The 121,654-nt window shown below is 40.8% G+C and overlaps 2 protein-coding genes across 2 annotated transcripts; both read left to right on the top strand.

The window, feature by feature from the left end:
• The first annotated feature begins 17,161 nt into the window (after positions 1–17,161).
• Positions 17,162–27,973, top strand: LOC136759788 (xanthine dehydrogenase/oxidase-like). Its single transcript, XM_066714828.1, has 11 exons — positions 17,162–17,215; positions 17,376–17,437; positions 17,593–17,661; positions 17,947–18,033; positions 18,576–18,717; positions 19,662–19,754; positions 21,673–21,824; positions 22,696–22,789; positions 23,264–23,373; positions 27,154–27,273; positions 27,676–27,973. The coding sequence occupies exons 1-11, from the start codon at positions 17,188–17,190 to the stop codon at positions 27,808–27,810; spliced, it is 1,092 nt and encodes a 363-aa protein (XP_066570925.1). The 5' UTR covers positions 17,162–17,187; the 3' UTR covers positions 27,811–27,973.
• Positions 27,974–60,753: 32,780 nt separating this feature from the next.
• Positions 60,754–121,341, top strand: LOC136717300 (xanthine dehydrogenase/oxidase). The gene is made up of 36 exons (XM_066694909.1): positions 60,754–60,920; positions 69,223–69,280; positions 71,263–71,359; positions 87,909–88,017; positions 88,247–88,373; positions 88,534–88,595; positions 88,751–88,819; positions 89,105–89,191; positions 89,733–89,874; positions 90,839–90,931; positions 92,010–92,161; positions 93,033–93,126; positions 93,601–93,710; positions 98,584–98,768; positions 99,301–99,475; positions 100,231–100,320; positions 100,413–100,582; positions 100,796–100,922; positions 101,790–101,909; positions 102,581–102,677; positions 104,113–104,237; positions 104,519–104,652; positions 105,332–105,419; positions 106,154–106,240; positions 106,467–106,658; positions 108,307–108,452; positions 108,820–108,901; positions 109,353–109,448; positions 110,240–110,368; positions 110,453–110,527; positions 110,715–110,767; positions 111,106–111,220; positions 117,371–117,436; positions 117,731–117,919; positions 119,999–120,166; positions 120,455–121,341. Exons 1-36 carry the CDS (start codon positions 60,867–60,869, stop codon positions 120,503–120,505), a joined length of 4,014 nt encoding a protein of 1,337 aa, XP_066551006.1. The 5' UTR covers positions 60,754–60,866; the 3' UTR covers positions 120,506–121,341.
• Positions 121,342–121,654: the final 313 nt, after the last annotated feature.

Raw genomic sequence — 121,654 nt, 5'->3', positions numbered from 1 at the left:
ATTTGCACAAGCTCACCAAAATTGGACAGTTGAAGACTGGAAAAATGTTGCCTGGTCTGATGAGTCTCGTTTTCTGTTGAGACATTCAGATGGTCAGAGTCAGAATTTGGCGTAAACAGAATGAGAACATGGATCCATCATGCCTTGTTACCACTGTGCAGGCTGGTGGTGGTGGTGTAATGGTGTGGGGGATGTTTTCTTGGCACACTTTAGGCCCCTTAGTGCCAATTGGGCATCGTTTAAATGCCACGGCCTACCTGAGCATTGTTTCTGACCATGTCCATCCCTTTATGACCACCATGTACCCATCCTCTGATGGCTACTTCCAGCAGGATAATGCACCATGTCACAAAGGTCGAATCATTTCAAATTGGTTTCTTGAACATGACAATGAGTTCACTGTACTAAACTGGCCCCCACAGTCACCAGATCTCAACCCAATAGAGCATCTTTGGGATGTGGTGGAACGGGAGCTTCGTGCCCTGGATGTGCATCCCACAAATCTCCATCAACTGCAAGATGCTATCCTATCAATATGGGCCAAAATTTCTAAAGAATGCTTTCAGCACCTTGTTGAATCAATGCCACGTAGAATTAAGGCAGTTCTGAAGGCGAAAGGGGGTCAAACACAGTATTAGTATGGTGTTCCTAATAATCCTTTAGGTGAGTGTATATATATATATGCAGGTGTGTGTTTATAAACTACATTACCAAAGTATTGGGACAAGCCTCCTGTACCAGTAATGGATTGTACCAGAAGACACATACTATGTAGAGGAGTTCAGGAAGACCAAAGCTACTTGAAAGGCATCTGCAAACTAGTGCATGCCTGTATGATTGGTGCACCAGATCTGGTAGTATTTCCAGTAGTGGGTACTGTAGTAGGCTGGTACATCACATGCAGCATTGTCCATGAGATTGAGATAATAAGGTTCCTAAAATCCATTGTGGGGAATAGTGTACAGATGGACATGCTGCAGGGGAACGGAAATACGCCTAGAATCTTCCAGAACCACAGGAGTCATTCATGACCTGCTGCCTGTTAACATTGATTGACATTTTGTCCGTTATCCCCGTATTTTTTGTATTTTATTTTCTCTCTTACTCTCTCTGACAACATTTAGCCATGTCTCATTTAAATATAAATGAATTAATGTGTAGGCTACTGATTTACCATTGATTCATATGTATTGATTGTTACTACATGTTTCTAAAAATAAAATAAAAACAATACTAGACTAGCCTAACACTGTCATTAGGATTAATATTAAAGCTCTCCAGAATTCTACAATCCTACAGAGAACATCTTCTTCCTTGAAAATGACATCATAAAAATCCCCTCTTTTCACAGACGAATTGGCAACGTGCGTGGCCAGTCTTAAATAAGCTCAGATTGAACATAAGAAAAGCCAACAATGGATGTGACCCTTTTGGCTTGTTGGTTTAAAGTAGGTGATCAATAGGAGGAACCCAGGGTGCCAGCATCAACTACACGGCTGGGTATTTTGTTGCACACCCCCACATCTTTATGTTAAACAATCGTGTGTTAAGATGTGCTTCCTATTTTCAATCTTTATCACACGCCCATCTTAATTTCCATTTGTCATCTTTTTTACAACTGGTAAGTGTTTGGCTCATTCAAGACACAAAGGGCAGTGTGGTGAGAGTAATACATCTCCGCAAACTTACCTGTACATGTTCCACGCTGCAACAGGCAGATTGAGAAGGAAGACAAACCAGTGCAATGAAACCAGCATCAGAGTTGTGGCTATTCCCTGACCTACCAATTCTGGAACAACCCACTGTGAAGTTACAGCAATAAAAAAGAAAGATGATACAAAACAATACAATTTAAAATATAAATTGTAAAACTGGTAACATAGGGGTGTGTATGAGTTGTGAAATGCAGCAATGCTATTTCTGTGTCAACAGTCCTGGTAACAGAAGAACTCAAGATTCAAGCGCAAGTTTTTCTGTACATTTCTTCTGACATTTGATAGTGTATGGATCACCCAAATATTTGCAGCATGACAAAGTAAAATGAATAAAGCGAAAGTTATAACAGTAGCTTTTAAGAAACTGTAGGAGTTCCTAAACTTGTGTGTGTGTACAGGAGTCAGGACACACATACTGTACATTAATTGTGGCTTCAGTTAGAAAGTGGACTCATTCCTGCCAGACTGGATCCCTTTTTTTGTTTTAATACTTTAAACAAATAACTATTTAAACTATTAACTTGGGTGTCGAGGAAGCATTGAGTTTTCAAAGAACAAAACCAAGACATTTGCATACATCTCATTTTTAAAGATTTATACAACAAAACCCAAACACTGTTTAATTGCAAGCTCTTGAGTTAATGCAATCACACTGTAGATCTGAAAGAGTAATTATCTATAACATGAGTTAAATAAATATTTACATTTGAATCTATTCCCTGCTAACACACAACATTGTTGGTGTTAACACCTATGAAAACAATAGAAAGACAAGTTAATTACAGTACATACCTTGAGCTGCTGAAGGACAATTCCTGTCTGCAAAATTGAATACTGGTTCCTCCACTCAGACATCCAATAATTTCTTCACCTTACCCTCAAAGCCCACCTACCTGATTTGTATTATTTTGTATTATGATTATATATATTCTTAGCAGACGCCCTTAGTCAGGGGAGTTTAAGAGCAATACAAGTGTTGTATACAGTACAGTTCAAAGCATACTGAAATTTACAGATTGCAATTTACAAGTTTTGCAAGTGTATAACAAGATATACAAAAATATAAGTCCTACATCCTAGATTGTAAAAGTTAATAAGTGCAGACAAGATGTGAAGTCATAAAGGAAAGGTGGCATAGGGGAAATCAAAATAAACAACACAAGTACTAGTAATGCAAAAGCAAGAAGGATGAAGAAACGTTGTATAAGTGCAATTTTACAGGAGAATAAACAACAAAATTACGGTATAGAATGTAATTTATTTTGCAGCAACTTTGTTAATATTGCAGACACATTTTTAAGTTTGTATACACTTTTTATTTATGTTTGCAGACAGTTTTCCAAGTTTTGTTTTAATTGTAATTTCATCTTGTATCCGTTTTGTGGGAGATGACTCCAGGGTCACGCTGTGGCCTCACCCTTAGTGCTTTTCCACCAACAAGGAGCCAGTACCAGTTCGGTGCCGGTGACTAATCTGGAACCATTTTTTCACCGCAAGGAAACTGTTTCCCGGCTGGCACAGAGATGCGTTTTCGGGCACCAAAAACGTGCTGGTCTGGAACCAAGGAACCCGTGACATCAGGGGCCAGGGCTGGGGGAAAGTCTTCTCCACAAAAAGTAATTTGCTGGAGTTCAGCCGCCATTTTTAAAATGCCAGCAGAGAGGCGAGCAGTGAGTAGAGTTTTGATTAAAAATGAGCGAAATCAGCATCAAACAACGGTCTGTTGAGGAGACACTTTAGTAACAATATGGTCTCTCCAGGTCAATAACTAGTTAGGAGTTGGCAAATGGCAGCAATGAGAGACGACTGAGCGCAGCTCCCATGAAAGGAAAGACGTGTTACAGCAATATTATGATGATGGATATTATGAACTGGTCCTTACGGGCAGTTTCTTCCACCACTGTCAGAAATGCGGTGTTGCGCCAAATTCAGTGCCCCTACGAGTCATGTGTCCCGGGTTGGTTTGCGCATGATTAATAATTTATGAATAAATTCATTTTCTCAGCACAGGGCGAATTACACAAAACATACATATTTTACAGTAAGAGAAGATCAAATACACAATAAGCAGTGATACGCTTTGCGAGTGCTTATACGTCAGCAGAGTGCTGACAATCTATTATTATTATTATTATTATTATTATTATTATTATTATTATTATTATTATTATTATTATGTATTTCTTAGCAGACGCCCTTATCCAGGGTGACTTTCAAAACATAAGAGCATTGTTGCGGTATCTGGCAACAGGGACAATGCAACAGTGATTTGGGACCATCATCACAGACTTCATTTGTAAGCAGAATTTCCCATCAAACCATTAACATCACCTGAGATCATCCGACAGTTTATTGATTTGCCCACGACTGCGCTGCAAATACCCCCAAAACAGCCGCATCCATAATCAATAGGCTAGCCATAGTCATTGTTTTTTAAACAAGAATAACTCTATCTTGTATTTTATTAAATACAGTAAAAGTGTCTGAAATAGCGAATCAGTGTCAATTCCTTAATGCATAAATAAAAATAAATAAAAATAAAAGGCTGATTTATCTTAGCATATTCGTATAGTTGTATTTTCGTTTCTGCTTTTCTATGTGATCTCGTGTTTTTTGTTTAGTTTTTACAATGTATCTGTGCTGTGTAGACGCTGAATGAGTTTAATTGTGATGGTTAAATAGGGTTTCAAAGACGCAGTCCGCCTCTGTGCTGATTATTATTACCATGTGTTTCTCGACTTCTACTCCGTATTTGGGAACGCCCACATCCAGTGACACCAGAGTTCGGTTCCCAAACCGGTGGAAAAGCAAGCAAAAAGTTCATCTGGTTCCCAGGCCGAGCACCAACTCCGGCACCAGCACCGACACCATGTCGGTGGAAAAGTGCTACCTGTGTTCCTCCCGAAGGTCTCCATTCCATGTCAACAGGCCTATTGAGTTCCATCCTCCTCCCTTGTCTTCGGCGCAGGAGAGTCGGCTTCACCTGCTCTGCCCTGTGCGGCCCTCAGGTGCTATTTGGAATGCACTAAGGACATTCGGCGCTCAGACCAATTCTTTGTGTCTTATGGAGTGCGGACACAGGGCCAGGCACTCTCAAAGCAGTGCCTCTCACATTGGATTGTGGACACCATTACTATGGCCTACGAGTCCACCGGGACCCCGGTGCCTGAACACCTGCTGGCCCACTCAACTTGAGGCGTTGCCACATCATGGGCACCTTTTCAAGGCGCCCCCTTGGCAGACATTCGCCGCTTACAATTGCACGGTTCTACAGTTTGGACGTGATGGGACAGGTCCCTTCCATTGGGAACTCCGTGTTGACTGCAGTCGCGACCCAGTAGCTTACAGGCTCTGGCTCCTGATTTCCTCTCCCAGTCTGCCCCTGTTAAAGCACATCCTGATGGAGCTATTATCTTATCTTATCTTCCCTTCCACCGGACTATGTCTTCCAGTCGAGCACCCACGCAAGCTGCTCCTGGATTTACTGACAACCTGTCAATGTGTTCCCAGTGTCTGTAATGCGGCCTACAGGCACGTTGCCTTACGAGGCCACCCTGTATGTAGTATGTTCATCATGCATTGTGGTGCAGTGGTGCATGCGTCTGGCCTGTACCCCGTATACACATATATATATATATATATATATATATATATATATATATAATATGTGTTAAACAGCAGGACTGTGGCTCCGTTCTGAAAATGTATAGAATGGAGCTCACTGCTTCTGTTCCCAGCTGATGGCGCTCGAATTTTGGTGCCTCGCTGTGTACATAGTTCCTTGGTCAGCAGGTCTGTGGCCCACTCTGGCTGTGTGCCATAGAGCAAGAAAACACTGCTGCTGCCCTCAGTGGTAAGTATGTGAGCAGGTTCTCGTGTTCCACTGTGTATATAGTTCATTTGTTAGCACAGTAGAGCTAATGTTGCCCTGTGTTAGCCGGTCTAACCAGCAGGCGTCAACTGCTCCTGTGTTCCATGGGTGGCACATGAGTTTGTTCCCGTGCCCCATGGTGTGTATAGTTTGTTTGTACGAAATCTAAGTTGTCAGCACAGTGGAGCTCTTCCTCTCTGTACTATTCAGTTGAGTAGGATGCTCCTGTGCTGCATGCCGACAGGATGAAGGTCTTGCTGTCACACGGTATGTATATATTGTATATTATTGTTCAGCTCGGCTACTCTGTTGACTGGCCAGCTAGGTATTATGTTGTGTTTTTCACTGGGTCTGTGGCTCCGGGGTCCACTGCCATGATAATGCGAAGAGGCCACAGAAGTTGCTTGATTGCCCGCACCAGATATTGTGGAAGTAGATATATGGCCTTGCTCCTAGCTTCACAAGTAGAGCAGCCGGCCTTGCTATTGTTTGCGGAGGGTGTAAGAGTTAACCTCTGCAGCCCTGCTTTGTATATGCTGATTCTAGACAGTTCCCGGTAAGAGCGTGACTGTGGTCCTCACTCCTGGGTGGCTCAGGTGCAGCCCTACGGGGCCCTTGAGATTGCTGTCTGGGGCTATGTTGCCGAGGCCCCCTAGCGTTACACCTCAGGGCAGGCTCCCTTATCAGCTCGCTGCCTCCTCCCTTGTGACGGCTTTGTTATACAGTAACCCCTCCCCCTTGGGCAGTACCTCCGACTTAAAGGTAAAGATAGGTTGCAAATGCAACCCCGGTTATCTGAAAAAGGGAGCACTGCCCAAGGGTTGGAAGGTCGCGCGGAAGTCCTAGCTCCCGGCAAAAGAGGACGTACCTGCGCTGACAAAAGCTGCAGAGATATCAAGGAGAATGAGGACTGAAGAGAGGGTGGCACCCGAGCACAGTTGAGGAAGCCAGTGACTGCCAGGACAGCAGTCTCAGTGCAGAAGCAGGATTTCAGAGGATCAAGACGTAAGTGATGTGAAAGAAATGCAGAGAGCTGATGGTGGACAGGACGTTCAGGGGTCTTTGAGAGGAAGGGGAATAGGGAGACAGGGCGGTAGTTCTGAGGAGAGGTGGGGTCAAGGGTTGGTTTCTTGAGGAGTGGGATGACAGCAGCTTGTTCAAATGCAGAGGGGAAACAGCCAGAGGGGAGGAGTTGAGGAGGGAGGATATGAAGAGGAGTAGATCAGGAGCAGTCTCATGGAGGAGGCAAGTGGGGAGAGGGTCCAGGGCACATGTCGTGGGTTTGTGACCTAGGAGGAGAGTGGAAAGTTTGAGTCTGAAAGAGGTGAGAATGGAAAAAAGGAAGCTTGAGTAGTGGGAAACGTGGGCGGGATGGGAGAGGAGGGGGGACTATTGAAGAGCTTGCGGATGTATGTGATCTTAGAGGAGAAGAAGGCAAAGTCATCTGTAGAGAGGAAGGAGGAGGAGGGGAAGGGGGGACAAAGAAGGAGGAGAAGGTGGAGTAGAGTTTGCGGGGGTTATTGAGGATTCAAAGAGTGATTGGAAGTAAGACTTCTTGGATGAGGTGAGTGAGGAGGAGAATGTAGACAGTAGAGAGCGATAGAGTTTGAGGGCAGCTGGGAGTTTGGACCACTTCCACTTCAGTTCAATGGCACTCAAAGTGGATCTGGCTGAGCGATGGACAGAGGAGATCCAGGGCTGTGGAGGGGAGGGGCGGACAGGACGAGATGTGAGAGGACAGAGAGAATTAAGGGAGGAGGTGAGGGTGGAGAACAAAGAGGAAGTAGCGCAGTTAACAGACAGATGGGAAAAACAGTCAATGCACAGTAGGAGAGTGAGAGCTGTGGAGGCAAGGGTGGAGGGGGAGATGGAGTGGAGATTATGGCAGAAGGTGACAGAGGGAGTGGGTGGGGTGGGGTGGGAGGGGAGAGAAAGGGAGAAAGAGATGGTGGTCTGAGATGTCCAGGGGTGTCACTGAGAGTGTAGAAGGGGAGCAGCCTCTTGAGCAGACAAGATCCAACTGGCGGCCTGCTCTGTGAGTGGGGGGAGACGGGGAGAGAGAAAAGTTAAAAGAATGGAAGAGGGTAAGAAATCCAGCAGAATGGGAGGGGTTGGAGAGGTGGATGTTGAAGTCTCCCAGGAAGATGGCTGGTGATGAGTGTGAGAGTAGGGAGGAGAGGAGGAAGTAAAGAGGCGAGTGGACCAGTAGTGTGGTAAAAAATTATAAGGAAGAGGTGAGAGGGAGAGGCGAGTTCTACAACATACAATTCGAAGCTGTTAGTTGAGATCGAGGAGAGGAAGGGGGGGGGGCAGAGAAGAGGAGAGAAGTGGAGAGCGGGAGCCCTGTTCCTCTTCCCCGCCCGGTAGGAAGAGGGGAGTGGGACAGGACAAACAGAGAGGATAGGGCAGCATGGGTGGTTGAGTTCTCAGTGGAGATCCATGTCTCGGTGAGGGTGAGGAAATCCAGAGAGAGCTGGGAGGCGAAAGCGGAGATGAAGTCGGCCTTGTTGGAAGCTGAGTGGCAGTTCCACAGAGTGGAATAGAGGGGAGGGAGGAGGAGGGCAGTGGCAGAGAGATGAGGTTAGAAGGATTAGAAAGGCAGTGGTGAGTGGGTGCGTGCTGTGAGGCAGGTGAGAGTAGGACAGGAATCAGAGAGATACTGTAGTCATAGCTGCCTAGTGTTGATGTGCGGCATCTCCTCACAGTCTTCTCCTTCACAGTCCCACAGCTAGAGTCCCTGTCCTTTGCAATCAAGGCCCTTCAGAAGGGTGGCACTGAAGGCTGTTGGTGCAGTCAGCAATATTATGCATGAATACTCTACCAGGAGTATATTTTGAGGGCTGTGATTTATTATATGGGGGTGGGGAATTGTTGAGTGGGGGGGTTGCCAAATTGTCCAGCTATCGTATCGTCAGCTAGTATTAACACAGCGGGATCCGGCAAGGAGTTGGGGAAGTACTTGACCAAAGTGCACCGCTCCTGCTCCCCCCGCCTTAATTTATCAAACTCCTCAATTTGCACAACACTGGCATTGATTGGTTCACAGTAAATGCTCACACAAAATTAAATCCAGATACTTAAGTTTAAAAGTGCTAAATATATTTTCATATGAATATACTGTATTTTCCTTTATCAATTATGGAAATGCATGTCATTAATCCACAGACAATGACACTATTTTGAATATGATAGAAAAAGGAATGTATTTCTTAATTTCTTAAAAATGAATTGAAGTTACCTTGTTTACACAGAATATTAGTTTTGAAGGAAGAAAAAACACAGCGGCATTGACTTCTAAAACAACAACAATAAATCAGATTAATGATTTAACAACAAACACCATTTCACAGTGACTGCACTGTAAGTGTAAGCGATGAATGTTAAAACCTGCACTCAAACTAAGGGAACTGTCATGTCTCCTCTCACTTCTCCCCACACTTCTTCTCCTTCCTATTCCCCGACTCGCCTCCAGAGGTCATCCTCACCTCAATACTGACACGTCTCATTCACCCTATCAACATCCCAAACCATCATGCGCACTTCTTTCTTCTCTCTCCTCTCCCATTGGTGCTTCACTCCTAACCTATCTCTCTAGCCTCCCTCTGACCCTGTATAAATCTACCTGTTTCCTTCACTAATTGTGAAGTTTTGCCATATATTTGATAAACATTGCTGAGCCTTTGGATTCCCTGGTTTTGTCTGCATGTTTGATTTACCTCTGGACTGTAATCTCTTTGTTTTCTGGATTTGCCCCTTTCGGAAAGTTTGCCTCAATTTATTTCTGTAAGTGAGTCTGCGCCTGGGTCCCCCTTGCCCTGCTCCAATGAGCCTGACAGAAAACTGCCGCAACCATGGACCCAGCAGCCTCCACTGTTCTAAACAAGGCCCATGTTGAACCAGTACAACTAGCTGTCCCAGATAAGTTTGACGGCTTTCCGGATCTTTGTGAGGGCTTTGTGTTACAATGCTTCTTGTACTTTCCCTCATCCTTCCAGTCTGACGAAGCTAAAATTGCCTTTATTATCACATTACTTACCGGTAAAGCACTCAAATGGGCTGCAGCTGTCTGGACTCGTCAAGAAGAAGCCACCAGACACCCACTTACCTTCCTGAAACATTTTACTGATGTATTTAGTCACCGACAGCAGGACGATAGGCTGGATAACAACTGCTCCCCTATTTGAACCGGATTGTAATTGCATACATTGATGACATTCTTGCCTATTCCTGTTCTTTCCCTGAATATATCTCCCAGGTATGACTGATCCTGCAATGTCTCCTCCAAAACGGTCTGTACGTTAAAGCTGAGAAATGTGAGTTCCACAGACAGCGTTTTAACTTCCAGGGGTACATCATTGATTCTGGAGTCCATATGGATCTAGGAAAGGTAAGAGCTGTGGCGGAATGGCCTCTACCACACACAGTTAAAGACTTACAATGCTTCTTGGGGTTTGCAAACTTTTATCATTGTTTAATTCGTGGCTTTAGCTCTGTTGCCTCTCCTTTAACATCTCTCTTGAAAGGATCAGCTCGCACACTACACTGGACTGAGGCTGCAGATTAAGCTTTTGCACGATTGAAGAGGCTTTTTACGACTGCTCCCATCTTGAAGCATCCGGATCCTAATCTGCCCTTCGTTGTGGAGGTGGACGCATCTGAAACTAGGGTACAGGCTGTGCTCTCACAAAGACATTGACAGCCAGACAAGCTTCATCCCTGTGCCTTTTTGTCTCGTAACTTTCCCCAGCAGAGCATAACTATGACATTGGAAACTGCGAACTCCTGGCTATTAAGCTGGCATTTGAAGAGTGGAGACAAACACCTCTTTCTGGTCTTAACTGAATCTAATCTAGAATACATACAGGCTGCCAAACGTCTCAACCCTCGTCAAGCTGTCTCTATTCTTCACCCGTTTTAACTTCACACTAACCTACCGCCCTGGATCTAAAAATGTCAAGGCTGATTCATTATCTCGCCAGTTTGACTCCCATCACAATCCCTCTACAACAGAACCCATCCTGTCACCTACCTGTGTCTTGGTTCCGATTCGATGGAACATCTGGGAAAAGATTAAGAGAGGTCTCACATCAGATCCAGCTCCATCCACATGCCCATCTGAAAAGACCTATGTTCCTCTTTCCATGCATTCCTCACTACTTCGATGGCTGCCTTCCTCCCTCGCCTCTGGACATCCAGGGATTCATCGCACTATGGTGCAGAGACGTTTCTGGTGGCCCACCTTAAGACAAGATGTCACCCGGTTTGTCAACGCCTGTACCACATATGCCCGATCCAAGTCTTCCCGACTCCGTCCCGCTGGATTCTTGAAACTGCTTCCCATCCCTCACCGACCTTGGTCCCACATCTCAATAGATTTCGTCACTGATCTGCCCAAGTCCCACGGTTACACCACCATTCTGGTTGCTATAGATCATTTCTCTAAGTCTTGTCGGCTGGTTCCACTGAAGGAGCTTCCCATGGCTCTGGAGACTGCAGAAACCCTTTTACAACACGTATTTCGCAACTATGGCTTACCAGAGGACATTGTCACTGATCGAGGTCCACAATTCACCTCTCAGGTATGGACAGCTTTCTTCAAAGCTTTAAATATTAATGTCAGCCTGACCTCAGGATATCACCCTCAATCCAATGGTCAAACGGAACGCTTGAACCAAGAAATTGGCAGGTTTCTCCGTACCTATTGCCGCACCGCACAAATGGACTGGAGTTGGTTTCTACCCTGGGCAGAATACGCCCAAAATTCTTTGACCAGTTCATCTTCAGGCCTCACACCTTTCCAATGTGTTCTGGGATACCAGCTGCCTCTCTTTCCCTGGGATGAAGAGCTCACCAACATTCCCACAGTGGATGAATGGTTTCATCACAGCACGGAAGTGTGGACTGCTACCAACACCCGCCTTGACACAAGACCCTGGTCGACCGTCACCAGAGACAGGCTCCTCATTATCAACCTGGCCAACTGGTTTGGCTCTCCACATGGGACATTAAATTGAAACTCCCCTTTCGCAAGCTGAGTCCTTGCTTCATAGGTCCCTTCCCAATCCTGTGCCAAATCAACCCAGTAACTTACCGCCTACAATTGCCGCACTACAAGATTTCTCCTTCCTTCCATGTCTCCCTCCTGAAGCCTGTGGTCTCGGATCCCTCTGTCCCCGATACTCAGGCAGTCCATGACCCATCACCACCTCCTCCTCTGGATCTCGATGATGGTCCAGCCTGGTTATGGTCCAGAGGAGCGTTCTTGGGTATTTGTGGTTGATATGAAGAAATGGAAACATCTCTATGACCTCTGCAGTGGCCTTTTGCATTAATTCTGTCTTCCATGTACAGTGCAATGCATCCTGTCTTTTACAGATTCCAGATTTGGCCTACATTTCTCCATCTCTAGTTGCATTGCTTTAATGTGCTCATTGATGGTATGGACATCCTCACAAAAGTCCTCCAACTCTAATACAAGTCTATAGGAAATAAAATATGTAAACAAAAGAAAATTCCTGTTAAAGCATTGTCTTTGCTTTTATTATTCCAACAAAAACACCTCATTAGTATATATAAGAGCACACATGAACTAGAATTGCGCACATCTGCTGTAAATTGTGGTCAAAACAGGTTGAATTTTTACAGCAATTTAAAATTTGATGCCATATTTTGCCTTCATTTCGTTAATGGTGTTGATGTGTAGTAATGGCTTTCTCTACTTTTTAAATTTATTTCTGGGGTATGCTTGTAAAGTTTCCTTAAAAAAGGGGGGATTATATAATAAAAAGTAACAATTAAGTGAAACATAGCATTTGGATTTAAGGAGATTGTAAAATGTAGCACTTACATAACCAGAGTGGCTTCCATCCCTTAGAAATTGATATTTAGTAATGACACTGACCAGGACATCTGAATATATTCTGTGATTTGGATACCTGAAATAAAGAATACTAATATAATCATTATTAAATTGAATTATCCATGGTGACATGGAGTGCCATAATTTCATACTAAATAGGTGTAGAATAAATCAAGCTTGGCCAGGTTGTACTTCAGGTTGTCAACTTGATAAATAACTGGTGAATCCAAGAAAGGACCTCAGCTCTGTTGAATTAGTTGGACTCCATCCAAGTCAACATCATCAAGCTAATATGCTAATTTAAGAGGAAACAGCAGTGTACTAAACACAGTGCATAGTTTATTATTATTATTATTATTTATTCCTTGCCAGATGCCTGTATCAAGGGCGACTTGTAGGATACAATAGCAAAACTAAAGTGCTAAATACAGCACAAAATTACTCATAATACAAATGAAGGGTTTCAAAATTACAGAAGTGGAGGTAAAATATACAGTTGGTTATTGAATTCTGTAGGGAAGAGTCTCGATGTTTAGGGGATTGCCGTGGGTGGGACAGTGGGGTGTGCGTCAGCATCAGTGACGGTGTCTCGGTAGACTCGGTAGGCCAGCGGATTCAATGGAAAGATAGACTTAATTTCCAAGTTAGCCTGGGGATAAGGAGGCTAACTTTTCAGGCTGAGTATTAGTCAGTCTTCATTTTTATGCAACTGACTAACTTGCATAGACTAGTCTAACTCTCCAATTAAGACCAGTATAATGGTTTAATTAGGTTTCTAACACACCAGAGACAATGCCATACAAAGAACTAACAATTATTTATTTAAAAAGAAAACAATTAGAATAGATCTCCAAAAGAATTATCAAGAGCAGCAGATGGTAATCAATTGCACGGAAATGTAAATTGTAGTCACAAAAAGCACCCAGTAGGTTTGTTTGCCAAAGCACAAATTGGGCGCACTTGTTAACAAACTTAACTGTTAAGATACTCAAACTTGCAAAAATCAATATCTCAAAGAAGTGAAACTCAAAAGGTATAACAAACCAATTAACAATACCAATCAATAGTGAAAAATAAAGTAAATAGTTTCAAATTAGAAAGCAAAGTGAAAATCAAGTGAATTAAAACTGTGACTTTAAGTCTGTAAAGATAAATGGGATTTTTATTTAAAATAAATATCGACACTTCTAGAAGTTAATTTTACCACCTGAAGCCACTATTGTTGCTTAATTTTTCTACCTTCACACTCCTTGATGGCCAAAGGATCTATTTGTGCACCTTCAGATCATTTGGCACATGTGTTCATCATCAGATCATGTGACATGTCTGTTCATCCTCATCTATGCAGGAAATGACGTGTCATAGTTTTATACACCCATTTAACTTTTAAAAGGGTGGTGGCAATTTGTTCTCCATAACATTACTTATTTTTTTAAGGCTTATGATCAAAAAGTAATCATGAAATGTATGACTATGCATGCATCAGCCTATACATGTATCCTTATCGGTTACTGTCAAAAAGATTTGTATCCGTAAAAAGTTTGTACTGGTAATTACAGATACAAATCAAAAATATGAGTACAAAGTACAAACAATCACTAGAACAAATTAAAAATATGAGTACAGGAGGGTGATTACTGACAGAAAGATTCATATGCTTAACAAATAATTTGATGTCCTCGACTCCTCGACTGTTGCCCAACATGTCAACCATATGCCAACATCGGTCCAAGTTCGTGTGAGTTCCATCACAGTGTGTAAAGCAGTTCACTTGATTCGGTTGAAGAAATCAGAGACTATATGGCACAGTTACAAAGTGCACCATATGCAGTTCAATTCTTAAAACACCAAATTTTATTTGTGATTATACTTTTTGCAACCATTTTTGATTGAGAAGATAAGCTGTTAGTATGTTATATATACTGCCCTTGCTCATAAGAAAATAAATTACCAATTATGGTTTAAATAGTATATATCCTCTAGTTCCAGCTCTTATTATATCCTGTTGGTCTCCCGTGATGCTCTCAAGCTTCATTGACATTGACAAAATGTATCAACTTCATTAGTTGTCGCAAAAGACAGATTGCAGGAGTGAAAATTGGTTAGAAAGGGGAAATGTGCTATTTGGAACATGGGTCACTTGAGTCAGATCTAATTCTCTGCTTTTGGACATTGATTTGTTTGGATATTTAATCAAAGAATATTTCAGAATCTGTGTCAAAACAGTTGTTCATGTTGTTACAGCATTATTATGGATCAGAATTGGACTAAAGCCTATTACTTATTTTCAGGTTTTTGTTTTTAAATCCCCATCAGCATGTCTAGTATGTTCTTCAAAAGTAAGAAAAACCCAGTCCTTATTCTCCTTTATATCATCACAGTGCTCGTCTTCTCTGCCTCAATCTATCTACACACTCTGTTGTGTGTAATTCTGAAAATTCTTCAAATCCCTTGTTTAAGGTTTCCTTGTATATAATATTATTGACCTCAATAACAGCCTTCAGTTATGTCAAGCATTTTGTAAACACAACAAATATAAAATAAGTTACTGATACACCCATTTTGTTTTGCAGACTGTGGAAAAAAATGCTGACCCAGAAATGACCCTTTTAACGTATCTAAGAAGAAAATGTATCCTTGTTAAGTAAAATAATAATAATAAAAAAAAAAAGTTATATTCAAGGAGGTAATTTGGTACTTGAACCCCAAAATCCACACAAAAGCACCATGGCGGATAATTTGTGGACTGAAATAATTGTGGGAAAAGCTGTTTGGAATTGTCAGGTACTTAGCTTTATGAAAATATTTGCCTGATACAGTGATCAATTTATGTCAGGGGTGGCATTCAAAATAAGTGCAATAAAACTGAAGTATAGCGGCCATGACTACAGAGATTAATTAAAGTTTACAAATGAGGAGAGACAGTTCAGCCCATGTTGCTCGTATAATTTCTATGGAGTGCTTATATAAAAAGGCAACAACCAGCGCAGAATCAAGGGAAAATAAGCCCAACTGAGCCCGCTGGATTTATTACCTTTGAAGCACAGGCTAACACACACACTGCAGTTCAGTCCCCAAAATAAAGAACCCCCTAAAAACTCTTTCTCAGGTGTGACCCTGTCCCCCATCCTCCCTACCTTTATATTGCTATTATGTAAAGACGTCCATCTTTTATCATCCTTTGCTATTCAGCCCAACAAAACAGTGTTATTAATTACCTTGGTTAAAGTTATTATGAGGTACTGCAGTGGTGATTATCTCAGCATTATCTATCTGACCTTTTAGTTTAGTTTAGCTTTTTATATGGTATAAATGGTATAAATGTTTATAGACATTATGGGATTGAGTTGGTGAGGTTAGAGGTCCCCATCCCTGGTCCTACGGAGCCACAGATCTTCTGAGAGGTTTTGAATGATCAGTGAGTAAAGACCAGAAGAAACAGATAACCTTTCCTAATTAAGCAACTTAACTGTCAACTTAAATCTTTTTAGTCATTTCAATGATTCTGGTGCTTAATTTGGTAGTCACAGCCCTGTAAAGTACCTCTGCCTCGGGTGCTCAGGCTGTTTTGGTTTCTTTTCCAACCAGTTCAAAGGCACATGCTGTTATGGCCACCTGGCTACCTTTTCCTCTTCCTTAACCAAGCTGTTCCTCAGTGGGCCTGACAGGAACCAAGCTGGGCTGTGCTGAGGGAGGGTGCGGCGCTTGCACAGTGATGGTCTCCACGTTCCATCCCCATATGAACAAGATCATGTATCCTTTCTTAACACGATTACCCATCCAGACCTGAGCAATCCCTATAGTTCTGGCAGGACTGGTTGGACTCTGGACCATACCATAGCCAGCATGAATGGGATTCTCAGTGGGAGGCGCTCCATTGGGAGAGGGCTGTAGGGGTTGGATGAGCTTGAGTTTATTGATTGCTAATTCAACAGAAACCCCTGTAGCCTAGCAGACACTCCTGAACTTTGCATTTTATTTGTATGAGCACTTGACCTCTATTGGTCAGATATCTTTGTATTAATATACAAACAAGCCAAAATACCTGACTGAGAAAATTAATGCAAGGAACAAAGAGCATAATTGATAAAAATGTATTGATAAATGAAACCATCGGCCTGTTATGCACTGTTATGTTTTTGCAGATGCACAGATTCAATCAATCAAATAGTAATCATATAGCACCTCATATACATAATGTCTCAAAGTGCTTTAGAGGGGTTAAAAAATTGGAGGCCAGTACAGCAGACAAGAACTATATGTGAAATACATTTTTTTATCCAGTCTTTGACAATGTCTTCCAAGTCACTACTCTGTAAACGCCTTGCTGGCTCCAATTTGTTCCCTGCACCACTGCGCTGTCACCACTGTGGAGGGGATTGGCAGCGTCACCACCAAACTGCATCCTGTTCAGGTGAGGATAGAACTGCCATTGACTTTCAGGCATCCATATTAACTCCATCAAGTTAATTTAATCCAGATGCTGGATTGTAATCAAATCTAACATTAATATCAATCAAATAATTGTGTAATAGAACCCTTTAGCTGTTTCTGCTGAGTTGTTCTGCCTGTAATTTCAGTAATGAGTCCATCATTTTCATCAGGCTAGTGACACTAAAGCTTACCACATACTTGTGTTTCAGGAGAGGAAAGCCAAGGCTCATGGCTCTCAATGTGGCTTCTGTACCCCTGGAATCGTCATGTCCATGCATTCGCTGCTGCGAAACAACCCTAAACCAACCATGCAGGAGATCGAGGAGGCTTTCCAAGGTACCGGTCTGCCCTGAACAGTGTTTCCCAGTTTGTATCACAGCTGTTCTGCTATAACTATTTCTATTTTACTGTAATAGCTGTTCATGAATGCAAAATATTCATATGTACATACTGTATATATTCCAAATAAATTACAATTTTGTGTAATTTCATACAGGTAATTTATGTCGCTGCACCGGGTACAGGCCCATTTTGGAGGGCTACAAGACATTTGCCAAAGTAAGTAAAAGCCCACAATGTAGCGATCATGTTCAGATTGTTAATTGAAGTGTGTTTGGTATATTGGGGTTCAGCATGGTTTATCCACTGTCTTTACACAAAACACTTTCTTATTTTGCCACCTGGTGAAGCTAAGCTGTTTTGGTTTGTTGTAGGACGCCGGCTGCTGTGGAAGAAGAGGAAACGAGGCTGGATGCTGCATGAGCAATGACCAAGAGATCGATGTTAGTACAGGACATTCACAAGACTCCCAGTGCCGAATGATTGGCCGACTTCCTTGTATACCCTGACTCTCTTGGCCTGTGGTGTACATCACAGGAGGGCTGTGGAATCAGCACATTTTGTCCTGCCTGAGCACAACTTATCCAACTTATTATTGTCTGACAGCATTTAACATTTCATAGTTCCCATGGTACTGTTGATTAGGAGTGACCCATCAAATGCGTGTGTAATGATTGATCTCTGCTGCAGGTCAACATAAATCTTCTTCTCTGCTTTCCATACTGTAGGGGGACTTGTCAATGAAGCTATTTGATCCTTCAGAGTTCACACCTCTGGACCAAACACAAGACTTTATATTTCCTCCTGAGCTACTGGTATGCACTCTTCCAAGCACTCTAAGCTTCTTAAAAAGTTAGCTTTTTTATTTTTCTTCAACCTAACATCATAATATCATCAATATTTTATGTTTTGGTTTAATAAAGAAGACTACATTGGATCCCTGTGTTCCTGAAATAAGTGATTAAAAAAACAGCAGGTATGCAACAGCAGAATACAAATGTATGTATGGCTAAGGTGATGACTCTTAAAATAGGAAAACATCCAATAAAATCCCCAAAAGGTGTGCAATTTGGATCCTGTAATTTGGTTGTAGTTGGTATCAAATACTACTATCATTCTGGCTGAAAGTCCCTGAGGACAGTGCACAGTTAGCCCAGCGTCCCTGGGTTCAGGTGGGCCAAAATCAGCTGGAGACTCTGCCTTACATATAATCAATAAGTAAATATTCAAGAGGATTAGGCTTTTGTTATTTTATTTTTTCACATAAAAGAACCAGGAGCACTGTACATGTGCATATTTTTTTCATTTTTGCATCTTATAGTTTGTAATTGAGATCTGTGTGTCTCTGGATGTGTAGCTACTGGACAAGGGGGCCTGCAAGCAGCTGAGGTTCAAAGGGGAACGAGTGTTGTGGATCCAACCCAGTAATCTTACAGAACTGCTAGACCTCAAATCCCAGCACCCCACAGCCAAACTTGTGGTGGGCAACACAGAAGTGGGTAAGGCAATTATCTGTGCATGTGCTGAAGGAGAATCGTAATATCTCTTCAGTTTAGTTTAGTTTAGTTTTTTCTTTTGTTTAGTTTCCTCCCGATATTCAGCATTTTGCATTTCCAGGTCCCCCCCTGTTCACAGAGCTGTTTGTGGAAGTATACTGTATACTGAATGCACAGTGTAGTTTCCAGACTTTTGTTTCACACTCATTTACGTTTGCTTTCACTGTAAACTTTAATAACCTGCCAGGGTGAGTGATTTGGAGAACCAAACTAAAGAAAATATTTTAATCACATCATTGTCAAGATAGTGGAGGATTGTTTTAAATGTAAAGGTTTAGAACCAATTACGGAAATAAGTTGCAGTGGGTTTGTGTTTCTTGGACAATTAAACTAAGATTATAAGTCTTTATAGATTTTTACAGCTCTCGAGAGTTTGTTTTTTCCAGTTGAAGAAATAATAAAAGTAGGACACATTCTACCTCAGAGTTAAAGTACAGAAAATGTGCCCTTGTTTAAAAAAACAAAAACTGTTGGTAGTTCAAAGTCTACTAATAGGACAGATATGCTGCTTGAATGGATTATCTGAAACACTGCATCTGTGGGACTGTATATAGGGAATCTTTTTTCATTAATTCACAAATCATTCTTGTGTTGCATGCCCTAAAGAAACAGCTTGTTTAATTTGCTGGCATTTTGGGTATTTCATACTAATACTGATTAAGTCATTTCCATTATAAACTGCCACTATAACAGTCAATATAGATAGTGTTTACAATTAGTTTGCCTATTCAAACAGCTGCATTGTGCGAACCATGGTACAATTTTTAAATATTTTCATGTATGAAAAAATGTACTGTTGGCTAACTAAGCCAGAAGTATTTTACTGTTTTTGTTATATGCTTCCAAAAGACTGATGTTTTGTATTCCTCCCCCCTCTATTTTTTAAGGTATTGAAATTAAATTTAAGAACATGTTGTATCCTGTGATTCTTGCACCGGGCTACATCTCTGAACTCAATACAGTCCAGTACACTGAAGGAGGTGAGACACAGGGGAATTTGGGAAGCAAAGGGCAGTTTTCTGTTCTGAATATACACTCACCTAAAGGATTATTAGGAACACCATACTAATACTGTGTTTGACCCCCTTTTGCCTTCAGAACTGCCTTAATTCTACGTGGCATTGATTCAACAAGGTGCTGAAAGCATTCTTTAGAAATGTTGGTCCATATTGATAGGATAGCATCTTGCAGTTGATGGAGATTTGTGGGATGCACATCCAGGGCACGAAGCTCCCGTTCCACCACATCCCAAAGATGCTCTATTGGGTTGAGATCTGGTGACTGTGGGGGCCAGTTTAGTACAGTGAACTCATTGTCATGTTCAAGAAACCAATTTGAAATGATTCGACCTTTGTGACATGGTGCATTATCCTGCTGGAAGTAGCCATCAGAGGATGGGTACATGGTGGTCATAAAGGGATGGACATGGACAGGTAGGCCGTGGCATTTAAACGATGCCCAATTGGCACTAAGGGGCCTAAAGTGTGCCAAGAAAACATCCCCCACACCATTACACCACCACCACCGCCAAATTCTGACTCTACCATCTGAATGTCTCAACAGAAATCGAGACTCATCAGACCAGGCAACATTTTTCCAGTCTTCAACTGTCAAATTTTGGTGAGCTTGTGCAAATTGTAGGCTCTTTTTCGTATTTGTAGTGGAGATGAGTGGTACCCGGTGGGGTCTTCTGCTGTTGTAACCCATCCGCCTCAAGGTTGTACGTGTTGTGGCTTCACAGATGCTTTGCTGCATACCTCGGTTGTAACGAGTGGTTATTTCAGTCAAAGTTGCTCTTCTATCAGCTTGAATCAGTCGGCCCATTCTCCTCTGACCTCTAGCATCAACAAGGCATTTTCGCCCACAGGACTGCCGCATACTGGATGTTTTTCCCTTTTCACACCATTCTTTGTAAACCCTAGAAATGGTTGTGCGTGAAAATCCCAGTAACTGAGCAGATTGTGAAATACTCAGACCGGCCCGTCTGGCACCAACAACCATGCCACGCTCAAAATTGCTTAAATCACCTTTCTTTCCCATTCAGACATTCAGTTTGGAGTTCAGGAGATTGTCTTGACCAGGACCACACCCCTAAATGCATTGAAGCAACTGCCATGTGATTGGTTGGTTAGATAATTGCATTAATGAGAAATTGAACAGGTGTTCCTAATAATCCTTTAGGTGAGTGTATATCCATTCAGCGTTGCCACCTGTCTTGGGTTTGCTGGGATTGTTCTTGTTTTTTTTTTTTTTATTAAGCTGACTCTCCTGGTGGTATTCCTGTCTTTCTCCAATAGGTGCAATTATGATCTCTGTAGCAAATCATCTGGATTGTATACTCAAGTGATTAGTTTGTTTTGTGCAGTGTTCCCCACGGCATACCTGGTAATAACAAGTTCTGCCTTTTCCAGGAAAGTAGAAAGTAAACCTTACTAACATCTCAGTGAACACCACTTTATGGTTGCTAGTTATCATTCATGTTTAAATTAAGTCCCAGTCTGGTCATTTTAAATACAATTGCCTTTTCATCCTATTACCTAAACTACACTGGATAATAGATGACACAAGATCTCCACGAGGGACTCAGTTTTTCACATTATATGTTAGGAGTTTATCTATTAAATATGACCACCTAATAACTAAAGAGCACTGCAGTACAGCCTTTACAATTAAGAAATGTATTTCTAACCACAACTTGTATTCAAAATTTACTGTCTTTCCTTGATGTAAATGTCTAGGTGGTTACTACTTTTAACCAGTTGTTTTTGTTGTTTTTGTTGTTGTTGTTGTTTTTCTACTAACTATTTTTTTTCCTAACTTTAAAAAGGGTACAATAAAAATCTTTAAGCATCTCCAGGATATGAAGATTGTAAGATTATGTTTGGTTTGTTTTTGTAGGAATTATATTTGGCGCTGCATGCAGCTTGACCCTGATCAGAGAGGAGCTGAGGAAGGCCATGTCTGAGCTGCCCCCCCACCAGACCCAAGTGTTTCAAGCAGTGCTGGAGCAACTCCAGTGGTTTGCTGGACAACAAATCAGAAATGTTGCAGTAAGTGATTCTACAGATTATGTAATGCACAGTACAGCATCTTCCATCCTTGCATTTGCTTTGGAAAACACAGGAATTAACTACAGTAGGGTATTTGATCAAATTAAAAAATTGATTTTACAAATTGTTTTTCATTTAACTTGAATCACTTGTTTGTGGATACTTATGACTGTCAAGGATAACCAATTTGAAACTTTTACAGTCTGTATCCTTATTAAACTGTGAAACATTGATGTAGTGCTTGTTTGCTTTATTATATCATGGGGCTAGCCTGGTGCCTGGACTTTGCTCATGTTATATCACAGTCAGGTATGGAAACAGTGTTTCTATGCACAGTGTAGAAGAGCATCCGTTTGACCACTTTTTCAAGAACCCTTAAATGTGAACATTAACATTCATATTTCAAAGGGTGGTTTTGGATGATTTTTTAAAACTTTTGAATCATATTTTAAAATGTACAACCTTTTCAAATTAAGCATAACTCTAAGATTATTTTAAACCTCGTTACTAGTCAAAGCTAACTTTTGGCATTAACAACTAAATACATTTAGGCTTCACCCACATTCATTTTCCCTTTATAAATAGACATTAGACATTTTTGAGTGTCATTTGTTAACTGGGTAATCAAAACAACGATTTTTAAAGTCACTGCTTTATAAAATTACACTTGTTTTCATTTTATATTTCAGGGCCACTGTACATGCATAAAGCAATGCCACAATACTATCCTAATAATCATGTTGTAAACCTGGTCATTTAAGTAGGGTAAATTAAAGCTAAAGTAATATACAAAATGGAAATGCTAGGGATGGAAAGTGCTTTCACCCTCATTGTTGTGTTGCTGCTGACTGGCTGTGGGGTTTCTTTTCAGGCTGTTGGAGGCAATATCATGACTGCAAGTCCAATCTCTGATCTCAACCCAGTCTTCATGGCTGCCGGCTGTCTGCTCACATTGCTGTCAAAAGGTAAGCAGACACAGGTCTGTGTAAACGGATTCTCTCCTGCTCTCTGCTGTGTGTTTCCCGCAGGTCAGACTATAAAATGGCTACCAATAGTGGCTGATCTTACTGATACGTGTAGTGAGAGCTGCTCCCAGGAGGCTGCTGGTGCTCAGCAAAACATGAACAAAACAAAGATCTGAGACATTACACTCCAACTATACTACAGAATGAAGTATTTTTATGTGAAATAGATTTGGTTTGGGGACCTTATTTGGGTGATTTTATTTGGTTTTCCTTTTTTTATCCTCCTGCATCCAGTCAATAAGCTTTCTGTATTCTGCTGACATTAAGAGTTATACATTGCCTCTATGATTGAATTGAACAGAAAATTCATAAATAACTGCCAACACCTGAAGACATATAAAACACCTTTTGTTTTTAAAAACTGTGTTGCCCTGTAAGACAGCTGCTAAAAAGACAATTGTTGCTTTTTTCAAGGAGGTAAACGAGTTGTAAAAATTGATGACAAGTTCTTCACTGGATACCGAAAAACAGCCGTAAAACCTGAGGAGATATTGCTGTCTATTGAGATTCCTTACACAAGGAAGGTATGTAACGAGAGAGACACTTTACTGCAACTTCCCTTAAAGACTACATATGCAACATTTTCGATTAATAATTTAGTAAAATATTCCAACAAACTATTATTGCAAAATGTTGCAAAATGTACTGCATTCATGTCAGATGTAGGTCCTCTCTTTAAATTGTGTTCTTCAGGTTTGGAACTATATATTTTTTTCCTGTTATACTCTGCCAATTTTGAATCTTAGAAGCTTATTAGCACCATAGGAAAATAAAGTGTTATTATGAGACTGCGTAATTTCACAATCATTATTGCATTATTATGAGATTATATTGCATAATTTCGAAATAATTATAGTGATAATACAAGATAAGTAGCCTATGCTTCCAGATTCAGATCATTCTGTAGTATAGGAGGATCAGCGGAACCGTCGCCAGTCGGAAGTTGGAGGAAGAACTCCTTTATAGCACGGTAAACTTGATTCTGATTTAATAATAATGTGCAAACTACCTAAATAGCCTAATGTAAACTAAATGCATGAAGCACCGAGGCTAGTCAGACATGAACAGTGGACTTGTTCTCTTGTTCTTATGAGGTTGGGTTTAAATGCTGGTTGTATTCAAAAAACATTATCCAAACATAATGTATTTTAAACATTTTAAAAGATGAAATAAGTTTCTGATAGCCTGCTTTCTCCTTTTCCTGTTTTGCAGGGTCTCCTACATGGCAGCTGTCATGGTTCCAAGCCCTTTCCCTCTATCCCCACTAGAGGCTGCCACTGTTCTCCTACTTTTTCCTTCCCTTCTCCCTGCTATCCTCCAATTATCCCTTCAACATTCCTCAACTCCCATTGGCCCTGCACCTCCCGACCTGCATCTCTGCTCCCTTCTTAAACCCCTCACTGCCCTCACTGCACTGCACGGTGAAGTGTTGTCAGTTCATCCTGCGTCACCAAGCCTCTCTCCCAGTCCCTCTCTCCCAGTCCCTCTCTCCCAGTCCCTCTCTCCCAGTCCCTCTCTCCCTGTCCCTGTCTCTGTCTCTGTCCTTACTTGGCCTCCTTGATCTAGACCTTTTGCCTGTGTCCTCGACCACGTCCTTGCTTAGTCCTTGTGTCTTATCAGCCGTCTCTACAAACACTGCATCTGGGTCCTAACTCCCTTGCCCTGCGGTCCTCCCCTGAGACCGTGACAGCAGCTGATGACCTCAAGACATATTTTCAACTGGGGTTAGGGCAGAAAAAGTGTCTTGCTTGGCTCATAACTACAGCATAATTCTGAGCCGTCGGTCTTTGCAAAGAAACCTGAAGGGGTTACACTTGTATTGTTTAAAAAATATGTATTTTTTGTTTTTTGCTTATTCAGAGCAAGAGTGCTTTATACATACTTTCTGGTCAAAAATAAACATCTTACAAAAAAGACTGACCTTTTATATATATATATATATATATATATATATATATATATATATATATACAGTGAGGGAAAAAAGTATTTGATCCCCTGCTGATTTTGTACGTTTGCCCACTGACAAAGAAATGATCAGTCTATAATTTTAATGGTAGGTGTATTTTAACAGTGAGAGACAGAATAACAGCAAAAAAAAATGCATTTCAAAAAAGTTATAAATTGATTTGCATGTTAATGAGGGAAATAAGTATTTGATCCCCTATCAATCAGCAAGATTTCTGGCTCCCAGGTGTCTTTTATACAGGTAACGAGCTGAGATTAGGAGCACTCTCTTAAAGGGATATATAGGGAGTGGCCTTCATGTACACTAGGACACACCAGTCCAACTGGGGGAGAGTGAAGGAGCACTAGTGAGCAACAGACACGACACCAATTACTTGAGTCAAGAATTGGAGAGCACTGCCATCAATGTATGTCATGAGACCGACCCCACCTGAAGTTGAGCCACTAGGGTGCGTCTTCTCCCAGATCAAATCTGCAGTTACTTGCTTTACAATCGTCTCTGCTTATAGCAGGGAGTGCAGGAAGTAGGGCCCCTGTTGGTGAGCTTGGACTAATTTGGGAAGTGCAGGACTTGGTGACCCTCATTGTCTCTCACAGTCAAACACACTTTTATGCCAATAGAGTAAATAAAAAAAAAACTACAAACATTCCTCAAAACAGTTCAATAAGCTAAATACAAATCTAACTCTTCACCTCTAATGTTCTTACATTGAACATGGGGTTATGTATCTAACCCCTGGCGATGTTAGGAAAGGCCATTGTTCTTTGTTAGAGCAGACCAACACAACCTTCTTCCCCCACAGCTACTGCCCTGAATGCTCTGCACTGCTTCATTATATAGTTAGGTCCATAATTATTTGGACAGTGACACAATTGTCATTTTTTTGGCTCTGTACGCCACCAAAATGGATTTGAAAGGAAACCGTCAAGATGTGTTTTAAGTTTAGACTTTCATCTTTAATTTGAGGGTAGTTACCTTACGAGTTGGGTGAGCAGTATAGGAATTACACCAATTTGTATATGTGTTCCCCCCAATTTTAGGGGCTCAAACGTATTTGGACAAACTAACATGATCATGAATTAAATTGTGAGTTTTAATACTTGGTTGCAAATCCTTTGCAGTCAATGACTGCCTGAAGTCTGGAACCCATAGACATCACCAGATGCTGGGTTTCTTCCCTGGTGATGCTCTGCCAGGCCTGAACTGCAACTGTCTTTAGTTCCTGCTCATCTTTAGGGCGTTTTGATTTCAGTTTGCCTTCAACAAGTGAAATGCTGCTCAGTTGGATTCAGGTCAGGTGACCTTCTTCGCCTTAAAAAAGTTTTGGGTTGCTTTCGCAGTATGCTTCAGGCCATTGTCCATTGCACTGTGAAGCGCCGTTCAATTAATTTTTAAGCATTTGGCTGAATCTAAGCAGATAATATAGCCCTAAATACTTCAGAATTCATCCTGCTGCTTTTGTCAGCAGTCACATCATTAATAATACAAGGGAACCAGTTCCCTTGGCAGCCATACATGCCCATTCCATAACATGCTTCACAGATGAGGTGGTCTGCTTCGGATCATGAGCAGTTCCTTCCCTTCTCCATACTCTTCTCTTCCCATTATTCTGGTACAAGTTGGTTTTTGTCTCATCGGTCCATAGGATGTTGCTCCAGAACTGTACAGGACTCTTTAGATGTTTTTTGGCAAACTCTGATCTGGTCTTCCTGTTTCCTGTTTACATCTTGTGGTAAACCCTCTGTATTTACTCTGGTGAAGTATTCTCTTGATTGTTGACTTTGACAGATACTCTACCTCCTGGAGGGTGTTCTTCATCTGGCAAACTGTTGTGATGGTTTTTTTTTCACCAGGGAAATAATTATTCTGTCATCCACCAAAAGTTGTTTTCCATGGTCTTCCGGGCATTATGGTGTTCCTGAGCTCATCAGTGCGTTATTTCTTTTTAAGAATGCACCAAATAGTTCATTTGACCACACCTACTGCTTTTGCTATCTCTCTGATTGGTTTGTTTTGATTTCTAAGGCAAAACACCCCAGGAACTAAAGACAGCTGCAGTACAGGCAGTATTGTTTCCTTTCAAATCCATTGTGGTGGCATAGAGAGCCAAAATGATGACAATTGTATCACTGTCCAGATATTTATGGACCTAACTGTATACTGCCTGTCTCCGCCTTCCCCACTAATGCCAGAACAGTGGATTCTGGACAGTGTAGTGTCCTGGCCCAGCTGCCATGTTTTTAAAGGGACCCAGTAACTTTTTCTCACAGTCAGCATTAGCACATGAGTAGCAGATATGTTCTTTACATGTTGTTTAATTCCTGTTTTCCTGTAGGTCACATGTGTTGGTCACATTATCGGGGCAATTGTTGCTGACACTAAGGCCCATGCTCAAAGGGCAGCGAGAGCTGTGAAGATCAGTTATAAAGAACTGAAGCCAATCATCACAATCCAGGTTCGTCTCACTGATGGCATTTTACACTGGGAACCACAGCACATGATGCAGCTAAACCATTCACAAAAATACGTAATTCCAGTTTAAATATTCCAGTGATCATTGCAATCATTGATCATGAAAGTGTCTCACTGTCTTTATGATGTTTTGAGAGAGTAAAGCAAATAAGATATTTTTATTTGAATGTTTTATGAGAAAAGCATAATTAAAGAATGGCTTTGGTGTTCTGACTATTAAACTGAAAATAATTGCATTTGGCTCTTCACTTTACAAGTGAGAAATTATTCAGATGGCCTGCTGTGTTCAGGCTATCATTCAGTTATCATTACTGTGATGGCTTTATTAACAGCTGGTTTATGTAAGGATAAATATATATAATTTTTTTTTTTTTTTTTTACATAGGAGGCGATTGAAAGTCAATCCTTTTATGAGCCCATCAGAAAGCTGGAGCGAGGAAACCTGAGCCAAGGATTCAAGGAATCAGATCACATAATAGAAGGCACAAGCTTCTCCCCACCAAAAATAATGTTTGTTTAATTTAGAGCCACTTTATTCAAACATACATACAAACTTGAAACAGTCAGTATGTTATTTGAACTCTACACTTTAGAGGTCACACTCTTGCACTTCAAAATGTGCTGCCATAACAGTGCCTTGTTTCTTGCTGAAATCTTTCGTAATCTGATTGTTCAGGAAAAACAAGAAACTGGTTTGTTTTTGTTTTATCACCATTGTAGGTTTGTATGCATACATACATCAAAATCACTTCTTAAGTCTGATTTATGCTTCTGCGTCTGCATCTCTGTTTACATGCGCGGACGTCGTACGCAGGCATTCGTATACCTGCCAACAAACTTGCAAGTAATGTTGACGCGTGGATAGGGGGCAGTGTCGCATTAACACATCACAATCTACAGAAAACATCTACACCTAGGGTTGTATCAAAGATCCTCTATTTAATCAAGATAGGTTGCATTCCAAATCGCACACTTGCTCCCTTGTTCCCTTCCCTTGCGGAGCGGAAGTACTATGGTTGCCATCAGCTGTCCCAATCCCTTAGGGAACGAGTGAAGGAGCCTAATCACGCCGTTTGTCCTTCAATGCTCCCTTCGACAGAGTGTACAAAAGAGTACACTTATGCAGAAGAGTTTTAACGCTGAAGTCCCAGAATTCTATGAATGACACGGTCAGAGCCGAGTGCGTGGCCTCAATGGATCTGCCATTTTGAGCGGAAGAAAAAGAGGAAGCATATCAGGTCAACTTGCTTGTATACATAATGGGAGACAAAGCAGATGATATCCTGTATGCTCTGTCTCAGAACTGACAAACAGAAGGGACAGTACAGTGAAGTGATTAAAGCATTTGAAGAGCATTTTGTTGGGAAACATAATGTTATTTACGAACATGCAAAGTTTAAAAAGCCCTGCCAGGAGCGGGGAGAGACAGTGGAGAGCTTTATAAAGAGCGTCCACAGGCTCGCGTAGCACTGTAAATATGGCAAGCTGCTCGATGAGATGATCAAAGACAGGCTTGTCGTGGGAATGAGTGACTCCCATTTATCTGAATGGTTACAACTTGATCCGGAATTAACGCTAACAAAAGTACTTATACAAATTAGGCAGAATGAAGAAATCAAAAAACAACAATCTCTACTATGACAGAGATGTTGATGCAATAGCCACCAATAATAAATTTAAAAAAAAAATCAGCAAGGAAGATCTGAACAGCACTCAGCTACGAGAGAAAAAACACAAACATCTGGCAACAAGAACACCTGTGGGAGGTGTGGTAAAACCCCTCAACATCAGTGGAGCGTGTGTCCTGCCAGGGAAGCTGAATGTCAGAAATGCAAAAAAAGGGCATTTTTCAGCTGTCTGCAGAACAGTAAAATGATTGGAAACAATAACTGATGGACAAACAGAAAAAATAGTATTTCTAGGAGCTGTACACAGACAAGATGAGAAAGATATATGGAAACAATGGCTGTCTGTGAATGAAAAGCCAGTGTACTTCAAACTAAAGTACTAAAATGGGAGCTGCAGTAGCAGCCCTACAAGAGACCCTGTATACCAGTGAGCGTGATGGCAAGTTACAGAGACCAATGAAAATTGTCAGTGGTCCAAACAATACACCACTGCAGGTTAAAGGTCAATTTGTTACCAACCTGAGCCATGGAGAGAGAAAGGTCCAACAAAATGTGTTTGTGGTGTTAGGTCTAGCCACTGCTAGCACTACCAGCAATACGAAGTTTGCACCTTTTGAAACAGATCTCATACAAGATGTGGAAACAGTTCAAAGATTGTTACCCCAAGTGTTTACAGGCTTAGGAAAACTGCAGGGGAATATAAAATAAAAACGTTCCGTTGCCTTTCCATTGGAAAGTGAAAGAGGAATTAGAACGAATGGAACAGATGGAAGTAATCAAAAGAATTGAAGAGCCTACAGACTGGTGTGCTGGCATGGTGGTGGTTCCAAAATCAAATGGGAAGGAGCTGCAGTCTTTACAAAGCTCGATGCCACTTCAGGATTTTGTCAATTACCACTACACGAAGACTCCGCGCCACTGACCACATTAATCACACCCTTTGTGATGTCCGTTTTTTTTTTTTATCCATAGGAGGTGATTGAAAGTCAATCCTTTTATGAGCCCATCAGAAAGCTGGAGCGAGGAAACTTGAGCCAAGGATTCAAGGAAACAGATCACATAATAGAAGGTACAAGCTTCTCCCCACCAAAAAAAATGTAATCTCTTCAGCGCCCGAAAACTTCAACAAGAGAAATTCAGAGCTCTTAGATGGCTCTTGGCAGACGCCCTTATCCAGGGCAACTTACAACATTGTCATGCTGACAATATACTGGTCTATGGAAAAGACCGAGAAGAGCATAGCAAAAGACTACATGATGTGCTGAAAACAATCCAACAGGCTGGACTGACACTGAATGACAAGTGCCAGTTTGTAGTAAAACAGCTGAATTCTTGGGTCACAAGGTGAGTTCCGAAGTAATACAGGCACATCCAGAAAAGATCAAAGTGATCTTAGACATGCCAGAACTCAGAGATGTTGCACATGTTCACTGGTTCATGGGCATGGTGAATTTTGTGGGAAAGTTCTCACCAAACCTGCCAAACCTCACAAAACCCATCCGTGATCTATTAAGAAGTGACAGTAGTTGGACATGGGATGCTCAACAAAAGAAGGCATTTGAAAACACTTGAAAAGCATTTGAAGCTTTAGCGGTGACTTGGGCAAGCGAGTGCTTGAGTGCTTATCTTACAATCAGAACAGATCACAATCAAATCCCTGATATCACTGCTAGGGTCTAGGTCCTTGGATGACTTGCCACCAAGAATTCTTAGATTCAGACTAAGACTACTCAGATTCAGCTATAAATTAGTGCATGTGCTGGGGAAACACCTAATAACAGCAGACAAGAGCACCTCTGCAAACAGAGCTGACAACAGAAGAGAAGCTGATGGAAAAAGAGTGTCAAGTGTATATCGACTACATTGTGCACCATGTACCTGCCACAAAAACAAAACTGGAACAAAATAGAGAAGCCCAGAACAATGACAATACATGTAAACAACTGATAAAATACACAGAACAAGGCTGACCTGTGAACAGAAGAGGAGTTCTAGAACAACTTCTCCTATACTGGCTGGATAGAATGGACATACACTCAGCAGATGGTTAGTTTTTAAAAGGGCAGCGAAGTTTGATTACAGAGCAACTAAGACCAGAAATGCTGGATAAGCTTCACCAAGGTCATCAGGGGTTAAATAAATGAATTGCAAGAGCTCAGGAGTCCATCTGGTGGCCAGGAATAGACATACAGGTGCTTGAACTAGTGGAAAGATACTGCATACAAGAATCACAGGCCAGACCAGAGCCTTAACTGACGACAGCATTGCCATCAAGGTCATGGCAGCGTGTAGCAGCAGATATCTTCCACTGGAAAAATGGGAACTACCTAGTAGTAGTGGACTACTACTCAAGGTACATTGAGGTTGCAAATCTGTTCTCAACAACATCTGCAACTTTAGAAAGACTCAAATGCATCTTAGCAAGGTGCGGCGTTCCAGAAACTCTGATTACAGATAATGGGCCGCAGTTTGCATCCTCAGAATTTGCAGACTTTGCAAAAGAGTATGACTTCACCCACACAACAAGCAGTCTCTGCTACCCACAGAACAATAAAGAGGCAGAGAGAGCAGTGAGGACCATCAAAATGCTACTGAACAAAGAAACAGATCCTCATAAAGCAATGATGGCATACTGGTCCACTCCATTAGTGCATGGCATCTCTCCTGCACAACTGCTTATCGGAAGGAAAATAAGAACACAACTACCAGCTCCACCAAAACAACTGAAGCCCAAATGGCCTGTTCTCAGAGCATTCAGAGAGAAAGACAGGTGGTTGAAGGAATGTCAAGCAAGAAATTACAACAAAATACACAACACAAAAAAAATACAAAATCTGAAGGAACAGTCCTAGGTTCACAGTCCTACAAAATAGCAACTGAACAGGGGAGTCTTCACAGAAACCTGTCACATTTAAGAGTAATTCCAGAGTCCTCAGTTTAAGCCAGGAGACACAGTGACCAGATCGGGGAGAATTTCCAGAGTGCCACTTAGACTGGACTTACAATACAATAAGGAGAACTGTGAATGTGAATAGTATAGAGAGCTGACTGTCAAGTAAGAGGCAGAATAATCCCCTCAGCAGACTCTTACGGTTCAGGTAGACCACCCTGGCCTTAAACCAGTTTTAAAGGAAAATGTTTATGTTGTTTTGTTAGAATGTTAAGTAAAATAGTACAAATAAATAAATAGCTAAAATAAATAATAAGAAAAGGACTTTTAGCTAAAAGGAGGGGATGTGTCATTAAGCAACTAAATGGTTAGGTCTCTGACAGCCAGGACATAGTGGGAGGGGTTTCCAGGTTGAGAGGTTGTGTAGGTAGGTAAATAAAGGTTATTGGAGTTTTGCTTGGAACATGTCGGCTGGTGGTATTCTTCTCTCCTGATAAACACACCACAATATAGATAGGGTGAAAGTGCCACCAGAACTCTTTGTGACTCCCATTATGCATTGCGGCCAGGGTTGCCAGTTCTGCTTGTCGAGTCACGTAGCCGCTTATAATTTAGCTTTGCCGCTTGTTGGTATATTTTTAAGCTGTGGTTGCTTGGTGAAAATGAGCAAAGGTGACACAAAACATGTCCATATTATTTGTTATTAAAATGCATGATTCTGATTAGACAACTACATTATTTACTTTACAATACCATTGAATAACCTTAATTGACTGACCTTAGTACCAGCCAATCATCATTCCCCACTATTTTGTATTTTTAATTTTTAACCAATCAGCCCACACAATTTGTAAGTTAGTCATTGGTCCCGTAACGGGTTGCCAATGACTAACCATTGAAACCATTGAAGCCATGGGGGGAAAATGGGGGGAGATATTGCATGGGGGGGAAACGTGGGGGGGAAGGAAATTAAACGGGGGGACCTCACTTCATCAGCTTTCCCCCCTCCCTGGACCTCACTTCATCATCACCCCCCCCCCCCCCGAACTCACTTCATTTGTGATATTTTCGTTGTATCGAACATGAATATTTTAAGATGTCCCACATATAAATAGTAAACATAGGTATAGGAAGCAGTGTAGAGTTCATACTGGTGACATTTAATAATGTTGAATATTAGAAGTCAGTGACTTTAGATTGTACTGCCTTGAATTAGTATGTGTGAGTGAGGTTTACTGATTTATGTCGTGCTCCACCCCCCGGATCTCACACACAGCACATCGCTATTATTATCATAATAATGATAAAATTCATTATTATCATTATTTATTGTATTAGATTTGACGGGACTGCCTGTCCTGATTGGCTCAGGAATTTTCTAACTTTCCTTTGGAATTAAATCTTTATCATGTTGCAAACCCAAGTCTGGATCAATGCCTTGATCCATTACCTGTTTGCTCATGAATCCTAATTCTTTTGTATCAGGTGTAGGGCTGGCAACAGGTTCACTGGTGCACAAGATGTATTTTCCCTTTCATGATTTTGTGGATATAATGCATATCCAGCTGTTTATTCCACAGAAGGCAAAGTACGTTTTACTTTTAGTCCACAAAATTGTCAACCACGAAATAAGCGGACAAAATGTGAATTATGTTCGCAAATTTGAATTATATTCAGGCTTTTTAAAGCAGTTTAAATGCACAGCTAACTGTCTAACACACCTCAGAGCTTGACAATGTACAGTGTTGGGCACCTTTTAAAATACTTCTACAATTTTTGATATTGATCATGATTTTGTCTGCCGAGATGGCAGTCAGATAACTTTCAGCATGGATGCAGATTTCCCATCTTCGAGCAGCTGTTGCAGGAAGCACAGGATTGTCGATATGGGGCACGATACAGGATCCATACATCTGTCTAGACACCAGTTCTGGAAAACTGACCACTTGTAAGTATATTGGGTCCTGGTGGAGCTCTTGTGGGGTGTTCCCGGTCTGCAGTGGTCAGTACCTATCAAAAGTGGTCCAAGGAAGGAAAAGCAGTGAACCGGCGACAGGGTCATGGGCGGCCAAGGCTCATTGATGCACGTAGGGAGCGAAGGCTGGCCCTTGTGGTCCGATCCAACAGACGAGCTACTGTAGCTCAAATTGCTGAAAAAGTTCATGCTGGTTCTGATAGAAAGGTGTCAGAACACACACTGAATCGCAGTTTGTTGCGTATGGGGCTGCGTAGCCACAGACCAGTCAGGGTGCCCATGCTGACCCCTGTCCACTGCCGAAAGCACCTACAATGGGCACATGAGCATCAGAACTGGACCACGGAGCAATGGAAGAAGGTGGCCTGGTCTGATGAATCACAAGTTCAAGGTGTTGACTTGGCCTCCAAATTCCCCAGATCCCAATCCAATCGAGCATCTGTGGGATGTGCTGGCAAAACAAGTCCGATCCATGGAGGCCCCACCTCGCAACTTACAGGACTTAATGGAACTGCTGCTAACGTCTTGGTGCCAGATACCACAGCACACCTTCAGAGGTCTAGTGGAGTCCATGCCTCGACAGGTCAGGGCTGTTTTGATGGCAAAAGGGGGACCTACACAATACTAATATAGGTGGTCATAAAGTTATGGCTGATCGGTGTGTGTATATATATATATATATATATATATATATATATACATCCTGTCTACTATATATACACATGTGTGTTCTATGGCTCTACAGTAAGTGAATGAATGGTTACAAATGGAGAACGTATAATGATGGGGGCAAATTGACATGGGGACAAATTGTCATCTGGGATGAATTGTTATAGGGGCGAATTGACGCTGGGATGAATTGTTGGGGACTAATTGACGTGCTCCCTCTCCTCCACATCTGCCATAGACTGGTGCTCCCTCAGGAGTAGATCGACAGCTCTTGTGGCAGATGGACTTCGCCAAATTCCTCAGCTCTGATACTGTCCCCCTCGATCAAAGTTGTTGAGGTCCAAGAGGTCGACACGGGCGTCCAGAGGTCGAGAGCAGGTTGTGATGTTGTCGAGAGGTCAATTGAGCACGGAGGTTGACGGATCTGGTCGAGTAGTCGACAAGGTCGGTCGAGGTCGACACAGGATGGACATGTGGAGGAATTTCACGGTCCATATCAACAGAAAGGTTGAGGGATCGACAGGGTTGGTCGATATCAACAGAAGAGTTGACAGTTGGTCAAGGTCAATGTGGTCGAGGTCAACAGGTTTCTGTTGAGCATTGCTATAGACGTATCGAGCAGTTTAAAATCCGTTTAAAATCAATTTAAAAGATGGCGAGAGAATCTGGAGGATAGAGCGGGGCAGTCACCAACCAGCCACGGGGAAGCTGCTCCAGTGGAGTAGTCTCCGTCTCTATCCTCTCTTACACCACTGGAATCTATAAGAAAGAATAATGATACAGGAAGGTAAAACCGTGCAGCAGATCTCCATGGAGGGACTGAGGCCGGCTCCGATCGAGACTACTACCGCACACTTACCTCCGAAGAGAAGCAGAATAATAAGGAAAGTCCAAGCTCCAAAGAGACAAGAAAAAATTTGGAATATACTCCGAAGAGGATAGCAAAAAATTCAGACCGCACTCTGAAGAGCAGGTGAGCACACTTCTCAAAGCTTTAAGGCAATCGCAAGCGAATAGCAGTAAAGCACATTCACAGGCAGGTAAAAGAAGAAATGCCAGGGAGCTGCAGTCAGGAGGAGACTTTTCACAGATGCCAGGGGCGGGTCTTGCTCCTGCCAGCAGGGCCCATATTGGGCAGCTTTGGTACATACTTCCAATGATTGGCAGGTAAGAAGGCTCTTCCCATTAGCTAATGGCTGTCTTTCGATTTGAAAGGGAACCATCAATCGTAACAATACCAAATTACATACAGTAAGGTTCACCAATATAATTAACATGTTTACTTAATTATGTTATCAATGTTTTTAAGTGTTTTAAGTGAATCTGAACAAAGGAAAGTTAAAAAGCAGGAGATTTAAATGATTTTGAGAGAATTGTCAGGGGACCATGATGTGTAATTAAAATCCAGTACTGTTCAAATGCATAAAAAGAAACACAAATGCAAAAAGAGAAACACAAAAACAAAAAGCAGAACACAAAAGCAAAAGGAAGAACACAAATGCAAAAAGAACCATTGGTCAGCGTCTCTGTTCTCTGCTCTCTGTGCACAAGAGAAACGCTCAATTTAAAGTATAAGTGTTGATGCAGGTTATATTACAAAGGTTAGAAAGTGATGTTAGCATACTTTAAGTGTTTCTTAAAGCAATTGCCATGCACATGGTGTGTTGGCAAAATAAGAGGACTGATTCACATTAATGAAGAACATCATGTTTTTATTAGCTGAACACTAAAACGTTACAGTTCACACAATACTGCCTGTGTGTATGTAGGTCTCTGTGTGTGCACATGTGGCTGTGTGTGCGTACATTTAATACATTTGAGGACAGTGTTCACTGTAAACACTACAGGGAACACACACATAATTGGTGCAATGAATGTGAGTTAAGCTCTCTGTTTACACAGTGTTTATTTCTGATATTAAAAAGTGATTTGGTCCCAGAGCTGGTATTTTGGCATTCTATATTAACAAATATACACCACCGTTCAAAAGTTTGGGGTGACTTAGAAATGTCATTGTTTTCTAAAGAAAAGCTTTTTTTTAGTCCATTAAAATAACATCAAATTGATCAGAAATACAGTGCAGACATTGTTAATGTTGTAAATTACTATTGTAGCTGGAAATGGTTGATTTGTAATGGAATATCTACACTGGCGTACAGAGGCCCATTATCAGCAACCATCAGTCCTGTGTTCCAATGGCACGTTGTGTTTGCTAATCCAGGTTTATCATTTTAAAGAGCTAATTGATCATTAGAAAACTCTATTGCAATTATATTAGCACAGCTCTCATGCAGAGAGCACAGAGCAGAGAACAGCAAACAGAGACACTGACCAATAGCAGCACTTCAGTCCTGAGTAGCTGCCCATAACAGCAGCGGGGAATGAAGAGGCGGGACATGTTTTCTATTGGTAGGACTCTAGATGACGCAATTTGTAAAATAAAAAAAATATTTTTGTTTTTGTGTTTTTCTTTTTGCATTTGTGTTCTTCCTTTTTGCTTTTGCATTCTGCTTTTTGTTTTTGTGTTTTTCTTTTTGCAGTTGCATTCTGAGTTTTGTTTTTGGGTTTTTCTTTTTGTAATTGCATGTTTCTTTTTGCATTTGTGTTTTGCACTTCAGGGCCACCGTACATGCACTGTTCAATCCTCATCTATTGTTCACACAATTCACAATCTCTGCCTATGACCTTACCTTTGTGACGTATTTTTCACAGTGATTTCACTCTCTTTCCAATTTGTAATTTAGATTTTTACTCATAACGTTTAGCGAGTTGTACTCGTATTTTTGATTTGTATCTGTAATTACAAGTACAAATTATGTTTTACGTATTCAAACCTCATTAATGGTAACCTTCCTCTTGTCTATGGTCGTACTCATATTTTTTATTTGTACATGTAATTGTTTGTACTTTGTAGTCATATTTTTTATTTTTATCTGTAATTACCAATACAAAATGTTTTTACGGATACAAATCTTTTTAGGTGATTTCCCTCCATAAAATAACTGTATGGTAATTAGAGCTTGAATCTGTGGAATTCTTTGCAGGCAGAATCGCTGGAAGAAAAGGGGCATCTCCATTATTCCCACCAAGTTCAGAGTTGGGTTCACAGCCACATTTCTTAATCAGGTCTGAGCCTCTTACTACCTTGCAACACACCTTGATACAATACATGTTCTTGTTTATGAACTTGTGGTAGCATGTATGCATTCCCTTGAATAATAATTGCCTTTTAGTTTCATTTACTTTGAGACCAAAATCAGACCAAAATCAAGACTTTGACTAAGGTTACCACTCATATGGATAGTCTGGTTAGCTTCTGTGTAGTCATAGGATAATGTGCTAACTGAACACGATCTTTATATACAATCAAGTATATACCCAAATATACATTATTTTATTTATATAAAATCTAAGACATTCAAGATTGAACAAGAACTAAACAGGATCTTGGTCTTTAACCTCAATCAAGTGTTCCAGAAAGGGTCTAATTAGTTAAGCAATGCATTATGCATTATTCATCAATGCTCATGTAATTTTTAAGAAACGTCTGTGGTTCTCAAAGTTTACCCTTTGACCAATCAGTTGGACAACAACCATTATTACTTGGGAATCGTTAGAGAATCATTTACAATTATGCAGTAGTAGCAGTATTGTGTATTGACTACTAACTTTAAATCATCTTCAGGACCAAGTTAGTCAGTCATTGTACTCAGGCTGAAGACCTCACAGGGGTTTTGGTAACCACTGCTGTGTTGTTGTTTGCAGGCTGGAGCTCTGGTTCATGTGTACACAGACGGCTCAGTATTGCTCACCCATGGAGGCACAGAGATGGGGCAGGGCCTGCACACAAAGATGATCCAGGTGTGCCAGTGAGAGCTACACAATGGTGTTGTGTATTCCTGGATTAGATAGAACACTACCTATCATGAAATTGATAAATAAATTAGTTCTACTAAAACAATGGATATGTGCAATGTATCATTTTTGGTCTTAACAGACTGGTTTCAGATTAGCACTTGGACTATGTAATGTTATTTTAGGTTGAGCAGTTGAAGACTAGTACTAATCAAGGTCTGTGAAACGTGCTGTAATTGTTTTACATCTAAAGTTAAGCTTCAAATTTAGTATGTTTAGTTATTCACTTGTTTGAAGTTCCCAGGTTGTTGGAAAGCTTTTGTTTTATTTTTAAGGTGACTCTCAGGGTTTTCAATTCTGTCTCCATGTTAAGACCTGTGCTTGAGGAGCCAATAAAGGTGTATACAGAACCCTGGAACTACAGAACCCTAAACTTGTTGTTCATTTGTAAATATATCTCCAATAGGTGGCCAGTCGAGTCCTGGGCATCCCCATCTGCAAGATCCTCATCAGTGAAACCAGCACTAACACTGTTCCCAACACCAGCCCCACAGCAGCGTCTGTCAGCTCTGACCTCAATGCAATGGCCATCTATGTAAGGAGCAATTCTGAAACAGTGATGTTTTTTGATGGTTTTATATACAAAAGTATATACAGTGCCTCACAGAAAATGATTAGACTTGCATGTTGGAAAGCACTGTATTTTAATTGTACTTTGTCTTGATTGTTGATGTTTCAGGACCCCTGACCTTGGCTATGACTTTGAAAAAAATGAAGGAAGACCCTTTCATTATTTCAGTTATGGGGTGGCCTGTTCTGAGGTTGAAATCGATTGCCTGACTGGGGATCACAAGGTAACTCTGTAATAGCAAACTCTGACTTTGATAAGGATGATTATGGCCACTGGAAGAACCTACTTTATTTTTTACACACGGCAGAAAAAGAGGAAAGGGCACAGAATTTAGTCTATTGTCCTCAATGGGAAAAGGCAAATTTATATGTAATTTCAGCACAAATAACCAGGATTCAGGTTGATTATCAGTTCCAGATATTTTAGTCAATGCATGCAAGGGAAGAGCCACCTATCACTCATAAACCAATAAAGCAACTCTTAAAACAACAGCAGAAGTACAGACACATATTTACATGTAGTTTCCATGGGTGTTGTAGTGTATAAAGGGTTAAAATAAAATGTATATTATTTTAAAAGATGTTAGTAAAATGCAGTCTGCTATTGGGTGTTCAATTTGGTGGTGTGATGCCTAGTTTCTTTTCTTTTGGCTATTGATGTATGTGATCTGATGGTAAATGTTAGAACCCGTATGTTGTGTATATATAAGCTATATACTCTTCTGGAAGAGTGCAAAAAAATGTTAACTGTGATCAGCATACACTACGCCCTGCTGATGCCTTGTTTGAAGTCTGAATAAAGCAGTTTGTTCTTTGGTAGTGTACTTTCTTTTATTTTATTTGTATCTGTTAAATTCTAAGACACCCAACATATATATATATATACACTCACCTAAAGGATTATTAGGAACACCTGTTCAATTTCTCATTAATGCAATTATCTAACCAACCAATCACATGGCAGTTGCTTCAATGCATTTAGGGGTGTGGTCCTGGTCAAGACAATCTCCTGAACTCCAAACTGAATGTCTGAATGGGAAAGAAAGGTGATTTAAGCAATTTTGAGCGTGGCATGGTTGTTGGTGCCAGACGGGCCGGTCTGAGTATTTCACAATCTGCTCAGTTACTGGGATTTTCACGCACAACCATTTCTAGGGTTTACAAGAATGGTGTGAAAAGGGAAAAACATCCAGTATGCGGCAGTCCTGTGGGCGAAAATGCCTTGTTGATGCTAGAGGTCAGAGGAGAATGGGCCGACTGATTCAAGCTGATAGAAGAGCAACTTTGACTGAAATAACCACTCGTTACAACCGAGGTATGCAGCAAAGCATTTGTGAAGCCACAACACGTACAACCTTGAGGCGGATGGGCTACAACAGCAGAAGACCCCACCGGGTACCACTCATCTCCACTACAAATACGAAAAAGAGCCTACAATTTGCACAAGCTCACCAAAATTTGACAGTTGAAGACTGGAAAAATGTTGCCTGGTCTGATGAGTCTCGATTTCTGTTGAGACATTCAGATGGTAGAGTCAGAATTTGGCGGTGGTGGTGGTGTAATGGTGTGGGGGATGTTTTCTTGGCACACTTTAGGCCCCTTAGTGCCAATTGGGCATCGTTTAAATGCCACGGCCTACCTGTCCATGTCCATCCCTTTATGACCACCATGTACCCATCCTCTGATGGCTACTTCCAGCAGGATAATGCACCATGTCACAAAGGTCGAATCATTTCAAATTGGTTTCTTGAACATGACAATGAGTTCACTGTACTAAACTGGCCCCCACAGTCACCAGATCTTAACCCAATAGAGCATCTTTGGGATGTGGTGGAACGGGAGCTTCGTGCCCTGGATGTGCATCCCACAAATCTCCATCAACTGCAAGATGCTATCCTATCAATATGGGCCAACATTTCTAAAGAATGCTTTCAGCACCTTGTTGAATCAATGCCACGTAGAATTAAGGCAGTTCTGAAGGCGAAAGGGGGTCAAACACAGTATTAGTATGGTGTTCCTAATAATCCTTTAGGTGAGTGTATATATATATATATATATATATATACACACTAGTTGTAATATAGGGCACTTTTTCGAAAGGGGGGGGCTGCGGGGGATTTGACCTTTGACCTGAACTTGAGTTGAACTCAGGGGGGCCCCTTCCTAGGGGGTGGGGGGGCCCTTCCTAGGGGGGTTAAGGGGGATTTGACCTTTTGACCTTGAACTTGAGTTGAACTCTGGGGGGTCCCTTCCTAGGGGGTGGAGGGGGGCCCTTCCTAGGGGGTGCGGGGTGCTTGTACCGCGTCACAGAATAATTATCATATTGATGGGTTCCGAAGGAATGTGCAGGGTGGTGGGGGTCTTTTCAAACCCTCCAAAAGATTTGTCTTTAAGCCAGACTGATTCTTTAGTAAAATAGTTATTTTTCTCTATACGTGTGAAGCTCCAAAAGAGCGCTATGTATACCCTTCAGATTCTTTAGAAAACATAGATATTTTTCCCTACGCTAGTGAAGCTCCAAAAGAGTTGTATTTAAGTCCTCCCGATTGATTTAGTAGAATAGCTATTTTTCCCTACGCGAGTGAAGCTCCAAAAGAGTTAAATTAAAGCCCTCCCGATTCTTTAGTAACATAGATACTTCTACTTAAGCGAGATCCGCAAGGCTGTCTCTTCAACAGGGCCAAAGCTGTTACCTCTTTCAAATGGACAAGGGTTATGTCAGTCTGGAGCTTTTTGAGCAAGTGGGGGTGGGGACGAGCTGTCTACGTCTTTAGTAACCTCGGATCGGTGAAGAATTAGTATATTTGGGGGCGGAGTTGACAGGGCACTGAAGAAATAGCCTATCACGTTAGAGTTTGGTCTGAAGAATGTAAATATTTGGGGGCGGGGCTAACAGGGCACTGGTGACAGGTGGGTCTGTTTTCAATTTAAGAAGCGGCTCTGTTCACGTTTGAGGCCTTGGGCCCCCCGAGCCCCGGATAATGGAATGTGTTGAGAGATAGCGATCTGTAGAAGCGGTGGGGCTGTGGACAGCTTGAGAGACACAAGATGCACTGAACTTTATAAAATCCTGAATATGAGCAAAATGAAAAGAAATGTAATACAGAAAATGTAAATTAAAACTTTCAGTAATCAGCATAATCTCAGTAAATACTACACCAACCCAAGACCAATATTTTCTTGCATTTCAGAATATATATCAAACGTATTATTTAAATAACAGATACAATGTAAAGATTGAATAAATAAAATTATGAAGTTTTAAAGGTGTGTGTGTGTGTGTGTGTGTGTTCACAACAGCGTGCAATGTAAATGAAATGTAACGTTACTAAGTTAAGAAATCCTTAAAAATAGAAGAGTTATAGAATATATATGTTATATAAGAAGCATAGACTATATATGTAGAAACTGGGAAATTTCAATACAACTCAATAAAATCAGCATTTGTAATAATATTAGTAACCAAACATCAAATTATTTTAAATAAATATGTAATATAATCCATTCATGCATTAAGATTAAGTAAATACACTCAATACGATCTCAGCACATCCTATGGGTGTGTGTGTGTGTGTGTGTATGTATATTTATATAATTTACACATTAGAATAGCTTGACAATATCAAGTTTGAACAGCCTTCAGTACATTTAAGTAGTATCATTCTTACAGAGGGGTGTCTGTGTGTGTGTGTGTGTGCGTGTGTGTGTGTGTTTACATATATACCGAGTGCAAGCTGGAGATCACGGCCCTAGGTTTCTTTTCTTTTTCTTTTTCAGATCCTAATAAGATTCAGCCCTTCCACCACTTTGCACAGATTTGTACTAGATTGCAACTTTTACGTACAGAGCTAAAGAATGATAAGTCAGGCTAATGGTCTAAACTTTAGAAAATCCTGAATACTAACAAAAGTAAAAGAAATGTAGTACAGAAAATGTAATTGGAACTTTCAGTAATGAACATAATATCAGCAAATACCACTCCTAACCAAGACCAATACTTTCCTGTATTGTAGAATATATCAAACGTGTTATTTAAAGAAAAGGTAAATGTAAAGCTTGAATAAATACAAATATAATGTTTTAAATGTTTGTGTGTGTGTGTGTGTGTGTGTGTGTATTCACAACACCCGGTGATGTAAATTAAATGTAACGTTACTAAGTTAACTTAAGAAATCCTTAGAAGAACCATAGAATATATATGTAGAAACTGTGAAATTTCAATAAAACTCAATAAAAGCAGCATTTGTAATAATATTAGTAACAAAACATCAAATTATTTTAAATAAATATCTAATTTAATCCATTCATGCAATAAGATTAAGTAAATACACAATATGATTTAAGCAAAAATCTATGTGTGTATGTATATTTATATAAGTTACACATTATAATAGCTTGGGGGTGCAGTCTGAAGACCTTAATGGTCTTGGTTGTATTGACAGTAAGACATTTAACAGACTTCAGTACAACTAACTAGTAACTTATGTACAGACATAAAGAATGAAAACACAATTTAATAACGATAGTAAGTAAATGAAACTAAACCACACTTATTTAACTTAAGAAATACAGTATATAACCGGCATTTAACTGAGCACAGCTCTCTTTGCTAGTTAGATAACTCTCCACGGTCAAACAGAAGCCTTATAGTAGTAACTTTCTTACAGAAATAAAGAATGCACCCCATGATGTTAAGAAAAAAATAAATTAAAAAATACTAAAGTAACTTTAGACATATTAAATATGTATCATTCATTAAGTATGTGTCTATTAAAACAGTAGATTTATACTTTTTCTAGAAAAATAGTCTCCAGTCTCAGCATCTCAGGGAGTGAGATCGACCCAGCAGCACATAAACACAATACAGACAGAGGCCAGAGGGAGCAGCAACCTTAGAGACGACAGCGAAAGACAAGCGCAGGGAGACACAGTCACACTAGAGTCACACCGGATCATGCGTGAATCCAGCAGGTCTGTAGTGAGATAGGGTTAACACAAAACAATCAGGCACAGAAAAAGAGAGATTGGCTAGAAATAGAGAAAACCGATAAAAAATAAATAGAAAATACATACATACATAAATAAATATCCATAATAACAGGGTGAGATATAAAGACCAAACTGACACAGTTGAATATTTGAATGTTTTATTAAGAACTTGCTTCACCGAAACAGTTCACACAGTCATCCCACTGATGCCCTGACAGGATCACACTGCAGTGGAGGGGCTTCGCAAGCAGCACGTCCTGCTCTCAGCACCGCGGTGGGGGTTTGCAGGAGCGGCAACAACACAAAACAGACCCCCTAATGACTGAGAATTTATGTAAACCTGTACAAATCCAGCGGTCAGGCATTTCTACTGTAGCGTAAGGTACACTTATAAATTTAAATTAAAGAAGTGAATTTATAGTATCACGAATCTTGGAATCTTGTAGAACTCAATTTCTGTAATAATTGGACGCAGACACCAATTAAAAAAGATATAAATTGTCAAATTTATTCAAAACAAAGACTAAATGTAGCACTACACTAATTATACAAAAGGGAAAAACTAATTAAAATTCAACTCTAGATCAACAAATCAAAGACAAATCACTTCCGTTACCAAATCAAAGACCATGGGATCGCATATGATAACACAAATCGTTAAACAAAAAAGGTTATAAAAACATTGACTACAATACCGGTTAGTAAGACGAAGGTGAGTCTCTCGTTAGTATTATTAGTCAGACATTAAATAACTACGCAGGTTAGTATTGATGTCAGGTAACTTCTCGTTATATATATATATATCATTCTCATTTACGTTTAGGTGCCGAGAAAGATCCTATCATTACTTGTTACCACAATTTCCCTTAACTGATTATTATTCAATGATTAAGGATAGGCAGGGCCACCAATAATCTAATGTCTATTAACTTGTGTCAATTTCAGACTAAACAGTTAAACAGGAATGAGAAGATATTTCTTGGCGTTGACAGATTTTATTTCTAAAATTATCAACAAAACAGTTTAATGCAACACACATTTATATTTAAGAAAACTAAATGATATTACACATTCTAGAGTTATGAATCACAGATTAACATTTCTAATTGATTTCTCAAATGTCATGAATCATGAACTCCAAACTGTTAAACTTATCTGAACTTCGTCGCAGAGAGGCCTCTCTGGCTTCGGGCTCAGATAACAGCACACGGCACGAGGTCCGTGTGGTTGGAACAAAGGCAGTCCGGTTCGGCTTTGTCCAAGAACTTCCACTCAGTCGATGCACCTGGAAGTTGGGGTTTCGTGAATGTAGAGTCTTTTCCAAACAGATTTTCCACTGGTTTGAAGGCTCCAAGATTGTGCACAAAATCTTCTTTGTAAGCAGGGTTTCCACAGGAGTTACTTGAAGACAAAGTCTTTGAGGAAAGCAGGGCCCTGTTTGTTCCAAGGGTCAAGTTTCTTAAGACTCAAATAGCTATTTAAATGACTGAACACTTTTGTATACAGTCGACTTAGTCAATTGTCCAGCTGTAAAACTCCACTGATCAGGTGGGCACAGGCGGGCAGCGCAGTCTGTAAAGTTCTTTATTTAATAAATAGGTGATTGGTCCCTGAGTTTTTGAGATTGGATTTCGGTTTCAGCCCCCAGTGTCCTATTGGAGGGGGGTTTGATTTATGACTGATGTCAATCCATGCCATCTTTTGGAAATGCCGGTTGGCCTGGGTTCGTAGCTCTATGTCGGGATTTCGGCTCTCCTCCACTTCAAAGAGTTTTTATCACCTACAGGCCCCTTTCTCCAGACATCTCATAGCAGAATTCCAAACTATTTGGCCTCTTCTCGGTGCCATCCTCCCCAAAACTGTCACTTTGATGCAAACCAGTTCCAAGCTGATGAGCTAAGGAAATCTCATAACTTTGGGGGGGGGAGAGGTCTTCTTTAGATCAGTGCTTCAGCTCAGAGCCCAAATGCTCTTATCCAAATACACCCAACATAACGCTACACTACCCTGTCTGAGTAACGTGATTCAATAACATCTCTAAATGATATTCTGTATAAATTCTATGTAGTTCTTATCTGGGTGTCTGATTTTAAGTCTTCCTTTTTATGGTTTTAAACCATTTTTGCTATTAAGTGATATTGTACAGATATATGAGACACCAGATGTATTTCACTAGTTTTGCAAACTGCTTTATGAGACTCATTGTCTGTATCTAAGTAATGTACAATTGTGTTGAAACATGCACAGTGTACTGAAATACATGACATACTGATGTGATAGAATTTACTATTTCGCTACAAACGTTGACATTTGGGAAATACTTTATTATTATTATTATTATTATTATTATTATTATTATTATTATTATTATTATTATTATTATTATTATTTTTCGGCAGACGCCCTTATCCAGGGCAACTTTCAACATCAGTGCAATATAAAATGTATTTTCTACATCAAAGTCAATTCCGGTTGTAACAAAGCACACATAGCAAACAGAAATAGTCTATACGTTATATTCAAAATACTTTGTGGGCTTATTGCATATATCGATTTTATTATTTTTATTACACATAGGTCTCCTCAAGAGCAGTTTAAGCGGCGCTGTATGGGTTGGGGTGGGGGGTCTGAGCTCACGCTCATGTGGCATGTGGCATGTGCCATGTGGCATTCCTTTTAACTGTATGTAGTCTGGTGATAACATAAAGCTGTTTTTTTTATGTTTACACATGGTGACAGACTGACAGACAGACACAGCATCACACAGTGCTGACAGACACAGCATCACCCTGAACAGATCTGTCAAATCAACAGCTAGGACCTAACAGCATATAGCTTAAGCATCTAGGGTTTAAAACGCATCGCAGATTCTCAGTCACCCGGCCAATAGTTCACTGATTATCTTTGAAACGTGAGCAGAAACAGGACCAGCGCAATTCAGATTAATATTCTATACATTGAGCTGATGTAGCATCATTTCCTTCCTTCCTTCCCACCTGGTGTATGTTATTAACAATAAAGAAGCATTTCATAAAATAGATACCTCTCTGATTCTTATTTTGTACAAAAACATGTTCTTACCGGCTTGTGTCTCTCCCTGCTAAATCTGATTTCACTTTACTATACAACTCGTACCCCAAATAACGTTCAAAATAAGTAAAGTAGTTAAAAAGACAAATGTTATGCACATCAACCTGTTTGATGTGTCCCTGTATACAAATTAAAGAAGTATTGTTTTAATGACCTCCTTGACTCCTGTACACTCTGAGTCATCCAACGTTTTGCTAAAAAGGGCTGATCTGACCGCGCTGGGGAGACAGCGGTGGGGGAGGAGAGTCCAGCTAAGAAAATAAAAAATAGCTCCGGCCTCTGTGGAGAGCTGCCTGAAAAGCTGCGAGGAATGCGGCCCGTACATTCACAGCCCCTCTCTGATCTGAACCCCCTGACACAGATCCTCCAGAGCCGACCGGACAGCACAATGTCACATTACAGCGGTGCCAATGCAGGGTGTCTGTCTAGTTAGTTAGATAGTTGTATGAATTCTCAGCATTGACACTGTTAAGGCTGTACAGAAACGCATGAGAACGGCAAGGTCTTGATGTTTTTATTTTTCCTTACTAAGGTATTATCATTTCCAGACAGGATCAGTAAACTACAGGATAATAAAATGAAATGTTTGTGCTTTAAAAGATTAATTTCACTTTACATTTGTATTGATTTGTATTACAAATAACAATAATAACTAAACTGACCACCCACCACCGCCTGTCTGTGAGCGCACTAAAGACAAATTAAACTTTCCAAATAGTGACATTAAAAATACACTAACTTGAAAGTGTAAAGATTGCATCTAAGAGGTGTTTAAAATTAAATGATTGAGATTTAACAGATTAGTAACTGTAAGAATAAGTAGCATCTTAATGGTTACCTTTAATTCAGTGCAACACAGTTAATGAACGGGCAGGGCTATGAAGCCTGGTTGAACATGATTCAAAATACAACACTAGTGATCGTCTGGAGCGTTACACAAATTGGGGGACAGGATTTCTCAGGCTTTAAGGGGGTTGAACCACCGTGACACGTTCCACAGCACAGGACACTGACTCTCGTACCCCGTCATCTGTCTGCATTACCCCTGAAATGAAAAGTACAGCTTCAACCACATCAGTTTTTCTGGTCTGTCAAGAAGTATGGTGCCATGTGTATCGCCTTCTAACAGCATGTTTAATAAAATCTTATTGATTTGTTTTATTCAGCACTTGTATTTTAAATCATATGAACACAGTTTTTATACAGGTGGACATATTTGGCTTTTGGGCCCGATGTACAAGCAATTTTAAGCGGGATTTGACTTATCAGTAAAATACAGGCTAAAGACAAAGGTTCATTTTAACAAAGATCAAGATTTTATTTTATTTTATTGTTTTGGATTTATTCAACCTTAATCAAATGCATTATTATAAATCACAATGCTGAATACAAACAGGGAGCCTATGACAAATACTCAGGGGGAATCTGCTTTAGATTAGTATGTTATTTAAAATAACTAGACCAAACACATCAGAAATAACTGTTTACAAAGACTTTCCGTCTTTATGACATTAGTCGGCTGAAAAAGGTTTTCAAAGTAAGATAAAAGAAACAAATGTGTAACTTTAAATAAAAAAAACAACAACAACATTTTACTCATTTGTGACAATAAAGAAAACTAAGTTGAGGCCCTAAATCAGAGACCTAATAAATGCTTAGAAACAACAACCCATTTGTGTCGTTCAAATAAGAAAACTGAATAGCGGGTGACCACAGCCCAGGTGGAAGGGATCTAACTGTGGCTGTGTGTTAAAAAGTCACGAAACATGATTGTGAAAACTCTGACTCATTACATAAGTTTGAATTACTATTTATTTATTTGTTTTCTTTACAGTTCTCTTTCTGGTTGAGCATCCTGAAAAGAACTGCACATTCATATCAGATCAGGGGGTTTGATATGAGAGAGCTCTGAACACAGCGATCGGTAATAAGCATCAGTCACAGGCTAGGGGCCCCAGCCCGGGGTGGAGCCGCTTATCAAATCCCCTGCAGGGTCAGAGCAGGCGCCTCTAAGAGCTCCTCTGGTTGGTAGCACAGACTGAGGACCTAGGTAGTAGGGGTGCTTTTTTGTTTAGTTGTATCATTGACTATATACCTAATTTTCTTTTACGGATATCAAGTGTCAAGATTTTTTTAAAGACAAATATTCAAATAATAGAGGAAAGTCAGACAATAGAATTAATTGTAACATTAAGAATTGCCCTATAGGAGGTATGTATGAGGTGGATTATAGCCTTAAATAGATCAAATGAAAACATATATATATATATATACACTCACCTAAAGGATTATTAGGAACACCATACTAATACTGTGTTTGACCCCCTTTCGCCTTCAGAACTGCCTTAATTCTACGTGGCATTGATTCAACAAGGTGCTGAAAGCATTCTTTAGAAATGTTGGCCCATATTGATAGGATAGCATGTTGCAGTTGATGGAGATTTGTGGGATGCACATCCAGGGCACGAAGCTCCCGTTCCACCACATCCCAAAGATGCTCTATTGGGTTGAGATCTGGTGACTGTGGGGGCCAGTTTAGTACAGTGAACTCATTGTCATGTTCAAGAAACCAATTTGAAATGATTCGACCTTTGTGACATGGTGCATTATCCTGCTGGAAGTAGCCATCAGAGGATGGGTACATGGTGGTCATAAAGGGATGGACATGGTCAGAAACAATGCTCAGGTAGGCCGTGGCATTTAAACGATGCCCAATTGGCACTAAGGGGCCTAAAGAGATTGTCTTGACCAGGACCACACCCCTAAATGCATTGAAGCAACTACCATGTGATTGGTTGGTTAGATAATTGCATTAATGAGAAATTGAACAGGTGTTCCTAATAATCCTTTAGGTGAGTGTATATATATATATATATATATATATATATACAGTGAGGGAAAAAAGTATTTGATCCCCTGCTGATTTTGTAAGTTTGCCCACTGACAAAGAAATGATCAGTCTATAATTTTAATGGTAGGTGTATTTTTACAGTGAGAGACAGAATAACAACAAAACAATCCAGAAAAATGCATTTCAAAAAAGTTATAAATTGATTTGCATGTTAATGAGGGAGTGGCCTTGCTCCTAGCTCCAATGCTCCCATGTTATACAGAGAGTGCATGAACGGTTTTCTGCACACCGCAATGTTTATGGTTTGATTGTCATGGTAGAGCCTGCTGTTGTACTGTATTAGCTGTGCTAACAGGTGACAACTGCTCTTGTGTTACGTGGTGGTGCATGATCTGCTTCCTGCACCCCGCGATGTGTATAGTTGTTATGACAGCACAGTGGAGCTGGCCGCTCTGTACCATTCAATGAACATGAATGTTCCTGCTGCCACGCTGTATATACTGTTATGTCCAGCTGTGGCTACTCAGTTGACTAGTATGCACTACTAGAGCAGCCGGCCTTGCTATTGTAAGCAGAGGGCGTAAGAGTTAACCTCTGCAGTCCTCGCTCCTGGACAGCCTAAGCTGGCCCCAATGGGCCTCTGTGGCTCCTATCTGGAGTTTTCTTGCTGAGGCCCCCTAGCGGTACACCTCGGGGCAGGCTCCCTTTTCAGCTCGCTGCCTCCTCCCTTGCAATGATTTTGTTATACAGTAACCCCTCCCTTGTGGGCAATGCTTCATACTTGAAAGATAACAATAGGTTACGAATGCAACCCCGGTTATCTGAAAAAAGAAGCACTGCCCAAGTGTTGCAAGTTCGCGTGGGAGTCCTGCTCCTGGCAAAAGAGGACGTACCTGCGCAGATATCACATTTTATAGAACAGGAAGTGGGAAGGGACCTGTTCTGAGTGATGAGCGCAGGGGCCAATGGCAGCTTTGATAGAGTGACGTTTTAGATCGGGTTCCTACACAAGTGGGCAGAAACCCCTCCCCCTTGGGCAGTTATTTTTTCAGATAACTGGGGTTGCATTCACAACCTATCATTTGAAGGGGTTCAAACAAAGCCAAGGCTCCTTTTCTCTTTGCAAATGTAATCATTTTTAGAAATATATAATTGTGCATTATGCAGATTGTATAGCCAACATTCCCAGATAGCACAGCAGCATTGGGCCAACATCGACTCGATGGATCAGGAATGGTCGGACCGATGTTGGAAGACAACTTCGGGCCATTGTCTTTTTGTGTCATCGTGCCCACGTTGGCCCGATATTCAAAACGACGAGGCCCGTCCATCCATGTTTTGACCTGCAAATGTTCATCCCCAAAAGTATCCTTTGCTCTTATCCTGTATCCACTGTTGCGTGTTCCTTCACTGTCCTCATCCTGTAGCCCTCAGTGTTTTCAGAACCCATTCTTGATCTTGTAGAAATATATTGCAGAAGAGCAGAACTACAATCACACTTTTTCAATGCTTCGGTTTTCTCTCTCCATGGTGAGGTACGAATGCGGGAAGCTTGACAGAGTATTTCTAAAACTTGTATTATCCAATACACGCAGTTATTTAAAAAGCATGCTCTTATACATGCTCAACAGAACTAAGCCTAATTAAATAATGCATTTAATAGTAAATAAGTAAATGTGTAGTAGCCACTTGGAGAATTACAGATCCCCAGATCAAAACACAACAGAAAGACGTGCAAGATTGTATATTCAAATCACGTAGTAAGTATTAAGGAATAACGAGCCAATTTTATTCACAAATAGTAGATTAAACATTTAAAAGAATAAATGACAAACGTCTGACCTTGCTTCTCAGTGATTGAGATCCTGAATCTGGCTCAATTCTAGATAAACAGATAAACAAAAAATAACTAAACTACAAGGCATTCAATAAGCTGTATTCATTCTTATAACTGTAATTTTAATTTAATTGTAATTTTTTAATTTTTTTGTCAGTATTGACCACTTTTAAAATAGTTATGTGAATGTTCCCTTCTATCCTGTAGCCATTAAGTTACATTTGTGGCTAATTTAGTGTCCTCTTACCAATACAGACAAACAACTCATTTCTGCGGCATCTTCACACACTACGCCTGTACTTAACGAAACCAACTCACTGAAGAAATATACAATGCAAAGAAGATATGAACACTACCCTTTTTGTTACTTCTGACAAATTAGTTACAAATTGAAATACATTTGCTACATTTGAAGGCAAATGGTGGTCACACCAAATATGGATTTGATGTAGATGTTTCTTCTGTTCACTCACTTTGCATTTAGTTAATTGATAAATATAATCTATTAACATGTCTATTTTTCAAAGCATTCTTACTTTACAGCATTTTTTCACACCTGCCTAAAACTTTGCACAGTACTGTATATATGTGTGTTTGTGTGTGTGTTTATAAACTACATAACCAAAGTATTGGGACAAGCCCCCTGTACCAGTAATGGAATGTACCAGAAGACACATACTATGTAGAGGAGTTCAGGAAGACCAAAGCTACTTGAAAGGCATCTGCAAACTAGTGCATGCCTGTATGATTGGTGCACCAGATCTGGTAGTATTTCCAGTAGTGGGTACTGTAGTAGGCTGGTACATCACATGCAGCATTGTCCATGAGATTGAGATAATAAGGTTCCTAAAATCCATTGTGGGGAATAGTGTACAGATGGACATGCTGCAGGGGAACGGAAATACGCCTAGAATCTTCCAGAACCACAGGAGTCATTGATGACCTGCTGCCTGTTAATATTGATTGTCATTTTTTCCATTATCCCCGTATTTTTAGTATTTTATTTTCTCTCTTAATCTCTCTGACAACATATATCTGTTTATCTCATTTAAATATACAACCCCAATTCCGAAAAAGTTGGGACAGTATGGAAAATGCTAATAAAAACAAAGAGGAGTGATTTGTAAATGTACTTTGACTTGTATTTAAACAGAAAATGTATCAAGAGAAGGTATTTGATGTTTTACCTAATCAACTGCATAGTTTTTTTAAGGTAAATGTTTATTTTGAAATTGATGCATGCAACACGTTCCAAAAAATTTGGGACAGAGGCAATTTAGGACTAATAGCGATGTGACAAGTTGAAATAAGAAGGTGATGTGAAACAGGTGAGGCAATCGTGAAATCATAGTATATAAGGAGCCTCCAAAAAAGTCCTAGTCCTTCAAGAGCAAGGTTGGGTCGAGGCTCGCCAATCTGCCAACAGATGCGTCAGTGAATAATCCAACATTCCCCAAAGACAAATCAGGATTTTGGGCATTTCACCTTCTACAGTGCACAATATAATTAAAAGATTCAAGGAATCTGGTCAAATCTCGGTGCATTAAGGCCAAGGCCGAAAACCACTTCTGAATGCGCGTGATCTCCGATCCATCAGACGTCACTGTCTTAAAAACCGTCATGAGTCTGTAATGGATATGGACATGGGCTCGGGAATACTTTGGAAAACCTTTGTCAGTCAACACCATTCGCCACTGCATCCACAGATGCAAGTTAAGGCTGTACTATGCAAAGCAGAAGCCATACGTCAACACTGTTCAGAAGCGCCGCCGACTTCTCTGTGCTCGGTCTCATCTGAGATGGACAGTAGCGCAGTGGATTCGTGTTTTGTGGTCCGAAGAGTCAACATTTCAAAAAGTTTTTGGACAAAACAGCCGTCGTCTTCTCCGGGCCAAAGAGGAAAAGGACCATCCAAGCTGTTATCAGCGTCAGGTCCAAAAGCCAGCGTCTGTCATGGTATGGGGGTGTGTCAGTGCCCATGGCATGGATAACTTGCACATCTGTGAGGGCATCATTAATGCAGAAAGATATGTACACATTTTGGCACAACATATGCTGCCATATGTCTTTTCCAGGATCCTCCCTGCATTTTCCAGCAGGACAACGCCAAACCACATTCTGCCCGGATTACAAGCACATGGTTGCGTAAGCAGAGAGTGCGGGTGCTAGCATGGCCTGCCTGCAGTCCTGACCCGTCTCCGGTTGAGATTGTGTGGCGCATTATGAAGGGCAAAATAAGGCAACTGTCCCAACTTTTTTGGTGTGTGTTGAGGTCATCAGATTTTAAATGAGTATATATTTTCAAAAATAAATTAAATTCACAAAGTAAAACATCAAATAATGTGTTAATAATGTGTGTTCAAATTACTCTTTTTGTTTGTTTTTTTGCATTTTCCATACTGTCCCAACTTTTTCGGAATTGGGGTTGTAAATGAATTCATGTGTAGGCTACTGCTTTACCATTTACTCGTATGTATTGATTGTTACTATAGATTTACTAAAAATGAAATAAATACAATACTTAAATAAGCATTGGAGACTTAAATAAGTCTTAAATAAGCTCAGATTGAACATAAGAAAAGCCAACAATGGATGTAACCCTTTTGGCTTGTTGGTGATCAAGTAGGTGATCAACAGGAGGAACCCAGGGTGCCAGCGTCAAATACACGACTGGGTATTTTGTTGCACACCCCCACATCTTTATGTAAAACAATCGTGTGTTAAGATGTGCTTCCTAATTTCAATCTTTATCACACACCCATCTTAATTTCCATTTGTCATATTTTAGTGTGAAGTACTCCTTAATATGGGATTTTTGCACCCCATTCAGGAAGCTCAATACCTGAATCAAACCCCCTCCTGATTACCAAACTTACCTTACTCCGCAAACTTACCTGTACATGTTCCACGCTGCAACAGGCAGATTGAGAAGGAAGACAAACCAGTGCAATGAAACCAGCATCAGAGTTGTGGCTATTCCCTGACCTACCAATTCTGGAACAACCCACTGTGAAGTTACAGCAATAAAAAAGAAAGATGATACAAAACAATACAATTTAAAATATAAATTGTAAAACTGGTAACATAGGGGTGTGTATGAGTTGTGAAATGCAGCAATGCTATTTCTGTGTCAACAGTCCTGGTAACAGAAGAACTCAAGATTCAAGCGCAAGTTTTTCTGTACATTTCTTCTGACATTTGATAGTGTATGGATCACCCAAATATTTGCAGCATGACAAAGTAAAATGAATAAAGCGAAAGTTATAACAGTAGCTTTTAAGAAACTGTAGGAGTTCCTAAAGTTGTGTGTGTGTACAGGAGTCAGGACACATTATTCCACAGACCCATAAGTCTGAAACTCTATCTGCTCTGATCTCCCACTACACTGCACAATTTGTACGTGTAGTGGACACATAACTGGAAGGTTGTGGGTTCAAATCCCCAGTGGGGCATTTCTGTTGTACCCTTGAGCAAGGTACTTCACTTAGATTGCTCCAGTAAAATGCCCAGCTGTATAAATGGGTACAAATGTAAGTTGCCCTGGATAAGAGCGTCTGCTAAATGACAAATAATGTAATGAGAGTGCCTGACAACTATTTTTTTGTTTAGTTTTTGCAGTGCATTATTGGAATTAAAAAAATATATTTTTGGAGAATTAAAATCTTTTGGTGCTTTATTCCCCCCCAATATAAACGTAGTTTATTTTAAATGTAGAATAAGCATCGCGGCACAGCAGACACCTCTCTCGGGCACAAAAATGGCCATGGGCACGACTTTGCGGACCACTGCTTTAAACAAATAACTATTATAACAATTAACTTGGGTGCTGAGGATGCATTGGGCTTTGAAATAACAAAACCAAGACATTTGAAGACACCTAATTTTTAAAGATTTATACAACATAACCCAAACACTTTGTTTAATTTGGAAAAGTAAGCTCTTGAGTTAATGTAATCACACTCTAGATCTGAAAGAGTAATTATCTGTAACAGGAGTTTACGTTGCTACAACAGGAACTGTAGCAGTGGCGGAACTAGAGTTTTATACATGGGGTGGCCAGGGGGTGGCCAAGACTACTTCAGGGGGTCCATAGACCATTACAGAAGATGTGTGTGTAACCTTAACCCTAAAAATCAACTACCAGCCTAAGTTTCTAGTTAGATCATGGCTAGCCTCTGCAGTAAGTAACTTAGCTAGCTATAATTTCATACACCTTTACAATAGCAAACAGGCTATCTGCAAATTGTGGTAATCTTTTGAGTAACGTTAACAGATTGATAATAACAATTGTTCATTTTGAGTTCAAGTACGAAAATCTAGTTAATGGAGTTAATGGATTTCAAATTGCTAAATATTAACTTGCTGAACACTGACAGCTGTAGCCTAGTTACCCCCACATTAGCTAAACATTTGTATACTGTAACTTATGACACTGCACTCTATGCGTGTATTACCAGCACAGATGTGAACATAATGTTAGGCTAAATTGGGAACCGATCTCTCTTTTCTGATTAACTGTCTAGCGACCCAACTTTCGTAAAAGTTGTTCAGGAAACCTAAACCCGATGCTAAACCTTAAAACTTTTTCAATTCAAATATGATGTTTTCGCCAATCGCGAAAAAGGTTGTGGAGCTGTGGAAATATTCTCTCTTCTTCTTCTGTATGTTCTTCTTCTTATTCTTCTGTATCTCGCAACCAACGTTAATATTCTCTCTTCCTCGATTTTAAAAATGCGCCACCGAACGTCAAAATAAATGCTTCTTTCAAAAAGAGGTGAAATGAGATGTCAATCAGCATCAAATTGCCAGTAGAAAATGAAATTTTGAGGTGGCACCTGCAGTGGCCAATCAGATGTCAGGGGTGTCCAGTGCCATGCCAGACACCCGTCTGGCTCCACCAGTGAACTGTAGGCAAATGATGAGCTAGGCAAATCCAGGACATTTTCAGATATTAAAAAAATCCGTCTGGAGGGAGATTTAAGGACCAGGGAAACCGGACGTATGATAACCCTATTGAAGTAGTTTTACAAAATAAATTAAGTTTATCAAGCTTCCTTTGGCTAAACTGTGATCAATGTCTTACTGAGTTCAATCTCAGTACTGTGTTCACATACTGACCTACTCGTCCCCACTTTGAAGGGAAGGAGGCTCTTCAGTTGTGTTGTCGCCCCCCCCACTCTCACCTGAGAAAACACCATCAGCATCCCCCCCCAACACACACACCCCAGAAATATTCTGCCTAGGGACCCTACAGACTGTAGAATCGCCACTGGTTGTTGCCAACTTGTGCCAATTTCAAGAGCCCCATTCAAAAATAGACAATTTGAATAGTCTTTAATTAGGGCATATATGAGCTATAGTAGATTAACCGTATGTATATTTTCTACATTTTGTAACATGTAACACATATTAACCGTTGTTAATCGGCTCGTTGTTGCAATTGGAGACCAGAAGTTTCTGTTTGTTGAGCCCTGCATCCTCCCCTTTATTCAATGATAAACGAGGGAACCCCGAATTCATTACACTGGTGTCAGAAGAGCAAGGTGGGACCTTCGCCACTGCCATCCATCCGAAAAAAAAACTAAAGGGATTCGCCATGCGCAGCGAAGAGATGGGAACAGCGGGGGCCCGATTCATGGGGGATCCCTAAAGACTAATTGCAGCATCACAGGCTGAGGTTCAGCAGGCTCTACCACAAGACCGGACAATCCGACACAGTTCTTTTGGGAGCTCTGGAGAGCCGCACTATTGGCTTTCCCCACGGTGAGTGCAGAACGAGATGGGCACCAGCGACGAACCCCAGCCGGAGACTGAGCCCCAGGGACCGCGGAGCAGTGGTGACGAGCTGGTGGGTGAGCTCCAGGGACTGCAGAGTGCCAGGGACGAGCCCCCGAGTAGCCGTGGGAGGTGGACAAGTTGGATTGGATTGGGGAGCTTAAGAGGGAATATGAGCACATCACACAATTATGTGGCTGTAGCAACAAGATGAAGCTGATGGGGCTTAGGGAATGTTTGGATGAAGATGCAGGGGAGGTGGTGGAGCAGTCTTTGTGTGGACAAGCAGTGATGTATGGAACTGTAATAGAGTGTGTAGAGGACATGTTTTGAGGCAGGACCCAACATGACAGCGAACAGCGAGACGGCAAAAGCCAGGAGGTCCAGCGAGAGGGAGGTTACAAAGAGCCAGAGTGTGCAGCCCAGCTACAACTCTCCGCCAACACAGAGGAAACTCAGCCGGGAGAACAGGGTCAGGGGCAACCGCAACAACCAGGCTGTGATTGCGAGACTCCACCAGAAGAGGCCTCTGCTGGGCTGACGAGACCTGCGGAGAAAGAGAACGTCGGTGACCAAGAGCAGTGCAATGATGTCATCGAAGTGACGCCAGAAGACAGAGTAGAAGTGCGGCCATCTTGTTGAAAGTGTAAACAAGACAGCCTCTGCTGTGTGCGGCCCAGATACAGATCTCCACCGACGCAGAAATCTTTGCACTGTGTGAAATAACGATCCTGTTTGTTGAGCCCTGCATCCTGTCCCTTATTCGCTGCTATACAAGGGAACCCCAAATTTGTTACAATATTTAATTTAAAAAATGCATATTCTGTACTTACACTTATATATATTACTTTTATATTTTATTTTAGGATGTTTTTACTTGATATAGTAAAAGAATACAAAAATAAAGTAAATTAGGCCTTGTTTCAGTCTTTATTCATGTTGGGTCCTTTAAACAGAAACAGGGCTATTGAGAACTATTTACACAATCACTGCACTCAATAGCTCCAGCTGGCTACGCAGAGAGGAAAGGAAATTGGGTCATCCTCTCTGACTTGGTTGTGGATGTGGTGGTTTTCTGCCATCTCCATCTGGAGAAATGCTGACAGTAACAAAGCAGGAGCGGGAGGTGGGGAAGGGCAAAACAATTGTATAACAATTCTTTTGGGGTTATTTCTATTGAATAATCAATACTACTACTACTACTACTAATAATAATACTTAAAACACTTAAATACTTAAAACATGTACAGAAATAAGTTTAGTGGTGCGTTACACTTCAAATCCCTGTCCTTAGTAAGGACTCACAGGGTCTGCTGTGAGTGGAATCTTAACCAGACTCCTGTGACCGGGTCACTGTATGTTTCACAGACTTTACAGAGTATAATCCCACAATACAAACCAACTGTATCACTCATTTACTCCAAAACAGATGAGATAACTTCACTATATCTCCGTATGTATGTCAAATGATGGTCTGAATTCAGAATTAGGGAGACATACCAGTGTGTGTCCTGGCTCTCTGAAGGCCTTCATAATAAAAACCTGTCGATTCCTGACTCCAGACTCTTTCTGATTAGCTGCATTTGTGGAAGTAAATAATTCTACAACATGCAGACATAATATCTTCAGGTACTATTCTGGTTATTTTTTATCCACTTGTTCATTTCCCTTAAAACACTGTACTGTATGGTAATAATGTGCTGTACTACAGTAATGCATTATATGGTATTACACCGATCAGCCATAACATTATGACCACTGACAGGTGAAGTGAATAACACTGATAATCTCGTTATCATGGCACCTGTCAGTGGGTGGGATATATTAGGCAGCAAGTGAACATTTTGTCCTCAAAGTTGATGTGTTAGAAGCAGGAAAAATGGGCAAGTGTAAGGATCTGAGCGACTTTGACAAGGGCCAAATTGTGATGGCAAGACAATTGGATCAGAGCATCAGAGCACCAAAACTGCAGCTCTTGTGGGGTGTTCCCGGTCTGCAGTGGTCAGTACCTATCAAAAGTGGTCCAAGGAAGGAAAAGCGGTGAACCGGCGACAGGGTCATGGGTGGCCAAGACTCATTTGATGCACGTGGGGAGCGAAGGCTGGCCGGTGTGGTCCGATCCAACAGACGAGCTACTGTAGCTCAAATTGCTGAAAAAGATAATGCTGGTTCTGATAGAAAGGTGTCAGAACACACAGTGCATCGCAGTTTGTTGCGTATGGGGCTGCGTAGCCGCAGCCCGATATTCAAAACGACGAGGCCCGTCCATCCGTGTTTTGATCTGCAAATCTTCATCCCCAAAAGTATCCTTTGCTCTTATCCTGTATCCACTGTTGCGTGTTCCTTCACTGTCCTCGTCCTGTAGCCCTCAGTGTTTTCAGAACCCATTCTTGATCTTGTAGAAATATATTGCAGAAGAGCAGAACTACAATCACACTTTTTCAATGCTTCGGTTTTCTGTCTCCATGGTGAGGTACGAATGCGGGAAGCTTGACAGAGTATTTCTAAAATTTGTATTATCCAATACACACAGTTATTTAAAAAGCATGCTCTTATACATGCTCAACAGAACTAAGCCTAATTAAATAATGCATTTAATAGTAAATAAGTAAATATGTATATTGCAATCTATTGTAGACTGTACTTTAAAGTACTGCACTGTTTGGGCAGTATAAAAAAAAAAAAAAAAAAAAGCAACCTGTATGATGTTGAATTACTGTACAGTTTATTTTGGCGTCGCAAAAAGTGTGGGAGGAGTTAGTGATTAAAAACAACTAAGAGAAATAATCTTTCACATTGTATTATAAAATAAAGGCATTTGCCATCATTCACTTTAATTTATTGCAGTTTAATGTTGATACAAACCATGCTGGTTACTATGTAACCTTTAGTGGAGGCAGAGAGTTTGAATGGCTGTACATTTGCAATGCTGACAGTTCTGAAGATAGCTAGTATGTATGTGTACAGGACTTCTTGTATAATATATGGTTGATTTTCTTGTTTTATGGTAGTATGCAGGTTAGAAGCATTGATCGTTTATATGAGAGCACAAGCAGTAGGCTAGGAATAGTATGCATAGCATGTGATAGTGTAGCGGTTGTATAATAGGCAGGTTAGTTTCTGATTGTATGTAAGTTAATATTAACGAATGGCTAGAAAACACTGAGCATAGGTCACAAAAACTGTGAAACAAACTGGATTAAAAGTGAAACCAGTCTAACTGGAAAACCTCCAGTTCACTATTGTGTAATAATGATAGTCAAATCAGATTAATGACAGAGCTGCGACGGGAAGGCAAGCAGTGACATTTTAAACCAGGGTAAACACAGACAAGCTCAGTTTAGGAGATACCTTGTGCAGTGGAAGGTCTTCCTACTCAGAAGAGCAATGGCTCCAGATGTTGATTGCGACGAACTCTTATTTTTTGTAAATGGGACAAAGGTATGTAAACAAATTAAATATGAGAAACAGCAATTTGATACATTTTCTGAGAAAAAAAAATGTCACGTAACATCTTGGCTCCTACTTTGGGAAACAGTAAAATACAAATATTAATATAATTGCAATGTAAATCTTTATGGTAAGTAGCCTGATGTGGTAACTTTAAGTATGCAATGGTGTGAAATTACTTCTATTGCAAATTCAAAGAAACCAATAAAATGCGGATAACGCCTTCATACCGCACAGACAACAATTTAAATAGACGCCCACCTGATAAAAAAAAACAAAAAACATTTATTTTCACAAATTAAGCCATTTTATCATATAGGTAAAAATATATAAAAATACAAAGTAATCTAGTGATGTTAAAACAGGTATTCTGAGTTGCATTAATATAGATCACATTACGTTGTTTTTAGTTTTGTACATTATACAGGTTACAATCTTGAATAGCCTTATATAAATAGAAAGAAAAGCAGATTACGAATAAAAATGATATTACACCAGGTATACATAATCCATTTTGTAGCTCATTTGTACTAGCATGTATCTTTAGTATTTTGTACCGTGTACACATACATACTAGCTGTAGTTTACTGCGCTTTGTAAATATTTGTAAATATTTATTGTGAAAACAGAGCAACTTGTTTTCTGGTACAGCAGGTAAATCGTCTCGTCTTTTCTCTTTCTCAGACGATACAGTTGATCTGCCCTTACATTTGAAGTTTGTGTCAGTTTTTGGTATATATGCGAGAGGAGTAGCATCTTTCCCAGTAGAGTGCAAGGTATATGTGGGGTGGCACAGATCCATTAGTGGTCGAGTCATCTCTGTGTGAATTTGTGCGCTGTGTATAATGTGTATAGATGGAGCACAGATGCAGGGGTACACCAGGCATTCCCAGTGGATATGACGAACCTATGCTGGAGATTAAAGCAACAGAGAGGGGGCAGATGAGGCAGTCTTACCTGTTTGGTTACTGTGTGAGTGCTGTAGTGTAGTGATACTCTTAGGGCAGGTTTAATTATTTTTCTAAGTGGTACAGGTTCAGCCTACAGAACCTTGGGTTGTTTTCTGCACAAAATAAACCTGGTTGCATTTTGCATCAAAAAAACCTCTGTCCATGTGTTTTTAATATCATTATATACTATATAAATTATATAAAGATAACACGTGCTCAAAGATATAATAATAATAATAATAATAATAATAATAATAATAATAATTTAAAACAAACATAACCTTAATGTCAACCCTATTCTTATAGGAAATGGCTCTGTATAGCCAGGGTTAGGGGTTCTTTCAATAGAACCTGTCTTTTACAGATTCCACATTTGGCCTACATTTCTCCATCTCTAGTTGCATTGCTTTAATGTGTTCATTGATGGTATGGACATCCTCACAAAAGTCCTCCAACTCCAACACAAGTCTGTAGGAAATAACATATGTAATGTAAACAAAAGAAAATTACTATAAAAGCATAGACAATGCTTAAACTATTCCAACAAAAACACCTAATTATTTATATAAAATCACACATGAACTAGAATTGCGCACATCTGCTGTAAATTTTGGTCAGAACCTAGGTTGTAATTTTACAACAATTTAAAATTACCATCTAAAATATAAATGCTCTAATCAATAATAAGACTTGCTGTTGTGATGTCCTTGATATTTCAGAATCTGAGACCTTTGATGCCATATTTTGCCTTAATTTTGTTGATGGTGTTGAGGTGTAGTAATGGCTTTCTCTCCTTTTACATTTATTTCTGAGGCATGCTAGCAAAGTTTCCTTAGAAAAAGGGGGTGTTGTGGAATAAAAGCACTTAAGTGAAACATAGCATTTGGATTTAAGGAGATTGTAGAATGCAACACTTACATAACCAGAGTGGATTCCATCGCTTATAAATTGATATTTAGTAATGACACTGCCCAGGATATCTCAATATATTCTGTGACTTGGATACCTGAAATAAAGAATATTAATATAATCATTATTACATTGAATTATCCATGGTGACGTGGAGTGCCATATTTTCATACTAAATAGGTGTAGAATAAATCAAGCTTGGCCAGGTTGTACTTCAGGTTGTAAGTCAACTTGATAAATAACTGGTAAATCCAAGAAAGGACTTCAGCTATGTTGAATTAGTCGGCCTCCACCAAGCAGCTACTGCTTTTATTTTTTCAGAGTCTGTAGCAATGCCTTGGTTAGAAATGACACATCCCAAATATTTGACTTCCTGTTGAAAGAAACCGCATGTATTTGGTTTAACTTTCAAGCCATAAGTCTTCAAGCAGTGAAGAACACAGTCCCATCATTGTGGAAGAAAAGATCACCACATAATCTAGATACAGTAAGGAGGACTAAAAACTCTCATTTACAAAAAATATTTCCTGGTGCATTGCACAATCCAAAGGCATTTGATTAAATTCAAATAATCCAAATGGTGTACAAAAGGCAGTCTTGGGTCTATCCTTTTCAGCAACCCAATTATAGCCACTTGCTAAATCCAATGTAGAAAACCAACATGCCCCACCCAGGGCATCCAATGACTCTTCAATCCAAGGTAATGGGTAGGCATCCTCTCTAGTTTTAAAGTTTTATTGCCTGTAGTCCACATACATTCGCATAGAACCATCCTTTTTCCTCACAATAACAATTGGGGAGGAATAGGGACTACAACTCTCCCTAATTACCTTCTAACAGCTGGTGGATGTGAGATTTTACTTGTGTGTACTGACTTGGGGTCAATCTACAGAACCTCTGGCATACAGGGGCATCATCTAGAACTGGTATTTCATGTTCAATGAACTCTGTTTAACCCAAGTCACTGTCTGTTGCTGCAAACACACTTTGATGTTATATCAATAGTGCCTTGACTTGATCTTCTTGGTCTAAGCTCAACCCAGGAAAACTATGTTTTTCCAATGTCTCTACCACACCCTTTTCTGTACTCTGAACAGATCCCTGTTCTATGAATACTGTACATTTCCCATCTTCACCTACCTCAGTAAACATCACCTGAGATTCACAAATACCAGAAACAACCTCCACAGTGTGTATGGAAGCTAACCGAGTTCAGGGCCTAACCAAACATCACTAGTGTCCCCATTCAGTACAGGTATAAAAATGTCCCTTTTGTTCAATTACTAGCCACCAGAATATCTGCAGAGAGCTTACCTTCATCATCAGTTAAATGTTCTACCAAAACTGTTCTCTTTAAGTGATGTCCTGCTGAACTAGTGCATGCTGCAATTTGTACTGGGGCCCATGCCAGTACCTTAGCAAACTGGACAATTTCCCGTTCTTGACTACCATTTTGTCGCTTTTTTCCATGCCATCTCACATTGTTGTACTGTTGATATCTGTAAATACTCAGAACCATGCTGCTGTGTTAATATATCATGGCAATCTTGAATTACATTCTTCCCAAACAGTACAGGGACAACCCATTTCCTCTCCTTAGCAGTTAGATCTGTAGAGTCTTTGACTACTAAAACCCTCTTCTCTTTATTGTTTTTCCCATGGCAACCACATCTAACTCCAAATAGTCTACATACAGTATATCTAATCCACTGGCTGCCATAAGAACAAGCCAACCACAATATCTAAGTAATCATACACCCATTGGTTAAAATGCATCTTTAAAGAAAATTTCTATTATCATGGTTACCCTTGACACAGTATCCAGAAATCACAGGGCATTGTCCTACAAATCTCCCAGTGACTCGGGTGGATGGTTAATGGTGAACCTGACTGGTCCCTACCTGTTGTTTGGCTCCTCACAACAGTGGGTTGAAACTTGAGAGCTACTAGGTACACTGACAGCCAAAGATGAATGTGGGGCCCTGGACTTGTGGGAATTCACATGATTTCAACAATAACGGGCAATATGTCCAGCCTTCTGACACCTAAAACAAATGGGGGCACCATTTGAGTCAAAAGCATGGGGAGGGGGACGGTTCTTTATAGCTCTGGGAAATTGACTGTGCAGTAACCATAACCCAGCAACCTTCACTACAATTCCATTCAATTGTGCGTGTTTGGTTTTAAAACCACAGTATCCTTATGATTGCAGAGAACTACTGCCTCACAATCTGCAACATCTTGAACATCAGAGTTAAAAGAATTTACACGAGTCCTTATGCTAGTTCCCCCTTATCTCCCTCCTCTGCCCACTGAATGGCTTCTTATGCAACTCCCTTTGTTTGCGGTCAGAGAAATGGTTTTGCAGCCTAGCAAAAGACTGTTCGCCCCCAAAAACCTCCTGCAAAATGTCTAGTATACACTTGGAATCTTTACACTCTGCCAAGGGTCAATATTTAATTTCTTCCTTTGCTTCCCCTTCCAAATATTTATGAATAAAATCTGACTCCTCAGCGAGGGACATGCATCAGGACCCAAAAGTACATTTTACCTCTTCAACCCACTCAAACACAGACATACAGTATTACATAAGAACATAAGAAAGTTTACAAATGAGAGGAGGCCATTCAACCCATCATGCTTGTTTGGTGTTCATTAATAACTAAGTGATCCAAGGCTCCTATGCAGTATATTTTTAAATGTTCCCAAATTGTCGGCTTCAACCACATCGCTGGGAAGTTTGTTCCAGATTCTGACAACTCTCTGTGTGAAGAAGTGTCTCCTGTTTTCTGTCTTGAATGCCTTGAAGCCCAATTTCCATTTGTTTCCCCGGGTCCGTGTGTCCTTCTGAAAAGCTCCTCTGGTCTGATGTTGTCAATGCCTTTCAAGATTTTGAAGACTTGAATCAAGTCCCCACGTAGTCTCCTCTGTTCCAGGGTGAAAAGGTTCAGTTCCTCAGTCTCTCAGTAGGACATTCCCTTCAGACCTGGAATAAGTCTGGTTGCTCTCCTCTGAACTGCCTCTAGAGCAGCGATATCTTTCTTGAAGTGTGGAGCCCAGAACTGTACACAGTATCCAGATGAGCTCTAACTAGTGCATTGTACAGTCTGAACATTACTGCCCTTGTTCTCAATTCTACACTTTTGACAATATACCCTAACAGTCTGTTTGCCTTTTTTATTGCTTCCCCACATTGTTTGGATGGAGAAAGTGAGGAGTCCACATAGACTCCTAGGTCTTTCTCATGCGTTACTTCATCTGTTCTATTCCTCCCATAGTGTAATTATAATGGACATTTTTGTTACCTGCATGTATTACCTTGCACTTGTCCACATTGAATTTCATCTGCCATGTGTCAGCCCACAACTGAATATTATCCAAGTCCCTTTGAATAGCCTGTGCTGCTGAGATTGTATCTGCTGAGCCACCTATTTTAGTATCATCTGCAAATTTGACAAGTTTGCTAACTATCCCAGAGTCCAGATCATTAATATAGATTAGAAAAAGCAAAGGCCCTAGTACTGATCCCTGTGGAACTCCACTAACAACCTCACTCCAGTTAGAAGCGACTCCTCTAATCGACACCCTCTGTTTTCTATACATCAACCAGTTCATAATCCATCTACTTACATTACCCTGAATGCCTACAGCTTCCAATTTGAGGATCAGTCTTTGGTGTGGATCCTTATCAAAACCTTTTTGAAAATCTAAGTATATCATATCATATGCTTTCACGTGATCTGCAGCTGCAGTTGCATGTTCAAAGCACTCTAATAGGTTAGTAAGACATGATCTGCCTCATCTAAACCCATGTTGACTATCTCCTAGACTATCTCCTCTATTTTCTGTCTAATCATTTTTTCCAACATTTTGCAAGTGATGCAGGAGAGACTGATTGGTCTGTAATTTCCTGGCTCAGTTTTTTCCCCTTTCTTGTGGATTGGTTTGACATTTGCTGTCTTCCAGTCAGTTGGCACATCCCCTGTTCTAAGTGTCATTTGGAATATTTGAGATAGCAGCCTATAAATGATTTCCTTCATTTGTTGTAAATATCCCATCTGGCCCAGGTGATTTGTTCGTTTTTAATTCTGCTAGTCCCTTTAGTACCTCCTCCTCATTTATCCTGATCTCTCTTAGGGTCTGACTGGACTGGTTGTTAACCTGTTGCATGTTATCCATTTTTTCTTTTGTAAAAACCTCTGTGAAATACTCGTTTTGAACATTTGCCACATCTTGTTTGTTTTCCAAGATACTTCAATTTTTGCCCTTTATCTGTTTCACTTCCTCCTTTATTGACCTCTTACTGTTGTAGTATTGAAAAAATCTCTTTGCATTAGCTTTAGCTCCAAGAGCTATGTTTCTTTTTATTTCACTCTTTGCTTTCCTGATCCATAGTCTTTGTATTTTGTTCTGTCTCTATCCCTTCTGTATGCGCTATACAACATTTTCTTTCTCTTGATATTTTTTTGCATACTTCTATTAAATCATTTGGCCAATGTTTTTTGGTCCTCAATTTGCTATGTTTTGGCACAAATTTCTCCTGAGCCTCAAGTAGTCTATTCTTAAAATATAACCATCCATTTTCAACTGAATCTGTATCCAGTGTGCTCCAGTTTAACTCTACTAAGTGCTGCCTCATACCATCAAGGTTTGCTTTTCTAAAATTGTAGACCATTGTTTTAGACTTGGTCCTTGTTTTTTGAAAGCATGATTCAAAGCTAACCATATTGTGATCACAGTTTGCCATTGGTTCTCTAACTAGTGTCCTTCTCGGTCAATTGAAAATGTCAAATCAATGCATGCACACTCTCTGGTTCCATGACAAATTGAGTTAGAAAGCAGTCATTTACCATCTCAACCATTTATATTTCTGCTTATGTAGTCCCAGTCTATGTTTGGGAAATTGAAATCCCCCATTATAACACCCACATCCTTGCTACATGCAGTCCTGATTACATTGTATAATGCAACATCTTTCTGAATATCTGAATTGGGTGGTCTGTAACACACTCCTACCACTCTTATTTTATTCAAAAGTTTAACCTATAAAGATTCTGTTTCATTACTGGGATTTAATCTGAGTTCTTCTGCTTCAGTGTCATTTCTGACATATAATGCTACCCCACCACCTCCTCAATTTTGCCTGTCTCTCCTAAACTGTGTGTATCCTTTCAACTAGTATTTATCCCTATCATTTTCTGTAAGCCATGTTTATGTCACTCCTACAACCTCATAGTCACACGCCAGCACTGTGGCTTCTAGGTCTAACATCTTGTTCCTTATACTCCTGGCATTGAGGTACAAACACTTTCCTACTCTATGGTCTCAACTCTCCTAGGTTTTGTCGTGCACACCATCTCTCTCATGGGCTGATTGATTAATTCTTCCATATCATTAATATAGGGCAGATCAACAAGCTGAACCTCAAGATCACGGACCTTGATCTATAGGATTTCAACATGCTGACAACATTCACAAATTAAATAACCTTGGATGAGTTTATCCAGAAAGGCAATCATTCTGCAAACCTGATACTATAGTGGCCACATGCTTCTAAATTTTGCAAGTGTTTTATTTTTTTGGGCTCTTGGTTTCTGTCCCCTGGTCAACTGCTTGACTTTTTGTTGTCACCAAGAAACAGCACAGCTGTGTCTTAACAGCAGCTTTAAGTACCCTATTTGCCACCAGTTCACACCTAACTGGCTCTAACTGGATCCACCTGGCACAACTCACTTAACTGAAATCCTGCTAGTCCTAGACTAAATCACCTTTCCTCCAACCTATTAACTTTCATCAACTCAGCAGCTGTACTGAATTGACTTAAATTAAGGCAAACCACAAGATGAAGAGTGTCCATTAAAGGTTTTACATTTCCTTTCTCTAGGAATATATACAATTCTTTCGCCATAGCTAGATTGACTCCCCACTTTACTGGTCTGTGCTTGTGTTAATCCAACCAACCTTAATCATTTTCAGTCATAAGGAAGACTTTTTCAGTTTTTTCCCTAGATAACCTCTCCTTTAACACTAGTAGCTCAAACTGCAATTCCTCCACTGACATATTTCAATATTTTAAATCTCTCAAAACCCAAAATAAAACCAGTTAAAATGTTCCAATTCAATTGCAATTGAAGAACACAAATGCAAAAAGAAAAACACAAAAACAAAACGAGAAACACAAAAACAAAGAGTTTTTTTAATTAAGGAATTGCGTCATCTACAGTCCTACCAATAGAAAACGTGTCCCGCCTTCTTTGTTTTTGTGTTTCTCGTTTTGTGTTTTTCTTTTTGCATGTATTCTTCCTTTTGCTTTTGCATTCTTCTTTTTGCAATTGCATTCTGCTTCTTGCAATTGCGTTCTGCTTTTTGCATTTGTGTTTTGCATTTCAGGGCCACCGTAAAGAAGTTACTGATACACCCATTTTGTTTTGCAGATTGTTGAAAAAAATGCTGATCCAGAAATGACCCTTTTGACGTATCTAAGAAGAAAATGTATCCTTGTTATGTAAAATAATAATAATAATAATAATAATAATAATAATAATAATAATAATAATAATAACAAGTTATATTCAAGGAGGTAATTTGGTACTTCAACCCCAAAACCCACAAAAAAGCACCATGGCTGATAATTTGTGGAGTTAAATAATTGTGGGAAAAGCTGTTTGGAATTGGCAGGTACTTTATGAAAAGATGTGCCTGAGACAGTGATCAATTTGTGTCAGGGGTGGCATTCAAAATAAGTGCAATAAAACTGAAGTATAGTGGCCATGAATATAGATATTAAATAAAGTTTACAAATGAGGAGAGACAGTTGCCCATGTTGCTCGTATAATTTCTACGGAGTGCTTATATAAAAAGGCAACAACCAGCGCAAGACAGAGTTGAAGCAAAACAAGCCCAACTGAGCCCACTGGATTTATTACCGTTGAAGCACAGGCTAAAAAACACAGTGCAGTTCAGTCCCCAAAATAAAGAACCCCCTAAAAACTCTCTCACAGGTCTAACCCTGTCCCCCATCCTCCCTACCTTTATATTGCATGCCTTCCTCCCTCCGCTCTGCCCTGCACAGTAACACAGCCCCCTTCCCTCCTGCCAGGAATATACAGGCGCTAAAAATGTGTTGTCTGGTTACGTTGTTTCCAAACTGGGGTGCCTTGTCCCAGGAATGTAACATAAAAAGAATATCTAACAGCGAAAACCCACAGAAGATAAGGAACAGCAACTCCCATGGAATAATCCAAATCTGCATACTTTTATTCTTGCTCTTTCATATTTCAAAAGATCAGCCAACAACAATGTTGACGCGTTTCTTCTGTTCGTCTTCATCAATGATCTTTAATAGTTTAATAATAGCAAAATTCACTAGGGAGTGTCATTATGACCCTTGATCTACTGTCCTCTATACTCACATGAATCTCTGTGTTTAAATTCCTAGAGGAGTGCAATTGTCAATTGACCCATTCTGTTTTAGCAGAAAGTAAATGGCCTTTTCTTTGAAGCACTGTCAATTCATATTATGTAAAAAAAAGATGTCGATCCTTTATCATCCTTTGCTATTCTACCCAACAAAATAGTGTTATTAATTACTTTTACCTTTACTAAAGTTATTATTATAATTAGAGAGTATTTTAATTAACACCACAGGTAATGCACTGGTGATAATTTCAGCATTATCTGCCTGATCTTTCCAAGTGCTCTACATAAACCCTATCATGGTTTAATTTTCTGAGCATGTAACTCAATGAAAAAACAATAGTATTTTTTTTAACTGAAATACGTTTTGCCAATTTTGTAATTCATTTTTCAGTCTATAATGAGACATTTCAATGTGTACAGTTGTGGTGCTCATATTGATCTTCGCAATATGTGTCCATAGATGTTGTAGTTACTTTGTACATGTAGTTACAGTGAACACCCCCCCTCCCCCATTAACAGAGAGAGTGAAAGTTCAGCCTGTTATTGTTTACACTTTTCAGCAAGGTCATTTAACTTTTAGTTTGTTTGAACATAATCTGGGGTCTGTTTTATCATCATATCTTGCTTCAGTGAGGTTTATCCAAATTAATAATTTACTTTGTTAACCCACTAAACAAATTACTTTCTCCTCATGAGTTTGCCAACACATGTGTAAATGTTTGCAGATGTTATGGGACTGAGTCAGCGAGGTTAGCGGTCTCTATCCCTGGTCCTAGAGACACAGTGGTGCAGGTCTTCTGGGGAGCATAAAAGGGACCTGAAGAAAATATGCTTTTCTAATTATGCAGGCAATTATGCATTTTCATCAGACCTACGTACACCAGTGCACATACACGTTCTGATTTTGGTGCTTTATTTGGTGGTCCCGGCCCTGTAAAGTACCTCTGCCTCGGGTGGTCGGGCTGTTTTGGTTTCTTTTCCAACCAGATCAAAGGCACATGCTGTTATGGCCACCTGGCTGCCTTTTCCTCTTCCTTAACCAAGCTGTTCCTCAGTGGGCCTGACAGGAACCAAGCTGGGCTGTGCTGAGGGAGGGTGCGGCGCTTGCACAGTGATGGTCTCCACGTTCCATCCCCATATGAACAAGATCGTGTATCCTTTCTTAACACGATTACCCATCCAGACCTGAGCAATCCCTATAGTTCTGGCAGGACTGGTTGGAATCTGGGCCTTGCCATAGCCAGCATGAATGGGATTCTCACTGGGCGGCGCTCCATTGGGAGAGGGCTGTAGGGGTTGGATGAGCTTGAGTTTATTGATTGCTAATTCAACAGAAACCCCTGTAGCCTAGCAGACACTCCTGAACTTTTCTATTTGTATGAGCATTTGACCTCTATTGGTCAGATATATTTGTATTAATATACAAACAAGCCAAAATACCTGACAGAAAGTTAATGCGAGGAACACAGAGCATCATTTATAAAAATATATTGATAAATGAAAGCGTCGGTGTTACATCAGCTCTCCACACTTCCCCAGTTCGCCTACAGAGGTCCTCATCACCTGAATTCTAACCCTGTCTCTCTCATTCCCCAGCACAATGAGGATTCACCAAATTAACATTCCTAAGCACCATGTGCACATGCACCATCAACACTCTACTCCCATTGGACCAGCACCACACATCCCTGCCCCCTGCTTCCCTCTGTTCTGTATTTAAACCCCCTGTTAGTTACATATAATGATAAGACTTGTCAGTTTACCTGCATTGTTAAGTGGTCTGCCTGTTTACTAATTGCATGTTTTCATGACCTTTGTTTACTCCCTATATTTTAATTCCTGGATTGCCCTCTGACTGTTTGTATGCCTAATTGATTGACCTACTGCCTGTGATCCCAACTACTGCTTTTGCATTGCCCCTATTGCCATGTTTGCTGGCTCTTTTACCCGGACTGTTACACACCTGCTTCTATGGCTATTTTCACAGACAGTCGTGACAGAAGACTTAGCCTAACCATGGACTCAGTGGGACAACCTGAGCTCCATGCCACCCTGAACCACAATGGTTCATTACTTGAAAGACATGAAGTCAAGCTCAATCAGCTGCACAGCACCCTTGATGAACTAATATAGGCTTCCTCCCAGCACTCCACCAGCAGTGCCTCCATGTAGACCAGGGGTTTTCAAACTGGTCCTGGAGTACCCCCCTGCCCTGCTGGTTTTTGTTCCAACCAAGGTCATAATAGCTTAATGACCTAAAAAGCAATACAGCATTCAATTAAGTAATTAAGACCTAGGTTGGAACAAAAACCAGCAGGGCAGGAAGTACTCCAGGACCAGTTTGAAAACCCCTGATGTAGACCAACCCCCTTGGCAGCAGTACCTGCAGTAGCAGTGTGTCCTGTTTGTCTTGCTACCCCCGATAAATTTGATGGCTCACCAGACCGCTGTGATTGATTCCTGCTGTATTGATTCATTGTATTTTGCTCACCAGCCTGCTTCATTTCCCATTGAGGAGGCCAAGATAGTCTTCGTCATCACCCTCCTTACGTGCTGGGCAGCTGCTGTGTGAAACCAGCAGAGAGAAATCGCCAGGTCCCTGATGGCTTTTCTAACCACCCTGCTAAGGGGAAGGACTCTGGGGAGCAACTGCTTACTCTTCGCCAGGGCACGTCATCAGCAGTGGATTATGCTCTGCATCCTAGCAGCCAGCAGTGGATGGGATGAGCAGGCTCTCCTTACAGTGTTCTGCCAAGGTCTCCACTCCGACTTACAGTCCGAACTCGCCTGCAGGGACGAAGCTCTCAGATTGGAACAACTCATTCAGCTGGGAGTAAGATTGGATAACCTGATGAATTCCAGATGGAGATGTCCCACTGCTGATCCTCCTCACCAGTCAGTCAGAACACCTCTCTTCATAACCAGTCTGCTGTCCAAAATGGAGCCCATGCAATTGGGACATACACGCCTGTCGCCGGATGAGAGACAGGATACAGATGCGGCTCTTAATCTATTGTGGACAGCCTTGTCACTTTTGTGAGTCCTGTCCTGCTCGTCCTGGTCCTCCCACAGAGTCTCCTAATTTCACAGTGAGTACAACACAGTCCTACAATGACCCTGGCTCAGCTGCGGGTCCCAGCCAAGCTGCAGCTCGGAACTAACAGCATGTCTGTTTTCGCCCTCGTAGACTTTGTAACTTCATTAACCAGATGACAGTGATTCGCTTCAATATTCCCCTCTCACCGTGTGAACCTCCTCTCAGTATCCGAGCCAAAAAAAATTGGCTAATCTGATCCGGACAGATCTCTGACGTCTCATCTCCCTGCAAATTGGTCTCCTGCATATGGAACAGCTGCAGTTCTTGGTTATTGACTCTCCTGGGCCTGACATAATTCTGGGACTGCCATGGCTTTCCTTCCATGACCCAGTGATTTCCTGGACAAATGGGGACATTCTATCCTGGTGTCACGGGTGTTCTTCTCACTGCCTGTCCTCACCATGTTGTGCCACGCACATTGAGAGCCCATTGCTTTCCACGCCATGGGACATTCCCCCCGAATATCAGGACTTGGCTGCCATTTTCAATAAAACCCAGGCAACGAAAATGCCTCCTCATCGATAATGGGATTGCGCCATAGACCTCCTTCCTGGGATCCTCTCCCCCTAGAGATCACATTTATCCTCTTTCTCTCCCAGAGTCTCGTGCGATGGAGGACTATATCAAGGAGGCTTTGGAACTGGGCATTGTCCGCACCTCCACGTCACCTGCTGCAGCAAGTTTCTTCTTCGTGGTGTAGCGTAAGGTACACTTATAAATTTCAATTAAAGAAGTGAATTTATAGTATCACCTTATCACGAATCCTGGAATCTTGTAGAACTCAATTTCTGTAATAATTGGATGCAGACACCAATTCCAAAGATATAAATTGTCAAATTTATTCAAAAACAAAGACTAAATGTAGCACTTCACTAATTATACAAAAGGGAAAACTAATAAAAATTCAACTCTAGATTAACAAATCAAAGACAATTCACTTCCGTGACCAAATCAAAAACCATGGGATCGCATATGATATCACACAAATCGTTAAACAAAAAAGGTTATAAACACATTGACTACAATACCGGTTAGTAAGACGAAGGTGAGTCTCTCATTAGTATTGTTAGTCAGACATTAAATAACTACGCAGGTTAGTATTTATGTCAGGTAACTTCTCGTTATATATATATCAGTCTCATTTACGTTTAGGTGCCGAGAAAGATCCTATCATTACTTGTTACCACAATTTCCCTTAACTGATTATTATTCAATGATTAAGGATAGGCAGGGCCACCAATAATCTGGTGTCTATTAACTTGTGTCAATTTCAGACTAAACAGTTAAACAGGAATGAGAAGATATTTCTCGGCGTTGACAGATTTTATTTCTAAAATTATCAACAAAACAGTTTAATGCAACACACATTTATATTTAAGAAAACTGAATGATATTACACATTCTAGAGTTATGAATCACAGATTAACATTTCTTATTGATTTCTCAAATGTCATGAATCACAAACTCCAAACTGATAAACTTATCTGAACTTCGTCACAGAGAGGCCTCTCTAGCTTCGGGCTCAGATAACAGCACACGGCACGAGGTCCGTGTGGTTTGGAACAAAGGCAGTCCGGTTCGGCTTTGTCCAAGAACTTCCACTCAGTTGATGCACCTGGAAGTTGGGGTTTTGCGAATGTAGAGTCTTTTCCAAACAGATTTTCCACTGGTTTGAAGGCTCCAAGTTTGTGCACAAAATCTTCTTGGCAAGCAGGGTCTCTCACCGTACTTATTTGTAGACAAAGTCTTTGAGGAAAGCAGGGCCCTGTTTGGTTCCAAGGGTCAAGTTTCTTAAGACTCAAATAGCTATTTAAATGACTAACACTTTCGTATTCAGTCGACTTAGTCAATTGTCCAGCTGTAAAATTCCACTGATCAGGTGGGCACAGGCGGGCAGCGCATTCTGTAAAGTTCTTTATTTAATAAAGTCCTTTAAAAGAATTCTTCGTACGACTCAATCTCCTTCTCCCAGTTTAACTCTTCTGTTACCGGCAAAGACTTGGTTGGTTTCTGGTTCCGGTTCGGGCAACAGAGCTACAGGTTGAGCTGTGGCAGCGAGTTTCTGGTTCAGGTGAGAGAGAGAGAGAAAGACTGTCCGCTGTTCTTTATACGCCTGTCAGATCAATAGGTGATTGGTTCTTGAGTTTGTGAGATTGGATTTCGGTTTCAGCCCCCAGTGTCCTATTGGAGGGGGGCTTGATTTATGACTGATGTCAATCCATGCCATCTTTTGTAAAAGCCGGTTGGGCCCGGGTCGGTAGCTCTGTGTCTGGATTTCGGCTCTCGTCTATTTCAAAGAGTTTTTATTACCTACAGGCCCCTTTCCCTAGACATCTCACAGCAGGATTCCAAACTATTTGGCCTATTGTCGGTGCCATCCACCCAAGACTGTCACTTTTGATGTAAACCAGTTCCCAGCTGATGAGTTAAGGAAATCTGATAACTTTGGGGGGGAGAGTCTTCTTTAGATCAGTGCTTCAGCTCAGCGCTAAAATGCTGTTATCAAAATACACCCAACATAATGCTACATACCCCCTTTCTTGAATGGGACTGAGGCCGACTAGGACGTTATCCCCTTCAAGACAAAATAAGACATTTAGCATTTATCTCAAAGTTATGTAACAGAATTCAACAGTGGACTTCACCATTCATGACCTTGAGAAATCAAAGTGAACAAACTAATAGTTCATTATCTAAGCAGAATGTATTCCAATCAAATTGACAATCCTATACTAATACATATACAGGTTACATATTATAACACAAGTACATTAAAAACAAAACAAAAAAACAATTGGTATTAGTATTACTCAGGATTGAGTATGGTTACTGACGGTAACCAATAGGGGGAAGTTGATTAACAGAGGGAGGTTACTGGGAATTCAAGTGTTATTCAGGCACCTGATCTTCACTATGTCTATAATAGTGGGTAGGGACCTGGGTTCAAATGGTTGGCTTACATGGTAAGCCGGTGCCCCCTTTAGGGACACGCACAAAAATGGTCTCATTGGGAAGTTGTACCTTGGTGGCTGTATCATATCTGTCATTCAATTCCACCTGCTTTGGTGATTGAACTTGAGCCCACAACTTGTTCCGTTTGCAGTCGATAAGTGGATCTAACCTGTTCACTAGATCCTGACCAATGATCAACTTCTCTGTTTCAAATTTGGAAATATAAACTGGATGAACCAACTTAATCTTCCCAAAGGTGAACTCTAACAATGCCTTTCGAGTGAGCTGTGCCTTAGTCTCTGTGTAACTTGTAATGTTCACACTACAAGCTTCCACTTTCAGTCGTTGGTCTGAGGTTTCCATAATTTGTTTCAGGTCGCCAAATGTGGTGGCAGACATTAAACAAATTTCAGCCCCAGTGTCCAACAAGGCTTCACACTTCCACACCTTCTCAATGGTCACTTCTATGTAAACTTGCTTGGCTCTGCCTCTCTGTGTCAGATCACCCAGTAACATCACCAAAGGTTCGGCTTGCCTGCAGGCAACTTCCCCCACTGGGAGGTCACAGTGGGCTGATGTGTCAGAGAAACCCCCCTGCCGTTCCTCCCATCCAATCAAAAACACTGAGGTGGGGACAGGGGGTGGTTCCAGAGCTAGTCATGCCTCAGGTGCCCTTTACCCTGGATACGAACTTCCAGTTTGGGAAGAGGGGGCAAAGGGACCAGAGCTAAGCGTAGCAGCAGCTCAGAAACTGCAGCATTGCTCAGAGACTGAGTTAACCCACCTGGGCTAGGAGCAGATTTCTTTCCTTTATACTTTTTCTTGTACCTTGTTTTACTCTTACTCCACTTAGGATTTTCTTTCTTTTTTTATTGTAAGCCTGGGTGTCTTGGGTTCCATCCTTGGGAGGTTCTTTCCTTCTTAGAATCTCTGTCCCCTCTAACTCCAGTGGAGAAATAGGGCTCTCAGCGCACCTTGCCAGTACTTGGGTGCTTTAATTTTTACGATCAGAAGCGCTAAAGTACTTGCTTTCCCAAGCTTTCTGTGCCATTTTACGAATTTCGGGTATGTTCATATACGTTGCGTCTGCATGTAATATGATCATTTCCTTAATCGTTGGGAACAAATTAGCAACAAACAACCCTTTAAAGCTCACCTCTTCCTCGGCCCCGGGTCGATCTTGACCCGCAAAATAGGTTTTCCTAAGTTTTACATAGTAATCGCGGGGGGACTCATGCTTACCCTGTTTGATCTGGTGTGCGGCAGTCACTGCTGCCACTGGATCAATGAACCTGGAATAGTCCCTAATTAATTCTCTGCACAAGCGTTGAAAACTATCGCAGACCATGGACCCTTGCCTCTCCATCCAAGAATGGACTTGGCAAGAGGTAGTTTTGTGGATTAGGAGAACCTTTTCCTTCTCCATAGCCTCAGGATAGAAACGCAAAGCATACTTAATGTCCTTAATATACGCTACCAAATTTCCTTCCTTGTCTGCTGGGTTAAAGGTTTCACAATCTTTAGCCAGTTCTCTCAACTGGCGCATGTTAACCTTTCGGTCAGGACTCTCGGGAGAGGAAGTTCGTCTGTGCGACGAGCTTCTTACCCTGGGTGGAGAAAGACTACAGGGAGGGGTACGATCAGGACGAAGCAACCCGGGGCCTAAATGTGGAGACGGTGTGAGACTCCATGCATTGGCCGGTTCCGGCTCTTCCTTTTTGCTATCAGGTGTCGGCTTTGCAGTCCAACGAGAGGCAGCTTGCAGGGCCCCTATTTGTTGCTTGAGACGCTCATTTTCAACTACAGTTGATTTGAGTTCTCCCCTAAGCACCTGATTTACTCTCCTCATTTCTTCACTGTCCCTTTTTAAATGTATGACCTCGCCTTCGAGTATCTCCATTTTTACAGTGCCCAAATCTTTCTCCCTGACTGTTTTGCAAAGATGCATTTCCAAAACATCCCGGTCCTTCAAAACTATCCTTTCATTTTCAACCGCTTTACATCTGTCATTTTGCAGACCTTTTACTTGGATCAGAGTTGTTTCCAATTCGTCTTGACATTGTCTTAAATCTTTTCCTAATTGCTCTCTCTGTTCAATTAAGTCTTTTTTTTCAGCTTTCAACACAATGACTTGTTTTCCACAAGTATCTAGCTTTCCTTCAAATTCTAAATCCATTCCATGCCATTTGGCTCTTTCTTCTTTCGCTTTCACATACTTTTCTCCTAGCTTTTTCAGTTTTTCAAACTTGCTTATGCTCCAGTTCACTAACCTTGAGCTCGCGAGTGCTAAGCTAGCCATAACATTCACCACCTCTTCTCCATTTCTTTTTTTCGAGTTGCATCATAGTGTCGTTTAACAACTGAGTTCGACGTGACTCTACTTCAAAGTCCAAACTGCCTAGGCGTCCAAGGAATTCAGGAATCTCTGTTCCTGGTACCTTTACAATCAGTGCTTCACATGGGGACATTTGGGTAATCATTGTTTTGGCTATTCAGTAACAACCCAACAGAACAGTACTCAATTAATCACCTAATGACTCTAATGCCAACGCCTAGGATATCAACAATTTATCACAAGTAACTAACTTAACCTTTTGTGACTTTGGAAACCATACACATACCACGTGGGCAGTTCTAGAGCGCCTACAAAAGCTTTCTTGTTTCAAAACTTTGGAATGTGGATTTCTGGACAAAGCTATCCAATAACTATTACAGAAACTAGTTATTTTCAGTCTAAGATTCCTCACACGGGGCACCAATTATGTAGCATAAGGTACACTTATAAATTTCAATTAAAGAAGTGAATTTATAGTATCACCTTATCACGAATCCTGTAATCTTGTAGAACTCAATTTCTGTAATAATTGGACGCAGACACCAATTCCAAAGATATAAATTGTCAAATTTATTCAAAAACAAAGACTAAATGTAGCACTTCACTAATTATACAAAAGGGAAAACTAATAAAAATTCAACTCTAGATTAACAAATCAAAGACAATTCACTTCCGTGACCAAATCAAAGACCATGGGATCGCATATGATATCACACAAATCGTTAAACAAAAAAGGTTATAAACACATTGACTACAATACCGGTTAGTAAGACGAAGGTGAGTCTCTCATTAGTATTGTTAGTCGGACATTAAATAACTACGCAGGTTAGTATTGATGTCAGGTAACTTCTCGTTATATATATATCAGTCTCATTTACGTTTAGGTGCCGAGAAAGATCCTATCATTACTTGTTACCACAATTTCCCTTAACTGATTTTTATTCAATGATTAAGGATAGGCAGGGCCACCAATAATCTAACGTCTATTAACTTGTGTCAATTTCAGACTAAACAGTTAAACAGGAATGAGAAGATATTTCTCGGCGTTGACAGATTTTATTTCTAAAATTATCAACAAAACAGTTTAATGCAACACACATTTATATTTAAGAAAACTAAATGATATTACACATTCTAGAGTTATGAATCACAGATTAACATTTCTTATTGATTTCTCAAATGTCATGAATCACAAACTCCAAACTGTTAAACTTATCTGAACTTCGTCACAGAGAGGCCTCTCTGTCTTCGGGCTCAGATAACAGCACACGGCACGAGGTCCGTGTGGTTTGGAACAAAGGCAGTCCGGTTCGGCTTTGTCCAAGAACTTCCACTCAGTCGATGCACCTGGAAGTTGGGGTTTTGCGAATGTAGAGTCTTTTCCAAACAGATTTTCCACTGGTTTGAAGGCTCCAAGTTTGTGCACAAAATCTTCTTGGAAAGCAGGGTCTCTCACCGTACTTATTTGTAGACAAAGTCTTTGAGGAAAGCAGGGCCCTGTTTGGTTCCAAGGGTCAAGTTTCTTAAGACTCAAATAGCTATTTAAATGACTGACACTTTCGTATTCAGTCGACTTAGTCAATTGTCCAGCTGTAAAATTCCACTGATCAGGTGGGCACAGGCGGGCAGCGCAGTCTGTAAAGTTCTTTATTTAATAAAGTCCTTTAAAAGAATTCTTCGTACGACTCAATCTCCTTCTCCCAGTTTAACTCTTCTGCAAAGACTTGGTTGGTTTCTGTTTCCGGTTCGGGCAACAGAGCTACAGGTTGAGCTGTGGCAGCGAGTTTCTGGTTCAGGTGAGAGAGAGAGAGAAAGACTGTCCGCTGTTCTTTATACGCCTGTCAGATCAATAGGTGATTGGTTCTTGAGTTTGTGAGATTGGATTTCGGTTTCAGCCCCCAGTGTCCTATTGGAGGGGGGCTTGATTTATGACTGATGTCAATCCATGCCATTTTTTGTAAAAGCCGGTTGGGCCCGGGTCGGTAGCTCTGTGTCTGGATTTCGGCTCTCATCTATTTCAAAGAGTTTTTATTACCTACAGGCCCCTTTCCCCAGACATCTCACAGCAGGATTCCAAACTATTTGGCCTATTGTCGGTGCCATCCACCCAAGACTGTCACTTTTGATGTAAACCAGTTCCCAGCTGATGAGTTAAGGAAATCTGATAACTTTGGGGGGGAGAGTCTTCTTTAGATCAGTGCTTCAGCTCAGCGCTAAAATGCTCTTATCAAAATACACCCAACATAATGCTACATACCCCCTTTCTTGAATGGGACTGAGGCCGACTAGGACGTTATCCCCTTCAAGACAAAATAAGACATTTAGCATTTTCTCAAAGTTATGTAACAGAATTCAACAGTGGACTTCACCATTCATGACCTTGAGAAATCAAAGTGAACAAACTAATAGTTCATTATCTAAGCAGAATGTATTCCAATCAAATTGACAATCCTATACTAATACATATACAGGTTACATATTATAACACAAGTACATTAGAAACAAAACAAAAAAACAATTGGTATTAGTATTACTCAGGATTGAGTATGGTTACTGACGGTAACCAATAGGGGGAAGTTGATTAACAGAGGGAGGTTACTGGGAATTCAAGTGTTATTCAGGCACCTGATCTTCACTATGTCTATAATAGTGGGTAGGGACCTGGGTTCAAATGGTTGGCTTACATGGTAAGCCGGTGCCCCCTTTAGGGACACGCACAAAAATGGTCTCATTGGGAAGTTGTACCTTGGTGGCTGTATCATATCTGTCATTCAATTCCACCTGCTTTGGTGATTGAACTTGAGCCCACAACTTGTTCCGTTTGCAGTCGATAAGTGGATCTAACCTGTTCACTAGATCCTGACCAATGATCAACTTCTCTGTTTCAAATTTGGAAATATAAACTGGATGAACCAACTTAATCTTCCCAAAGGTGAACTCTAACAATGCCTTTCGAGTGAGCTGTGCCTTAGTCTCTGTGTAACTTGTAATGTTCACACTACAAGCTTCCACTTTCAGTCGTTGGTCTGAGGTTTCCATAATTTGTTTCAGGTCGCCAAATGTGGTGGCAGACATTAAACAAATTTCAGCCCCAGTGTCCAACAAGGCTTCACACTTCCACACCTTCTCAATGGTCACTTCTATGTAAACTTGCTTGGCTCTGCCTCTCTGTGTCAGATCACCCAGTAACATCACCAAAGGTTCGGCTTGCCTGCAGGCAACTTCCCCCACTGGGAGGTCACAGTGGGCTGATGTGTCAGAGAAACCCCCCTGCCGTTCCTCCCATCCAATCAAAAACACTGAGGTGGGGACAGGGGGTGGTTCCAGAGCTAGTCATGCCTCAGGTGCCCTTTACCCTGGATACGAACTTCCAGTTTGGGAAGAGGGGGCAAAGGGACCAGAGCTAAGCGTAGCAGCAGCTCAGAAACTGCAGCATTGCTCAGAGACTGAGTTAACCCACCTGGGCTAGGAGCAGATTTCTTTCCTTTATACTTTTTCTTGTACCTTGTTTTACTCTTACTCCACTTAGGATTTTCTTTCTTTTTTTTATTGTAAGCCTGGGTGTCTTGGGTTCCATCCTTGGGAGGTTCTTTCCTTCTTTGAATCTCTGTCCCCTCTAACTCCAGTGGAGAAATAGGGCTCTCAGCGCACCTTGCCAGTACTTGGGTGCTTTAATTTTTACGATCAGAAGCGCTAAAGTACTTGCTTTCCCAAGCTTTCTGTGCCATTTTACGAATTTCGGGTATGTTCATATACGTTGCGTCTGCATGTAATATGATCTTTCCTTAATCGTTGGGAACAAATTAGCAACAAACAACCCTTTAAAGCTCACCTCTTCCTCGGCCCCGGGTCGATCTTGACCCGCAAAATAGGTTTTCCTAAGTTTTACATAGTAATCGCGGGGGGACTCATGCTTACCCTGTTTGATCTGGTGTGCGGCAGTCACTGCTGCCACTGGATCAATGAACCTGGAATAGTCCCTAATTAATTCTCTGCACAAGCGTTGAAAACTATCGCAGACCATGGACCCTTGCCTCTCCATCCAAGAATGGACTTGGCAAGAGGTAGTTTTGTGGATTAGGAGAACCTTTTCCTTCTCCATAGCCTCAGGATAGAAACGCAAAGCATACTTAATGTCCTTAATATACGCTACCAAATTTCCTTCCTTGTCTGCTGGGTTAAAGGTTTCACAATCTTTAGCCAGTTCTCTCAACTGGCGCATGTTAACCTTTCGGTCAGGACTCTCGGGAGAGGAAGTTCGTCTGTGCGACGAGCTTCTTACCCTGGGTGGAGAAAGACTACAGGGAGGGGTACGATCAGGACGAAGCAACCCGGGGCCTAAATGTGGAGACGGTGTGAGACTCCATGCATTGGCCGGTTCCGGCTCTTCCTTTTTGCTATCAGGTGTCGGCTTTGCAGTCCAACGAGAGGCAGCTTGCAGGGCCCCTATTTGTTGCTTGAGACGCTCATTTTCAACTACAGTTGATTTGAGTTCTCCCCTAAGCACCTGATTTACTCTCCTCATTTCTTCACTGTCCCTTTTTAAATGTATGACCTCGCCTTCGAGTATCTCCATTTTTACAGTGCCCAAATCTTTCTCCCTGACTGTTTTGCAAAGATGCATTTCCAAAACATCCCGGTCCTTCAAAACTATCCTTTCATTTTCAACCGCTTTACATCTGTCATTTTGCAGACCTTTTACTTGGATCAGAGTTGTTTCCAATTCGTCTTGACATTGTCTTAAATCTTTTCCTAATTGCTCTCTCTGTTCAATTAAGTCTTTTTTTTCAGCTTTCAACACAATGACTTGTTTTCCACAAGTATCTAGCTTTCCTTCAAATTCTAAATCCATTCCATGCCATTTGGCTCTTTCTTCTTTCGCTTTCACATACTTTTCTCCTAGCTTTTTCAGTTTTTCAAACTTGCTTATGCTCCAGTTCACTAACCTTGAGCTCGCAAGTGCTAAGCTAGCCATAACATTCACCACCTCTTCTCCATTTCTTTTTTTCGAGTTGCATCATAGTGTCGTTTAACAACTGAGTTCGACGTGACTCTACTTCAAAGTCCAAACTGCCTAGGCATCCAAGGAATTCAGGAATCTCTGTTCCTGGTACCTTTACAATCAGTGCTTCACATGGGGACATTTGGGTAATCATTGTTTTGGCTATTCAGTAACAACCCAACAGAACAGTACTCAATTAATCACCTAATGACTCTAATGCCAACGCCTAGGATATCAACAATTTATCACAAGTAACTAACTTAACCTTTTGTGACTTTGGAAACCATACACATACCACGTGGGCAGTTCTAGAGCGCCTACAAAAGCTTTCTTGTTTCAAAACTTTGGAATGTGGATTTCTGGACAAAGCTATCCAATAACTATTACAGAAACTAGTTATTTTCAGTCTAAGATTCCTCACACGGGGCACCAATTATGTAGCATAAGGTACACTTATAAATTTCAATTAAAGAAGTGAATTTATAGTATCACCTTATCACGAATCCTGTAATCTTGTAGAACTAAATTTCTATAATAATTGGACGCAGACACCAATTCCAAAGATATAAATTGTCAAATTTATTCAAAAACAAAGACTAAATGTAGCACTTCACTAATTATACAAAAGGGAAAACTAATAAAAATTCAACTCTAGATTAACAAATCAAAGACAATTCACTTCCGTGACCAAATCAAAGACCATGGGATCGCATATGATATCACACAAATCGTTAAACAAAAAAGGTTATAAACACATTGACTACAATACCGGTTAGTAAGACGAAGGTGAGTCTCTCATTAGTATTGTTAGTCGGACATTAAATAACTACGCAGGTTAGTATTGATGTCAGGTAACTTCTCGTTATATATATATCAGTCTCATTTACGTTTAGGTGCCGAGAAAGATCCTATCATTACTTGTTACCACAATTTCCCTTAACTGATTTTTATTCAATGATTAAGGATAGGCAGGGCCACCAATAATCTAACGTCTATTAACTTGTGTCAATTTCAGACTAAACAGTTAAACAGGAATGAGAAGATATTTCTCGGCGTTGACAGATTTTATTTCTAAAATTATCAACAAAACAGTTTAATGCAACACACATTTATATTTAAGAAAACTAAATGATATTACACATTCTAGAGTTATGAATCACAGATTAACATTTCTTATTGATTTCTCAAATGTCATGAATCACAAACTCCAAACTGTTAAACTTATCTGAACTTCGTCACAGAGAGGCCTCTCTGTCTTCGGGCTCAGATAACAGCACACGGCACGAGGTCCGTGTGGTTTGGAACAAAGGCAGTCCGGTTCGGCTTTGTCCAAGAACTTCCACTCAGTCGATGCACCTGGAAGTTGGGGTTTTGCGAATGTAGAGTCTGTTCCAAACAGATTTTCCACTGGTTTGAAGGCTCCAAGTTTGTGCACAAAATCTTCTTGGCAAGCAGGGTCTCTCACCGTACTTATTTGTAGACAAAGTCTTTGAGGAAAGCAGGGCCCTGTTTGGTTCCAAGGGTCAAGTTTCTTAAGACTCAAATAGCTATTTAAATGACTGACACTTTCGTATTCAGTCGACTTAGTCAATTGTCCAGCTGTAAAACTCCACTGATCAGGTGGGCACAGGCGGGCAGCGCAGTCTGTAAAGTTCTTTATTTAATAAAGTCCTTTAAAAGAATTCTTCGTACGGCTCAATCTCCTTTTCCCAGTTTAACTCTTCTGTTACCGGCAAAGACTTGGTTGGTTTCTGGTTCCGGTTCGGGCAACAGAGCTACAGGTTGAGCTGTGGCAGCGAGTTTCTGGTTCAGGTGAGAGAGAGAGAGAAAGACTGTCCGCTGTTCTTTATACGCCTGTCAGATCAATAGGTGATTGGTTCTTGAGTTTGTGAGATTGGATTTCGGTTTCAGCCCCCAGTGTCCTATTGGAGGGGGGCTTGATTTATGACTGATGTCAATCCATGCCATCTTTTGTAAAAGCCGGTTGGCCCGAGTCGGTAGCTCTGTGTCTGGATTACGGCTCTCGTCCATTTCAAAGAGTTTTTATTACCTACAGGCCCCTTTCCCCAGACATCTCACAGCAGGATTCCAAACTATTTGGCCTATTGTCGGTGCCATCCACCCAAGACTGTCACTTTTGATGTAAACCAGTTCCCAGCTGATGAGTTAAGGAAATCTGATAACTTTGGGGGGGAGAGTCTTCTTTAGATCAGTGCTTCAGCTCAGCGCTAAAATGCTCTTATCAAAATACACCCAACATAATGCTACAGTGGCAAGAAGGATGGAGGACTGTGACCCTGCATAGACTACCGTGGACTAAACACAGTTAAATACCGCTACCTGCTTCCCCTGGTACCTGCAGCCCTGGAGCAGATTCGAGGAGACAGGTTCTTCATCAAACTGGACCTGCGCAGTGCATATAATCTGATCAGAAGAGAGGGGGATGAATGGAAGATGGCATTCATCACAAATAGTGGACATTATGAATATCTGGTCATGCCCTTCGGTCTTGCTAACACTCCCTCTGTCTTCCAGGCATTCATCAATGAAGTACTGAAGTTTTTTACATCATTTTGTCATTGTGTACATTGACGATACCTTGATTTATTCCCAGACCCTCTCTGAACACATCTCCCAGGTCCGCCAGGTTCTCCAGTGCTTGTGGCAGATCGAACTCTACATCAAGGCAGAGAAATGCGAGTTCCACATGAACCAGGATAAAGTGAGTACTGTTATGGAGTGGCCCCAGCCACGGACCGTCAAGGATTTGCAACGTTTCTTGGGGTTTGCTAATTTTTACAGGCGCTTTATCCAGGACTTCAGTTCTGTGGCTTCCCCACTTATCTCACTGCTCAAAGGCTCCATTTGCACCCTGATCTGGACAACTGCAGCCACTGACGCCTTTGCCCGGCTTAAAACACTCTTCATCACCAGACCTCTCTTAAAGCCCCCAGATCGTTCCATCCCCTTTCTCGTGGAAGTAGATGCATCAGAAAGCTTCATAAAACTTGCCTTTGAGGAGTGGAGACACTGGTTCCCAACATCCCTTTTGGGTCCTCGCTGACCACCGTAACCTGGAATACATCCACTACGTGAAGAGATTGAATCCCCGTCAGACATGCTGGACTTTGTTTTTCACCCGTTTCAACTTCATACTCACTTACCGTCCAGGCTCAAAAAATATCAAGGCGGATGCCCTTTCTCGTCAATTGAGGAGGTGAGGAGGTCTGGGAAGTCTCCAGAGTGCAGTTTGGTGCCAGAAGATGCAGGCGGACCATCACTGCAGACCTACCCCCCAGTTCCAACCTGGGCAGGAGATGTGGCACTCTACGCGGGACATTCGGCTTCAACTAAGAAACTAAGCCCCCGCTTTTTTGGACCTTATAAGATCGATCGGCAAGTAAATCCGTGTCCTACTGGCTGCTCCTCCCTGCTCATATGTGTATCTCTCCCACGTTCCACATCTCTCTTAAGCCTACAGTTGCAGACCTGTGCCTGGACATCTATCCTGTGGATTCTTCTGCTCCTCCTCCCATCGAACTTGATGGCGGTCCTTCCTATGCGGTTCGGTCTCTCCTCCGGTCCCGGTGTCTGGTCGCCTCCAGTTTCTTGTGGACTGGGAAGGATGTGGCCCTGAGGAGAGATCATGGGTCCCCGCGTCTGACATCCTCGACCCTTCCTAAGCACCATGTGCACATGCACCATCAACACTCTACTCTCATTGGACCAGCACCACACATCCCTGCCCCCTGCTTCCCTCTGTTCTGTATTTAAACCCCCTGTTAGTTACATACAATGCTAAGTCCTGTTAGTTTACCTGCATTTCTAAGCATTCCTCCCATTTACTGATTTCACATTATCCTGACCTTTGTTTACTCCCCGTGTTTTGACTCTTGGATTGCCTTCTGACTGTTTGTATGCCTGATCAATCGACCTACCTACCACCTGTGACCCCAACTACTGCTTTTGCATTGCTCCTATTGCCTTGTTTGCCGGCTCTTTGACATGGACTGTTACACACCCACTTCTTCCCGCACTTGAGTCCTCTATTTCTATGGCTGTTTGCACAGACAGTTGTGACAGTTGGCCTGATAACTGCACTGTTTTGTTTTTGCAGATGCACTGATTCAACCAATCAATCAATCAAATAGTAGTAATATAGCACCTCATATACATAATGTCTCAAAGTGCCTTACAGGGGTTAAAAAATTGTAGGTCAGTACAGCAGACAAAAACTATACCATGTTCTAGTGATTGTGAAATACATTTTTTTTAACCAGTCTTTGCAAACCAGTCTTTAACAATGTCTTCCAAGTCACTACTCTGTAAACGCCTGCCTGGCTCCAATTTGTTCCCTGCACCACTGCGCTGTCACCACTGTGGAGGGGATTGGCAGTGTCACCACCAAACTGCATCCTGTTCAGGTGAGGATAGAACTGCCATTGACTTTCGGGCATCCATATTAACTCCATCAAGTTAATTTAATCCAGATGCTGGATTGTAATCAAATATAACATTAATATCAATCAAATAATTGTGTAATAAAACCCTTTAGGTGTTTCTGCTGAATTGTTCTGCCTGTAATTTCAGTAATGAGTCCATCGTTTTCATCAGGCTAGTGACACTAAAGCTTACCACATACTTGTGTTTCAGGAGAGGATAGCCAAGGCTCATGGCTCTCAATGTGGCTTCTGTACCCCTGGAATCGTCATGTCCATGTATTCGCTGCTGCGAAACAACCCTAAACCAACCATGCAGGAGATCGAGGAGGCTTTCCAAGGTACCGGTCTGCCCTGAACAGTGTTTCCCAGTTTGTATCACAGCTGTTCTGCTATAACTATTTCTATTTTACTGTAATAGCTGTTCATGAATGCAAAATATTCATATGTACATACTGTATATATTCCAAATAAATTACAATTTTGTGTAATTTCATACAGGTAATTTATGTCGCTGCACCGGGTACAGGCCCATTTTGGAGGGCTACAAGACATTTGCCAAAGTAAGTAAAAGCCCACAATGTAGCGATCATGTTCAGATTGTTAATTGAAGTGTGTTTGGTATATTGGGGTTCAGCATGGTTTATCCACTGTCTTTACACAAAACACTTTCTTATTTTGCCACCTGGTGAAGCTAAGCTGTTTTGGTTTGTTGTAGGACGCCGGCTGCTGTGGAAGAAGAGGAAATGAGGCTGGATGCTGCATGAGCAATGACCAAGAGATCGATGTTAGTACAGGACATTCACAAGACTCCCAGTGCCGAATGATTGGCCGACTTCCTTGTATACCCTGACTCTCTTGGCCTGTGGTGTACATCACAGGAGGGCTGTGGAATCAGGACATTTTTTCCTGCCTGAGCACAACTTATCCAACTTATTATTGTCTGACAGCATTTAACATTTCATAGTTCCCATGGTACTGTTGATTAGGAGTGACCCATCAAATGCGTGTGTAATGATTGATCTCTGCTGCAGGTCAACATAAATCTTCTTCTCTGCTTTCCATACTGTAGGGGGACTTGTCAATGAAGCTATTTGATCCTTCAGAGTTCACACCTCTGGACCAAACACAAGACTTTATATTTCCTCCTGAGCTACTGGTATGCACTCTTCCAAGCACTCTAAGCTTCTTAAAAAGTTATCTTTATTATTTTTCTTCAACCTAACATCATAATATCATCAATATTTTATGTTTTGGTTTAATAAAGAAGACTACATTGGATCCCTGAGTTCCTGAAATAAGTGATTAAAAAAACAGCAGGTATGCAACAGCAGAATACAAATGTATGTTTGGCTAAGGTGATGACTCTTAAAATAGGAAAACATCCAATAAAATCCCCAAAAGGTGTGCAATTTGGATCCTGTAATTTGGTTGTAGTTGGTATCAAATACTACTATCATTCTGGCTGAAAGTCCCTGAGGACAGTGCACAGTTAGCCCAGCGTCCCTGGGTTCAGGTGGGCCAAAATCAGCTGGAGACTCTGCCTTACATATAATCAATAAGTAAATATTCAAGAGGATTAGGCTTTTGTTATTTTATTTTTTCACATAAAAGAACCAGGAGCACTGTACATGTGCATATTTTTTCATTTTTGCATCTTATAGTTTGTAATTGAGATCTGTGTGTCTCTGGATGTGTAGCTACTGGACAAGGGGGCCTGCAAGCAGCTGAGGTTCAAAGGGGAACGAGTGTTGTGGATCCAACCCAGTAATCTTACAGAACTGCTAGACCTCAAATCCCAGCACCCCACAGCCAAACTTGTGGTGGGCAACACAGAAGTGGGTAAGGCAATTATCTGTGCATGTGCTGAAGGAGAATCGTAATATCTCTTCAGTTTAGTTTAGTTTAGTTTTTTCTTTTGTTTAGTTTCCTCCCGATATTCAGCATTTTGCATTTCCAGGTCCCCCCCTGTTCACAGAGCTGTTTGTGGAAGTATACTGTATACTGAATGCACAGTGTAGTTTCCAGACTTTTGTTTCACACTCATTTACGTTTGCTTTCACTGTAAACTTTAACTAATAACCTGCCAGGGTGAGTGATTTGGAGAACCAAACTAAAGAAAATATTTTAATCACCTTATTGTCAAGATAGTGGAGGATTGTTTTAAATGTAAAGGTTTAGAACCAATTACGGAAATAAGTTGCAGTGGGTTTTAGTGTTTCTTGGACAATTAAACTAAGATTATAAGTCTTTATAGATTTTTACAGCTCTCGACAGTTTGTTTTTTCCAGTTGAAGAAATAATAAAAGTAGGACACATTCTACCTCAGAGTTAAAGTACAGAAAATGTGCCCTTGTTTAAGTAAACAAAAACTGTTGGTAGTTCAAAGTCTAATAATAGGACAGATATGCTGCTTGAATGGATTATCTGAAACACTGCATCTGTGGGACTGTATATAGGGACTCTAATCTTTTTACATTAATTCACAAATCATTCTTGTGTTGCATGCCCTAAAGAAACAGCTTGTTTAATTTGCTGGCATTTTGGGTATTTCATACTAATACTGATTAAGTCATTTCCATTATAAACTGCCACTATAACAGTCAATATAGATAGTGTTTACAATTAGTTTGCCTATTCAAACAGCTGCATTGTGCGAACCATGGTACAATTTTTAAATATTTTCATGTATGAAAAAATGTACTGTTGGCTAACTAAGCCAGAAGTATTTTACTGTTTTTGTTATATGCTTCCAAAAGACTGATGTTTTGTATTTCCCCCCCCCCCCCCCCCTCTATTTTTTAAGGTATTGAAATTAAATTTAAGAACATGTTGTATCCTGTGATTCTTGCACCGGGCTACATCTCTGAACTCAATACAGTCCAGTACACTGAAGGAGGTGAGACACAGGGGAATTTGGGAAGCAAAGGGCAGTTTTCTGTTCTGAATATATACAGCTCTGGAAAAAATGAAGAGACCACTGCACATTTTTCTTAAATCAGCATTTCTACATGTATGGCAGCCATTCCATTCCAGTCATGTTTTTATTTGGAATTTGGGAGAAATGTTGTCAGTAGTTTATAGAATAAAATAAAAATATTCATTTTAACCAAACACATACCCATAAATAGTAAAACCAGAGAAACTGATAATTTTGCAGTGGTCTCTTAATTTTTTCCAGAGCTGTATATTCATTCTATCTCTAGCGTTGCCCCCTGTCTTGTGTTTGCTAGGATTGTTCTTGTTTTTTTAAGGCCACTTTTTGGGTAATGTCATATTTATGTTAAATGTAAAGTTAGACTGTTTTTCAATCATTTTTATTTGTTATTTTTATTTTACTAAATGTCACAGTTTTATGTGAGTCAGTGGTGGCATCCCTATCTTTCTCCAATAGGTGCAATTATGATCTCTGTAGCAAATCATCTGGATTGTATACTCAAGTGATTAGTTTGTTTTGTGCAGTGTTCCCCACGGCATACCTGGTAATAACAAGTTCTGCCTTTTCCAGGAAAGTAGAAAGTAAACATTACTAACATCTCAGTGAACACCACTTTATGGCTGCTAGTTATCATTCATGTTTAAATTAAGTCCCAGTCTGGTCATTTTAAATACAATTGCCTTTTCATCCTATTTCCTAAACTACACTGGATAATAGATGACACAAGATCTCCACGAGGGACTCAGTTTTTCACATTATATGTTAGGAGTTTATCTATTAAATATGACCACCTAATAACTAAAGAGCACTGCAGTACAGCCTTTACAATTAAGAAATGTATTTCTAACCACAACTTGTATTCAAAACTCACTGTCTTTCCTTGATGTAAATGTCTGGGTGGTTACTACTTTTAACCAGTTGTTTTTGTTGTTTTTCTACTAACTATTTTTTTTCCTAACTTTAAAAAGGGTACAATAAAAATCTTTAAGCATCTCCAGGATATGAAGATTGTAAGATTATGTTTGGTTTGTTTTTGTAGGAATTATATTTGGCGCTGCATGCAGCTTGACCCTGATCAGAGAGGAGCTGAGGAAGGCCATGTCTGAGCTGCCCCCCCACCAGACCCAAGTGTTTCAAGCAGTGCTGGAGCAACTCCAGTGGTTTGCTGGACAACAAATCAGAAATGTTGCAGTAAGTGATTCTACAGATTATGTAATGCACAGTACAGCATCTTCCATCCTTGCATTTGCTTTGGAAAACACAGGAATTAACTACAGTAGGGTATTTGATCAAATTAAAAAATTGATTTTACAAATTGTTTTTCATTTAACTTGAATCACTTGTTTGTGGATACTTATGACTGTCAAGGATAACCAATTTGAAACTTTTACACTCTGTATCCTTATTAAACTGTGAAACATTGATGTAGTGTTTGTTTGCTTTATTACATTATGGGGCTAGCCTGGTGCCTGGACTTTGCTCATGTTATATCACAGTCAGGTATGGAAACAGTGTTTCTATGCACAGTGTAGAAGAGCATCCGTTTGACCACTTTTTCAAGAACCCTTAAATGTGAACATTAACATTCATATTTCAAAGGGCGGTTTTGGATTATTTTTTAAAACTTTTGAATCTTATTTTAAAATGTACAACCTTTTCAAATTAAGCATAACTCTAAGATTATTTTAAACCTCGTTACTAGTCAAAGCTAACTTTTGGCATTAACAACTAAATACATTTAGGCTTCACCCACATTCATTTTCCCTTTATAAATAGACATTAGACATTTTTGAGTGTCATTTGTTAACTGGGTAATCAAAACAACGATTTTTAAAGTCACTGCTTTATAAAATTACACTTGTTTTCATTTTATATTCCAGGGCCACTGTACATGCATAAAGCAATGCCACAATACTATCCTAATAATCATGTTGTAAACCTGGTCATTTAAGTAGGGTAAATTAAAGCTAAAGTAATATACAAAATGGAAATGCTAGGGATGGAAAGTGCTTTCACCCTCATTGTTGTGTTGCTGCTGACTGGCTGTGGGGTTTCTTTTCAGGCTGTTGGAGGCAATATCATGACTGCAAGTCCAATCTCTGATCTCAACCCAGTCTTCATGGCTGCCGGCTGTCTGCTCACATTGCTGTCAAAAGGTAAGCAGACACAGGTCTGTGTAAACGGAGCCTCTCCTGCTCTCTGCTGTGTGTTTCCCGCAGGTCAGACTATAAAATGGCTACCAATAGTGGCTGATCTTACTGATACGTGTAGTGAGAGCTGCTCCCAGGAGGCTGCTGGTGCTCAGCAAAACATGAACAAAACAAAGATCTGAGACATTACACTCCAACTATACTACAGAATGAAGTATTTTTATGTGAAATAGATTTGGTTTGGGGACCTTATTTGGGTGATTTTATTTGGTTTTCCTTTTTTTATCCTCCTGCATCCAGAATACAGAAAGCTTATTGACAGCTGACATTAAGAGTTATACATTGCCTCTATGATTGAATTGAACAGAAAAATCATAAATAACTGCCAACACCTGAAGACATATAAAACACCTTTTGTTTTTAAAAACTGTGTTGCCCTGTAAGACAGCTGCTAAAAAGACAATTGTTGCTTTTTTCAAGGAGGTAAACGAGTTGTAAAAATTGATGACAAGTTCTTCACTGGATACCGAAAAACAGCCATAAAACCTGAGGAGATATTGCTGTCTATTGAGATTCCTTACACAAGGAAGGTATGTAACGAGAGAGACACTTTACTGCAACTTCCCTTAAAGACTACATATTCAACATTTTCAATTCATAATTTATTAACATATTTCAATAATCTATTATTGCAAAATTTTTACATTTATTGCATTCATGTCAGATTTTTGTAATTCTCTGTGTAAGTGTAGGTCCTTTTTTTTAATTGTGTTCAGGTTTGGAACTATACATTTTCTCCTGTTATACTCCAATTTGCCAATATGCCAATTTGGAATGTATAGAAGCTTATTAGCATCACAGAACAAAAAACAAATCCGTTAATATGAGATGATAATGCGTGATTTCGTAATTATAGTGATAATACAAGATAAGTAGCCTATGCTTCCAGATTCAGATCATTCTGTAGTATACTGTAGGAGGATCAGCGGAACCGTCGCCAGTCGGAAGTTGGAGGAACTCCTTTATAGTACGGTAAGCTTGATTCTGATTTAATAATAATGTGCAAACTACCTAAATAGCCTAATGTAAATTAAATGTATGAAGCACCGAGGCTAGTCAGACATGAACAGTGGACAATGGAGGTTGAGTTTAAATGCTGGTTGTATTCGAAAAACAATATCCAAACATAATGTATTTTAAACATTTTATGAAAACGAAATAAGTTTCTGATAGCCTGCTTTCTCCTTTTCCTGTTTTGCAGGGTCTCCTACATGGCAGCTGATGACCTCAAGACATATTTTCAACTGGGGTTAGGGCAGAAAAAGTGTCATGCTTGGCTCATAACTACGGCATTATTCTGAGCCATCGGCCTTAGTAGTTATATAGGGCACACATTAAGGGGGGGTTAAGGGGGAATTTGACCTTTTGACCTTGAACTTGAGTTGAACTCGAGGGCCCCTTCCTAGGGCGCGTGAATAATTAGCATATATGTGGGTTTTGTTGACAGGGCACTGGAATTGTAATATTTGTGGGTGGTGCTGACAGGGCCCCGAAGGAATGTACAGGGGGTGGGGGTTCTTCAACTGTTTTTCAAACCCTCCAAAAGATTTGTATTTAAGCCAGACTGATTCTGTAGTAAAATAGTTCATTTTCCCTACGCGAGTGAAGCTCCAAAAGAGTTCTATTAAAGCCCTCCCGATTATTTAGTAAAATAGATATTTTTACCTACACTAGTGAAGCCCGAAAATAGTTATATTTATGCCCACCAGAGTCTTTAGTAACATAGATATTTTTACCTAAGCGAGAGCCGCGAGGCTGTCTCTTCAACAGGGCCAAAGGGGTTACCTCTTTCAAATGGACAAGGTCTGGAGTTTTTTGAGCTGGACGGGGGTGGTGAAGAGATGTCTACATCTTTTGTAACCTCGGATCGGTGAAGAATTAGTATATTTGGGGGCGGAGTTGACAGGGTACTGAAGAAATAGCCTATCAGGTTAGAGTTTGGTTTGAAGAATGTAAATATTTGGGGGCACTGAAGACAGGGGTGTCTGTTTACAATTTGAGAACAGGCTCTGTTTACATTTGAGGCGATGTGACTGGGCCCCCCTAATCCCCGGATAACGCAATGTGGCGTGAGATAGCGTTCGGTAGAAGCGGTGGGGGCTGTGGGTAGGTTGAGAGACACAAGATGGACTGAACTTTAGAAAATCCTGAATATGAGCAAAATTAAAAGAAATGTAATGCAGAAAATGTAAATTGAAACTTTCAGTAATCAACATAATTTCAGTAAATACTATACCTACCCAAGACCAATATTTTCTTGCATTTCAGAATATATATCAAAAGTATTATTTAAAGAACAGATACAATGTAAAGACTGAATAAATACAATTATTAAGTTTTAAAGATGTGCGTGTGTGTGTGTGTGTGTGTGTGTGTGTGTGTGTGTGTGTGTGTGTGTGTGTGTGTGTGTGTGTGTGTGTGTGTGTGTGTGTATTCACAACACCCGGTAAACGAAATGTAACGTTACTAAGTTAACTTAAGAAATCCTTAGAAGAACCATAGAATATATATGTAGAAACTGTGAAATTTCAATAAAACTCAATAAAAGCAGCATTTGTAATAATATTAGTAACAAAACATCAAATTATTTTAAATAAACATCTAATGTAATCCATTCATGCAATAAGATTAAGCAAATACACAATATGATTTAAGCAAAAACCTATGTGTGTATGTATATTTATATAATTTACACATTACAATAGCTTGGGGGTGCAGTCTGAAGACCTTAATGGTCTTGGTTGTATTGACAGTAAGACATTTAACAGACTTCAGTACAACTAACTAGTAACTTATGTACAGACATAAAGAATGAAAACACAAGTTAATAACGATAGTAAGTAAATGAAACTAAACCACACTTATTTAACTTAAGAAATACAGTATATAACCGGCATTTAACTGAGCACAGCTCTCTTTGCTAGTTAGATAACTCTCCACGGTCAAACAGAAGCCTTATAGTAGTAACTTTCTTACAGAAATAAAGAATGCACCCCATGATGTTAAGAAAAAAATAAATTAAAAAATACTAAAGTAACTTTAGACATATTAAATATGTATCATTCATTAAGTATGTGTCTATTAAAACAGTAGATTTATACTTTTTCTAGAAAAATAGTCTCCAGTCTCAGCATCTCAGGGAGTGAGATCGACCCAGCAGCACATAAACACAATACAGACAGAGGCCAGAGGGAGCAGCAACCTTAGAGACGACAGCGAAAGACAAGCGCAGGGAGACACAGTCACACTAGAGTCACACCGGATCATGCGTGAATCCAGCAGGTCTGTAGTGAGATAGGGTTAACACAAAACAATCAGGCACAGAAAAAGAGAGATTGGCTAGAAATAGAGAAAACCGATAAAAAATAAATAGAAAATACATACATACATAAATAAATATCCATAATAACAGGGTGAGATATAAAGACCAAACTGACACAGTTGAATATTTGAATGTTTTATTAAGAACTTGCTTCACCGAAACAGTTCACACAGTCATCCCACTGATGCCCTGACAGGATCACACTGCAGTGGAGGGGCTTCGCAAGCAGCACGTCCTGCTCTCAGCACCGCGGGGGTGGGGGGGGGGGTTTGCAGGGAGCGCCATGGTTCCATCAACAACACAAAACAGACCCCCTAATGACTGAGAATTTATCACCAGAAACCCTGTACAAATCCAGCGGTCACGCATTTCTACCCTGTCTGAGTAACGTGATTCAGTAACATCTCTCAATGATATTCTGTATAAATTCTATGTAGTTCTTATCTGGGTGTCTGATTTTAAGTCTTCCTTTTTATGGTTTTAAACCATTTTTGCAATTAAGTGACTCTTGTAAAGCAAGTGTGAGAAACACTTCTGATTTTCCAATTCTTCAAAAGACCCTTTTCGAACCTTCAAATAAAGAGTTCAAAATGTCTTTATTAATCATGCACAGTAAACAGAAACAGGGGTGATATTGTACAGATATGTGAGACACCAGATGTATTTCACTAGTTTTGCAAACTGCTTTATGAGACTCATTGTCTGTATCTAAGTAATGTACAATTGTGTTGAAACATGCACAGTGTACTGAAATACATGACATACTGATGTGATAGAATTTACTATTTCGCTACAAACGTTGAACGTTTCCAAATAGTGACATTAAAAATACACTAACTTGAAAGTGTAAAGATTGCATCTAAGAGGTGTTTAAAATTAAATGATTGAGATTTAAAAGATTAGTAACTGTAAGAATAAGTAGCATCTTAATGGTTACCTTGAATTCAGGGCAACACAGTTAATGAACGGGCAGGGCTATGAAGCCTGGTTGAACATGATTCAAAATACAACACTAGTGATCGTCTGGAGCGTTACACAAATTGGGGGACAGGATTTCTCAGGCTTTAAGGGGATTGAACCACCGTCACACGTTCCACAGCATAGGACACTGACTCTCGTACCCCATCATCTGTCTGCATTACCCCTGAAATGAAAAGTACAGCTTCAACCACATCAGTTTTTCTGGTCTGCCAAGAAGTATGGTTAAAGAAGTATAACCAAGTATAACGCCAGGGCCCGTGAACCTCTTAGAAGAGGGCGTGCCTAGTTCTAATCTCAGAACTGCATGAAAAATGTTCTCACATAGTTCAGTTTGTACTGTTAGTATTGTGGTTAGTTGATACAGAACAGTCAAGTCTGTATTCAGTAGAATCTGCATTTAAACTCAAGTACTTGTGGGAAGTAAATACATGAACAGTATTGTAATAGTATTGAAATCAAAAGTAAACTTTCATAAAGTAGGACAGGTCTTATGCTCTGCAATACAAACGGATGAACAATTAAAAATGCACACTATCTCCCTTAAATACTATTACATCTGTGTCTGTTAAACATGATTTTCAAAACATAACTGACTCACTAAAAAAATTTAACTAGTACATGAAAACAAGACCCGCTAACCAATGATTTAGACATTCGGAGAGATGCGATTGAAACGTTTGTCAGGCTGCAGTATTTACTTGTGACATCCCTCTATGGAGACCTAAAACCCTCTCCTCTTCTCTCATTTGAACCCTCTCTAACTCCTTTCTCCTCCCCTCTGTTCCTCTCTGATCTCCTCCTAAGCATACTTATCTCATATTAACACAGTACTGAAATTACTCAATATTATCTCATATTAACCAATTATTGTGAAATTATGCAATATTATTCCATATTAACGCAATCATTTTTGTTTAATGGCTGCATGGTCACAGGCGTGCATAACATCATCCAGATTCAGACCCGCACTGAACTAATGGGGCTCAGCCTATGTTCTAAGCAAAGGATTGTGCTGGTCAAGCTCATTCGATAGCCACGTTTTCATTATTTTGATCCTATTGATAAATGATGATGAAACACATCTTATTATTGTGCTCCAGGGGCAGTATTTCTCGGCCTACAAGCAGGCCCCACGCAGAGAGGATGACATCGCCATTGTGACCTGTGGAATGAACATCGTGTTTAAAGAGGGCACCACTATAGTGGAAGAGCTACATTTGAGTTATGGAGGAATGGCCGCAACCACTGTGCTCGCTCAAAATACTAGCAAACAACTTATAGGCAGGTTGGTCTCCCTGAAACTTGTTACAGCATGTTTTCATTGTATGTCACAAATAGGTATCTTCTGACTAATCTTCTATTCTGTTCTTACTGTTTGTGCTGAGGCCTTAATCCTAAACTATGATTATCTAAAGCTCTCGCATTTCTGTTTCTGCCTAAAGAACTGTTAGAAAATATCTGTGGTTGTTTTTTTCATGAGTAGCCTGTAGCCAATTTCAGACAAGGATCTTCTTGTAGAACCTGTTCCTGTAGAATCTCTGTATGTAAATACCTGGTGAATATGATCCACAATAGTCTCCTGTGAATCCCATTAGGGAATGTCTGCAGAAGGCTTGACTGCTTGTTACATTTCCATAGATTAAATGTCAAAGTGCTGATCATCCTACTGGTGTGAATGAACATGCTCTCATACTAACAATTTTTAACTAATGATGGCATTCATTCCCATATTGGAGTACAGAGGCTTATTAAACACTAACTGCTGGTACGGCTAATACTGTGCTGTGAATGAAAGAGCTGTTGATGTCTTTGTCCAGGGAGTGGGATGAGGCGCTGCTGCAGAAGGCCTGCTCCTCTCTGGCTAAGGAGATGGACCTAGACCCCTCAGCCCCGGGAGGCCTGGTGCCCTACAGACGCACGCTGGCCCTTAGTCTCTTCTTTAAATTCTACCTCACTGTCAAGCGCAAGGTGGCCCAGGATCTCAATGTTCAAGTGAGAATGAGAGAGAGAGAGAGAGAGAGAGAGAGAGAGAGACATATATCCCTGTATGATTAATAGGATTGGAATCAGTGGTATATTTAGGGGGTGGCATGGTGGCACAATGGCGCGGTGGTGCGGTGGTTAACATTGCTGCCTCACAGCTCCGGGGTCCCGGGGTCAAGTCTGGCCGTGGGGGGGCCTGTCTGTGTGGAGTTTGAATGTTCTCCCCGTGTCTGTGTGGGTTTTCTCCGGGCACTCCAGTTGCCTCCCACCATCCAAAGACATGTAGGTTAGGTTGATTGGTCACTATAAATTGCTGTGTCTGTGTGTTGCCCAGCAATGGACTGGTGTCCCATCCTGGGTGAATTCCTGCCTTGTGCCCTATGCCTGCTGGGATCGGCTCCAGCTTCCCTGCAACCCTCACCAGGATGAGCAGTTTTAAAGATATATGGTATATTTAGGGCAATAAGCCAATATTTGATTATATAAAAGTGATAATTACCCTGTGGATTTCTTGACAGTAGGGCTGCCCTGAGGGGTTCTATAAGTGTCTGCTAGACACAAACAAATCAGTACCTGTCAAGAAAATGTATATTTTTCTTAATAATCCTGAAAATCTGCAGCTGCCCTTTTTCAGTGACCCAGCAGTGTAGTAGAATCTAAAACTCAAGAAAGCTGCTCTGTTTCTATTTTGTGTGTCAGTGAATCACACTTTGCAGATGACATCTTTCAACCTCTGTATCTGTCTTGTTCTTCTTGCTCTCTAGGGCATTCACGCTGAAGATATACGTGACGATTACGCCAGCGCCACAGAGCTGTTTCACAAAGATTTCCCTTCCAGTGTTCAACTTTTCCAGGTACTGATAATGTGTATTGTAATGTGTGTCAATGTATGTCTGTTGCTATTGTGTTGTGAGTAAATGGTCACTCCTTTGTGTTTCCCGTCCAGGACATTCCAAAAGGCCAGCTGAAGCAGGATGTTGTTGGTCGGCCATTAATGCATCTGTCAGCCTTGAAGCAGGCCACCGGGGAAGCTGTGTACTGCGATGACATTCCCAGATATGAAAATGAGCTCTATCTGGCCCTGGTGACGAGCACAAAAGCACATGCAGAAATCCTGTAAGAGTGTTTTCATGTTTGTTTGTATGTCAGTTATTTTATTCAGTCAAGGACCTGAGTCAGGGGTCCCTTTGAACTAGAAGTTGGCCACCATGCTTTATACTTTTTTTTTTTTTTTTTTTTTTTACAAAACCTGACACTGATAGTAAATTGTTCCAATAATAATAACTGTAATAAAACTGTGCTCTGCTGCACTCTGTCTTTTTATGGTAGCTCCATAGACATCAAGGAAACCATGGCAGTGCCTGGAGTAGTTAGCTTCCTATCAGCTGAAAACATCCCTGGCAGCAACATGACTGGCCCGGCAGTCTATGACGAAACAGTCTTTGCCGAAGACAAGGTGAGCTTTCTCCATCTGTAATGACTCGGAGGACTGCAGAAGAGGACACAAGTGCAAGCTCACAAACCGAGGAAGCACGGCTAACAATACAAAGGGGATATCCAAGAGACGAAGTTAAACAACAGTCCAGGGCTCAATAGAAAGAGGCAATCCAAGGGGGTGGTTGAAAATCAAAGGCAGGAGGTCAGGAATACAAGGAAGTCAATAGCCAGCAGTAGTGCTTAGAAATGCTACAATGAATGAGACAAGACTTAGCAGTGACTGAAGCACAAACAGAGGTTTAAGTGCAGGGCAGAGTGGAGACAGTGAAGCTGGTGGGGAGAGGTAGAAACAATGAGAGTAGAGTGTTATAATGACAAGTGCACATGGATTGAAGGAATGCTAATTGAATGATTGTGGGGTTAGAATTCAGGGGATGATGACCTCTGGTGGTGAACAGGTGAATTGTGTCTGAGAGGTGTGATACCATAATTCTGCAAGAATGTGAGAGAAGCTAAATCTAATAGGTGTTTGGTTTAGAGAAATTAATCAGATTTCTTTCCTTGGGTTGTATTCAGATTTCAAACTGACTGTAATACAAGTTGATTATGTAGCCCATGTTCCACCACTTCAATGGCAGCTCTGTTTAATGTCACCGCCCATCTGCTCCATTCTTGAACTCAGAACATTGTGTAAAATTAGGGAGTGGCCTAGGACTAGGACTCACTAGTCCAACTTGGGGAGAGTGAAGTAGCACCAGTGAGCAACAGACCCAACACCAACTACTTGAGTCAAGAGTTGGAGAGCACTGCCGTCAATGTATGTCAGCTTAGCACATGAGTAGCAGATATGTTCTTTACATGTTGTTTAATTCTTGTTTTCCTGTAGGTCACATGTGTTGGTCACATTATCGGGGCAATTGTTGCTGACACTAAGGCCCATGCTCAAAGGGCAGCGAGAGCTGTGAAGATCAGTTATAAAGAACTGAAGCCAATCATCACAATCCAGGTTCGTCTCACTGATGGCATTTTACACTGGGAACCACAGCACATGATGCAGCTAAACCATTCACAAAAATACGTAATTCCAGTTTAAATATTCCAGTGATCATTGCAATCATTGATCATGAAAGTGTCTCACTGTCTTTATGATGTTTTGAGAGAGTTAAGCAAATTTGAATGTTTTATGAGAAAAGCAATGTTACAGAATGGATTCTGTTTTCTGACTATTAAAATGAAAATAATTGCATTTGGCACTTCACTTTACAAGTGAAAAGTCATTCAGATGGTCTGCTCTGAGTTATCATTACTGTGATGGCTTTATTAAGAGCAGGTTTACTGTAATTTCCCAGGCTTATATAAGGATAATTTATTATTGTTTTGGATCATATTTTATTACATTACAATTGTATATATTGCATTGATAGGAGTGTAAAAAAAGAAAAGTGCAATAGAGGAAGATATTGGCAATTTGTTGTGAAATAAGCAGATTATAATAATAGTAATACTCTTCTTTTTTCTGCATCACCAACCATCACTATGAAAAATTCCATTGGACTCAACAGAACCTCTCATTTTACACTGACATATATATGGTGTAGCTGATGTGTTTTATGAATAATGATAACTGATTGGAACTTACTGAGTTCTCTTTAAATCTGTTTTTCTTTTTTAACATAGGAGGCGATTGAAAGTCAATCCTTTTATGAGCCCATCAGAAAGCTGGAGCGAGGAAACCTGAGGCAAGGATTCAAGGAATCAGATCACATAATAGAAGGTTTGTTTCATTTAGAGCCACTCTATACAAACATACATACAAACTAGAAACAGTCAGTATGTTATTGAAACTCTGCAAAAGCAGAGGTCACACTCTTGCACTTCAGAATGTGCTTCCAGAACAGTGCCTTGTTTCTTGCCAAATCTTTGGTTATATGATTGTTCAGATCAAACAAAAAACTGGTTTGTTCTTGTCTTATCACCATTTTAGGTGTGTATGCATACAGACATCAAAATCACTTCTTACACAGAAGCAGAAAATGTATTTTTCAAAGCAGTTTAAATAAAGTCTAACACACCTCACAGCTTGACAATGTACAGTTTGGGTACCTTTTGAAAGACTTCTGCAATTTTTTTAATTGATAATTATTTTGTCTGATGGGAACATTTGGGTCTGATATAATTGTATCCATAGAAGAGCCATGTATTGTATCTAGCTTTAAATATCAATTTAAATATTACACCATTCTCTGATGTTTTCCCCTGGTCTTTTCATTAAATCTGTATGTTGTTGTAATAATTGAGGATATGTTCACAGAAGTGCAATCTGAAGAATTCTTCATTCTTTACACCTTACATACAGACGGCTGACAAATTAAAGGAAAAATCAACGTAAAATGTCTCAGTAAGGTGTTGGGCACCACGAGCCCAGAACACCTTCAATGCTCTTGGCACGGATTCTACGAGTCTCTGGACTCTACTGGAGGGATGAACACCATTCTTCCAAAAGATATTCCCTCATTTGGGATTTTGATGATGGTGGTGGAGAGCTCTGTCTAACACTTCGGTCCAAAATCTCCCATAGGTGTTCAATTGGGTTGAGATCTGGTGACTGCGAAGGCCATAGCATATGATTCATATCATTTTCATACTCATCACACCATTCAGTGACCCTTGTGCCCTGTGGATGGCGCCATTGTCAACCTGGAAGAGACCACTCCCATCAGGACAGAAATGTGTCACCATAGGATAAAGGTGATCACTCAGAATAACTTTGTAATGATTTGCAGTGACCCTTCCTTCTAAGGGGACAAGTGGACCCAAACCATGCCAGGAAAATGCCCCCCACAGCATAAAAGAGCCTCCGGAGCCTGTACCGTTCTCTTGGTGTCGCCACACATGCACTCGCCCACTTGTCGAGAACACTAGCCAGTTGAGCGTCTTTGTGACTGAAGCTCCTGTCATTTGTGCCACAATAATGACTCCTCTTTCAAAGTCACAAGATCCTTTCCTCTTACCATCTTGATCCGAAATCAACGTTAACTGGACCTGCTCAGCATTTGTATACATGCCACAGAGCATGATAGGATGTTAATTGCTTAATTGTATCATGCAGTACACCTGTTTGGAGGCATCTGCATTTGTTATGTTCCTCCAATCATTTATTCAGGTTTTTCTTTTAATTTGTCACCTGTCTGTATATAATGTACCCACAGGAGAGATGCACATAGGAGGACAAGAACACTTCTACATGGAAACACACTGCTCTCTGGCTGTTCCCAAGAGGGAGGATGGAGAAATGGAGCTCTTTGTGTCTACACAGTCTGCATCAAAGACGCAGGTCAGTATACAAATGTAAGGAGATTAATCCATCCAGGTAAACTTTGAAATTACAATACTTATTGGTCTGATGTAACAGACTATGGCAGCAGTTTCCCAGTGTTAGAAGCTGACATCTGCTTCTTTGTTGAAGTTTGTAGAATATATATTCTATAAACTGTTTCACTTTGAAGCTCTGACTTTAATCTAGGCTATATCAGGGCTATGTCAGGCTGTTATACAGATTTCACATCTTTCTCATGTTCCGATGTTATTGTCTGTTTCGGTGTTTATGGATTTCAGCAACTTGTTGCCAAGGCCTTGGGAGTTCCCTCCAACAGGATCGTCTGCAGGGTGAAGAGGATGGGAGGTGGTTTTGGGGGGAAGGAGACCAGGAGCACTCTTCTGTCGACGGTGGTGGCCATAGCAGCCCACAAGTAAGAAGAACAACACAACCATGAAGCCTCCACATAATCTCTATCAGCAGTGCACTCCTAGTGGGGCCAAAACAAGCATTTCAAAATGTGTGTCCCTTGTTTCCAGTTGTGAGTCAATGTTATTTTATATTATTATGTATCAGTCAATCTCATCTAAACACAACATATTTGCCATATATGTTGCAGTTTTTCTTCCCACTCAAAACATGTGTTGAATTCACAATATATATGCAGAATACAGTTCACATATATAACAAAGCACATTTTTATAGGATTTGTATAGATTTTTCAATATGATACTGTTCTTATATTATCAGTCTGGCCTGGACACAGGAAACTTATATTTATTATATAATTCTCAGTTTAATTATTTTCTGTAACTTGTTTCTGAATAATGAGTATTTTGCATCCCTTTGTAAACAGATTGAGAGAGAGGCCCAGTCTCACTGTTGTATTCTATTCCATTAGGGGGAAAACAACAACCTCACTATAATTCCCCATATCAATTGTCTGAAAGCTGGCTGCGAGTGGATGTCAGTCAGCCAGGGTTTTCTCAGTGTGTCATAAAACAACAGCTCCTGTAGCTTAATGGGCTCCTGTGAGCCACCGAAATATCAGTGCAGAGTTTCAGATCTAATGATCCTGCATGTATTGTTCTTGTTGTCTGATCCATTACCAGAACAGGTAGACCTGTACGCTGCATGTTGGATCGCGATGAGGATATGCTCATAACTGGGGGTCGGCATCCCTTCCTGGGACGCTATAAGGTAAGACACGTAAAGTACTGCAGTACTTGCCTGTCTAGTTGGGTGGGGGGGCAGGCATCCTTCCTGTTGTGTTACTTGCAGATCTCTCAAATTCAATTCCAGATATCTTGAAATGGATTTAGTTTGAGATATCTGCAATTCAAATTAAGATATCTTAAATTTAGCTTGCCATACATGTGATGTTGATGGGGAGATTTTTTTTTAAAATTGGATTCAACATAGATATAATATAGCTCCATCGGTACTTACATGGAAAATACTTACTATTTTGTTTTTTACTATAGTTCTTCCTGATTTAAAATTAACTGTGGTGAAGCATAAGCAATATACTACTTTTACAATATATTTGGTCATTTACAACAAATTCTACAGTACACTGCTTTAACTATTTAAGTAATTATGGAAAGAATTGCACTAAAACAAATCTTATATGGCATTTCTGAATAGTTCTGCCGTTATGTTAATGAATATAGTTTTACTTTTAGGTAGATGTATTAGTCATGAATGTGAACATGAGGAGTGTGATATAACAGATTTTTATTCATTTACTTAGTATGTATGTAAATACAAAATTACTATTTTTACTATTTTAATTAGGTTACAATCACACTTAACAAGATGAAGAGCTAGTTAGAGGTGTGTGTGCCCATCCCATTGTCTTTACTCCATACTGTAACTCCTCTCTGCCTTTGGTTGTTTCCTTTTATGAGAGAGAGTTTTAATTTCCTTTCTAGGTCGGCTTCATGAAGACTGGACGCGTTGTTGCTCTTGAATTGACTTTATACTCCAATGCGGGTAATTCTATGGACCTCTCATTGTCAGTAAGTGTTATGTTTTCAAAGCTGTAGAATATTTTCCATCTCAGTGAAAGTGTAATGCCCACATTCAAATGTTTGGTAGGTGGGGACATTGTGAAATGTGAAAGGAGTGCCAATGAAAAATCAATCCCTTTTCTTGCTTTTTGGTTTCTGTGCTGTTTAGGACTGGATGGATAATGTACTTTTAACCGGAAACTGAGAAATAATGCGTCATCTTCTGTCATTTCAGATCATGGAAAGAGCTTTGTTCCACATGGAAAACTGCTACAATATCCCCCACATTGGTGGCACCGGCTACATGTGTAAGACCAACCTGCCCTGCAACACTGCCTTCCGTGGCTTCGGAGGCCCCCAGGGAATGATGGTAGCTGAGTGCTGGATGACTGACGTGGCTATGAAATGTTGCCTGCCTGCGGACCAGGTGAGGGCTGGGCACTGAGGGTTAACCCAGAGCGGTCTCCTCAGCTAACAGGGCAAGGATAGGGAGGCTATGTTTAGGGTCCCAACAGTGGAGCAGGAAGGAAGTGTGATTCTACAAAGAATCTGCTTTAGCAATATGACATGGTAGCTCTTGCACTGCCACACCATGGGATTTTCTCTGTATCACACTGGTTGGAGTTTGACTACATTATTTTCTGATCTGCACACATCTCTCACCTTTGAACTCTTACTAGAGCATCCCTCCTCTAGGGGGCTGAGCAGAACAGAACAAAGGAGTCTAATGCCTAGGTCACACTACACGATTTTAAGACCAATTTGAGCCCAATTTGACCCTCCCGACAAATCTGCTCTGATCGTTACGACAAGCAGCCTGGTCGGGGTGCGTCCCCACCACCGATGGTCGTGTAGTGTGTAGTCCACGATGCAATCGCTTCCTCTCCAATCCGATCGTAAGCTAGTAGGCTAGCCCCTACAATTTTATTAAACATATTTAATATTTACATCTCGATCCGCACCGAACTTGTAGGGTGACGTGATCCGCATCACATGGAGACCAGCAGCAGCCAATGAGTTATTTAAAAATACTGTAATACAGGGAAAATAATATTTTCAAATACAAATACCAATTCGTAATTGACCCAGGTCTGCGCAAAATATCGATACATACAATGCGATGATCATACTGTGGGATGGATATAGCCTGTGACTGTTGCTCACCTCCAGCTCTCATACAGATTAGACAGGCTATTGCCCTTCACCTCCCCAGCCATGTCTTCACGCACACTGTCTTTTTTCTCCGCTTTTTATGTTTGTTCGCACAGACGAACACAAACAGCAACAGCGGTTTGTGGTTGCGTTCTTGTTGCACTGATCCACTGAACTGCAGACATCTGCACTACATGAACATGAGCTGTAAATGTCCAGGTTCATGTTTGTTTACCTTTTCTCTGGATGGATCACATGTGTTTCCGCAAGATGTGGGGAGTTTCGAGGCTGTGTCTGAGTATTTCAGATCAGTCGTGAAGTGTGTGACCCCCTGTACTTAAACGATCGTGTAGTGTGCGCTCCTTCGCAATACAAAAGACATACATTCGGTGCAAAATAGTCATTAAGTGTGAGCTGCCCACCGTTCTCAAAATCGGGTCAGATCATAGAAATCATGTAGTGTGACCCCAGCTTTAGTAGTTTAGAAATTGCCATAATAAAACACCTACCTTTTAAAATGTAATTGTTTTGTTCCAACCAACTCATATAAGTGTTATTGTAAGTCTGGCTGGGGAAGTGTAGTTTGTGTATTAAGAGAACTATGAACTTTAATTTAAGCAAACGCCAGATAAATCATAAATAATCAGGTGGCAAGATGCGTTGAATAGTTAACTGATTTCAACTGAATAACAGAAATGGTTAACTGGAAAAGGTTAGTGTTTTATTACGGTAAAAGTTAAAAAATAAAGGTTGAAAATAGGCTTATTATGGAATAAATAAAGCTCACAAAGAAAGTTAATAACAAAAGACTTGATATAAAATAAACATTATTTTTGTTGTTTTTGTAATCAGTTACTGTTGTTAGAAACTTCCAAACTAAATCACAAATAAAAGCTAAGCAACTCATGTGATCTTTCTGAAAGGTGCGCAAGCTGAACATATACAAAGAAGGAGATGTGACACCGTTCAACCAGAAACTGGAGCAGTTCACCATTGCTCAATGCTGGGAGGAGTGCCTGCTGACCTCACAATACCACCAACGCAGGAAAGACATTGAAGAGTTTAACAGGTATTATTCCCTTGCTCATTGGGTACTGTTTGCAATTTAGCCATTGAAAAAGTGAATGTTTTCCTCTGATACAGTGTAGCAGCCGGACACTATCACAAACAAAGGGAGGTCTAAGCAGTAGATAGACCCAACATACCACAAGAGTACAACCAGCCCATTTACACTCTTTCACTTGTACAACAATTAAATATCATCAACACTTCAGAGGGCTTTAACATGTTGAAACTTGAAACGAAACCAAACCCTGCATCACAAATTGTGTCGGCTGCACCATCCTGGTTCTCACTAGTCCAGTTCCCTGGTTCTCAGCTGGGCACCAAATAACTGTACAGTAATTAGAGCTTGCAATCTGTGGAATTCTTTGCAGGCAGAATCGCTGGACGAAAAGGGGCATCTCCATTATTCCCACCAAGTTCGGAATCAGCTTCACAGCCAAATTTTTGAACCAGGTCTGAGCCCCTTGCTACATTGCAACACACCTTGATACAATAGGGCCATAGGATAATGTGCTAACAGATCACTGTATATGCATTACTTTATTTATACAAAATCTAAGACAGTCAAGATTGGATAAGAACTAAACAGGTGGGATCTTGGTCCTTAACCTCAATCAAACCAGTGCACCAAAGAGTCTAATTAGTTAATCAGTGTATAATGCATCATTGCTCATGTCATATTAAAGAAATGTCTGTAGTTCTCAAAGTTTACCTTTAGACCCATTAGTTGGGGAACAACAACTTGGGAATTGTTAGAGAGTAATTTACAATTATGCAGTAGTAGCAGTATTGTGTATTGACTACTAACTTTAAATCATATTCAGGACCAAGTTAGTCAGTCATTGTACTCAGGCTGAAGACCTCACAGGGGTTTTGGTAACCACTGCTGTGTTGTTGTTTGCAGGCTGGAGCTCTGGTTCATGTGTACACAGACGGCTCAGTATTGCTCACCCATGGAGGCACAGAGATGGGGCAGGGCCTGCACACAAAGATGATCCAGGTGTGCCAGTGGGAGCTACACAATACTCTCACAATACTGCCTTTCCACAGTTCTCTCAGCACAGTTCCCAATTCATGCACAGCAACCTGAACCAGACACCATGAACAGGGGATCAACCAGTCCCCCATAAGACTCACTTACAATAAGGGAGAGCAGCAAATCAACCTCAGGGCTAAACAGGTCATTGCTACAGAGTAAAATGTGAGTTTAGGGCTGAGGTGCCAAACTGGTCCTTTAGGTTGCAATATCCCCTGGATTAAATTCCACTTCTCCAATCTCATTCTTGATTTAACTGAACAGTTGTTAAGGTAATGGTATGTTCAGGAGATTTGCTACATTGCAGTGTTCCAGGATTGGTGTTGTGTATTCCTGGATTAGATAGAACTCTACCTATCATGAAATTGATAAATAAATTAGTTCTACTAAAACAATGGATATGTGCAATGTATCATTTTTGGTCTTAACAGACTGGTTTCAGATTAGCACTTGGACTATGTAATGTTATTTTAGGTCGAGCAGTTGAAGACTAGTACTAATCAAGGTCTGTGAAACGTGCTGTAATTGTTTTACATCTAAAGTTAAGCTTCAAATTTAGTATGTTTAGTTATTCACTTGTTTGAAGTTCCCAGGTTGTTGGAAAGCTTTTGTTTTATTTTTAAGGTGACTCTCAGGGTTTTCAATTCTGTCTCCATGTTAAGACCTGTGCTTGAGGAGCCAATAAAGGTGTATACAGGACCCTGGAACTACAGAACCCTAAACTTGTTGTTAATTTGTAAATATATCTCCAATAGGTGGCCAGTCGAGTCCTGGGCATCCCCATCTGCAAGATCCTCATCAGTGAAACCAGCACTAACACTGTTCCCAACACCAGCCCCACAGCAGCGTCTGTCAGCTCTGACCTCAATGCAATGGCCATCTATGTAAGGAGCTGGTATTCCCCTCTGCCTGCTGTTATTAATGTTGTTGTTATTATTGTCAGTGTTAAACTCTGCTCTTCCTGTCAGAATGCTTGTGAGAAGCTGCTGAAGCGCCTGGAGCCATACCAGAGCAGCAATCCCAAGGGCTGCTGGGAGGACTGGGTGAGACCCTTTAAACTTAGTCAGCAGTTATATTCGTTCAGCCTTTCCCAATAATTATTAGTATTTTGTAAGTATTTTAACCTGAGTGAGGGTATGTGGGGTCTATCTGTGAGAAGAGAAGAGAGATAACGCCAGCTGTACATGTGGAGATGAAGTATTTATTCATGTGTTGAGAATTCTCTTTCAGGTGAAAGCGGCCTATTTTGACAGGGTCAGTTTATCAGCAACAGGGTTCTACAAGTAAGTCACCGCAGCGACGAGATGCTTTTCTTGGGAAGTACAGCACTGATTAAACTGTACCTCACAGAGTGTTGCAGACTGAGTGGTTCACTGCAGTTAAAATACAGGGCGCCGTACAGCTGCAGTTGAGTGACAACAGATACCTGTTCATGATGGAACCTCAAAGTGGAGCCTCATTTGCTGACACGAACAACAATTCTGAAACAGTGATGTTTTTTGATGCTTTCAAACACATAAGCAATGCAGGTCATCTGTATACCTCCCAGAAAATGTTTAGACTTGCATGTTGGAAAGCACTGTATTTTAATTGTACTTTGTCTTGATTGTTGATGTTTCAGGACCCCTGACCTTGGCTATGACTTTGAAAAAAATGAAGGAAGACCCTTTCATTATTTCAGTTATGGGGTGGCCTGTTCTGAGGTTGAAATCGATTGCCTGACTGGGGATCACAAGGTAACTCTGAGTAATACCAAACCTGGACTACATGTTTTTGGGGGCCACAGTCAGAAAACACACTACGTGTGTTACAAATGGTTGGTATATCATGCTTTTAACTACATCTATAGGGTATTTTAAGTTATTTTGAATGTAATTGTACTTTAATGTAATGCTCTACATACACATTCAATAGCATTGCTCCACTGTTTGTGTATTTTAGCCACTGGTAGTTACAGTTAAGACATCTTTGCTTGGTTCCAAACAAAGTGTAAGGCTGGGCATCTAACACTGGTGGAGTGGGACCCTCTCTCTCTTGATATCTCTTGCCAGTCGATCTTTTGGCATGATTAAACTTGTCTGTTTCTGATTGGGAGAAAAAAGTCCTTAATAATGGTGTGCATACTGTATTGTACAAACTATAAGAACAATCGGGTCAATGTAATTGCCACTGAAGCTTTTTACAAATATCTACTTTAGTAAAGCATTTATTTGGTCTTGTAGTATTTCAGTTTTAACTGTGTCACTCTAAACAATAATTACCACTTCCTACCCTGTCTGAACCTCACTGGTGCTGATACTGATCCTGCAGTTGGCTTCAAGTGAGACTTCACTCACAGGAGCCTAATAATAATAATAATAATTAATAATAAAGTACAAGTAAAATGATTGACAGCAATTTATGCTGTACACCACAATTACACAGAAACATTTAACTTTACTATTTAAAAAAAAAAGCATTTTTGTAAAAACACGTTGATAGACCTGTTGTCACTGCCTTATAAAACAATAATACAAGAGATATCAACAACGCCTATATTTTGTATTTCCTTAAATATTTTTAAGTTTACTGATTAAAAGTGATAGGTTATTATCATAACCCCGGCTCCCTGAAAAAGAAAGACAGCCATTACTGAATGGGAAGAGCCTTCTGACCTGCTAATCAGTGAAAACATGCACCAAAGCTGCCCAATAGGGGCCCTGCTGGCAGGAGGAAGACCCAGCGGCCCCCGGTGTCTGTGAAAAGTCTCCTCCTGACTGCAGCTCACTGCCATTTCTTCATCAGAAAGGTCATCTGGTCAAGCAACCTCCGAAGAGTAATGGCTGTCTTTTTTTTTCAGGGATCATTCCCATTCAAATCGAAAGACAGTCATTACCGAACGGGAAGACTATACCAGAGCTGTCATGAGTCCTGACACTTGATTTAAGCCCAATCCCATAATGACAAGTATAGCAGAGCCTCACGGCGCCTGAGGGCTAGCAGTTTGAAGTACCTGGGTGCCCAGGTTTGGGCACAGCCGGTCTGCCACGTTGAAGCAGTAGAACCTCGTGAAGGTCTGTTGACCGGACCAGATCACAGCATTGCACAAGTCTTCAAGTGTGGCATTGTGAAAAAGAGCCCTGTCCCCTTGTTGAGTGCACTGAGATGTGTTCAGGCATGGGAACATTAGCAGTCTCATAGGTGAGCTGGATCGCGTCCACCACCCAGTGCACCAATAATTGTTTTGAAACTGCCCTTCCTCTGGTGGTGGAACCATAGCAGACAAACAGACGGCTCTGCGCAGTCCTCCGCATATAGCACCTCAAGGCCTGGACAGGGTAGAGTGTATGTAGTCTACGGTCCTCATCTGATGTATGTGGAGAGGGATGGAAAAACTCCAGGACAATTGGTTGGTTTATGTGGAACGACGACACGACCTTGGGCAGGAAACCCGGGTTCGTCTTCTATTGTTGCTTCCTGAGGAGATCAGACAGGCTTTATCCACAGACAAGGCATGAATTTCACTAATTCTCCTTGCTGACGTTATCGCTACATGGAAGGTTACCTTGAGCAAGAGGAAGCAGAGTGCCATTGTGGAAATGGGCTCAAGGGTAGCAGCACTAATTTCAAGTCCCAGGCTGGAATTGTGTACTTTATTGGTGGTCTCAAGCGTCTCACACCTTTTAGAAATTGGATTTCCGGGAAACGGGCTCCTGGGGAGACATTGTCAATCTTATCATGGCATGCTGAGATGGCAGCCAGATAAACTTTCAACGTGGATGCAGATTTCCCGTCTGCTAGCAGCTGTTGCAGGAAGCACAGGATGGTTGATATGGGGCATGACACCTGATCCACATGTCTATCCAGGCACCAGTTCTGGAAGACTGGCCACTTTTAAACAACTGCAGCTGTGCTCTGTTTGGGTGCCACAGGAGTCTGTCTGCTTGCCAGGATTCCACACTTAGCATCTGCGCTAGTGTTAACCATAACACTGAACTGAACCATAACTATCTCGGCCACTGGGGGGCAATCAGGGGGAAGTGGCAGTGGAGGGAAGGCGTATAGCAATTCCCAAGGCCACAGGTAAGCAAGGCGTCAACAGCAGGGGACCCCTCCTGCTTTCAGCACAGTAGCAAGAGGTCAACTCGAGCTCATCCCAGCATCTCCCAGATCTGCTCTACCACTTGAGAACTCAATCTCCATTCCAAGCTGTCTGGTCCTCCGAGAGAGAGGAGGTCCACCGCTGTGTTGGACACACCTGGCAGGTGTATTGCCCTGATTGATTGGAGATTGTCTCAGGCCACAGAAGAAGTTTGCATGCCACATGATGCAGTCCAGGTGAGCACATGCCCCCTCTGGTGGTTGATTTAAGCCACCACTGTCGTGTTGTCTGTTCAACTAAGACATGCTTGTTCGACAGGACGTGCTGGAAGTGGTGCACGACCAGTGACCCAGCTTTGCAGCTCCTGTGCATTAACATGAGAGGATGATCAGAGACCGTTCCACATCCTTTGTACCCTGATCCCATTCCATACTGTGCCCCAGCTGTAGTTGGAGGCGTCTGTCATGATGACTTCCCTCCGGTGAGGGCAGCCTATGGGAGATCCAAAGTGTAAATTGCTGTTATTCTACCACCAATCCAATGTCCTCCTGCACGCTGGAGTCACGGTCAGTCGGCAGTGTCTGTGTCTTGCTGGGTGCAGACTGTAGGCATTTTCCCAGCGATGTAGCCGATGCATTGTCCTGAATCCAAGGGGAAGGATTTTCAAGGCGGCCACCAATAGTCTCAACAGCTTTTGAAGTAAATTAGCCGGTGATTCTAGCCTCTTCTGCATTGCATGAGGCAAGACTTCAGTGACTCGATCCTGTCTCTGACCAGAAGACAAGTATCGCTACGGAGTCAAATCGCATTCCTAAGAACAACACCGAATGCGTGAGTTTGAGAGAGCTCTGCTCCGTGTGAACTGAAAAACCCAGTGTAGTCACATGTATGACCTCTGTCATGTGTTCCTACGCCTATATCCTGGAGTCTGTGCAAGTGGCCAGTCATACAGATTGTTCTGATCCCCTTTGACCTGAGGTGGCCAGATCTGCGTCCAAGCGTCTGTGCAGGGCACCAGTGAGAGGCCGAACTGCAGTACACAGAATTCGTACGCTTGGTCCTGCGCAAAGCGTAGATATGTCCTGTGCATTGGGAGGATGGGGACATAGACGTATGTGTCCCTGAGGTCTATCGACATGAACCAGTTGCCCAGTCAGACTGACTGGAGGATACACTGTGCAGTCAATATGCGGAAGTTTCTTTTCTTCAGAAACATGCTGAAACCCCTCGGATCGAGAGTGGCTCCATCCTTCTTTGGCACTAGGAAGTACCGTGAGTAGAACCCCTCTCGTGAGTTCTCTCGGACCACCTGTCATACAGCTTATTTCTCTTGCATTACTGCAATCTCCTGAGCCAGAGTTCTTGCCCTTCTGGGCATCTGACAGTAGTGGTCAGCACTCCTCTGAGAAGGGAAGAGCCAGAGTGGAAATGGAGGGCATATACGTGGCTCATTATCTTTCGTATCTGGGGACAACATTCTCCCTGTGATTTAGCCGGTGGGGTTGCAAGGCTAGCTTCTCCCCTTAGGCTTCCAGCTGAAAAGTCTATTTTCACCCTTGGCCTGTGTATGGCCTGCGTATGCTGGTAACTTGGCCACACGCTGCTGGCCTGTGGTAGCAGGTTTTTTTTTTTTTTTGTTCATCACCCACTGTATCTCCTGAGGGTAGGGCTGGTGGCGCGACTGGGGCTGTCTTCTTGGCTTTTGAAGATCGGCATACTTTCAAACCATTTCCTTTGGCCTGGCTGAGCATTCTATACTCAGGTTGACAGTGGTCCCGAAGTTTGACCAGGTGTAATTGATGCGTTGAGGAGGATGGAGGATGGAGAGAAGGGCATGGTTTGTGCCCATCATCTGAAGGGAGCTTGCTTCAGACCGCACCGCAGTGAAAGGTCCCTTTTTGCCTCATTCCGAGGTTTAATTCCTGGAAGAAGATGTTAATTTTGATAGCCTAAAAAAAGAGCTAAAATCCTGAGGCAGGATTGCTTCTCCCAGCTCCTCACAACAGATCCTGGGTCTGTGTGCAGGTTCATATCCACCTCTGGGGTGTGGTTGATATCGATGTGTCTCCTGAGAGACACTCTCCCTCCCTCAATACCTCGATGGGGAGGAGGTGAGATCCGACACTCTCCTGTGGGAAAACAGCAGCTGCTGAGCTCCAACACACACTCAAGAATATCTGAAAGATGGTAAAAAGAGGTCATTTACACAGTAGACTTCTGTAGAGGAGCCAAAACCAGCTCTATTTGTGAGAAAACTACTGCACAAAACCTACCTCCGCAGAGAGGATACACACAACACATCTCAATGGAAGGACTGAAGCCAGCCCTGAGCGAGACTCCTGCTTTACACTTACCTCCGAAGAGATGCAAAGCTCTATGAGAAAAGTCTAAAAAACTCAGAAGAGCGGTCTTCCTCCTGCCAGCAGGGCCCATATTGGGCAGCTTTGGTACATGTTTTCACTGATTGGCAGGTCAGAAGGTTCTTCCCATTCGGTAATGGCTGTGTTTCAATTTGAAAGGGAACTGATCATTAGAATAAAAATATGAATATTCGGGTAAAAATAAAAAACGGCACAATATATAGCCTATGTTTCAAACTGCCACCGAATAAGCAAGATAAATTAAAATGCTTAAATGAAGGGAATTTTAAGAAGCTGTTGTAATAATAAAAGTGTTGTGCAGTGTGTGATGTGATGTACCTACTCTCTTGCACACAACCTACAACACAAACACCGGTGGCTCCACCTACAGACTCAGTGACGCACATTTAAGATTAAGGGGCTGTCGCTAAATTGCATATTGTATCTGAAGTGGAGAGGGATCATCTAAGATAAATCATATTTACTGAAATGGTTCTACATAGGTTTGACATAACAAATATGTACAATGGAAATACTGGCTTTGGAATTTTTTTTATTATTATTATGATCACTGGAAGAACCTGCTTTATTTTTACACATGGAAGAACGAGAAAAAGTCACAGAATTGAGTATTTTCTCCTCAACAGAAAAGTCTAATTTATATGTAACTTCAGCACAAATAATTTTACTTTGAGAAGGACTACTAAAATGATGTAGTGAGTTTATTCTCTGTTATCCAAAGAGATTCAGGCTGATTATCAGCTCCAGATATTTTATTCAATGCATGTATGAGAAGACTCATAAATCACTCATAAACAAATTAAACATATCTTAAAACAATGGTAGAAGTACAGACAAACATGTAGTGGACATATTGATTGGGAGGGCACACTGTGTACTTGGTGGAACCTAATCAATCACAACCAATCATATAATATTGATGTAAGGAGAGACTGAGAACGAGTTTTGAAAAGCACTGACTAGGTTAAACATTTTCTGAAGCAGACATCACTTCCTTCTTATAGCAGGAGATGACATGCCTTTTGTTTCAGGGGTCTTTTGTTATTTATGGAAGAAAGGAAACAGAAGGTACACTGCAGGCCTAGTGGGAAATTGTTTTTATGCAGACCTGGTCCCCAATCTGCCTGCCAGTGAGGGATTTTCAAAGCTTTTGCAACATCTAGTCTGTCTTTAGGAATGTAATTTCCCATTATCAATAATGATAATAGTGAATTATGCTATATAATACAAGGATAAATTCATGATTGTTTCTTACAAAGCTGTGGGTTTCAGTTCTTTATGGTCTATTACTTGCAGGGATACAGACAAGTTTAAACTCATGTTTAATAGGTACCTTTCTGGAGTAAAGTGATAGATTATGGAGTTGAAGTTTCATCTAATTGATTTTTAAACACAAACTGACCCATTCCATCCTTCTCCCCCAGAACCTTTGTACCACCATAGTTATGGATGTTGGCATCAGTCTGAACCCAGCGATCGACATTGGGCAGGTATGTTGTACACAACAGAATTGTTCCCTTTAGGACATGAGACGATTCTTTGGAATTTAAGACCTGGGATATCCAGAAGGCTGAAAATCCCTGGCTTTCCCCCCCACTCCTTGCCGTATATCTGAAAGCAGGCCGTTCTTTACACACATAAAGAATAGTTTCTCACATTCAGCATAGTAAAATATGTGTAGCTCCCAATGTTAGTCCAGCCAGTGAGGCCAGTCTTTGCAATGGCACGGGCTCTGAGAGAGAAGAGTGGGGAGTCTGACGGGCTGTACCTCCTTGTGGCTGCAGGTGGAAGGTGCATTCATGCAAGGGGTGGGTCTGTTCACCTTGGAGGAGCTACGCTACTCTCCTGAGGGAGTCTTGTACACCAGGGGCCCTGGCATGTACAAGATCCCTGGCTTTGGAGACATCCCCACCAAGCTCCGAGTGTCCCTCCTCCGAGACGCACCCAACGCCAAGGCCATCTACTCCTCCAAGGTGAGCCCTGCCTTCCTGCTGTAGGTGGAGAGATTGTCCTCCATAGTTCTTGAAACCCCTGAATTGGGCTCCCTTTTTTCATTCTAAGACACCCACCATATATATATATATATATATATATATATATATATATATATATATATATATAAAAGAAAATCCACTATTGTGTTTGATTAAAAAAAATGCAATTTCAGATAATTCTTGGAGCTCTGATTTGTAAATACAAACCATCATGATTACTAATTGGGATTACACTGGTCTGGTAACAAAAGTGTCAGGTTGCATAAGGTAACACTGTATTACAATTACAAAAATACATCCAAGGTTTGACTTCCACAGTAAACCAAAACTAAACACACTAATGATAGTCAGCTACAACACAGTGGAAATCTCTCCTTCCTCAGCAGTAGTCTTTGTTGGTGCTGCTAATCTGTGAATGTGTTCAGTTTGCTAAGGATGACGCCTACTGGCCAAATATGGAACAAACCATGACAGTGATTTACCTGCCATTGGGATTCCCTCTTGAGCAATAGTGTCTACAACTGTAACTGTAAACTGTTATAAAACTAACAAAAAATGTTAAATTCTTTACAGGTTGTAAATGTGTTTTTAATTAGTTACTTTCTCATGTGTTTTAAATTTGTGTTTATGATATATATACTTGAAAAACAATAGACAAGCATAACAAACAAAACATTTTTTCCAAAAAAGAATATAGTGTTTTGTAAAAGCATTAGGCCTTTAAGACTTTTTTTTTGGTTGTATGATATCTTGAGTACCCCAATCGAGTGAGATCAGAATTTGGAAGATAAACATTGTTGTTTCATTACAAAATGTAACAACTGTAGTGCTTTCAGTTTTAACAAAGAATAATTATTTTAAGTACTTTCATTAATAGAAAAGTAACCTCCACACTTTTTTTTTTTAATCCTGTGGTACTGAATTCAATTTAGCAAAGGTCAGACACACGATTTCTCCACTTCCAAAAAAAAAAAAGTTTTTTCTTTTGGGGAGAAGTAATAGTGTGAGCAGGATAAAATGGACCTTCACAAAATGTATCTGATGTCAGGCATTGCACAGGAGAGGTGAACCCAGGCACAGAGCTGATTAGAGTGGTCAGGCAAACAAGGGGTCAAGAGCCGGTGACAGGAACAATGGAGAAAAGGCAAGAGAGCAGTCTAAGAGGCAGGCAAAGGGTCAGGCGATCAGTTCAGAGGACTATCCAGGAATTGAGGGTCAACCAAAAAGGCGCATGGCTAACCAATGATATACTGCTTCAACATGATACTTGGAATAAATCAAGACTTCACAAATGGTGAGAGAAACAAAGGGGTATATATCTGTGGAGCAGTGGGAGGCAGGCGAAGGAGAAGGGAGTGTAAACCAATGGGAGAAGAGGGCTGATAGAAGAAGTGCACATGGAGACTAGGAATGTTGATTGGATGATTAACCAATTGCTGTGGAATGTCAGAAGATGGGTTAGTATTCTGGGGATGATGACATCTGGTGGCTGACTGGGGAAGTTTGGGGGGAAGATCTCACAGTATCCTCTTGGGCAGGGGTGCTCAATCCTGGTCCTGGAAAGCCCCAATCCACTTACTCTTATAAGTCACCCTAAATCACCAATGTCTTAATACTGGGAACACATGTGAGTTATTAATCAATTAAGAAAGTCAACCAAGGGAATTCTTCCCTCAGGAGGCTGCAGGTATTCAGACAATTGCTCCGATGGTTTCTAAAGCACTGAATTTACCAAACCACCTGCATCATTCATCAGAATGAAATACTTCTAGGTGTTTATAAATTGGTGATACAAGGGTGACATCTAAAACCTGCTGGACAGGGGCTCTCCAGGACCAGGATTGAGCACCCCTGCTCTTGGGGGTAGATTTTCCCAGCACCACTATATGATTGCCAATAGAGTGTGTATGGACATTTTGCAATTTGGATTAAACTAATTGGGGGGGGGATTGAATTGTGAACTGTACTTCATGAACTGCACTATTTACAATCGGTTGAGCCCAGTTAACCAGCTTCAGGGATCTGAATATCATGATGTTGTTGCTGTTGTTTTTGCAGGCAGTTGGGGAGCCACCACTGTTCCTGGCAGCGTCTGTATTTTATGCCATTAAAGATGCCATCGCTGCAGCCAGGGCTGAGTCTGGTCTCACTGGCCCCTTTCCACTGGACAGCCCTGCCTCCCCCGACAGAGTACGCAATGCCTGTGTGGACGACTTCACCAGCCTGGTGTGTACTGCTCCTGTTCTCTACTACAACTTGATCGTGGCTACTAAGAAAACGTGTGGGGATCCTGCCTGGCTCACCCAGTTAAAGACTCCACACAGTGCAGGTTGGGGCCCACAGTCCTGACTCTGTTTCCACACCTATGTCATTGTCGTTGTGTGCACATAGACAAAATGAGAGAAAAGTACTCTGCAGCAATAAGAAAAACACCAGAAATTGATCCTGTAACTGTATGATGTTTTCATCTCTCAATTATTGTTGTTTCTTTTCGTTTTGGTTTCTTTGTTTCAGTGTCCTCCAGCAAAACCAGGCACCTTCACTCCCTGGGCTGTGGAAGTGTGAGAGTGAACTGCGATTTTACCATGCATCACAGCCAGTGAGAGTGGGGAGGCAGTGAACAGTGGAGACCGACTCAGTAATGGAAACTGCTCCTCTAACTTGGCTTGTGTTCTCACTTGTTGACATGTATGCAAAGTGAAACAAAGATTCCTACAACACTATTCTCATTCCTCTTCATTTATACAGTCCACAAAACCAGATAATTTTAAATAAGATTATCACAATTCATATTACTGATTTGACATTGTAAAATATTAATGTACTTATTGTATGCCAGCTTTCAGTTTTAATACCTGTTCTCTGTACCTCCCTTCCCTTGTAATTAGAATGAACAAATTGTCAATTTCCCAACTGAATGACACTTCTTGGATCATTATGAAGCTAGCTTGGATGTTATTTCATCTGGCCAGTCCTACTTTAGAGAACGGTCTGGAGAAACTTACTGTTACATTGGACAGCTTTTGAAACCATTTAATAGGAATACGTGCTGAAGTCTGAAATATAATATATGAAACATGCCACCACTTGTAACTTTATACTTGTACCTGTGTAACTCTTTTACTGGAATTCACATTTGATCAAATACTACTACTAATAACACATTTTAATACAAAGTGTATAGTATATTACAAATGTATACAATATATTAGTTTAATTTATATTTAGGGAATGAAGTATATAAAACTATAAAAAAACTATTAAAAAAAGAATCATAACAAATGTAAAAGATGTAGACAGATGTGCAACAAAATATACAATTGAGAACATACAGCAGATTATATTTTGTGTCTCTGGTAATGAGCCAAGTGGATGCAAATAAAATGAGAGCAAAAAAATTAGCTCAGCCTATTTAGCATGTTAATCATTTTCCTTGTGTCAGCTTTACTGATGGCTTCAGCTATAAAACAACCTTTAAACATTGTCCTTGAAATTCTGATAATATAACCTAATGCTATTAAAAAATATATATATATATATATATATATATATATATATATTGTGATTATGAATTATTTAGACGACATTAGCATAAAAGACATGAGTATGGAATTGTGGCTTGAGGGGGTTCAAACAAGGCCAAGTCTCCTTTTCTCTTTGCAAATGTATAGAAATATATAATCGTGCATTGCACAGAATACAGAATAATATAAC

The sequence above is a fragment of the Amia ocellicauda genome, chromosome 1 (genome assembly GCF_036373705.1).
Source record: "Amia ocellicauda isolate fAmiCal2 chromosome 1, fAmiCal2.hap1, whole genome shotgun sequence".
NCBI classification, from domain to species: domain Eukaryota; kingdom Metazoa; phylum Chordata; class Actinopteri; order Amiiformes; family Amiidae; genus Amia; species Amia ocellicauda.
Note: the sequence above shows the minus strand (reverse complement) of the source record. Positions and strands in the feature narration are given on the sequence as shown.

Coding starts and splice junctions, on each gene's coding strand:
- LOC136759788 (XM_066714828.1), top strand. CDS start 17,188: ATGCAGGAGATCGAGGAGGCTTTCCAAG. Junction 19,755..21,672: donor AGTCCAGTACACTGAAGGAG/GTGAGACACAGG, acceptor TTGTTTTTGTAG/GAATTATATTTGGCGCTGCA. Junction 21,825..22,695: donor AACAAATCAGAAATGTTGCA/GTAAGTGATTCT, acceptor GTTTCTTTTCAG/GCTGTTGGAGGCAATATCAT.
- LOC136717300 (XM_066694909.1), top strand. CDS start 60,867: ATGGCTCCAGATGTTGATTGCGACGAACTCTTATTTTTTGTAAATGGG. Junction 110,369..110,452: donor TCAATGCAATGGCCATCTAT/GTAAGGAGCTGG, acceptor TCTTCCTGTCAG/AATGCTTGTGAGAAGCTGCT. Junction 110,768..111,105: donor TCAGCAACAGGGTTCTACAA/GTAAGTCACCGC, acceptor TTGATGTTTCAG/GACCCCTGACCTTGGCTATG.